Here is a 144179-nt window from a genome sequence, read left to right as displayed (position 1 = left end):
CCCCATGCCACAGTCAGGTCTGGAATCATTATTTGAGCAAGAGGCAGCAAATGTGCATGAACATAGCTCCACATGTGATTCTCACCTTCACTCTTCATCAACTGCTGCTGTGGCCTGAGATTCAAATTCTTGTTAAAACACAAATACCTTTGGAAAGGTAAAACCTTGAAGCTGTTACCAATTATAAGCATCTTAGTAATGTTGACTTTTTCAGGTCTATTCCTGAAGGTAGATTTTGATGAAGATGGAGGGAAAGAACACAAGGATTTTAGTACAAGGAGGAGGAGTGATTTGAAAAAGAAAAACAACACCTATAAGAAGTCTGTACTGGAAGTGCCAAGCTCATCATTTTGCATAAGCTAGCCCCTGGCACTGTAAGGGTGCTTTTACCAATTCCAAAAAATAATTAGGTGCTATTGGTGAGTAAAGTTTAAAAGTTAAATTGCTCACGTTTTAACAATAGCTGAATAGTCAATGCAGCAGAAAGCAGCCATTTCATTAGTGCTTTTTGCAAGACCGGTAAGTGGTTCATTATCAATTATGCAGCACTTATGCAGATTTGCCTTAGACTTACACCTCCAAGGCCACACGTCCCACATTTCTTAATTTTCTCCTGGATTTAAATGGCTGGTCTCTGATGTGTTCTCATTCCAACAAGGTGGGTCAGTTCAGAAGGGAAAGAGGCAATTTCTGCCACAAAAACTAGTTTTTAAATGGAATGCATTTTAACTTCTTACCTGCTAGGTTGCAAAGCTAGCTCACTCCTTTGAAGAATGAGGTGAGAAATAGATAAGTTTTCTAATGTCTGAGGTAGAGGTCACAGGAGCTTTTCATCAGAGAATAATAGTTGCCTCAGATCCGCCTGGTATCCCCTCGAAGACCCAAGAAATGCAGCAGAAGCTCTGCATGTATGTCAGGGAATAGAACATAATTTGGGCAGCTGTAATATGTGCTAGGATTTTTCGGTATTCAGAGGCTTAAATCTGCTTTCTCATCTTCAGTTTATCAAGGACTGAGGAGGAGAATATTTCTTACAGACTTGTTATAAAACAGAATCACTTAAATGTAAAAAGACAGAGGAGAAGACTAATTGTTCTATAGACCTTGTTCATTCTTAAAAGAAATTGGAGTAATGAGAATAGGAAAAGGTCAGTTAGAGAGATAGTGCATGATTAAGTAAAGAATTAATCAGTGCTATTCAAACTCTCCCCTCCACTTTCTGGTGTAGACTGTGAAGTGACTCATGTTGATCGAGCTAGTTAACAAAGGCAAGATCAGTCTGAAGAGTCAGAGAATCATTAAGTAGGGCAGTTCCTGAGTTATTTGAGGGTGATACACCCCTCACCGTAGTAGATTATGGTAAGGCATGATTGTCCCTGACTCTGATTCAAGGAGCATGTTGTTCAGATTCAAACTGCAGGACCCGCCCCACCTCCACCTCCTGCCTTCTCAGAACTCCTGGAGCATCCATGCTGCCCCTGAAGTGTCCCTTTTTTAAACTGGAGTGACATGACACCTTCTTCACAAATACCACTAAGCCTGAGCATGTGCTCTAGGTAAGCCTGTGTTGGATGAAAGGGCAATTCTATTGTCTCTCTAGAGGTCATCACTTTTGTGAGGAACCTAACATTTTGCTGATGTCCTGACAAAGTGATATAGACTATTAGAGCTGAAAAGAAACTTCTGTGACACCAGGACCATCTTACTGATGAGAACACTGAGGTCCATGAGGTTAAGATTATAATGCTGACACAGAAACTCAATGGACAACTTAAAATAGTATGCACTTTGCTATGATATTATTTACTTACCTCATCTTCCTGAGTGGGATAGGGAAATCATTGCCATTTTTAAAAATTATTAACTGGGGCTCAGAGAGGTTAAATATTTTTTTAAAGAGCATTTAGGAAGTGGTCATGTTTTGCTGTTTGACTTCAAAGAGTATTTTTTCCTTATATATAGTTGCTTCTCAACATTGGCTGATGTTCAAAAGCCCCGGAGAGTGGAAAGCTGGCTTTGGAAGCAATGTCGTCCACAAGATCCTCTGAGGTCTGGAGTCATTTGGAAACCAACTTGGGTTTGAATAAAGACAAATCAGAGTCTGGACTTACTTCATTCCAGCCACCCTTTTGGCTTATGTGATGCATCCTAATTAATCTGAACTTAGACCCAGCTCAAAAATCAACCTTCAGTCTCAAATCCTACTTGGAATTAGTCTTGTTCTGAACCACAATCCCAGGCAACCACTGATCAGTCTCTAGAAATTTATATTTTCTTGAAACTTTATATAAACAGAATCATAATATATTCTGGGCTCTTTTAATTAGTGTGATTTTTTTTTCAGGTTCATTCATATTGCATTATGTTTTAGTAGCTTACCTCTCCTCATTACTAACCAGCAATCCATTGTGTCAATGCACTTCGAGAAGAGAGCTTGAACTCTTTAGCTCTACTCTTTAGCTCCATGAACTTTTATACCTATCCCCTTCTGCTGCCATGCTTCCTCCTTCCCCAGCCTGTCATTTTACTCTGGCAATCCTGGACTACCTGTAAGTTCCAGGGTATTATGTTCCCTTTTTCAATGTGTCTTTTCTGACAATAATAGGGATGCAAGTAATATTATTAAAACTCTAATCACTTGTAACACCCTTATGCTGCATTTCCCCAGCCCAAATTATATTCTGTGCTATTCATTTCTTTCTTCATTCATTTCATTCTTCATTTAATTTTTCTTCAAAACTCAACTCACAAGTCCCCTACAAAAATTTCCCTCATACAAAACTGTACCACCCAATTCTGGCCTGGCAACTGGTAGCCCTCCTAACAAACAATAGGTAAGTCCACAGCCTCTTCTTCTCATCTCTTTATTTCATAAACTCTTTTTTTGTTTGTTTGTTTGTTTGTTTTGTTTTTTGTGGGACCCTCGCCGGCAGCCTGGGAATGAACCGGCGCTGCAGAGGCTGTGGGCAGTCTCGCAGCCCAGTGCTCAACCGCTACACCACCAGGGGAGACCCTATTTCATAAACTCTTGCTACAAGCTGTCTTTTCTGTCAGGTTATAAGGTCATTGGAAGAAGAAGCCGTGTCTTTCTGTCTTTATCATCTAGCACAGTATTCATATTGTACTTACAAATATTTATATAAGCATATGCTTATATATATTTATATTTGATTATATCTATAACATCTGTATCTATAATGTTTTTCCAGTAAGGCAGAAACAATCTCATTGAGCTTTATCAGAAACACAAGCACTAGCCAAGCATGTCCTCCTAAGAAGTCTCAGTTTTATCTCATCGAGGATCCTCCTTCCAGTCTCTAAATTTTGATACTTACCAGTTCTTTATCTATTGCCCTAACCTTAGTGGTGGTAGCTGCTTCTGGCAGTTATTACTTCCCTGTCTATGTTTTTATTTCTTCAATAATAGTTCATTAATAATAGTTAGCAATTCCTCTTATTAAAAGCTTTCTGTTTAGATGCACAACGTGGGTTCTGTGTGCTAACTCCTAACTGATGTCTTCCACATAGGGTTGTTGTGAGCATTAAACTAATTGTCCATGGAAAGTACTGGTACATTGAAAGAACTCAGTAAGTGCTAACTGCTGGTTTTACTTATTAATTGTTCCATTGCTTAGGAAGAACTGAGTATCTGTTATGAATATTTCCTCTTACTTATTGACTTATTATTTTTCTTCAGGAGTAAAAAAGGAAAGGCTAATCACAAAAGCCATAAGTTTGTTTTTATTGGAAGGGGGGAGGTTTTATACTTACGTATTCTTTTGGAATTCTTTTCAAATTCTGCAGGAGGCATAGGAATGTGGGTCCACAGATCTGGGGATTATTTGCTCTCACAATTGCAACTCTCACATCACTTTCTAACTGGTAGAGAAAAATTCTTCTAGAGAAAGCATTTTGCCTGTGAGTCGTCAACATTAAGTCCCAAACAGAAAACTGAACAGAGCTGAGTATATATGGAGAAGAGACTCATTCTCTTTGGCATTTGTTTTTTCCTGAATTCAATCCCAAGCAATATTGTGGTTTCCATATGCTCCTTCTTCCTGGTTTCTTTTATACTGTCTCTTTCTAAAATGTCTATTTCTGTTAAATATTCCAACATGTTCCTCTGCTTATCATGGACACTTTCCTCTCATTATGTCAGATGTCCTCTGGTTAAATGAGAACGCTCCATTTTATTTCTCCATTTGGTGATCCCAGTCTATTGCTCCCCCTAAATCCTTTGCTGTTTATCTGGTCACCATATTTTCAAAACGTCCTGTAAGGCAAAAGAGTAGGTTTGTGGTTATTGATCTCCTGAGAAGCACTAGAAATTATCCTTAATGTTATGGAACTGTGGGAAAAGAGACATTGGGCAATTTGTTTCTATACCTAGTAGAAGCTATTATTTATGAGACTGATTGGGGTATCTATATTAGCCAACATATTTGAATTTTAGCTAGAATCCAGGGGGTGAAGATTGTGTGTGTGTGTGCGTGCGTGTGTGTGCACGTGTGTGTGTGGGGGGGAGAGTGAGCGTGCACCTGTTTGGGAAAGGAGGTGGGTTTGGGAGGAGTCAATGAAACAGCAATAACTGATGGTTGCCCTGAGCTTCATTCAGGTAACCTGCTTCGGGCATACTTACTGTAGTAGACAAAAAGAGTCTGTTTCAGCAGCATTAGGAGCTATGCTGGGAAGACCCTTTGAAATGTTGTACTTAAATGGTTTCATCATAGTTTGACTAGACTTAAGAGGCCCAACATAGCTATAAGTTTATTAAATTCATTATGGAAGAAAGAATTTTTCCCTCTTCTGTTTCAAATATGCTCACACAATTGAGCTAAATCTAAAGTAAAAGAATATTAATGAAGTAGAACAACTGATTTATATCAACCAAGAGAAAAAGCTGGTAGAGGGCCACCATCGAGGTTTCTAGTCCATAATAATAGGAATATATAAATGTAGATAAAGATAATTTAAAAGAGTGAAAATTTCTCCTTTCTTTGTTGCTACAGAATGAAATTTGCCAACAATGTCCCTCACAGGATCTTTTTTGTATTCTTTATATAGAGAGAGTATTTCATAGGGAAATGGAAGATGACAAGCAAAAGATAATTCATATTCCTTCTTTTCTCTTTTAGTCTACTTGGATAAAGTCTTTCCCATGGGATTTACCCCCTTTATTTTCTGAATGCTACAGGGTCTTCCTTTATTGTGTAGCTATGTGCTATTTGGCTCTTTTTATAAGCCTGCCAATTTACTCCTACGGTCTGTTAGTATTTAATTATCCAACTACCTCACAATTAAAACTTATTCCAACTGTTGAAGAATTGCTGTCTGGCACTTATTTATCTCTTTCCTTTACATATGATAAACATCTAGGGCTTTCTTGATATGTATTTTTTTAATTCTAAGTTTCCAATACTAATTGATGATGGCAGACAAAAACATGTAGCCAGATCTTTAGTGAAGGATTTTTCAAGCTGAAAATAATTGGGAAAGAAGAGATTTAGGGAACTAAAACTCAAATGGCCTGGTAACCATTCAGAAAGAACAAACTAATGTTACACTTGTGAAACTTTAAGTGTCTGATTCTTATTATTACATGAAAGAAGAATGAACTTTGAAGTCACAATGATTTAAAATATTTAGAACTTTAAGGGTTTTTTTTTTTTTTCACAATATATGCATGCACAATTGATGACTGGTGACACTGTGCCCTTGAGCTGGTTTATATTCTCAGTGTCTCCAAGGTGTCACGGTGATGGCCCTCACACATCCAAAAGCTTGATGATATTCTCTCTGGAGCCCATCTGTGAACCATTGGATCAGATGGGAGAGTCACAACCAAACAATGGGTTAAATGAGATTTGCACAGAACCTTCCACCTTCTCCAGTTTGAATTTGCAGTTGTTACTTGTTTTTGTCTTATCCTGGTTTCAGCATCATTTGCACAGGTACCATTTATTCCCATCTGAGCAGACGGCTCACCTTCAGACCTTCTTCTGTTCCACCCGGAGACTGAGCATAGTGCTAGTCCCTCAGAACACTTCTGAGGCAGGAAGTTCTCTGGCCCCGAGGGGGAAAATACCTGACACCCCAAATATCTGATATTCCAAAATCTTATCCTGGTTATTTTTTTAAGATTTCTTTTTATTTATTTATGAATACAAGAACTGGGGTGGGGGCCAGAGGTGCAGGGGATGAGAGGATTCACCAGAGACAGAGTGGGGTACAGAACCGGCAGATCTACTGAAATACACTGCTGAGGGGAGCAGTGGGTGAGACAGGAGAGGTCTGCTGCACCATGTGGGTTAGCTCCCTGACCTGAGATTGAACTCATACTGCAGTGGCTGACTATAGCTTCATAGTGCTGAGACTTAACCCTTTATATGTTGAGACTTAACCCCTTGCGCTACCAGGGAGGACCCAGATCCTGGTTGTTATTTAGCATACTAAGGAGGTAAAACAGCCACTAGACTGTATTCTTCCTTAGGGGCTCCTGAAGTCTGTTCTCCATTCTTCAGAGTCCCCTGTGTAAGACCCCTTTATAATTTTCTCCAAATTTAAGATTTTCCTTAGACTAATTCTTGTTTCAAGGATCTGTGGCTCTCCAAGCTGAAGACAAACTGTTGAGTATTGTAAATTGTGGGACTGAAATAAAAGCTCTGGTCTTACTTCATGGTTAAAAAAAAAAAGTGAGATTTAAATTTTGCTCTAAGTGGTGTACAGATGAGAATCTAATGTATTTCTAGGACTGTCATTTGTCTTGTTATAGCAACATTTTCTAATGATGACCACATTTTCAGTGTGCAAATGTGCCTTCTTTGGTCATTTACTGTGTGAAAACAATTTTTACTTTGTAGGAGATAAAATGGAGTGTCTTGCACAGACACTTCCCACCTTTTTTTCTCATGGAGATTATCTTGTGTGTGGTGGAAAGTCAATGGTTTTAATAGTTAGGGCAGCCCTTGAACTGAGGGAGGATGAAGGATAGGTAAGTGAAATGTTGTCAAATTGTTAGAAATTTTAAAGATTCCAGAGTTAAATTAAATCATTCCTCTTGAACTATAATATAAATATTATACAATTATATATTTTTCTTTTAAGATTGACATTTATAAAGATGGAAGCTGAAAGACATTTTCTACATTTCTAGAGGAATTATTGAAAACTTATTCCCTAAGACAATTACTAAGGATCCTTTCTTCACATATGGGAATGATTTTTTTCTGTGAGAATTCTTATGCTAAAGTATTTATTGTAATAAACATTCATAGTAATGATGTTTCACGGACTCAGGACAATAGAATTTCATACTAATATGACTTTTTGAATGAACTTGGGGTGACAGCCTTTGAATGTTTAAAGATCAGAAGGATAATGCCCCAAAACACTTGTAAGGGACATATTTTCTTTTCCATTCTAGTAATTTATAAACTTTATAATACTTTATAGAAAATCAAATTATTTATTTTCCTTTGCTATTAGAGATACCACTTACATTTTTTTTGTCTTTTCCCTCACACCACAAAGTCAATATAGAGATATATTCATTTGATTTTTTTTCATTTTTAATGATCTGGCTTAACATTTTTTTTCCTATATAACAGCTTCTAAACATTAGTAATCTAGGTACTGTGTTTCTAAATAAAAATATTTGATGAATAGATTTTCTGTCTTTTTATCTTAACCAAGTGACCACTCCTGGGTAGCCTTTCTGCAAATGGTTTATAAACCTTCTTCTTCAGGATGCTTATTTCAAATTCATCACCATTGTAATCATTCTTCATATTTTATGCAATGACTTTTATGAATAGGTCATCTTTCTTCTTTTTACTGAATACTTTTTCTTAATTTTGAAATCATGGAAAAGTATTTTATGTACTCAAAGGCACTGCAGTGTTCTTTCTTCAAGATTGTGCATAATGCAATACATTTTTCAGATGTCAGCAATTTTTGTTCATTAATAGCAACCTCCCTTTAAATGATGATGCAAAACATGGAGGGACTTTGATCCCTGGAGCTAGGAGAGGGGGGGAAAGGAAAGGAGAGAGAAAGAGAAGAGAGAGAGAGAGAGAGAGAGAGAGAGAGAGAGAAGGGATGAGTTATGTCTTTTGAAAAACCACATTCAGTACATATACTCTATTTTTTTTCATTATATAAATTACCAAAAAATGATGTTAAATAAAATCTTAGCAGTTAGGGACATTAAAAAAAACTGCGTAAAAATCACTGGAGGGGATATAACTAAAAATGCATAAACAGCTTGCTTTGGGGCAAGAAGTCGATTATTAGTTGAAATGGAAGTAATGTTTATGTGAGCTGCATATTGTTATATTTGACATTAAGTTGTTATCTTCACAACTGCCATAAATAGAATGTATTTATAAATATGTATCCATAGGAATGTCATTGGGGAAACTGAAATATGGTACAAATGAGTTAGGCTGTCATATCTATTCTGTGACTATGGGAACAATTAATTCTCAATATGCAGATTTTTGGTTTCTCTTGGCTGACATTATATTCCTGGGTCATCTCTAACTAGCTTCTGTGTATTCAGAGAATGTAAATCAAGGTTACTAAAAAGAACACAGTGAGAAGATAAATCTTTAAGAAGTCAGAAAAAAAACCTGATCACTCAAAAGTAATAAAGAAAACATTATTTAAATCTATGTCTCACCCCACACTTCCAAAATATTACAGAATCTGTAATCAAGTTACATTGACTCTTTCTTTTATTTTTCCTTTTATCCAGGAATTGACTATTACAGCCCATTGCATCTTTTCCTTCCAAGAGCCCTCATTTAGGGTTTTTACACTTCTAAGGATCATTAGCCATCACTGATCTAAGGTCATAGGGAATAGTGATGAGAGTTGAAACTTAAATGGTTATTAGTAAGAAGCTATAGAAAAAAAAAAAAAACTAGAAAAAAATATGAAAAGGTCTCAAAGGTTGCAATTTGTGAATAAGTTTTGATTTCTGTTCACCACCCTACTGTATTACCCTAACACATGTAAGAAATTCAACACCTCGATTTCTAAAATGTAAAAGTATGCATTTTTAAATTTATAGTTTAAGCTCAAACATTAGACAAATGTCAGATTTATTACACTTAATATTTATTTGTGGTTACTATGATTTAAATCAAAATGTAAGATTATTTTACAGATATACAGAAATATACATTTATATAGAACTATTACAACATAATAAATATCTGAATGTGTAATATTAGATATGTTTTAAACACAATATATGTAAATATATTCTTGATATTTTGTTCTGATTAGGCATTTTTCCAGAAATATGTTTGTTTTTAAATTGTCTGATTTTATGTTTACTTGATTGTCCCATTGGAATTTTACTCAGATGTAATTTTAAAATACATTTCCTTAAAATCATAGAAAAAAGAGTTTATTGGGAATACATATCTTCCATTAAGTTAAATTATTTGCTATCCTATCCTTTAGGGAGTTGTCTTCCTAAAGAATATAATACTAATAAATGAGCAAATGGTGATCATTTGTTTGTACTAACTTTATTAGTTACTCAAATGGAAATAATAGAATAACTGTTAAAGGACTAGAAATAAAGACTTCTATAATCAACACATTCTGCTTTCCCATCATGCAGATTGACCAATTGTGTGTTGTAAATATTACCACAAAAGGAAATATTTTTAGTATAATCATGAATGACAAAAGAGAAGCAGGGAAAAAACCTGTCTCTTCTTTTCAGTTTAGAAAATGGCTCTCCTGTGACCTTTCAAACATTTTCTTTTGCTCTAAATATTTTGATAATAAAAATAAGACAGTAATTACTTTTTTGTGAAATAAGTCAGATCTCTCTCTCGAGAAATGAATCAGTGAGGCAGTTGTGCTCCCTGGCAGGGGCTGCATTTTGAACACCTCCAGCTTTCTTGTATCCATCTGGGTGAATATTCAGACTGGAGGAGGGTCTCCTGTGGCAGCTTCATTTCAGAAGCCCCATCAGGCCAGTCCTCTGAGCGCTGACACCCTTAGCTTGCCCTCAGAGCTGTCACTGCCAAGGACTCCAACTCTGGACTGGAAGCTTATTCTGAAACTGTGGGCTCACGGGATAGAAATGCACTGCCCTGTCTCTCCCCTTCTGCAGGACCATTCTCTAGCCCCAGCCCCTGACAGGGAGTTATTCCAGCAGTCATGTGTTATATCACATGGCCTCATGTCAGCAGCAGCTGATACTCAGCTGAATTCTCACGCTGACCAGCCACCTCTGCTGTTACCTGTCACACACCCGTTACATACACAATAAGCTAAATTGGGTACAAGATTCCTGCCAATTTAAACCAAGGAATGCCAAGGCAAGGAGCCCATGAGTAGTGACAGTTGAGGCTAAACTGTCTTTGTACGGACAAGTGAAACTGCTGAGTGTATTAGTGTTCTGTTGTTGCAATAACAAATTATAACAAATTTGGTGGCTTAAAACAACACAAATTCACTCTCATGTGGTTTGAAGAAGTACAAAATGGACTTCGCTGGGGCCAAACTAGGGTGACTGCAGAACTGCACCCCTTTGAAGTCTTTAGGGGAGAACCTGTTTTCTTGACTTTTCCAGGATCCAGAGCTCTATATTCCACATCCTTGGTTCATTGCCTTTTTCTCCATCTTTAAAGCCAGCACGGTCATGTCTTTCAGTCTCTCTCTGCTTCTGTTGTCAGGTCACTACCTATTTTCCTGGTCTCCTGCCTCCCCCTTATAAAGTTCTCTGTGATTATATGGGACCCACCTGGATAACCCAGGGTAATCTCCCTATCTCAAGATCCTTAACCTAATTACACATGCAAAGTGTTATTTGCCAGGTAAAGTAACAATTAAGGTTCTGGGGATTAGGACGTTGGCATGTTGGGGGTATTAGAACAGCCAAGTCCAAAAAGAGTAAAAAATATGAGTCATGAAAACATATGAGATATAAAACATACATGAAGTACAGAAAAGAGATGTCAGTTTTATCAATGAGAAGGCGAGCAGGGTAAGGTTAGAGGGAAGGCTCAAGGTTTCCTGTAGCTACAGTACCCATATCCAGAAACACACTCCAGTGTGTGCTTTTTCTGTAACCTGAAAGTCAGCTTTATCTATGTGTGGTTATCCAGAAAATAAATTGCTGCTGCTGGAGGAACTTGAGTTGTCTCTGATGCTTGTAATTAAAAGGACCTGGTAGAGGAAGAGACCTATCTATGATTCTTTCCCATAAAAGTGGGTGGCAGAGCAGAAATGCCTGCTAATTGTCTAGGCATATATTGTATAATTATTTTACAAGTTCTCTAAGAAAATTGGTGATTTTTTTTCCTTTTGAATTTTAAATAGCAACAGCTATAGTTTAATGAAATGAGCTCTGGCTATAGCAAAGAAAATTTGCCTAAAATGAGACTTTGATCCTTAATAGCTATGACACTCGCAAGTCAACTGGCCCAGATTTGTTTTCTTGATTTCCCTGTAATGGGGATTACGCTACCAAGTTGTTGGGAAAATACATGTTGTTGAACATGAAAGTTCTTTGAACCACAAAGAGCTACTTCTCTGTATTGTGACTGACATAGGAATCTAATGGATTTCTTATAACCTCAAAGTATAGCAAGATCCCCCATAATGTCATAGGTTATTCTGATAAATAATGAATAAGAGATTGTATCAGGATAGCGCAGTTTTGCAAAAGAATTAAGGTTTATTAACAGAGCAACTTAGGAATCAGAATAGGAGAGAAAATGAGAAGCAGCCGTAAATGGCAAAGTTCAAATTTAATTTAGAGTATGTGATCATTTGCCAGAAAATTATATATGGGACAGGCAGATGGGGAAGGGCTGTGTACAGATGACAGGCTTAAGGTTATTTTACCAGAGTCTCAGATAATGGATATTGCCAGTTGTCTCTGTGAGAGAGTTGGAGTTTAGTTATGAATTTACATCAAACAAAGCACCTAAATTCCCATGGTTCTTATTTGCCTATATTTTGAACTTGAAAAGAGAATAAGAAACATAAAGGAAATAAGATAAATGTACCTTATTCGAACTGGAAAGGAAAGAAGCATTTGGAAATGAATGGTACAATCCTGTTCTATTCTGAAAGAAATAAAAAGCATTTTGTCTTTCTCTGTTTGAGAAAATAGGCATCCAAGATTTTCTCTGTAAGCATGAAGACACAGAACTCTAGGCACCAGCCAAAATAGGACTTAGTACATAAAATCTGTGATGAAATTTCTAGAATTTACATAAAATCTCCTGACATAATCTTGGCATTTAACAAAATGTCCAGCTGAGTAAAGGCAGCAAGTTTGGGAGCTCTCAGGAGAAAAGGAAGGAAAGCACTGGCTGTGATTCTTTTTTTCTTAGTACAGACATCCTAGTCCAGGTTACCCCAAGAAGAAGCTTCATTATGCTGATGCTACGGCGATCTCAGGATGGAAATCTATTTTGATATTGGTGGAGCTCTGATTTATATAAATTAGTGCCTTATAAAGTACTAACGATGGAGCACTCACTGAAAATTCACTCTAATCTGTCCTTTTATAGTTATTGTTTTCACAAAACTGTCAAGATAGAAAGTGCATTTATAAAAGGTATTGTCCTTCCATTTTCACAGTGGGTGTTATGGACTGAATGTGTGTGTCCCTACCACATCCATGTGTTAAAATCCTGACCCTCAGTTTGGCTATATTTGGAGATGGGCCCTCCAAGGAAGTAAGTTTAAATGAAGTCATAAGGTCGGAACCCTGATCAAATAGAGTGGGTATCCTTAAAAGAGGGGACACCAGAGCATTCTCTCACGCATGCTCTCTCCTCCTCCCTCCCTCATGTGAACTCATGACAAGAAGGTGTCCAATTGTGACAGCAGAGAAGAGCTCTCCCAGTCAGCCATCCTATTGACACCTTGATCTTGAAATTCCAGCTTCCAGCACTTTGGAAAAAAAGTTTTGCTACTTAATTCACCTAGTCATGGCATTTCATTTTAATAGCCTAAACAGACTAAGACAAGGAGTGACCTAATTTGATCCCTAGATTGTGAAACAAAAAAGTATAACGGAAACTAGAAGCTATCTTTAAGTTGAAAGTCTTAATCTGTCCCATTTCATTTTTGGGATATGTGTCTATTAATAGTAGTATCTACACAGGATTTATTGACTTACTTAAAATAGATGAAAATATTATGGTAAACATCAGTGAAACTGCAAAGCATAATCGATGTGGACTTGGATGTCTTTGTTTGCTTATAATTTATTTATGATGAAAAATTTACATAGTTATTTTCTGACCTATTTTTCTCATCAAGGAAATAGGAAAAAGAAATACCTATGACGTAAGCTAGACCTCTTGCAGAAAATTCATGTGAAATGTTTAAGAAATCAGAGGTGAATTTGGGAAATGCTACCTTGGATGGGATCTTTCAAGGAACAGAGACACCATTGTATGACCTCAGTCACCCAGGAGATGTTTGAGTATTGCAGGGAAGTAAGGAAATGTGCAAAGCCTTCTAACAACAGGCCTTCTGGAGACCTGTAGTCTTGTTCAGAATCCCTCAGCAGCTTTGTGCATCTGTTAATTGGAGGTCTGATACCTCCCTTTGCTTCTCTGGCTTTGCTTTCCCATGACACAGGCTCCTTCTCTATGGTCTTTCTGCTTTCATCTTCTACTTCCTTGTGAATGCCCCTCTGAGCTGTATAGCCTAATATCCCAAGAAGGAATCTGGTTAGGAGGATTTGCCCACTGTGCACCTCTTCTGCAGGGTAGAGAGCTTGCGAGGGGACACATGATAGTCACTGGCCTCCCTCAAGTCAAGCTTTGGGACAGGCTGATTCATGTGGCCAGTCTCGCAAGGCTCTCTCCTTGATACTATAGCCATCAAATTGATGGGTGGATATATAAACTTTGCTGTTAAGGGGACATATCCATGTAGACAGAAGAAAAGCATGGCGGTATACACACACTGAGATCTGTCCTTTGCACAGCAATTAAAATCTCCATCTGGGGGCCCTGCTTCACTAACAACTTCTGCTCTTACTCACGCAAAGACATGTTTTTCTTTCTGTGTTTCTCATTCTCTCTCTTTCTGTCTCATCTCTGACACCGTGGTCGTGTATGGCCTATTTCACACTAGTAGCTGAGCAGATTGGAGAGGATCTGGGGCTGCAGCCAGTATTGGGTCAGGGACAGGCACAGAGAGGAGGGAAGGGATGTGGGTGCAGGTGCCAGAAATGAGTCACATGTCAGCAAGCAGAGAAAAGTTTCTGTCGGCCCTGTATCAGAAAACAGTTGTTGTTTTGTTTTGTTTTTTTTTTAACATCTAAATAGAACTCCATTTCAAATTAGCTGGAGGGCCTCTGGCGATACTAGACTTCAGCAGCCAGGATGAGGCATTTGAATTTTATTCTAAACATATTGGGATATCACATGGAGATATTAACAAATAGTAACACAACATGAATTATGTTTAGAAAAATCACCCAGGCTGCAGGGTGGGCAATGAATTGATGGTAGAAAGGGAACATGCAGGGAGACCTCTAAGGAGTTTAGTGCATCTAGGAAAAATCAGGGGAAAATGACACCTCAAACTTTTCAGAGAGATGATGATGACCTGGAACCTAGGCACAGCTGCAGATGGAGATGCCTCAATGTAGGTGGAGAGAAGATAGACTTGAGCTACATTTTGGGGGCAAGGCCAAAGAGACTTTCTCATGGATTAGATTAACAGCAGTCATGTAGCAACTGCTTAACACTGCAGGGTGCCTCTGGGCAATCCACGCTGTTGGAAAATTCTGACTTCCCACTGGCTTCCTCTACCTACTTGCCACCAGGGCCTCGCCATACTTATTACTGACTAAGCAGCCCTCCAGCAGCTCCTCACATTCAGCTTCCATCTGAATCCACTTCCTATAATCACTTCTGATATCTTAAAGTCTCCCTTAGCCCTCTGGAATGATGAAGTTTATTTTTGTAAAAGGTATTTTCCACTAAATATGAATGATTTCATGTACATTGTCCCCAAGGAAAATAAATCTGCATTTTCACATGGAATAACTCTTGTTCGAAGGTTAGCATGGTGGTGAGGTCAGTAGGGAAGAGCCTCTATGTCCCCAGACAGATCCTACTTTATTTCAACTTCTGACATTACTCAAAGTGGCTCCAGCACGGCCTTGGATATTTTTCATGTGTGAATTCTGCATATCAGAATTTTTTAATATAGTTTAAAAATTATGTTCACTTGAAAACACACACACTCAAGCCTGGTCCCCACTCTTAAATCAGAATATCTGGGTTAGGGGGAGGGATAGGTGGATGTATTTTCACAAATTCCCTAGGTTAGTAATCAGCAAATTTTTTCCCTGAAAGGGATACACAGTAAATATTTTGAGCTTTGTAGGCCATGTGGTCTCTGCCCCAGCTAATCAACTCTGTGGTTATTGCTCAGGTAAATAAGTGAGGGTTATGTTTCCATAACTTTTATTTATAAAACCAGACAATGGATACAGTAGTGTGACTGTATGTGCTGCGTCCTGTGATGGCTCCACTGGTTCTCTAGGCTACAGGTAGCCTTGCTGTTTTGATCCTGATTTGGGATATTTACATTAATTCTCGGTCGTCCATTTATTTCTTGAATGTTTACTTTACGCCAGACACTTACACTACAATTACTAGCTCAGACCTTCAAGGAGTCATAGTTGCTTTGACAAAGGTAATTAATAATGGCAGGATAAGGTAAGAACCAGTTTTTTTGGAGGAGAAGGGAAATCAAAGCCAATGCTGGTAGAAAAAGGAGCCTTTCCAGAGTTGACTTGAATCCACATTTGGAAACTCAGCCCTGGCCAAAGGCTCCAGGGTCAACTCTGACCTGAAATAATAGCCTCCTCTGAAGACCTAGTCTCTGGCTACTGGGCTCTCACTTCAGTCTAGATTGTAGCCCTACTGTGTGCTTGAGTCATGGGAATGTACTCTAAATTTCCATCTCTCTTTCTGGCATCAATGGTTTGATTTAATCCCTCTTCCCTTATCACTCTGATAATCAATCTGCTGGGTCTGGCCTCTCTGATTCCAGGGATTATTTTGGTACTTAGTTTCTTAAGTACCTCAGGCCCTAGTTGCCAGGGACTAAATTGTTGCTTTCCTCTGAATAGACCTTGGGATGTAGGCTCTCTGGATGCCATCCATTCAACATTGTGGGCTTTCTTTTCCTTCTGTCTCATCTCCAATTGGCCCTTATTATCATTTTACCTGCATGCTTTCTTAATTTGTCTATTTCTCCTTTCTTACCATTCCAGATGGTTCATTTTTAAGAACCATTCTATACTCCTGCTGTAAGCACAGTTTTGTAAGAGTTGCTTCTCTTTAGAACTGCTCAGTGGAAAGCAATTTACCTTCTAGAAGCAGTGGTGCTGGTACAAGCCCAAATCCCAGTTCATAAGCCTGAGAAATATGATCCTTCAGCTTATTTCTGTATATTCTACAGTTTGCTATAAGTACTTTAATACCCTTATAAACTCAGTAGTGGATAGTTGCACTATCCCCCTACGATGTCCCTTGGTGGCTTTGTAAAGCAGTAACACCATAACAGTGTGGCCTCATTAGCTCTGGGTTGAAGTGCATCCAGGAAACAGGCCCTTTACGCACTCTTTGGCCAGGAAGCCGTCCTGGTGCGCTGGTAGGGTAAGCCTAGAGGTATTTCCTCTAATGATATTCAGAGGTGTTCAGAGCTGAGTGAAACGTGATTTTGGTGCTGGCTAAAGCATCCTTCCTGACCAAGGTGTCAGTTAATTTCCAGAAAGATTAAACAACCCTTGCATACACAAATGTTCCAAATTCACAGGCCATCTGGGGTTCCTGTATCCTCACATGAGAGACCCCAGATGGATTGTAAATTCATCCCTGTGGGTAATATAGTGCAGTTTCTCCTCCGTCCTCCTGCTTTTCCCTGTGGCATCTGATACTATGGCCATGATGAGGTTAATTTATGTGGCTTGATACACTTTATCATCTGTCACTTGTACAGCTCTCGCTGTGCCATCTGGTGTCTCAGAGGCGGTTTTGGGAAGCAGCATGCATAACAAGGTATCTGCATTTGTGAATTCTTTCAAGCATTTATAGGTAATAGCTAAGAGATATTTTGAGAAGCCAGTGCCCGTCTCTGCTGCGGATCAACGCTAACGTGGATAATCTGACATGCGGTTCAAACAAAGCCTGTTATATATTGTAGGAAAACACATCTGAATTAGTCTGCAATCACCAATATTGATGGAACCTATTTATTTCAAGGCCCTGAATATCTCTATCAGACTGAGAATATCTTACTGGACTCTTGTGCAAATCAGTAAAAGGCAGAGGCAATGCCTTACTATCAAACATGATGGATGATGAGACAAAATAGCATATACTAGCACAAAAAAGTTGTTAAAATCAAAAATCCTGCAGAAAAATGCCTAAGTGCCCCTATTATAATGATTTCATATCCACGTCTCATTTTCAGCAATGTGTTAGGACCTCAAGAGAGCACAACAAAACTCTAAATAGATAAAACTATGAGAAACAGAGAGAAAATATAATAAGTGGAGGTGAGGATGGTGAATTGATACCTCTAGTGCAGGCTGTCCTGTCTGTTGGTCTGGCTGTGATTAGACTACCTGGAGCCCCAGTGACAGGTGGAGGGTTACAAATGTTCATTGCAAGGGGCTTCTTGCTTCTCAGACATTGTAATTTATTTTGGTAGAGTAAGATAATGAGAATATATGTTTTGTAAATACTCAAGTAGGAAAAAGAAGAAGCAGGTAATTTCAAGGGGATAATTGTCAAGTTTGGCAAAGTTCTTAAAACAAGCTGATATTAAGACTGGTTCTGAAGGAGTATAAAATGACCCTGAGAAGAGAAACTGGACAGTGCGTAAGATCTTGCACAAATAAGAGGCAGAGATGAACCTCTCCATTCAGGATGTGGCCGTTCATTGACTTGAGCAAAGCACAGAGGCCTACGGCTTGATGTGGAATTGGCAGAAGAGAGGGAGCCAATTAGAACAAGTTGTAATATGTTAAGCTGAGATTTTGACATTTAGTTTAATTGGCATCATAGTTTTTTGTTGTATATTTTCAGGGAGGTAGTGAAAAAAAGTAGGATTTCAGGAGAAATTGTTATAGCAGCAATATGAGTTGGTACGTCCAATGTGGGTGAGAGAATAGCAAAGAACTTCTAGTTATTCCAGTACAATTGCAGTCAAAATATAATGATAATACAGCTCTAGCAAATGGAATATTAAAGGTCATCTGCTGTTTCAAAAACAATTTTTTAGCTCAACGAGTTTACAAATATCATGAAGCCTTATTATTCTTCCTACCTCCATCCTATCTCTGCCAGCCTCTCATCATTGCCCTCTGTATTAGAGGGCTAAGAAAACACAAGGCAACATACGTTTCTCGTAGAGTCAAAGATCATCCAGAGAGCTATATAAAGATAAGAGTAAAATTGATGAGTTTATTTGAAAAGTCTATTGATTAAAAAAGTATCCATTGAAAACCTCTTCTGTGCAGGATCATCTCTTAGCACTTTCTGGTTCTAAATTTCTAGAAAGAAAAATCTGGAGTTCCTGTTTGTGAAAGATGTTCCTCTTTGTGAAAACTTAACTGAGTCAGTACTACGCTTCTGACACTGGCAAGAACTGAGACTTTTGTGGGGAAGGATTTCTTTTTGTATTAGTGTCTAAATGATTGGAGAAGGGTGAGGCCAGACTCATGTTCCATTTTAATCCACTCTGCAATTATGCTGTGGGATTAGAAATCTGTTACATTCATGCAGATGTCTAGTGCCTACTCCCCCCATGGCATGGCCAACTATAGGGGCTGAACTACATGTTTGTGCTTCTTACTTTCTGGGAACAAATTTTACTTTTCCTTCCTGAAATATCCTTATTCAGACTTCTGGGAGTGCAGTCTGATAATCTGGGAAAGACTGATGGGATGGATCTTTCTTACCATGTATTACATGTTCCTGTCTGTATATTTTGTAGGTTAGACAAAACAATCTCTTTCTCTTTTATTTTGTAGCTCTTGGTGGAGTAACTCATCACTTCTTTTGGCAATGTTAGCCATTTATCTCTCTTTTATTTAGTCCAGGGGTGTCAGCAAATTTTTCTGTAAAAAGTGCCATAGCAAACATTTTAGCTTTTAGGGGCCATGTGGTTTCATACAACCCTCCGACTCTGCTGTCGTAGTGTAAATGGAGCCATAGACAACACAGACAAACACAGGCATGGCTGTGCTCCAATGCAACTTTATTTATAAAAGAGGCAGTGACTGTGTTTGGCTTTTGGGATGTAGTTTGTCCACCCAAATTTGTCTATATGGTGTATGGCCTTTAATTTATTATTTTAATAATTTCATATTTCTATGCTCCAAAATTTAGCCAATACCTATGCTTTTCTTTCTTGTTTTGTACCAATCATCACTTTTGTGTTCACTGCCATGCCCACCATGTTTGCACTCACAATCAAAGAGAAGCTTGGCTTGGTTGTCTCTGCAGTCTAGGAATTCAGTTCTTTTAGCACACAACCTACTCTGTCCTGTGAAAATCAATTTTTCTACACTAGCTGGTGACTTTGCCCCATATTAACATAGCAAAATTCAAAGAAAGTTGTTCATATTGTTCTTCACCAAACTTTGAATTGTTTTAGCAGAATGCTCTCTTGTATTTCTATTACAGTTAGTAATTGCACTTGACTTGACTCTCCTGGTGCCAAGGAATGTCTAAATAATCATTCCCTCCTATTTTCCCCTTCTTTGAATAACTAAGCCCACAGTGGCCATTTATAGTCTCTCAGTTGTCTTTACCTGACTTGGGTCCTATGTTTTGTACTTTCTGAGAGAAGGGAAAAAGTCAGTGGTCATTAAACTACATTACATGAGGTATCAAGTTTCTTTGAATTATCTACAAGAAGGTTTTTTGAATGCTCATGTACTTATAGAAAAACCATTTTTTCATTACCATCAAGGTATCTGATAGGAGGGCCATAGAACTATGCAATTCAATAGGAATCTCATACCTTTAAAGATAATTAGAGGGAGGATTCTCTCTGGGCTATTTCAGTTTTGAGATATGTAATCAAGACAAATCTCAATCAGAAATCTTGTCTTTGTTAGTTTTACTTTGGTCTTGCTTATTACTCTTATTTGCAAATGTAGACTTTTTGCAGTAACGAATATAAACTCCTTTAAAATGTTATCTGTGTACTACTTTCTCTTTTTTACAGGCAATCGTAGTTGATCCCCTTCCCCTAGGAATAAGAGTTTATTTATAACACTGCCCAACCAATATATTAAAAGAAAGCTTATTAAAATGCAAAATACTGTTCCCAAAGCAATGGTAGTTTTATTGCCTGAGATATATAAAACAGGTTGATTAAAGAATAAAGAAATAAAATGTGAGGAGAAATTATAATGTTTCCTTTACAATGGGGAAAAATTAAGCTTTTGCTTTTAATTGCTGAGCTTCTCAGTGAAACATTGTCTTGGCCAAAACAAATAAACAAATAAATTTTTTAAAAACCCTCAGTGAACCCAGGGCATTAACATATCAGAACTCCCCGGTCAGTGAGCTAAACTCTGGACAAGGGATTTAATTTTGTCTATTCTGGTCCTCAATCTTTGTCACATGTATTTTATGGTTTCCACTTTCTAAACCCCTTGATATGTCTCATTTAAAGCTTATTTACAAGCAATGGGACTCGCATACATTAGCCATTATACAATTCGAAATTTGAGTTCTTCGGTCTTTCCAAATTTGGCTATGTTGTCTTACAAAGCTGGCAAATTCTGCCAATCCTGAGAAAACTAGTCTGAAATACTAGATTTAGAGATAGCTGATGGCATTTCTCATTTCATTAACATTTAAACCACATTAAGGACTAGTAATAAGTATAGCAGAGTCATTGGGTTTCTGTTCCAAGCTGAGGGGAGGCGTGTTTGTGGAAGGCGTTTCCTACTCTTGAAGAGTGATCAGGTAGGAGAAAGGTCCTACAAATTCCACATCTCAAAATAGGAATATTTCCAGGAAAAAAGTAGGAAAAAAAATCTTGTTGAAGGAAAAAGAGTCTTATCGTGAAAAGTTTAGATCTGCTATTTGGGTGTGGAGCATCAGGCAAGAGAAATATAATGTTCACCCTGCTCTTTCTCTTGGCCCCTGAGAGGATGTCCAAATAAACACTCCAGGGCCTGTACACAGAGGCTGTCAGCAGCCCAGGAACTGTGCAGACCACATGGAAAGGGAATTGGGTGTAGACAGAAGTGAACTAGTCTTTGTCTCCATAATTCTTTCAAAGATGGAGAGAAAGGAGAGGAATTATATCCTTGCATCAAAGAGCAAATGTAAAAGCTAATAGTGGATATAGACACCTGGAGATCATGGTTATGGTTTAAATTTCATCTGATCTCCTTTTCTTAGCTGTATACTCAAATTTTTAAAATATTGTGGAGCAAGGGGCAGGACATATAACATTTAGTTGGTGGAGGAGTAAAGACTCCTGCATCTTGTATTAACGTTAAATCCAGGGCATTAGCTCCCTGTGTGTTAAGTAATCTGTGTCTAAGGTAGAATGAGGCTCTGAGAGCAAGTTCACAGGTTTGGCAGCTCAGGGTTCTCTGTGTCATGGTTGCCCAATAGGAGCAGGCTATTCTCTCAGCCCCTACTATGAAGCATGATTGGACATGACAGGCAATGAAATTCAGATGACCTGAATTACATGGTCTGATCTGATTTGACTAAGCCCATACTCCATACACTCAGCTAGGATATACACATTTCTGGGAGAAAATGCCTAGCTAATTAGTGATAACTCTCTTAACATTCATTTCCAATGAAAATACTGTTATTGAACCCCTGCTGTAGAACTATTTTTCCCCTGATCTCCATTAATTGACAATAGTAAACAAAAATAAGTTTAAGCATTTTATGTTGATTTAATGAAATCCTTCAGTAGAGTATGATTCCATTTTTTCCTTTCACAGATTAATTTAGGTAACATACTCAAAAGCACACACAGTCAGTAATGCAGAAAGTATAATTGGAACCTATATTAGCCAACCTCAAAACCCCTGCTTTTAACCACTCTGAAATAGTGCTTCTCTTCTGAAATGCCACTGAATCTTTTCTCCACCACGTTTAAAGTTATGTTGAAGTTTCCATGTTGTAAGTGAACAAAAGACCAGCATTATACATGCCCCTTGAGAAATACCCCTCTACCCTAAGTGTGCTAATAAACGTGACCCCTACCAGCTGGGTACAACATGAATCCTGCTCCTTAATTTCCCTCTCTCACAAAATAAGGTCATTTGTTTTTACTACTGGATTTACAAGCTGGAAAAGTGAGTTTGGCTAAATAGTTCTTGGTGAAGTGGGGGAGGGTGATGGAAAAGAATGGAAGGTAGATGCTTCAGTGTCCTAGGCAACATTATTACTGCAGAATTGAAGTTTCCACTTCAGAACTGAGGTTTTTGACTTCTATTCAAGAACTGGATATCATAGATGGCATGGATCACATACTAACTTATGAGAAGAGCTGTCTTTCCTTTCCCTTACCTGCTTCTCATCTTCTTCTTACTAGAGGGCATGGGGAGACCATGGTGGATAGAAAGAGAAGTTGTGGTGGGGTCTTGCTGCAGATAGAGAACCAGTTTCTCATGGCCCCTCCCCAGACTGAGCTGAGCTTGCCCTTCAGAGACCTGGCCCCACTGCAATGAGAAAACTGTCTGAATTAGTTTCACCAATGCTCCCAAGCACTTCCTAGACCACTTGTGGAGTAAATTAGACTTGGGAAAGATTAAGGGAATTCAGTAGAACATGAGTGGTTCTATAGAGTTTAAAACTTTCAGAAAGATAAGCTGGGAAAAGAAGACAAAGGAATAGAAAGTGATCTTTATTCTTATAGGTAGACAGTGAATGGGTCACTGGTTCAGGCATGGTGGTAATTCTGGACAGAACCTTCCGTGTGTGTGATTTATCAATGTCAGAAATAAAAATTGCCTTTGCATTTATCATTCTACCGCCTTATTCTATTACATCAGCTAAACTTGAAATCCCTTTTTTAGTCTTCCCACTTCTATGCTTTATAAAATCCATAGTGGGTAAGCATTTTCCTCTCTGCTGACCCCCAGTAAGTTGAGACTATATGCCAGTCGGAATAGAAACACATACAATTCCAAAATTCTAGCAACATCTGCGTATCTCAGCATCTTTGCAGTGACATTGAGCTACCCAAGGACCTGTCTTTGTTCACCCAGTTGTTGATTCCTTGCCAGGACATTCCACCACATTAATCCCACTGATGGCCTGTCTGTGTAGATGGATTTTTAATCCATTGATTTTTTTTAAAAACTGCTAATAATTCCATTGATAACCATTATATAATTCCTTATTTCTTGGCTCTTAATAACAATTCACACTCTTTAAAATGTACTACAAATAGAGGAAAATTATTTTAAACATTATCTAATATATTTAATTTCCCAGTAATAATTTTATAAATTTTTTTAAAGATTTATTTATTTATTTATACAAGCACTGGGTGCAGTCAGAAGCGCAGGAGGGTGAGAGAATTCACCAGAGCCAGAGCAGGGAGCAGAACATGCAGAAGGACCAAAGTACACTGCTGAGGGGAGCAGCGGGCAGCAGGAGAGGTCTGCACGCCATGTGGGACCCTCTTCCAGTGGCTGGGGAGCAGCCGGGGATTGAACCGGCGCTGCAGAGGCTGCGAGCAGCTTCGCAACCCAGTGTTCAACCGCTGCACGACTGGGGAGGCCCAATAATTTTATAAATTAAGAAAACAGATCTGTATTAGCAACTTTCAATATTTACACACATCAATTAAACAATAAATATATTTTCCCATAGAAAACAACTTATAGTAAGTATTTGGACCCTTGAAAAGCTCAGATTAACTGCTGAGGCAAGGTTATGCTTTATCAAATACGATTTTATCAGTATGCAGTAACTGTTTGACTTTAAGAAACACCTATTCTAGCTATGTCTATTTGATGGATGTTGCTTATGTCTTAATTATGATTCTGTATTACCAGACAAAAGAAACCCATGAGCAAAAGTTGAAATCTATATACTGGACTGTGGCTTCTCTTCGGAAAAAAACTTTGGGGAATAAAAACTAGTAATACAAAATGCATTCTGAGTCTATGCCGCAACTGTGAACAACAAAGAGACTATTTTGAATGCAAACATATTTTCTTTCAGCTGTGAAAAAAATGTCACAGTTCGACTGAAGTCTTGTTAGCTATTGTGTCAAACTGGAATAATGTTTCTATCAGAACGTGTCTCATTTTTTAAAATATACATTTTAACTATAAATGTTGGCAGACCCATATCTCCTATAGGGCAATGGACTAGTTTTCATAACTGAATATTTGTAGATTCTTTAGAAGTCAAATTTATTTCCTCTAACCTAGATCAAATAAAAAAGTTTCCATGAAACAACCCAAATGCCCAAAAATAGATGACTGGATCAAGAAGATGTGGTTCATATATACCATAGAATATTACTCAGCAATCAAAAAAGATAAACACATGCAGTTTGCAGCAACATGGATGGAGCTAGAAGGGATCATGCTTAGTGAAATAAGTCAGAAAGAAAAAGAAAAATACCGGATGGTCTCACACATAGCAGGAATTTAGAAAACCTAAATAAAAGACCAGGAAAAAGACTAATCAATGCAAAGTAATAATCAAAATCAACAAGCAACTATAAAGCAGAGATAACACTACGGGGGCTTGTTTCCATGAGCTCCTTCATGAAATTAAATAATTAATGTCTAATTAATATTCTTATTTTTCAATTAACCAGAATAACAGGTAAACACTTGGACATATATAGGCCTCAAAATGATGGTGAACATGGACAGCCTAACAGATAAGCAAAGTGTGAGAGATATGGTGGGAAATAAGAAGTAATTCTCCTGCCACCAGCTTTATATGTGGTGACTAGAAATTTATTAAACTTTGATCTAATTGCAAAAATTGGAACAGTGGCCTTCTATGTATTTTAAGTTTCGAAAGGAAATGAATAATGAGGTGAAACCCGAGACATGTTATTTTCTAAATATCACAAGCTGTTCTTTAAGTCATGAGCATATTTTCTCTCTCTTTTTTTAAGGATTTATTTATTTATTTATACAAGTACCGGGGTACAGGCCAGATGTGCGGAAGGGTGAGAGGATTTACCAGAGACAGAACGGGGAACAGATCAGGCAGACTGACTGAAATACACTGCTGAGAGGAGCAGTGGGCACGACAGGAGAGTTCTGCTCGCCATGTGGGACCCTCGCCAGCCAGCTGGGATCGAACCAGCACTTGCAGAGGCTGAGGACACCTTCACAGCGCTGCGCTCAACTGCCTGTGCCACCAGGGCAGGTCCAAGTTTTCTCTCTTAACATTAAGTATAGTAATGGGATTGCACTCTGTGGTGTCATCACACAGGTACATCCTTACTGAGTATAGTTAGTACTACTTGGTGATAAGCTGGATGTATACAAGCACGTATCTCAGCAAATTTGTATCCCTTGTTAAAGATTTTCATTGTTATATTAATTTTGTGGGAAATGCATCATTAATTCACTTTAAGTCTGTTTTCCCTTGCAGTTCTGTGTTGGTTTTGTTCTTTACAAATTGTGATTAAGAACATGACAATTTGCGTCTTTATAAAGGATATGTCTTTTTGCACAAAGAACTTAAAGTGTTCAAAATACTTTCGAACCTAAAATGATTTTTTAAGTTCCATAGTCAATGTTGCATGGGTTAGTAGTCAGGAATTCCTGGAGGACACAGGAATAGTTTTCTTCTCCTGCTCCTAAGTTATCAGCAGAAAACAGCTGGGGAGTTACTTTCTGAGCTCTTTTTCTCACCGAAAAAGGTTTTATATAGTGTATAACTAACACAAGATAAGTTGATGCTGAACAGAGTAGCCATAGTACCTTTCATTGCTTCTTCAAAAATCCTTTACTGGCTCTGTTGACCACAAAGCTGAAAGAACAACGCCTTCCCCACTCCAGTGATGAGCAGGTGATTATGGCACATTCTGTTGCCATGGCAATTGTTCCACATCCAGTTCTTAGAGCCTGCCCTACTCCATCCCTCCTCCATCCCTCCCTCTCTCCCTTGTCTCCTTCCTTTCTTCTTTTCGTCCTTCCTCACTTTCTGAAATTGTGATAAATACAGATTTGGTAGTAAAAGATCTAATTTAAAATAGAAAGTCCAAAGATTTATCATCAATACTCTTCAATTATAGTCTGATGTTCTGAACTCTTGAGTCAGTATCTTTTTTACCCATATATCATTGCTATATTTAGGAACATATACTGTGAGTTGATATTATAAAACTTTCCTTTGTTCTCAACCAAAGATTTTCTGTAGATTACTCTGAAGTGACGATGTTACTAGCACTTGTGGGCTGAGGGCTCTGAGTTTTCATGACTTTGAATGGCAGCGTATATGGCCTTAAAGGAGATTCTTGATCTTATGCTTGTCCATCTGTAGAAGTAAGGATTCCACAGATGCCTAATGATCATAAAAAAAACTTTTTGGGGCCTCCTCGGTGGCGCAGCGGTTGAGCACTGGGTTGCGAAGCTGCTCGCAGTCTCTGCAGCGCCGGTTCAATCCCCGGCTGCTCCCCAGCCACTGGAAGAGGGTCCCACATGGCGCGCAGACCTCTCCTGCCGCCCACTGCTCCGCTCAGCAGTGTATTTTGGTCCTTCTGCATGTTCTGTTCCCTGCTCTGGCTCTGGTGAATTCTCTCACCTTCCTGCACTTCTGACTGTACCCAGTGCTTGTATAAATAAATAAATCAATAAATCTTTAAAATAAATAAAATATTTAAAAAAGCTTTATGCCTCAAAAGAAAGAACTATACGCTTTAGCATTAAATACTTAAAATGGATATAATTCCATTATTCTTCATTATTTCTTTGTGAAGCAAGCGTGTTTGAGGAATTATGAGACTGTCTTATGAGCAAATATAATAGAGCATAGATTTGTTAATGGATTTAGGTAGGAAATTAATAAGGAGTCTGAACTTAAACCCCGGTTTACTGACTTTTAATTCCTTTTATCAATTCTTTTCCATGGTTTCTGATATTTCTTTTTCTATGATTCACAAAGGAGCATAATGGGAGATATGATTATTTGCAAAAATAAGGTATGTTGATTAAAATTCTCTTTTAAATCTGCCTATGTTCTGGTTCAGAAATGCTTATACAACCTAAGAAAACTCAAATATCTTTGATCCTTAGTTTCCCTATCTGTAGGGCTTTTATGGATTTATTAATAACAGAGCTTTTATATTGTAATAATACCTACATCATAAGATGTTTTATGAGTATTAGATCAAATGATAATAGGCATAAATGTTTCTCAAACTCTAATGGGTTATATAAATGTAAGACCTTATTTTTGAAGGTAGTGTGTGGGTGGAATACACAGGGCATGAAATATTAGGCTTACAAGTTTTGACTTAATTTGTTGTGCAATGGAGAACCTTAAAGGATTCCAGGAAAGGGAATAAAAAGGCCAAGGAGAGATTAAAAAAGGTGCATCTTGAAGTAGCCTGAGTAATGGACCAAGAGATAAAAAAAAAATTGAGGAGAGATATGGGGATAGTTAGAAAATTAGAACAATAGTTCAAGCGATAGTGAGTCTGAATAAGGATAATAACTATGATATTTTTAAAAAGACAGAGGAGGATACAAAAGCTGCTCTAGAGATGGACCCATTCAAAGAATTAGGAAGGTGGGTTAATTAAAGAAAGAGTAAAACATGACTTTGAGTGTTCAGTTTTAGGTATATGAGAGAAAAATCAGGAAATTTAGGAGATAGTGTTGGGTTCTATAAAGATGGAAAACTAACTCTAGGATGTGCTGACTTTGATGAGTTGTCAAGGGACTCCATTGCGATGACAGCCAGACCCTAAAAAGCATTTATTGAAATCATGAAAGAGGTCAGAGGATAAAGTAGTCACAGGATAAAGAGTCATTTGCAGAGAAGGAATGATAGGAGTCGTGACAATGGGGATCATGAGAAAGTTGTTATAGAGACAGAGAGGTCTATGTTCTCATGTTACAAGGCTGTAAGAAACTGAAGTTCTAGAAAGAAGCTGTAAGACTGGGCTAGAAAAATAAAAGATCCAAAAGACAACAGGATCATGGATTGCAAGGAATGGAAGACTTTGATATGTCCATGAAAAAGGGTGTGCTCAACATCTTAAGCTATCTTATTAGAAGTCAATAAGGAAGGAGCTGTGAATTGGCATTGCCAATGGGTGGGTGGAATTTGTGTTTGTCTCCTTCACAGTATCTCTATCACCTGGAAAATGCCTCACACTTATAAGCTATTTTGTAAATATTTCTGTGAATGAATGAATGATGAAAATCAGATTTTAAGAGTTCAATAAGTGAATTGGTAACGGATTTTAAAATGGAGAATACAGACTGGCTTTTTAATATATTTGCAGTGGTACAGTTATATCATGGGCATATTACAACTAATAGCTGAGATTTATTTATATCTTACTATTATCTCATTTAAAGTTTTTACAATTCTATGAGGGAAGTATTGTTATCAGTTCCATTTTAAAGTTGAGGAGAGGGCCTTCCTGGTGGTGCAAGGGGTTAAGCACCACTCTATGAAGCACTGCAGCCTCTGCAGCATGAGTTTGATCCCCAGCCAGGCAGGGAGAAACCCACATGAGGCAGACCTCTCCTGCCTTGCACACTGCTCCCCTCAGCAGTGTATTTTGTCAGTCTGCCTGTTCTATTCCTGGCTCTGTCTCTGGTGAATCCTCTCAACTCCCCCCTTCCCCCGCATCTCTTTTCTGTACCCCAGCTCTTGTATGCATAAATAAATAATTCTTTTAAAAAAATAAATAAATAAAGTTGAGGAGAGTGGGTGTTGAGAAGTTAGTATAACTGAAGTTCACACAGCTGACCATGAAAGAAACTAGGATTCGTCTGATGCAATCATGGCTATACTTAAAATTCTTCAGTAGCTTTTATATTGCGTTCTTTGTGTCAATTACAGTGTCCAGCACACTGAAGTATTTATTATTTTCCTGCTGATGCAGAGAACAAAACACAGAAATTAAATCATTTGCCCAATCTCACAGTTAATTAATGGTAGAGAGAGGGTTTAAAACCACGTACTCTGCATGACTCAAAATAAACAATCCAGTCAAGAAATGGGCAGAACTTAAAAGACATTTCTCCAAAGAGGAAATGCAAATGTTCAACAGGCATATGAAAAAATGTTCAACACCCCTTATCATCAGGAAAATGCAAATAAAAACCAAATTGAGATGCCACCTTACACCAGTAAGAACAGCACATATTAAAAACAAACAAACAAACAAAAAAAAACAAACAACAAATGTTGGTGAGAATGTGGTGAAAAGGAACTCTCCTACATTGCTGGTGGGAGTGCAAACTGGTCCAGCCACTATGGAAAGCTGTCTGGAGGTTCCTCGGTCTACTAAAAGTGGAGCTACCATATGACCTGGCAATTCCACTCCTAGGGATCTACAGAAAGGACACAATAACATTGATTCAAAAGAACACCTGTACCCCTACGTTTATTGCAACACTATTTACAATAGGTAAAACCTGGAAACAACCCAAATGCCCAAAAATAAATGACTGGATCAGGAAGATGTCACATATATACACAATGGAATATTATTTATCAATCAAAAAGGATAAACTCATGCCATTCACAGCAATGTGGATGGAGCTAGAAGGAATTATGCTCAGCAAAATAAGCCAGAAGGAAAAAGAAAAATATTGGATGGTTTCACCTATAGCAGGAATATAGGGGAACCAAATAAGACATCAGTGTAAAAAAATAACAACTGTACAAAACACAACAAAGTGAAAACAGACAATTATAAATCAGAGACATCCTGCAGGGGAGGAGGAGGGAGAGGGATCAGAGGGAAGGAGGGAGGAGCACAGAGGACTGAGGTGATGGGGCACGGTGCGTTGGGGAAGGAAACTCTATTGGGATTACACCTGAGGGGGTCGGGGAAAGCAAATATTGTTTAAAAATGAACAATGATGTAAAAAATAATTCAAAAAAATAAATAAATAAAAATACTCTGGTCAGAAAAGAAAAATAAATAAAACCACGCACTCTTGATTCCTGAACCCTGTTCTTCCTCACTATAGAGCACTGCCTTAAATTACTTCATGTTTGAAGTGGATTTCTACATCATCCTACATAGGGCATTAACAAAAAACAGAATATGGACCAGTAAATTGAGAGTAAAGTAAACAAAGAATCAAAGCATTTGATGATAAATAGTAAGTCTGGTAGGGGGAGCAGAATGGGGAGAAATGGTGGATAATACAAATTCTTGGAGGAGCTAGGTCTGGCTGATGCTGAGATCTGGGATGTGTGTGCTAGTGGCCCAGTGAGGATGAGTGGAGGTCGTTCATGTTGAGTATTTTAGGTTATGTGAGACTAAGAAGGCTGAATGTTAAGAGCTTTGGAAAACCAACCTAGATGAAGGAATCTACTCTGTTCCATGTACAGTATCTCAGAATTATTGGTGATACTCACATGGCGTATCTTATAGGCACCTTACACAGTGAGACCCAACCATCTATGGAAGTTGTAAAATCCTATTGGCTTCTTTCAAGCCAAGAGCTGAGAGGCAAAGGAAGTTCTAAGTGTGAATTCATGGGATTTGCTTTTAAAAATCTTCTACAGGGCCTACCTGGTGGTGCAAAGGATTAAGCACAGCACTGTGAAGCTATCTGTAGCCTCTGCAACACAAGTTCAAACCCCAGCTGGCTAGGGAGCTGACAGCAGACCTCTCCTATCTTGACAACTGCTCCCCTCAGCAATGTATTTCAGTCAGTCTGCCTTTTCTGTTCCTCTGGTGAATCCTCTCACCCTCTGCACCTCTGGCCTGTACTGCTGTTCTTGTATGCCTAAATAAACAAATCTTTGTAAAAAATAAATAAATAAAAAATCTTCTACAGAACTGCACCCCAAGCTTTGCCTACAGTAAACTCTCAGTAAATGTATGCATAGTAGCTGTTGTATCTGGAAGGATAGCTTCTCTCACTTTGGAGGAAACTACTAAAAATACCATATTATGTGAATAATATTTATTCATTCATACTTTCTTACTGGGTGTTGATGAATAATTTTCGTAAAGGAAATCCTTTAAGAGACATGTATTCAGTTCAGATGTAAAGGATTTGGTCTGGAATTTTCCCTGTCAAGTCTGACAATCTCTGGGTGGCTGGAGACACTGTATGTCCCAGCGTTGTATTCAAAAGGGACGCCCTGTGACCATGTCATCATGCTGCAACCTGCTTCAAGTCCTAACCTAGAAAACCCAGAAGGCCTGCCTGTTGTTCTGACATTTCTTTCAATGTTTCCTAGATGAAACAGCCACATTTAATTTATAGTATAGTCATTGGATTGCAGACTGTGGTAAGAGACATAGCAGGAATTAGCAGTAGCTATAGCTGGAGACAGAGCTTCATGCTGAGGAGGGAACTGCATTGGGATTCATTATTTAACAGGCTGAATTTTCCCCTTCACCCCCACAGACATGCCCATACGCACACTTGCACACACATACCCTCTCCCGCATGACTCTTCTCCTTAAAAACTGACATTTTCTAGGGCACATCAGGATCCACGCAGAACCCAGTGAGAAATAAAAACATAATTCCTCTAACTGGAGACATTTCTTTAGATTCCTATTCACCAGTGGTTCAGTGAGTTAGGGGAAAAGGTAATAAAAGGCAAAAATGAGCCACATTCTCACATAACAGATAGTCAACTTCCATAGATGTTTGTGTCCTCCTTCAGAGATTTTCCTCCCCTCTGAAACTTTTGCAGATCTAGTTTTTAACTGTGCTGTATTAGTGTCAGTGATAACCCAGCAAGGGTCAGTCCACAACTGCCTCTTGGATTGTAAGAGAACAGAAGTGCACGTTGTACTAATAGCATGCAGGGAGTTCAGTGATTTTGCTGCTTTGAAGCCTCTCTGTCAATTTTTTCTTAAAATACACACGTACATACCCTGCCTTGGGTCCTTTCGCTGCCTGATTAATGTGGCTCTGTTCCTCTAAGGCTAACACATGCCGCACTCGCCTTGGTTCTAGCAGCCAAGCCCCTCTGGTGTTGCCCGAATTATACCTGCTTCATTCCGACAAATTATTGTGATGATTAAGAAAGTTTGATGATATATCATTTTTTGGAATCCAGACCTCCTGTCAGATAATAGAGTCAGGAGTGTGGGGTGCTGCAGTTATTCCGTATCAATGCTCCAAGTTCAAATAAAGTGTCAGGATGACTAAGTACAAGGGATTTGTGGAATGCTTTAATGTTGCCTCATTTCAAATCACTTCATAAGCAGCCTGGTAATGAGCTCAATAAATTCTGTTGGAGGAAGAAAAAAAAAAGAAAAGAGCTCTGTATTCACTACTGAAAAAGTAGGTTGCTATTTTATAATTAGGCCTCTGGGCTGGTGGGAAGGAGTCTTATTTCCTGTTTGAAATCCATTTTGTTAGCTCTGTGATGTGGAGATGGCTAAATGAGTATGAAATATTATAATTAAGGACATCACAAGCTGTTTATCTTATCAGCAGTGTTTTTCCTTAAAGGCTGCCTCATTGACCACTTGTGTATTAAAACCACTTTTTTTGTGCTTTGCCAGTTGTAACCAACAGAGGTTTTTGTAGCTCTAAGGGGGAAAGAGACGAGATAGGAACAGCAGCCCAGCAACCAGAAGTCATGTGAGAGACCTGAATTGCTTTTATTTTGCCTGGATCAGGCTTTCTTTTCATTAACTGAATAAGCTGTTTGTTTTAGGAAATAAATGAGTTTATAAAAACTTGCTAAACCTGATGAGTGCATGCTGCCCTTGACCAAGCTGAGAGGTGCTGTCTTGCACATCCTGCCAGGCACCATGCTTTTGTTTTTGAGGTTAACACAGAAAACCAATCCCACTTTGGAAAATGAGAACTGGTTTGTTATTGATTGGGTGGAAAGTAAGTGGCCAGATCTGTAATCTCCACTGTGAGTTGAAAGGCTCTATATTATGATAATCTTTTGACCTGCCAACTTGTTTTCATTCAATAGTGGGAGGGCGAATTCTGCTCCTCAATAATAGACTAAAATGACAATTCTCACCAGGTTCTGCTCAATTCTCGCCAGGTTCTGCTGTAAAAGTCTGGATAGCAGTTATTTGCCTGGTAAGCATTTGGCTGAGCTGAAAGATCAGATTGTCTATTCACAACATCCTGCCTTAGTGTTGATTTCTCAAAGATCCTAGTTCTCAAAAATATAAAACAGATACAATCTAATGTGTTCCTAAAGGTGAAATCAGTGTATCTGGACACTCAGCATTGGTTGACTTCTGGCAAAATGGTTGAGGGTGACAAATTTTTCTCTTGAATTCTATCCATAAAACTGCCTTGATCCTAGATTCATAAGTTCCTTTCATATTCATGCTGTCTTTGCAATTTCTGCATCAAAATCCTGTTAAGAAAGTATGTAACAAAAAAGTTTGCCTGATAGTGGCAAGCAGTCACATCAGAAATGCTATGATTGTATGGCATGGTTTTATCAGACTGACGGGGGGTGGTGGGGGGGCATTGCTCATAGTTGTGCTCCTATATACTCTGGCCAAACCCCAAGCCATCGGATGAGGGGAGAAGGAAATCCAGTCGACTCAGTTCACCCACTGGCGCACCTTGGACAGGATTTGGTTCATGTATGGCTCGTATCAATAGTTTGTCGATTTCTAGAACTTTGTTCAAGACTAGCTTTCATGTAAGGCCTCTTTCCTTTCCCACTGAATGAGCATTGTAACCCCACTGACATACTTTAAAACATTTATTTTAAGTGTAGTCCCTGCAAAATTCCCACCACCAATTCACCCATGCATAAGAAAATTTAAAAAAAAATTTAAAATCCACATTAAAAAATTCAATAAAAAATGGCTCCTATTATTTCTAAAAAAAAAAAATTAAACATTGATTTTATCAAAGGAAACAATACAGAGGTGGTGTTTCAAAAACCTAATTGTTACTAAGTTTTATATATTGAGTTGTTTTTAGGTAGTAAACCCACAAATCGAGATCTATCCATTCAGAATCATGCTAACTGCAATACAACTGCTGAGTCTTATTTGATGTCAGCAAAAGTCTTTCACTCATTTATTCAGTAATTGATTTAGCAAATATGTATCAAGCTCCTCATTTGTGGTGTATCCATGAGGTGCTTGATATGGGAGAAAGTACAAATCATGGAGGCATGTAGGAAATACTAAAAATTCCCAGAAGCAAAGCATTCTAAAGGCAAAGTAGAACCACCACAGAAGGTTGGGAAACAGTCACCCACACATGACCTGACTTCTGGGTTTGCCCTCTGAGCAAATGTGACATGCACCTTAGGAGGAGAAGAGGCGGAGCCCCAAATGACAGCAGAATATCAACTGCAACTCAAAGCCATCCAGCAAAACGTAGCTTTCGGGTATACACCTGGGGCTTTTAGCCACAGAAACTGAGATCTTAGCAGCTCAATCTCCTCGGATGAAGGACAGATATACTTTATATGCATATTTGTCGATGAACATAGACTCAAAGCTTTTTCTCTTTTCTCCTGAGATTTTCATAGTTTTAACAAGTATATCTTTCCATCTGTAGTCGATTCGTTGCTTTTTCTGCCATGCTTGATGCATTCCTTCATTACTTCCAGGACAGCTACTCTGAAGTAACACCCTGTCACCACCCCACAGCATCAATGCCACCACCTCCTACAAGGGGAGAATTCTCCAAAAGCACAAATGTATAATTGCACCATGGTTTTTCAATGGGAACATTAATTGAACTGAGAAAGATGAGATAATGTGACTTATTATAGTCATCCAGAATTCTGGCAGTCCTAACAGAAATGAAATGCATTGGGAAGAAAAAAATTATCCTGGCTCCAAAGTGTCAAAACATCTGGATGAAATATGCAACATGAAACATGAAAAATGCAGTCAACTGTCCAGATATTTTGTCTTCTAAATGACAGGCATGTTATATTTACTGATTTAGCTGCCTTAAAACCTACACGAAAATCTATCTAGAAAAAGGTAGTGACATAAAAATGTATTAACTCTAATATTTACTCTATTTTACTAAAAATTCATAACTACCCAGGACTGTAGTAATACCATTCCATTTTACAGGTGTGGTGGCTGAGGACCTGTTCTCACTCCACTGGCAGGAAGTCTAGGTGGGCACTGAAGTTTCTGTACAGGTAAGTGAAGTTCTTTCAGTTCTGTTGCAGTATCCTTTTATTTGACAAAGTTGCACTTACGACTGCCCTTAGCTACGGATGGGAATGTGGTTAAAGAGACTAAGCTGCGCACATCATAGTCTGAGGAATTACTGTTGTTTGCAGTGGTTGTTGCTGTTCCTCTCTAACACGAGAAACTTGCCTCTGTACCCCACATGCTTGCTGCTACTTGTGCCCCCAAAATGTGTGACTTTCTAGTTGCTGCTTGATACTTCTCTCTCCCAAGAACTTAAATGCTGTGGCATGTTGTTTAAAGCTTCTGGCTATCAAAATGTTCAGCAAAGCCCAATGTCTCACATAGCAAAAGACAGACCTACTTGTTCCAATGAGTGTGATAATTTATCGTGATGGACAGATGTATAATTATTATCATCCCTAATGAGACACAAACTTCATGTCTGATGTAATTCTGCCAAATAATTTAACATGGTGCAGTTTAAAAAATGATATGGATCATCTATTTGGTTAGTGGTCTGTGAGGGAAACCAAATTCTATTTGATCATAGCCCCATCAGGATGGGGCATCCTGTGGCCTCATGTGAAATTGTTTATTTTAAAAAGGGAAAACATGTTTGTGAGAATGTGGTAATGCTTAATTTCTTTCCAAATCTAGAATAAATATTTACCTAGAGAGAATTCTCCAACTTCAAGGCAGCTGTATTATAAGCCAGAGAAGCACATCAGACCATGAACAACCACGGCTGTTGGGGTGGTTGTCAGAGGCCTGACTCTTGAGAGCGGTCCCTTTCCTGCATCTTTTCCTATCTATTCACACTGTCCACAACGGTGCCCTCCAACTCCAGACTGTCTTCCCTCCCCTTTGTGAACTTAGACAAACAAGATAAAAATTTTAATTAAAATGAAAATGTGGTAAGTCAAGTCCCTAGAGGATGCTATTAAGGGTTTTCCCCCCAGCCTTCCCTGTTTCTTCATATGGAACCCCACTTTTTCCCACCAAGAAACCCAAGAGATCAGGCTGTTAAAGAAGTGAAATTGGTTCAACTACCTTCCTGTGTAACTGTTGATATTTTCTGAGGCAAGTTGAGGTTTGACTTGTTAAGTCACTTATTCACTCAACAAACACTTGCCAATTATTTGATAGTAGTGGTTGTGCTGAACGTGGAAGGTGTGTCTACCTCTGCCTTCTGGCCCTAAACTGAACAAGCAAATCAGAACGCAGAGTGGCGACAGACCAACACACATGTTAAACAATAAGATAAAGGGTGATGAGGGAGGTGTCTGGCTTTATTAAACCATATGGGAGGGAAATCTAATGCAGACAAAGGGGAGTCGAATGCCTCCTTAGAGGCGGGAAAGTCATACACTCTTGATAGGGAGTCTGGATGCCGGTCTCCATCATCCTGGGGCTTTCCACGGAGTAGCTTATATGTGCTGTCTTTCTTTCTCTTGCTCCACCCTCACTGTCTGTGGTCTGTGTGTCAGCTCTCACTCCTAAGCACAGAGAAGCAGGTCCCTGAGCTGTCACGTTGTAAATCTGTAGAAGGGGCTTAAGTATGACCTTGACTTTTGGGCAAGCACTGCAGCCTCCTGGACTGATTGAAGCCACCATTTCTGGTCTGAAGTCTCCTTCCTATTGACTTAGTACTGGCCTCACTCCTGAATAAAGGCTGCTGAAAAGACCCCAGATTATGACTCCTACTGAAAAAATGCTTGAGCCTGCTGCAACATTGATTCTGAGGGATGACTTTTAACTTCTGCTCCCACTGCAGTTAGTTTTCCAGTTAGCTGTTTGCTTTCTTTGAGACATAGTGTCTGGTAAAATCAGGAAATAAAAGTTTACTTCTGATTCTGAAGTGTTGCGTTTGGACATAACTTGTGTGATGCTCCCTTCCCCAAAAGAAAGTCATTCTCACAACAATATCTTAAGTCTCTCATGCAAATCAAACTGCCAGCTTGGCTTTGTGAGCCAGTCAGGGCAAATCTGCACAGGGACATAAGAATCCTCCCAAGAAACCAGTTTCAAATCAAGGAGATATAAGAAAAACACATAGGAGCAGAAGGACAGGGTACAGGGCATAAAACTGGCCAGGATTGCAGAGAGGACTTATTATTCCTACCTAACTTAGCTTTCACACCCCAACATTCCAGTTTCCATAATTCAGCCTTTTTTTTTTTTTTTTTTTTTTTTTAATTTTTTGCCTAGCAGGAATAGACACTTGGTGAAATACCTGGAGGGAATCTTTTGGCTTTGGGTCTCCCAGCTGCCCCTCCTCATTGGGTCACTGTGAAAACTGATGTGAGGCTGCCTTTAATCTTAGGAACAAAAGGAAGGGTGTGTGGGATCTGGTCAATCATACACCCTGCAGAGTGAGAAGAAAGAAGGAGAGGGCTAAGTAAGGGGATTGAACCTTAGGAGGCTTAATTTTTTTTTTTCCTAGCATGAGTATAGTCACTGGTAAAACTTCAACACAGTATGGCCTTTACAAAATCCTGATACTTATAAATAGCTCTTAATTTGGTGCTAAAGGCGGCTTGTAATTAAATACCAGTGGTTGCTTTTCTATAAAATATTTACTTACATACATTTGTATCCTGATGGTGTTTTATTTTAGAATATCTAGAAGCCCTGGCTTGGGTGACTCTGCTCATTTTAGAATTGTGGTCTTTTAAATTCCTCTGAATATAATGAGGCATATTTTAGATGCACAATAGGTGTTTGTCAAATTACGTTGAGTAGAATTTGGAATTATATCTGTTACTAGCTTAAACCCTGGACTTTGAGGAACAGATCATTATGGCTCAGCAATGTTTTAGCTCCTAAATGGGAGCATCCAGCCTGGACACAGTTGTTGTCTTTTTATTATTTCTCATTTTGGTGCTTTTCTTATGCGACTGGCTATCTTATTAGTACCTCCTGTTGGGAAATAGTTTTCTTTAGCATAGTATCTTAATAACCACATAGATGGCTTACTCAGGGCTTCCTGATGCTCAGCGTGCCCAGGAATTGTAATGTGCTAAATATGTGGGCAAAGTGCATTTTAAAAAAATCCATCACATAACTTTTTACCTGTTCCTTAAACACACTGATAATACATAGACACAATCTCCTTTGGGAAATTTGATATCTGATAGACAGAAAAAATTCCTTATGCATTACAGTTTGGAGTAAAAACAGTTAAGTCCCTTAAAAGAAATCCATATTTAAATTTGGAAGGGAGAGTTTTGTCATTTCAAACCCATTAGTCCATTTTCAGCAGTGTCTTGTTTCATTAAGCTCGTTAGCCTGGGTATATGGTCGAAAGGCATTGTAAGTGAATTAATATCGTATAAAACAACGATTGTTTCTTATCAGCTTCTCTTTTAATGTATTCTCCTAAGTGAATATTTCACTATTCAAGACACAATTCCAAACAGTTTTCATCTTCTTGTTCAGCATACAGCTTGACAAATTATATATTTTTGTATGTCAAGTTATTTTTTATTCTTCATTTATTTTCAATATAACTTTTCTTTACACAGCCATTATTTAAACAATGTATAGTTGTATTTATTTATTTTTTTCACTCATCTCTCATTCCTCAAAATCTTTGAGGGACTTACAATAATGCATACAATGCTGTGGGATGCATACTTCATCACTTGGCAAAGTCATTAAGAAGCTGCCAAATTAATTCAATGCTGACAAATCTTGGAAAGATAGTAAATGCCTTTTATATTTGGGAATTTCTGTCATTCTTAATTTTGAGCTTTTAGGTCACTATGCTGTTTTTTTTCCCCACTGTGATAAGAAATCAATAGTGGCAGGTAAGAGTTTGCAAATGGCTAATTATAGACAATTCCTGATTATACTTGGGGGAGTCATTGCTGATTATCTTCTGCAAATCTTGCTTTCGAGTTCTATTGACATTCAAACAGAATGGGCTATAAAGTCATTTGTGGTTATTACTCAGTACCTTTTGTCTAATTTCCCTTCCCCATGTAGCCTATCACCCAGCAGGAGATCTTTTATGCCAAAACACTTAATTACTTCCCCCAAATCAGTGAAGGTTAAAAGCAAAACAAAACAAAAAAGCAGAACCAACAGAAAAAGACAAATATGGCATATTTATAGCCTTTCACCCTGATTCATGATTTGTTTTTACCTGTTTGACTCTAGGCTACTTGCAGAACACAAAGGAAGCCACAGCTGTTTGGAAGACATGGAAAATCTGATATATTACTTCCTGTCCTGTTCTTGGGGCCCTACCATCTTGGGGGGTCATGAGACCATTATTTGGGGAGGAGAGATACTGTGCCTGCTTCATCTGCTACAAACATCGTGTGTGTGAGGGTGCTTCTGTGTGTTTGTGTGTATATAAGCGTGTATATTAAAAGAAAACAAACGTATCTAACTTGTGTCCATATATGTGTGTGCATTATATGTAAGTTTGTATGCATATGTGAAAATGAGTAAAACACAAATAAATAAACCAACTCATTTAAATGCAGTCCATGCCTTTTGTACACAAGCGATGAAGACCTACATTCTCCTGTATTCTTATTCACAATATGAGGTATAGTCTTTATAGATTTAGAGCAGATAAAGCCCACTGGATAAATGTAAATCTTTATTCTCCAATACTAGAATATTTTTTCCTCAAAAGAATTTTTTTTTCCCCCTTGCAGCTAGAAGTATCTCTGGATAAAGGTCAAGGACACTGTCAGGACTAAAAGGTAAGCTCTTCATTTTTAAATGATGATTTGCACCCCCAGACCCACCCATGATAAAATTTCTTTGCAAAATTGCACATAGCGAATTTCCTGTCACTATACCTATGAAGGGGGGAATTTCTCCCTTTCCTTGGCAAGGCTTTTACTTGCAGAATACATTGTTAGTTTGGATGCTGTTGTTGCTGCTGACCTCCTCTCCTTGTCTTTAGAATCACCATGTGACCCTAAGAAGGCAGTGTTTTAAGTGTGTTTCTACTTCACCTGTGAGAAGAGCTAATGTATTTCATCATTAGACTCCTGTGGAAATATACAATGAAAGTAGGGGATCTGGTTAGCGCCGGAGGCAAAGTACTACTAACTCATCCCAAAAGATTGCTTTTTGATTAAGGGGCTCTTGCTGTAAGGTGCTCAGCCTTTCTTGCAGCTGATATGAACTGCTATTTTTGGCGGTATAACCTAAGTTGAACATCTTATTTTTTTTTTAAAGAAACAGCAATTATATTAAGAAGTCCTCATGTGAGGAATTATTCCCTGAAAATTTCAGATAGAATTCAATAAGCAGACTCAACATTGTACCATAGTGTTAGGCAGAAATTCACAAGGGACAGAGGGTGGTGGGAGAAAGACAGGCGTGATTCTGCCCCAAATATATCATGGGTGAATGGGGGCCACATTAAAGTCAATTCAGTCTAGAAATCTTCCCTGTTTTAAGAAAATCAAAGACAGTCAAGTGAATAACTGAGCTTAAGAAACAGATCACTTTTTTTTTCTTCCCTCTCAACATACCCTGCAGAGTTAAAATAGTTAGCCCTTAGTTTTTTTAATTTTATTAGGAGAGAGAAAAGGAAGTGAAAGGGAGTAGGGGTAAGCCTAGGGCAACTATGTAATTTATTGTCCAAACTGGGACACTTTTGGAGTTAAAGGTACTCTATTAATAATTATACCGGATAAAAGGCATAAATCGGGACACTCACAGGCAAACAGAGATGTTTGGTGACCCCTGGGAAGTACAATTAATAGGGCTTTATGTCCCTGGTCTTGTAGCCTTGCTGTGACCATGAGCTCACAGTAGAAACATCATTTCTATTGATGGCTTTTTTCCCCAAGGTTTCTGATCATAAACTGTCTGTGGTGTAGGCAATCTCAGTTACACTTTGTGGTGGGTTGGGTTTTCTGTTCTTGGCATTCTGTTATTAGATTAACAAGCATTTCATTGTTTCTTTTGTATATGGGCTTTTCATATTTGGTACAATGGAATATGAGAAAAGGAAAAGTATTTAATAGGATAACTGAAAAAGAGCATCAAAGCCCGCTATTTGAATTATCTTTAACTGTTAGCTGTCTTTTGTTCTTCAGAGACCCTCTATCTGCAAATCCTGCTTCTTTTATTTTATGTAATGATAATTGTTTTCTCATTTCCACTGGGGAAGGAAGAAGGCAGAAAGAAGTATGTTGTGATCGTTTTGTAAAAGTACTAGTGATGTTTCTTTCATAGTAGGGCTTTTTCAAAAATGGGCAATATGATTAGTACATAAACCTGGCCGTACACGTAGCCTTTGGTGCTTCTGAAATAAAATTTGAAATGGAAAAGATCGATTTTAAGTAGGTGCAACTATGTACAAACATTAGGAAAATGTACATTTTAGTCTTATTCATCAGTCATTGGTGCTTTTGGATGGCAGCTTCCTATTGCATTTATTAAATAGAAGATTGTTGTTTAATGAAAGGAAGCTCATTTAAGGAAAACAAACTAGAAATCAAACTAAATTGCTGATTTAAAGCAATATATAGTCATATATCTTGCAGGCGTTTTGGGCATACTATGTTCTGTAAGCAAAACAGTCGACAAAAAGTTAGTCAAGTCCACTAGTTATTAATGACTCAAAAATGCGCTAAGAGTTTTACATATATTACCCTGTTAAATCCTAACAGGAAACCCATTATAGGTATACATTTTATATGAGAGATTAAAACATATCAAAATTCCCAGAAGGTAAATTACTGGACCAAGTTCACACAGCTTTTTAGAAAGTAAAAACAAAAATGAACTTCAGATTGAGGTGGTATTATACTGGTACAACTCTTGGTTATTTATGAATGAAAGGATTATAAGGTGAAATTTTAAAAGGGAAGAAAGTGGTTTTGTAATTAATTTCTACTTGTATCATTAAATATTAAATATATATTTTTGAACACCAGGTTTTTAGTAATTAAAAAACAAGGAAACAAAAGGCAAGAAAGAGTAGTGTGTATGCCACTAAAAATTTCACTTCTGTCTTCTTCAGTGGCACAAACCTCTTAAATAGGGTGTCTCCCTGTGAGAAAAAGAATCACATCCCAAGACGAGGTTTAAGAGCCCTTAACAACCTCTCAGTTCTTTCTCTCCATTGGAAGGAAAATTCACTATTCACCTTTCTCATCATCTACGTTTTTCTATAAAGACCCTGAGAATTCCTTCTCCTTCAAAGACCCATCAGCTTGGTAACTCCCATCAAAAAATGAGTGTTGCATTAAATTGACTGAACTGAATCACATCGCTCCAGACCCTAGTCTAGCAATTGACTTCACCATCTCCTCCATCGATGTCTATCTGTTCTGCCTGGAGGAAAACTGGAAATCAGAAAGAAAATATTTGATAATTCCTAAATGCAGTTTTAGGAAATAATCAAAATGCATTGATGGCATTTTAGGTTCCTGGCTTATGCAAATGGAGACTTAGTGTGGATTGCCAAAATGTGCCTCCTCTATCCAGGCTAATTACAAAGTGGGGCTTCCTCTGGCAAGGTGGAACCCTGGTGTGTGTCAACCACACCCCTGGCCCCACAGAGTGGGCTGTCCTGACTCTCTTATGCCTTGGTGGCATTCCCAGGGCTTTGGTGTCTGTGAGTACACTGTTAGCTTTTGTATATTAAATAAGAAAAATACAGAAGGAAATATAGTCATATTAAGTTGTAAAGCACCTTTAATGTTATATTTTAGAGAAAGATAATAAATATAATTTAACAGTACTTACAGTACTGTTAAAAAGCATTAGCAATATACTTTGACATCAAACAGGTCTGTGGTCAATCCTGTCTCTAACGCTATAAATGTGTGACTTGGCTATGCTACTTAACTTCTCTGGTCTCATTTTGCCCATGGAAATAAGAGAATAAAGTTCAGTTACCAGGATTACAAGCAAATTTTAAATCCTTAAATTCACAAAGATAAGTTTTGGGTGAGGAGAATGCATTCTGTTTTTGTTCGTTGGTATAGAATGTAAATATATCCAGCTTCTGATTTTTGAGGATGTGCTTATGTTCTTAGCATATCAATAAGCACAATTAAACATACTATTAAGCACTACTGAGGAATAAATAAATGAAAATAGTAGTGCTCTATCATAATATGACTAAAAAAGTGCTAAATTGCAGTTTGAGAGTGGTAGCTTGTGTCACTTCATGATTTGTATTATTTTTTTTTTGTCATAGAAACTGAAGAATGTGAGTACTAATATTTCTTTATGATGAATGTGGTTCACTGCCCTTCATCATGTTTGGAGTAGAGAGATTTAGGTGGAAACTGTATTTTATGTATCAGAGTTGAAGCTAGCTTGCCAGTTACGCTTACTCAATAAAAGTGACCCTTTTAATAACTTTAATGGGCATTGTGTTTTAAATGTAAAGTTATTACAACATTGGCTGGGCAATCTGTTTTTTATTTGTACAAGTTAAATTCTTTCCATTTGTGATGAGCACTTTATTTGGCGTCTGTCACATCTTTCTTACAGAAAAGCCTTACTTGTGGAGCTAATGAAACGATTGAATTACATTCAGAGTTAAGTGATAGGAAACATTTCTAAAAAGCTGCCTTTTTGAAACTGCTAATAAGTTGATGCCTGTTTTCCATTAATGACCTGGAAAACAAGCAAAGCCTGTGGCATTTCAAACAAAACTGTGTTGATTTCAGTATATCTTTTATGCAGAAGAGAATTCCTTTCGGTTATCACATATCTAAGAGGAAAATATGTGTAGATCCATTTTAAAGTGCACAAAGTATTGTTAGAAATACTTTACAGGGAACTCATTTGAAACTAAGAAATGGACTAGTCTGGTGAAATTCTCCAAGGCAGATTGTGAAGAATGTTTTTCATAAATGGAGAAATTTTTAATCTGCTCTTCACTTAACTAGTAATACAATTCATTTTACTAAAAATAACGGGGGCATGTTTTACTGTGTTGTCTTGCAAACCTGATAACGTTGTTTGCTTATTGTACAGTGATCATTGTCTCATTTTACAACTATTACTGTTTCACGTTTGATATTTCACAAAATGTGGGTTGGATTTTTAATATCAATGACATTTCTCACTTTTGAAACATGCATTTTCGTGCATTCATGGTTCTAACATAAGTAGTATTTAAATGCAAGGCAAAAAAAGACATATCGTGTTTGTAGGAGACAGAATTAGACTTGCCTGGATGGCTGGGGTGGGGATGCCGCTGCGGTTCTCTGTAGTCTGGCTTGCCACTCAGGGAAGCTCCATCATGGGATTATAGTGCTTTTTCAAACTGTCTGATGATGGACTTTTAACTCACTGTGTCTAGGTATCGCAAATGCCTTCCTCTCGTCACGGTTGCTAAAAACACACAGCCTTTTGTCAGGCTACAGAATGTTTTAATTCCCAATGCAAATCTGGGTGACATGTTTGTTACGCTAGCGGATATACCTGACAGATCCTATTCTGATTTTTCCAGGAAAAAAACATACGGCAGCACGTTTGTGGGATATCAATCCTTTTATGTGAACATAGCATGCCTTTTTAGTAACTGGAGGAACCATTTCAAACTGGAGTTGATTTGATAGAAAAACAACTTGCAAGTTGTATTTATATAATTCCAAGGGTAAGATCATTTTTATAGATTTAGTCGTTAGTTATAGGAATGATTTTATGGTTTGCATGAAGCAGTGAATAATAGTAAAGGCAAATAAAAATAAAGCTTTCATCACAGCTTTGTTGACCTTGAAAATATATTTATTGAGATTTTGAGTTACTTACATATACATATACAAAAGATGTAAAGAATTATGGTGCACATATTCAAGTAACCTATAAAACAGCAATTACATACACATGTTTCTGAAACCATAAGTCATTATAGGTGTTGATAAAAGCATGCTGAAATATATTTAATATTCAGTGCAAAAATAGATATTAAGAAAGCTTTTCTTGAAATTTTAAACTCTCTCCTTTATGTATAGTGAGATATATTGCCTTTAGCCACCAAACTATAGGTTCAAATTCCGGTCACTTGGGTGTGAGGAAACCTACCTAAAATGAATTGTTGGTCACAGTATTTAATAAGGTTATGGATTTGACTGTGGACAGTATCTCCAGGTAATAAAGTTCCTTGGGCTCAAAAGCAGATTTTAGATCACATTACACTGTGTCCCAAGATTATCCATTTCTGTTTTCAGAATCACAGGAAGGAAAAATGTGAAATAAGCTGTTTGAAACTTTTAATTAATTTTGTTTAATACCTCCGCAAAGATTAAAAAAAATTGTTTCGTGACTACAAAGTATTAGTATTTGCAATATTTCACCAATATCCTTAACTGCTTTCCCTTTTTCACCCATTATATCTTTTGCTAGCTTTTGTTCCATTCTTGTGTAAATGTCTTTATTTTGAATTTATCAACCTTAATTTAGTATTTATTATCTGAGACTATACTACATATGTAAATGTCAGAAGAACTATTAGTACAAAACTAAGTAGAAACAGATTAGAATTGAGCATGTATCCTTTTAATCTTTTCATCGAAAATGCAAGAAGCACATTTAGAGCACTTTAATTTTACTTGAATAAATTGTTGCGTTGGTTCAATTAATATGTTTAAATTTCTTTACTCAGGGGCAAAATTGTGATAAAGTATTTAAATTTCTGTTTGCAGCCCTGACTGTGATGTGTGAAAAGGAGCTTATCTTATTTCAATTCATAGGCCACCAGAATCTATTTTCCTCTTAATGCAGGTACAAGAAAGACTAAGCACCTTGCCTTACTGCTATAGGAGAGAATATTCTTAGACTCTACAAACTTATTGAAAGAGCATGGTGAATTGTCTGGGGATGTTCTTCTTTATTTTGCATATTTTCACTGCCTTGTAAGATATTAAGATGTATTGTATTATTCTTTTGAATTATTTGCTATTGTGAAGATTTGGTGAGTCATTGAAGAAATGCCTTTTGAGTTTTTATTTTTTCTTTCTTATTATAAAGTACCTGCTGGAGGGCTCAGGTATATCTAGGTTAATGTGTTTCTATTTCAGTACCTAAAAAACAAATGTGAGATCTTGGCAGGGTCATATTCACATCCCGGTTGACAATAATTGCATAGAAGTGGGCACTTGCCGAGGAGGTGTAGGCTCAGTGGTAGAGCAGGGAGAAATGGGGGGAAGAGGCTTTAAACAAAAACTTTAACTGTAAAAGAAACAAGTTTTCCTTTGGGAAATTACTCAGAATGCAATACAAGCATATTTTTCTAATTAAATAGATTAGTTTATGCCTTTGGCACTTAAAAGAAAGTCCTAAGATTCACAGCCTCCTGAGTGATAACTATTTCCCAGGTTAATTCTCTGGAAATTAAATCTGGCCCTGTTTCTTGCCATTTTGTTCTCTTTTTTTTTCCTTCTAGTCCCATTTCTCTTTTCACCTCCAGTGCCTTTCCTTCTCTCTACGACCTATTCACATTTCCCTTTCTTTTCCTCAACTCTTCCTCCTGTTGAGACAGGACCTGCTCTGACAGTCTCCCTCATCTTTGTCTGCCCTGTCAGAATGAATCACTGCTAGCCTGTGTTTCCGTAGGTCTCATTTCATCTGTTCAGCCCTTAACTCTCTGTCTGGAATAACTGCTGGTTGCTTGTCTAGCCATTGCTCTGGCTGCTCCGTGAGCTTCGTGAGGGCCAGAGTGCTGCTGCTTGCTTCTCTCTGCCAGTGGCAGACATATGCTTTTGCACCGAGTAGGGGCACTCAAAAGCGGTGGAACTTTCTGTATGTGGTTTAATCCTTATCAACAAATAAGCTCTTAAAATCTGCGAAGAATCATTTCCCTTTTTCTTTTTCACTTCACAGCCTTCCTCTTTTACTTTTGCCTTTTGACACCTGCCTCATTTCCTGTTCGCTCACTGAGACACCCTTAAGTGCCACTCCAGAGAAGAGCAGAGAGACCCTCGTATTTGGAGTGTGTCTGCTGTGTGTGCTGCAGATGCTGAGCGACTCATGGTCCCCAGAAGAGAACTGAAGAGAAACCAGAACTGAGAAAGAAATTGTGTTGTACTAACAAGCAATCACTGGGAAATCATTTTAAGACTTTGACAATAATTTCCCAGCAGTTGGTTGTCTTAAAAAGGGAAGAAAAAAGAGAGAAAGAAATAGTGCTTTATACTGAATACCAAATAATTCCGTATGACAATGCAAATCAAGTTTGAATGCCAGAAAGTGTAGAAATTAAAGCCCACTCAGCCATTAGGTTGTCTGTCTTGATCAAGAAGGCGTGGAGAGTCGTTCCCTTGGAAAAGCAAAGCGAAGGAAATGTAGAAAAGGAATTTGAAGGTGAGAGGCTTAAAATAAGAACATTTTGCATTTTTGTTCCAAGTGAAAGCCACAGCAAGTCGGTAACACAGTCCTAATGTATCACTAAGATGAGAAAAAGTAAACAATGTATGTTAGATCAGGTCCTGCCATATAATACTGGAGAAATCACCTTATAAAAAAATTAAAAGAAGGAGGCATTAGTACACTGACTTGCATAGCTTTATGAAATGGATCCCTTAGAAGTGTGGTTTGTGTCTTCATTCTGCATACACATGGGCATTTGTACATAAAACAAATTGCTTTGAGTGTTGTAACATCCAAGTCCAAGGTCTCCTGCTTTTGGTTTGTGTTTTACATAAGTGGTTTCTATGTTGGTGGCTTTACCGATGGGAATTCATTTGTAACCTGCTGCTGTGGACTCTGTCCTTTTCGATGTACTGCTTTTCAGTTCTTTTTTTTTTTTTTTTTTAGGTTTCTGTCATGAAAATCTTCTTCAAAACCTGTATATTATAACAGAAAATTGTATCAGGAAGAAAGCTGGAATCAAGGCTAGGTAAAGACAAACAAAATCTGTCTTCCTCCTGTGTTTCTTAAACTAGTTGATAATGGGCACTGCTTTATTTTGTGACACTGAGAAAACTAAATGGAAGTTTTCCACTTCTAAAAAAAAATCCGTTTGCTATGAGATAAACATGACTAGAGATTGAGAGATTGGCAAGATGTCAAGGTCAAGGTCAGACAATTATGTCTAACATTATTGGGCACTTTTTAGGAGTAATGTGGCCAAAAGTAGTCATGTTCTGATCTTCCCACCAGGGATGTGACAGCTACTTGGAAAAAAAGCATCAGAGTCTTTCCCTTCACCCCACTGTGCACCAAGAGTAGGCAATCCCAGCTTTTGCAAAAGACCCCAATATTCTTTCCTTCTATAGCTGAGTTTATTTATACCTCTGCTTCAGCTTATTTTTGAGTGAACTTGGTGACCCTGTTCCTGTTTCTCAGTAAATCCAAGACTTAGCTAAAGTCAAGGGAAGTTTATTGTTATAGTAGACACTTTATTTATTTTTAAGACATCAACAAGGCAATATAGCATCTTTGCAGAGGTACATAGCTATTGACTTTGCATAAGCTCCAAAAAAAACCTATTTGCCACCAGGTCTGATGGAGCGTCAATTCAAGTCTCCCTTCTCTCTTAACACCTCTCTGATGACTCTGTTTCATGAGATTTCTCCTGTTACCAACGCTTATTTGTGAATTATTTTCTGTAGCACACAATTAATTGTAAATAGTAATGTGTTCTTCATCCAGAGGTTTGATTTGCAGTGCTAAGGCGAATATCCAAGTACTCAGTTGCTTGATTCCAGAGGAAAGGTGTTTATCTGTGTAAAAATCAAGGCAGTGTTTATTAGGTATGCAGACATTTATTGAGCACCTACTATATACCACACCATAAAGTGCTATGTATGCAGCAGCAGGATAAAATATTTAAAGAACATACAGTTTGATAGAGAGAACAGATTTATAAACGAAGAAATTGCTTTCTATACACTGTTTTAACTAAAAATATATCCAATTTGGGGTTCCCTAGAAACAAATCTGATGATTTGTAGTCTGAACTCAGAAAATGGTATCAGGAACTCTCTCTCTGAAGATTCTCAATTCTGGGGTGGGTTTAAACAAGAATATTTATTGTTTCGTATAACTTTTAAGTGAAGAAATAAAGGAAAAGTCATTTAATGCACAGTCACAGAAATGTGAAATAGCATACTGTGTTTAGAAGCTAAATAGATTTATGAATTGTGGGAATATAATTATAGATGATGGCATTAATGAGAGGAAGTAAAATCAAAGAGATGTAGCTGAATAAATAAGCCAGAGATGGCATGAAAGGCCCTGCATGTCATGCCTGGGCACAGCACATTAGATTCTGCAAAGTCACAATGAGAGAGGCAAGCAATGGCGTCTGATAGGGAGGAAGGATGCAGGGGTAGTAGGAGTTGAGAAATCCAAAAGCTTGGGGCTACTTCATGCTTAGGCAAATGGCTTTCCAGGACTCAGTAACTCCTGGAAGCACTGTGCTCCTGCACCACAGTACAGTAATTGAAATGCAGAGTTAAGATCCCAAGTCATCAAGGAAAGAAAAAAATTATGCGCAATAAGCTATGTTTATGAAGTCAGGGAAGTGTGTAATAGAGTTTAGAATGCCATCAAACAGTGAATATTAGAAAAAATGTTTTCTGATGCTTAAAGATGTGTAAGTTTATAAATGTGTGATTCTCTTATTTTTCAGCGAGTCCAAATATATTGGGCATTACTGTACTCTGCTATTTTTTCATATCCACATTAGGCTAGATTTACCCCTTAGAATTTTAGTATCTTTCTGAAAGATATCTCATATCTGTTATCTTGTACTCTTCTACATCACTAAAGCCAATGCTGTGGGTCTTTAATCAATCTTTTGTGGATGTTTCTAGACTGTGGTCCATCACTTCAGTGCTGCCCTCTGGTTCTTTGCTGACTCACTTTTTAGATGTCTCAGGACAGTTACTGGAACCTTCTGTGGACTAGTGTACAAAGAAGAAACCTATTAACTGTACCTTATTTTGCAGAATAATTCGTTTCTAGGAAACTAACTGGTGGAATATGATGTGTTAGGAAGAGCAATTTAGGACTCATGGCATCTTGGGTTGAATACTGGCCACTGTGCTCTAGTGGGGTGACCTCTGCCCAAGGTTTCAGTTTCTCTTTGTTTAAACAGACAATAGACACAAAGACTGCAGAGCACTTAAAAATAGCAGAGATTTTTTTTTTTTATATAAAGCACACAGCATCCTGTCTTAGCACAAAGTAAGCATTCTACGTATAGTAGCTATTTGTATCTTAGAGTCACACTTAAACCCATCATGTTTTTGATAACACATCTAAAAGATACATGAAATAATTTTGAAAAAGATGAATATTGAAAGTAGTTCACCAAATATGACCTGTATTATTTTTCCTTTTTGCTGCTGAAATTTGAAACCAGTGGCATTTCACCTTGCCTTAGGTCAAGATTCCCCTATGATATTTTGAAATAAGAGCATAGAATAGATTTTAACTTCCCTTTTTAAAAATAATTTTAGATGTTTGAATAGAACAAGTCCGATATAAAGTGAAGAAAGAAAGGGACAGAACTAACAGACAAGCAACTTGAAATATAACGGTGGAGACCAGTCGAGAAGTGAATTTCTTAGAACGAGAAAAGCTGACAGAGGCCGACTGGGCTGTAAGGAAGGTTACTGACTGTAGAATCATTTTTGGGAATATGCATTCTGTAACAGCAAACTTTTTCTAAACACATTTTTTATTTTTATTCTTATAACAAATTGGAAATTTTATGATTGCAAAACCCTTCTTTTGTTCTAACCCCATTTTTTTTTTTGTAGAGACATAGGGTACTGTATGAGCAAGATTTGTCACCTTTTTTCCTGATCTCTTCAGTATAAATGCATTTTTATTTTTATGTCTGCATTTCCAGAAGGTTTTTTCTTTTTTTTTTTTTTCTTTTTTGACATTGATGATTAAGAAATGGCAATATGACACTTGGGCTTCTTTTTTTTTTTTTGGTCAAAAAGAGCAAAGTACATATTAGTAGTGACTGCCTATTTTAAATCCCCTTTTTCTTTGTCTGTTGAGCTGTCTGTAATCATCAGAGTGGAAAATAACTTTGAAAGCTCAAGCTCAGGGAAAAAAAGGAGCTTTAGTGCCTCAATATGGCAAAAGGACTGGCAGTCAGGAGAACTGCTCTTTTAAAATGTAAGTTTTTACCCAGTGTCTGCAAAGTTCTGCAAACTGTACAACCACATAGTCTACAACCCAGGTTGGTCTGCTGGACCTGCAGTTTTTTTTGTGTAAATTTTGTTACTTAGATAGGTAGGTAGAGAGAAGTTGGGATGATCATTAGGAGAGAGAAGGGGAGAAGGAGGCGGGGAAGAGAAGGGATGAGAGGGTATGAAAGGGAGGATATGAAGAGGGGGGGGGGGGATTTCTCTACCAAATATCTGAAAGACAAACTTGCATCTGGACCAGGTTGGACCCTAGTCTGTTTGCCTCAGCAAATTCACCCTGTAGATTTTGTGCATGAGAAATGGGGCTTCATGTTTGCCCTGCTTTGTTTCTCTTCAGTTTTCCTTTATGGTGTTCACTCTGTCGTCTGTGCCAGACACTGTGAAAATACCTTACCATTCTTTTCAGGCTCTGAAGACTTTTTTATGTATTGAACTTAATCTTTTCCAGCTTCTTTTCTATTAAGGTTATATGGAGGTTTCAGTTATTTTTCTTTCTATTTCTTTTCTCCTCTGCTGCATTTGTAGACACACTGTCTCCTTGGTCTCTGAGATGTGATGCATTATGCATGTCCTTCTAGCGGATTGGGGTGGGAAGAGCAACAAAGAGATGGTGAGCTAGAGAGGTCACATACTCCAAGGAACGCCCACTGATGACAATGCTGACCGACCGCAATGGATGGTCTGGAGGGGGCTGGCTGGGATGGGATTCAGAAAGGAACATTCGTTTTCTTTCATCCAGGAGTCTGAATGAAGAGCAATCTTTCTGTTTGTTACAGTGATGGGTAATTTGGAGCACTTCCCTTTGCATGAAGAAATTTGCTATTCTAATCAAAATCTCGTCCCTTTCTACAAACCATTATAAGATACTTATGAAAATAGGCAGATTCAGATTTCCTGTTTGAGTTTTTGTCAGCTTTCACTTTTATGCTCATTTGCAGAATCACATAACTATGAAAGGCCAATTAGCTCTAAGTCCCCAGAAAGTGACAGAATAAATTGCTTTCTTCCTAGCAAATCAAGAATAATATTGTGGGTGCAGTGCAAAAGTGTCCACCCAGAGATTTCAGTTCATTTTATCAATCTAATAGAGAGCTTTCCGCCTGTCTTCTGTGACTCATACATGCAGCGTACACTTTTCTGTTGGAGCTCTTATATAACATTTCTCGACTTGACTTCCATGCTAAAATAGGATAAATCCCTAAGTTTAGGCAATGCTTTGGTCAAGATACTTTGAGTGCAATAGATCTCTTGCTCAGACAAAATTTACTTACCTGAAATTAAGGCATTCATAGAATTGTCTCCAGTGGGGTTGACTGGCACTGACTTAATGCAGCATAGTGGACATTTGATTCTTTTTCCCACAAAGGCTGGCTGGGATAATATCACTGTAATTGCAACAGCTATGCAAATAGACTGGAGACTATAACTTCATTGCATTTTTCAAAATCAAGTGACCTCAGAAGAGACTTGGCTGATTATAGATTTTCGAGGCTACCTCTCCTCCTGGACACTCACATGGGAAAGCTGCCTCCTCCTCCATGGGCCTGCGGCTCCTCCCCATTCCTTGAACACTTTTCCACCATGTTGCCCTGAGCAGCTACCCCACACTGGGGAAGCTGAGGGCACCCCAAAAGAAAGAAACACAATTCTATAAGCTGTAAGGGAACCTCTGAGAATAGTCTGAGCCCCAAAGGAGGTCAGACTGACAGGACTAGGAGTCATGTAAGTTTGATCACAGAAGAGGTATGGTATCTCTCTTGTTTCACACTCTCAGGGTTTTCACTGAAAGAAATGTTGACGCTTATTCATCCTTGTCAGAAGTGTTATTCTTGGTAACATAGAAAGGAGGGCAGAATAACAAGGGACTTGACTGAGTGTTAGTGTTGAATTATTTTGTTTTCTTAAGTCCATTAGCTCTTACTGAGCAACAGTGAATTGCTAATCATTTATTGTTCACATGTGCCATCTACGTTGGTGTAAATTAATTGGATGCCGTCAATGCTGTTATAATGAGCAACATATTTATTTACAATAACTGGGCACTTAGGCTGCCACCCAATTTTTGTTGTTCAGGAGAATGGATACAGGATATTTGAGGAGTTCTGTTCTGGATTCCGATAGAGTTACATACAACATTTATATTAATACCCAATGAATTTGACATGATTAGTGCCATTACAATGAATTCCAAAGGGATTAATGAGGATTTGCTACTTGTAGAGAGCTGTTACAGTGCAGAGCAGCCTTTGTACAATTCCAGGGTGGCCTCATTTTGTCAGAACTTTTGGATTAGAGATATTCAATAAAAACATCTGTAAACTGTTAAAAGATTTACATTCTTCCCCCTGTTAGAGATGACATTGCTAACTCTACTGCACTACTGGGGCTCATTTAATCTCACAGTCATTTCAGCAAGCACTTCATAAAAAACAATTATTGAATTAATTGTGATGTTTCCAGTCCAGTATTCATTTATGATATCCTCTCCACCTGTAAACTCCTCTCCCAGTTGCCTTGTAGAGGTAAAACTGGATAATTTCACAGCCTATAAAATATGTGTTCTTTTTGTTATTATAAAATCTATGACAAGAACTCTACCGGTAGAGAACATAGAGTTCTGATGTCATTTTGTCCTGCTCTTGGGAAATGAAACCTTATCAACTTAACAGGAGGTAAGTTCATTCAAACACTGTGCCTGCCTTTTGACTGTCCTTTCTTGAAAGGACTCCTTAAGCTATCCTCCCCTAGAAATTCAAAAATTTACAGAATGTTTTCTTCTTGAGTTATTTTTAACTACACCTGAAAAGAAAAAGGAATATTCTAAAGCTTGAAAACATTTGTAAGAAGAAGTATGCTGAATCTTCCCAAATTTTAACACATTTTTCTTGACTGGAGATTTCTAAGTGGTATTTTTGGTTGGTTGGTTTGTTATTTACCCAAATGTAACAAGGTTGAGGTTGAACCCAACACTTTTTATTTCTAAAGTTTATTTTTAAGCAATTTTTTTAAGCTGTGCACCTCATAGAAAGAGAGAAAAGAGCCACAAACATGGACCAATCTGTAATAAGGAAGTTTTGGAGGTGAAACATCTGAGACTGGAGCAGAATAAGTTGAAGATTATACACATAATCCTCTTTATTTGATTTCTATCCAATGAGGAACTTTGAGCTGGTAAGACACAGCAACAAACATTCAATATTTTCAATCAGAGTTTTTCTCCTGTACCTGTGGAACCAAAGAGCAATCACACACCTATTCCGTAACCACAAAACACATCACTTACCATTCTTAGCTGACATTTTAGGTACAGTTTCAGCATTCACTCATCCCAAAGGTATTTAATGGGTTGAATATAAATTGTTTCAATGTAGAGGTTGTATTCTGAAATCAATCACCACATTTTTATGTAGTTCTAACCAGGGAAGGTAGGCATAAACAAAACTGGGGTCTAGAAGTATCACACAAGCACTTCTATGTGGATAGAACTGATTTTGTATTTCAAAAAAGTAATCATATGTTAATAAATTAAGTAACTTAATAAGTAACTTAATAAGTACAGTAGAAAGAACAATTATCTTTTTCAAAAATGACATTGAAAATGACCAAAAATTAAATGTGGGAAGTTATTTGTAAGGATGCCCTATCAGCTTCTGATGAAAGCTGGCTCGCCTAGTCAGGCATTCAAACCTCTTCTAATATGTTCCCAACTCGCCTTTCAGGATGCATCTCCCTCTACAGACCCCAAATATTTTATCCATATTTCAGAAGTCTCAAAATATACTTTTTCATGACTCATTTGGTAGCAAAACCTAATCTGGACTGACATGAGGCTATTTATGTCTTTTATGTATGTCACTCTGTGTGACTATGTGCATGTTTGCTGTAGAAATACTGCTGTGTTTCATTACCAGGTGCTGCCCAGAACCCACAGGGTAGGTTTTAATATATAGTATATGAGCTGCATTCCCCTCTTAAAATCTGAAAAATTCTGAATACCAAACCATATCTGACCCCAAGGGTTTCCAATAAAGGATTAGAAACTATGTTTTCAAAAGACTGTTTCTGAACAAAACAGATGGCACAGACTACTTCTTCTGACATGCTTCATATGTTTATGCTCTAGCGCCTTTGCTAATATTACTACCTGCATTCTGGATGTACAGTTCTTTTAACTCAGAAAGCCAGGTTTAAATGCCACTGACTCCAAGAAGCCCACCCCCAGCTGAGCTTGTCAATTCTTTGTCTTCTAATTCTGGTTGTTTGATATCTCCTGCTAGATTTTAATGGTCACAAGAGCACAGACTAAGCCGATTAGCCGTGGCTGTCTGGGGATGGCTGTCATTGCAGTGGAACTTGCCCAAATGATGTGGATTTATGCCTAGGGTTGGGATCAGAAAATCTTTGGAGCAACGGTAAGATCATTGCCACCTGGGCAGGGGTAAAGGCCACAGTTTCTGGGTCAAAGCTTGATATAAAATGTTCATTATGGTGGGAACTTAATCATGGGGCATAGATTGGTATAAATTTGGTGAGCATAGTAAAGGTACCTACGGTAAGATGACTGTCGCCTTAACCAATGATTATGTACCAGGGCTTGTGCAAACTCTTTAGATTCATAATTTTGTTTACTTTCCAAATTTTTTAGTAGTTCCTTGTATCTCCATTTTATGGTGAATAAAACTAAAAGAGTATAAGACCTTGACCAATATCAGGTTTAAGCAGTCAAGAGTTGAATCCGGTCTCTCTAACATCCTGGCCCTTGTTCATAACCATTCTATTGTATAATATGGCTTCTTTGGGGGCAAGCAGAGATGTCAGTGAGAGATGAGATCAGATGACATAAAAAACACATTTTAGAACTCAGGGCAGCATTTGGCCAGAGTTTCAGTGCAAGCTATGTTGGACTATAGCTGACTTTGATCTGACATTTAGCAGCACTCAAGTTTTTCTTTAATAAACTCTGAAACTTCATGTGTCTCTAAAACTGATCATTCTCTTGTCTGTTAGGATGTGTATTGTACCCCAAATTAAAGCAGCAAACACACTTAAGACTATTCTATATATATAGATCAATGAAAAGAGAGATTAGCCACATGTGGGAAATCAAGTGGAGACACAATACTTCAAAATCTTGGAATTTTGTCTTTTCTTTAGGATCTTATCTCTTTTTGAGTCCTTGAACATGACAGAGACCCTAGCATTCATCTTGTCCCCAATAGTAAATAATACATTGTCTTGAATATAATAAGACATATAGAATTGTTTGTGGGTTGCATTCCTCTAGCAGATATTGGTGAAACTGAACAGCGTGATAGGAACATATTGTTGTTGACACCTATTTCATAATATCAGGCAGATTCCTTATGTTTTAAGTTTTGAAGAAGTCGGAATAAAGTTCAGCTATTTATAAATGTTTAAAAAAAACTAATAAACTTCACATTTCATCTGTTGTGCAAAATGTTGGAAACCACATTAATTTCCCTGAGCATTATTTCATGGATTCTGTAGACCAGAGGATTTTTTAAAGTATTGGATCCAATGGGAGAACATCCCAAAAGTGTTAACAAAAGACTGACATTCCATATTCTTCTCAGTTCAACCTTCCATTCTGAATCCTATCTGTGCAGTCAGCAACTTTCACTGCAGGAAAGATTGTAGATGAATTAATGAGAGCAAAAATTTATAGCAAGTAAATTAAAATCACCTGTTGCTCTAGCACATTAGTGTTGCTGGCTCTGTGCTCAAACTGTTCAGGATTAATTTAAGCTCAGAGGGATAAATAAGCATAAATAAAAAGGTACTTTTCCACCTCTCATTCCTCAAACATTGTAGAAATAGTTGAGACATTTTCCTTTCCCACTATATTTGGGTTTTACTATTCTTGAGTAGTGGGGAAAAGTAAAACATAAGATGGTAGGAAACCCCTACAAACATGGCATATTTGTTATTAATCAGCAATAACTGAAAAAAAAAGTGTCAGCTATTTTTTACTTAGTGATTTTTTTACTCAGTGATCTTGAGGATGACTTTGGATCTCATCTGACTTCTACTTAGGAGCCAGTTAGAGAATAGTTCTGGGATCTCTACATTTTTAGGCCAACTAAGATAGTTTAGTTATTTCTAAGAATGGATAGAAGCAGTTGATTCCTCTAGCCTAACTTTGAAGTCATGGGAGTTTTACCTTGGATTGATCTGATTTTTGGACAGAAATGTAGAACCTCAGGAATGGGAGATTCTTGAATTATCCCTTGACACAGCTGTTTCTGTATTGAACTATTGAATCAGGAATATTTGAAACTCTTGTTAAAGGTACACAGTTTAGGGCTTTGACCTATACCTACATTATCAAAATATTCACCTAGGCCAACAAATTCTTTTTTTATATTTTCTAGGTAATTCTTATGAAAAGTCAAATTTAGAAGTCAATTATTTAGCCCCAACCATATTCCAGTGAGTCTATAGAAATTTATTAACCTCATGGTTAACAGTCAGACAGAGTGCAGTTGATGAACCAGTCTTCTGTATATAACCAAAAGATCTGCCTGAGTCTTAGGTGCACAAGTAACCTGGGTATTTAATATTTAAATAAATGACTCTTCACCCCGCATCTCTCATATCTTGAGACTTCTAGCATCTATCACAATGTTTTTGAGAACTGTGGAGGAATTTATACTTAATTTAATTATGAATACACCAATTGTCTCCTTTTACTCCATCACAGTTTCTATCGCGTATTTCCTGTCTCTTTGCTTACGTAAAATAAAATTTTCTATATATACATCACTCCACCCCACAGAAGCCACTGTCCATGTCTCTCATTCCCCAAGTTACTAGTAATTTAAAAGTCTTTGGGTGAATTTCCTGACTAGCTGATTCCACAATATCCCTCCCACCCCAAATCAATTACTTTGCCATGCAGAGCAATTTCATTCTCTCCAGCTGACCTCTGAGAGGGCTGCGGGTTAGAGGTGTACTGGTTGTGTAACGTACACTTCCAGCAGGTGCCATTCACTCCACCTTTACGCTCACCTGATAATGCTCCCAGGTTCCTTTATCTTTCTCATGCCATGACTTCTAAACCTTGAACACACATTCTGGTTTATCTATTCCCCAAGCAAGACTGTGATTATTCAGTTTATAGGTGACCTAAAAGAATTCTTTCCTTAAAGTCTTTTGAAATCATATCCCTACCATTAATTTTGTAATTTTGTTACAGCCCTGCTCTCTGCCTTGCCCTCTGACTGCATGAGCATGGAGTCCTTCCTGCTTATGACTCGGTCCCTTTAAGACTAGGATGTGATGCTTCTCATTCAAGAAATAGCCTGAAAGATATTTAGATAAACTCTGAAAAGCTTATCTTTTCAGAGCATGAAGATTTAGAGAGAACACAGAGATGAGCAATTGTCTGGCAATGCAAAGGCAGACAAGCTGGTGGGTGGACTTGGCAGTGGGACTGTATTTCAGCTTTTTTACCTCTTTCTCTGGAAAATCCTATACTCTTGAGGAGACTGGACTATGAGGTAGATCTGAACAAAAGAAACTTGATAGAACTGAAGACAGTGTAGAACCAGTCTAGCAATACTGTCCTAAATCACCTGAGACATTTTACTTGGAATACCCAATTCTTACGGTCAGAGGAATAGGATTGGTTCTAGACCTGAATGTTCACATGAATGCGAAGTGATAATATCTACATTCTTTATATAGTAGCCAATAAGCACAGTGAATTGAACTAGACTAATTGAACTATGTTGTATGTATAAAATACATGCCACATTTTTGGTAATTTGTGGGAAATATATATCTTATTAATTATCTTTTATACTGAAATGAATAGCTTAGATGTATTAGGTTAAACAGTTGAATTAATTTCACCTGTTTCTTTTTTAATGTAGCCAAAAATAAATTTAAAATTACATGTATGTTTTCCTTTATATTTTTGCTGGACAGTTCTGCTCTATATTCTGGAGGACTGAAGCCACAAGAAATCAGATAGGGTATTCAATTTCTTTTAAACACTATTTAAATCCTTCCTCTTCCTTCCCTAAGTATGAATTTTCACCATTTTTTGAGCATCCATGATTTGCCAGGTAGTATATGTATGCTACTTCAACTTATCATAACAAGCGTCACATAAATAGTATTATATTAATTTTTCAGAGAAGGAAACTGCTTTTTGGAAAGAATAACAATACATTATATGAGTAAGCAACTATTTGTAGAGTATTTACTATGTGTGCCAGGAATTATATTTATTACATATAAAATATGTATTATGCCAATTTTACGCATGAGCAGAATGAATTTTAAAGAAGTTAGGCTAAGATCTCACAGCAATATGTCATTTATCCAGGTTTCAATGGGGACTCGATCCAGAACCCCCACTCTTTCCACCACATACAAGGATAAGCAAGTCCCTTTTGATTTCTCGATGTTATTATGTAAGAAGCCACCATACCAACAGAGAGTGACTGGACTTCATCAAATATATGGCTACCCTGGGTTTGGCACTATTTGAGGTGGAATTAATATTGCTCCTCTTTCACTATTTATCACATAACATATGCATATGAAGCCCCAGACAATAACTTTGCCTCAACACTCCCCTTAGATGAATTAGGTTCTGATGAAAGGCTTGTTCTGGCCTCACCCCCATTCTTCACCCCAGGGCAGTGGTTGCAGGTGTTCAGCCATTTTAGAAAATGGTGCTGCTATGTGCTGGCATTAGGAGCAGCCGTGAGGGAAAATGCACCTATTGGGAAAGTAGCTTGACTAACCAGCATCTGGAAGATGATGAGTAATCCATGGCTAAGTAGTTGGATGAGTAATCTACCCTGGGGGTAGTGGTGTGTGCACCTGTGCTTGTGCTTGCTTAGAGTGAAGGCATCAGAAAAGTAGCCTTCTCATTCATGTAGATGGGCCCATCAAAGGGTCATTAAAACGCAGAGCAGGGAAAAGCTTCTTTATTGTAGACCCAAGTTGGTGCAGCAAGATTTACCATTTCCTAATAACATACAGAATACAAATAGAAAGAGTAATGGCATATGCTACATGAATACCTGCCATGATCTAGCTTTTGTGCCAGATGCTTTACAAATTTTACCTCTCATCCTCACTGCAGTCTTGAAACCTAAATAATACTATCTCTAGGTGAGGAAAGTGAGATTTTTAGGCTGAAAGCACCAGAGAGTCTCAGAATATAGTTTCCAGGTTATTTAGACTTTTGGAACTATTTATGCTTTTATAATGCAATTGATTTCTACCGAAAAGGGAAACTGAAAAAGTACCCGTTTTAATAGATGTTTATGATTTTTGCTGTTGCTTCTGGAAGCATAATGCTATTGCTACAATTCTCTGAAAGTCAAAGCACAAGCTACCTGTGTTGCTTTGGGGATAGTGAACAAAAACATTTCCAAGAAAATCTAGTTTATTTTCCACTCCCTATTAAATTATGATATCTATATTTTATGCATATTAAACATACAACAGGCAACAACAATCTCCCATTACCACCCACCTTAGTTAATATGTGCAAGTAAGTACTAAGAGAATGCTAACTTTTACTAAATATAGACCTTTCTAAAAAATAGGAGGGAACTGGCAAGTAGAAGAAAAACTTGAGAGATACTGTTCAGAATAAAATGTATGTAAGGAGTTAAATAATAATGTTCTTAAAATAACATTGATAAGTAGCCATATGATAAAATTAAAGACAGATTGGTATATTTTAAAAAGAAAAGCTATTCCAAGCATAGTATCAAACTAAGCAACTTTAAAATATATAACTCACAAATGTTGAAATACTGCAGTACAATTACATTTGGGAATTTGAAATAAATCCTTTGGCAGATATCTAAACCCCAAAAGTGACAATTACAACATATGAAGAACAAATGTAGGTTTTACTATGCTCTTAATACACCATAAATTAAATTATTTCTAATGTGAGTTGTTTAATGCTATAAAATTTGCCTTTCCTATGGGTTGGAAAATGTCCTTAGCATTGTACACATGTAAATATTATTTACTATAAAAGAGGAGACTTTAGAGCCAAGCTGCTGAGGTTTCTAGAGGGGTTATATTACATCAGAGAAAATCAAATATCCATTTATCTATCTGCCACTGACAAAACCCTGTGGAGCAGAAAGAAAAGGACTTGGGAGTCCAGCCTGGTTTTGAACCCTTACCCTTCCACTTTTCATCAATAATAAATCACTTAACCACTCTGAACCTCAATTGTTTGAAATGAAAAATGGGTGTAGTCCACCACCTTGTTGTCATGAGGATTAAGTTAAACAGCTTAAATAAAATTCCAGACAGACAATAAAAATGTGAAAATAAAAATATGAAGGTTTTTTTTTTTTGAGCAATTACTTAGGGAAGTAAATTAAGATGGAAGTTAAATCATCTAAATTTATCTTTTTTTATTTCTTGTTATGAATAAATCTCAAGAATAATTTAAAATATACAATACGCCTGAGACTATTCACTACTTATTTTAAAGATCTTCTAGAATGTTTCTCCTAAAGTAATATTTAGGGACATTTCATGTCCTTGCCAATGAATTAATTATAGATTGATTTATACCTGTGTAAAAATATTCTGTATTTTAAACTCTTGTGTTTTAATCAATCATGTTTTTGTAGTTTGCTCCCTAACTATAAGATTATAAGTTTTTTGAAGTCAGAGATTTCTCCTACTATTTTCCTGTAAGTGTCTTGTTCAAAGCTTACACATTAATAATTTATAAAAACATACATGATGGGACACATGTATTTAAAACTCTATCTTCTAAAGGAAATCTTTAAACTTTTGCTTCTCTTTAATAACCTTCCTTTGCCCATGAAATTGAATTCAAAGCTGATTGAAGACCATCTTGAGTATGTGTCTGTAATGGTCTTTCCCACATTTTCTCTCACAATTCCTGAAAATATATCCCATTTGCTTTCAGACTACTGCATACTGCTCACATGCAATGCTCCATGACTAAATATCACTGAATATTTACTAAGGCTATTCCTTTTTAAGAAATTGCCTATCCAATCACTACCTGTTGAAAACATACCTCATTCTTCTAAGCACACTCCAAATTAGGATATTGTCTCTTTTTTTTTTTTTTCTTTCCTCTGAAACTCCTTCTGTGGTGGTATATTATATCTGGGTTGGCCAGAGGCACCAGGGTGAGGAATTCACCAGAGACAAAGTGGAGAACACAAAAGGTGGGTTTATTGAAATATTCTGCCAAGGAGCAGGGGCAAGACCTGAGAGGTCTGTGCATAAGAAGGATTTGAGGCCCTCTTTTATGCTTTGTTTTCATAGGCTTTCTTACTTGGGGCGCCAGGTTGCCGCAGTTATCTGCTGGGATGTTTCGTCTCAGCTTTTGACACACAATGTGTCCTGGCCCGTCTTCTGTATTCCTGAATCTGGGCTATTTTTTTTCTGTTCTTGGTGGTCAAGTTTATTGCCCAGTTTCCATGGCAACTGATTCCTTTAACTATTCAAGCCTCCCAAACTTACCGACTGGGTAACAAGTAGGGGCTTAGTTTTTTACTTTATTAAATGATGCCCCTATAATCTTCCACTTTGATTTTATCTCACATACAGAAATTTACAGATGACATAGGCCTGGAATGGCCCTTGGATAATTATTGTGCAACTGTCATCATAATCTACTAAACAAATAAAAAGGTCATTCTATTTTGCCTCTCATAAGACAAATTAAGGATAATACATTTGGAACAAGCCTGGATATATGCATCTTTAGCTCTCTGCAAGAACGCTGTCATAATGCTTAACAGGGTGTCATAGATCCTCCTTGCTGGCTTTCCGGTGCTTTCACTAGTTCATGGGCTCCTGGCTGTCTTTCACTGCTCTTTACACAGCCTGAAGAGTGACTGATATATAGAATACACTCAATAAATGAATTTATGAATGTAAAATCTGATTATTGACTCTCAAAATCAATTTCTCCTGAATCTCACATCTCATACATAAAATTTAAATGAAAAAATATCTTAAAATAGATATATATAAGCTTCCTAAAACTGCAAAAAAATTTGTTTTGTTTCTTTTAAAAATGCAAATTTGAAAAAAAATAAAAAATGCAAATTTGCATGGAGTCACAAAAGACCTGGAATAGCCAATGCTCTCCTGACTAAAAAGGGGGGGAATAGAGTTATTACACTTCCAGTCTTCAAACTGTACTATAAAGCCATTATAATTAAAACAGCATGGTATTGGAACAAAAACAGACTACACAGGCCAACAGAATAGAATTGAGAGCCCGAAATAAAATCACATGCATATGAACAACTAATCTATGACAAAGGAGCAAAGAATATAAATTGGAACACAGAAAGTCTCTTCAATAAATGGTGTTGGGAAAATTGGACTGCCATGTGCAAAAGAATAAAACTAGACTACTATTTCATACCATACATGAAAATCAACTCAACATGGATAAAAGACTTGGATGTAAGATCTGAAACTGTAAAATACATAGAGTAAAAGAGAGGCAAAACACTTCATGATATAAACTTCAAAAATGTCTTTGAGGACTCATCTCTAGCAGCAGGGAAAAAAGGAGAACATAAACAACTGGAACTACATCAAAATAAAAAGTGTCTGAATAGTAAAAGAGACAGTAACCAAAATGAAGATACACACTACTGAATGTGAGAAAATATTTTCACACCATACATCTAATAAGGGATGGATATGCAAGGTGTACAAAGAGCTTATACAACTAAACAAAAATCAAAACAAATAACACAATGGAAAAAAAATGGGCACTTCTCCAAAGAAGATATACAATGGCCAGCAGACATATGAAAAAATGTTCAGCATCAGTTATCATCAGGAAAATGCATATCAAAACCATGATGAGATGCCAACTCACTCCTGTGAGAATGGCCCATATTAGAAAAACAACAACAATGCGTTGGCAATTTTGTGGAGAGTAAGGAACCCTCTTACTCTGCTGGTGGGAATGCAAACTGGAAAGCTGTGTGGAGCTTCCTCAAAACATTAAAAATGGATCTGCCATACAACTCAACCATTTCACTCCTAGGAATCAACTCAAAGAACACAGAAACTCTAATTCAAAAGGAAACCTACACTCTGATGTTTATTGGAGCACTATTTACAATAGCCACGATATGGAAGCAACTTAAATACCCCCAAACAGATGAATGGATCAAGAATATGTGGTATATACACACAATGGAATACTACTCAGTGATTAAAAAAGATAAACTCATGCTTTTTGAGGTGACAAAAATGGACCTGGAAGAGATTATGCTAAGCAAAATAATTCAGAAGGTCAATAGAAATATGGATGGTTTCACTTATATGTGGTATATAGAAAAACCAAACAAAGGGTCAGACAAAGAAAAACCTTAAAAGCTGACCACAGATCTGAGGCATCCAGGGAGGATGGAGAAGAATAAAAACAGTGGGGAGAGGGAGGGAAGAACAGAAAGGACTATGGTAATGGACTCTGGGGTTCTTTGTTGGTGGGAAAATTGTGTTGACCACACCTGAGAAATCCTATACTATTCAAAAATTAACTAGGTTTAAGAAAAAGTCACTTCATTAAAAAATAAATTAAAAAAAAATGCAAAGACAAGTCAACCTACTACCCCACAAGCTCCCCTTCTTCTTTTAGTAATTTTTGACTTTGTATTAAATCAATGGTTCCAAAAGAAAGTGTATATGGGTATATAGGCAGTATGAGGTTTACCTTTAGAAGTGTCATCAAAAGCAGTGCTACCAGCCATGTTCTAAATTTCCCACAATGGAGACATTCTATTTTTATAGTATGAAAACTTATGCAAGGTGGTTTATTTTTCCTTAAGAGATAATTAGAAGGTAGAGTTAAAAAGACCTGGTAATCGATTAATATGAGAAGATAATATGGTATGTAGAAGAATCTACAGTAAATCTGAGTAACTGTTAATAAATGTACATTTTATTAATTATTCTTCATTTAGTTTTAGGTCAGATCTGTTCTTTATATTTAGAGGATTTTTTGTTTGTTTAGGGAGGAGTTCACTTTGAATTCTAGTCTAATATTTTAAATGTGAATCATTCTTTCAGTGATAATAGCAAATTTAATGTGCAGTAGTAGATGTGCTTCTTTGTTAAAAATATTTTTATAAATAAGACCATTTTAATGCAAGTGAGTTCATTCTAACACTGGAAAGGAAAACTTATGAAGTATATTGCAATATTAATAAAGAATACCTTTATTGGCAAGCAAATTTAGGTTTTTGATTGTAATTTGTTCCAGAAGGAGACTCTAAATATTGGAAAATTAGATTCTATTTTAAATTGTTTTATTTTGCTGATTTAATTCATTATGAGAAAAGAGAGAAGATTCCTTTGCACAATTAACACAATTTAAGGCCTGAATTTTCAACAAAGTGGTTTATTATTGATTTTTAAATTCTCTGGCTGCTGCTAATTATTATTGTAATTTCTTGGTTCCTCTCCCCAATATGCACTCATTTTAGAAGTGTGGCCTAAAATGAAAGGCTGAAATGGTGAATTTCATCATTGAACTTGTGTCAAAGTTTATTGAAGAAAATAGCTGTTGTCATTGTGTCACAGAGTTGCCATGGAAACTTGAAATTAAGGAAAAAAGACATGGACCTTGATTTTTCAGGAAATATATAAAAATACATGGCATATTGGGTGATAAAAAATAAGAGCCATGGAGAATTAGAAAGCAGGACAAAGGATAAGGGGTGCTCTGTGTGGTTGGGGATTGCTATTTGTATAGGGAGTTCAAAAAAAGCCTCACTGATAAGATGACATTTGAGCAGAAACCTGAAAGAAATTAAGGAGCATGCCATGTAGGCATCTGGGGAGAAGAATTCCAGACTCGAGAATTAGCAAGAGCAAATGCCCTGATATTGGAACATGCTTGGAATGTTCTTGCTCAAGGGTGTGGAATCAGGCTATATAGCTGGAGCAGTGGGCGGGAAAGTGGGAGATGAGGTTAGAAAGTAGAGAGGTCAGAGGGTCTGGTTGGCCTATGTAACAACTGATTTCTTGTAGAAGTGAGATTTGACTATGAGCAGATAAGTGCCTTGATCTGACTTATATTTTCAATGGATTGCTCTCCTGCTCATTTCAGAATTGATTGCTGGGGAGCCAGCATAGATACAAGGAAGGCAGCTAGGAGGTTGTTTCAATAACACAAGTGGTTGAGAGATAAGGGTGGCTTATATCAAAGTGGTGGAAGTAGCGGTGGGGAAAAGTGCTCTCCATGTATATTGAAGGTAGAATAATTAAGATTGGACACACAGATGATGAATAAAAGAGAAATATCACATTCTTGCCTTGAAAAATTGGAAGTTTGGGCTAGCCATTTAGCAGAGATGGAGAAGACTTATTTTGAGAATGAGAATTAGGAATTTCATTCTGGAATGTTGTCTGAAGTTCTGAAACAGTGCTGTACAGTGCTATAGCGGGTCAAAAGACAGTGCCAAGGTAGAAGCCAGGTCACATTGTTGATAGTTTTTCACCCATGGCTCAATTGCAAGACCACTAGAATTCAGGGAATAACAAAGAGTTTCTAAGGCCAGAAGAGACTGACTCTCACCTCAGATAGCGTCCAAGTATTCAGAAGTCCCAATGCTTGTATAAATAAATAAATAAATCTTAAAAAAAAAAAAAACTGAAAAAAAAAAAAAAAAGCCACTAGTACAAGATGGCTTTGTCTAGTCAGTGAGGGCCTGGAGCTCGTGGCACGCCAGCAAGCAGCAGGCCAGCATCCAACTCACTGCTACTGGGGGGCCTCACAGGTGGGGTGGCTGAGACCACACGGCTGCTGCCCACAGCAACAGTCTGAAGGTGAGGATGGAGAGCGTAGGCCATTGGATCAGACAGCAAGGAGGGAACAGCACCACACTGCATGTCCTGGGGCATTGTGGCAGGCGAACCACTGCTGCCCACCATTATTGTCAGCCTCTGTTGGCAGCCTGAGCACCAGTGGGGCCAATGGAGGTGGTCAGTAAAATATCTGCCACCCACTGCCACCTATTACCACTCTATAAGTAGTGTGATTCAGAGGCCATGCACCTAAAACCTGGGTTTGTGGGGGCTGTGGAGCTCAAACCCAGTGATCAAGCCCTGCCCACTGAGGTACAGGGTTGCCTGCACCCTCAAGGGTTGCCTGGGTGTTACCCAAAGGCAGTACTTCTGGGTGGCCTAGGAAACCCCTGCTGCTGCCCCAGGAGCTTTAGGGGCTTCAGGTACTCAAATCCGATTTGCACTGAGGGAGGTACCGCCAGCAGAATGGTTAGAAGGAGGTCGGGAACTCCCACTGCTGCTGACACTTGTATAGCAGTGAGTGCTGGCCCCTGGAGCAGTCCCGCAGAAAAATGGCCACTGTTGCTGCCAACCCGCCTTTAGCTGCCTGCACCAGGTCACCCTCCAGCTGTGCTTGCTGGGGCGTGGGCCTGGGGGCGGGGGGGCTGCACCAACCAAGTCAGCACATCAGTGCTTAGGCTATGGCTAGAAGCCTCAGATTGTGCCCCAGAAATCAGGTTTCAGGGGACAGCTTGTCCGCACTGATCTTTTCCACTTAACCAGTACTGTAAAATGAATGAAAACCAACTTCTGCTCTCCTTGTGCCATTTTCCATGGAAGGGGGAAGAGGATGAAGGGGAAAAGTTCATGTCCTCGAATAGCTATGCGGGGGGCAGCTAATTAATTAGTCTATTGTTTGATTCTCCTTATGTTTCTGTTTTATTCACTGATTCCTTCATTTCTTGCTTTCTTTGGATTTCTTATGAAAATATATTTCTAAAACTAAGTTATTGAAAGAAAACACAATAGGAAACGTAAACGTGTTTATAAATAAAAATAACAAACGTAAAGCTCGTTATATACTATATATTTACTGTACACATATAATATTTATATATTAGTTCCTAGGGCTGCCATAACAGAGTCTTACAAACTGGGTGGTTTATACAACAGCTTTATTGGCTACAGTTTTGGAAGCTAGAATTCTGAGATCAAAGTGTTGGTAGAATTGGTTCCTTCTGAGGGCTGTGAGAGACTGTTCATTCCTCTCTACTTCTGGGTATTTTTGGCATCATTGGAGTGTCTTCATTCACAGACACATCTCTCTGCCTTGATCTTTACAGGTTGTTCTCCCTGCATGCATGTCTCTGTGTTCACATTTCCTCATTTGATAAGGACACCAGTCCTACTGACTAAGGAGCCATGCCAGTGACCTTCTCTTAACTTGAAGACTTTGCATAGACCTTCTCTTCAGATAAGGCCACAGTCTGAGGTACTGAGAGTTAGTACTCCAGCGTGTGTTTGTTGGAGAGACACAACTCAACTCATAATAATATGATACTAGAAGGACCCATAGAGAAGGAAGGAAAGGGGTATAGGGTGACTCTTGTGAAATTATTGGAAACGCAGCCCTGCCACTCACTGTCTCCGTGACTGAATTACACTTAGTTCAATCCTCTGAGCCACAGTTTCTTCTTTGGGCAAAATGGGATGGGATAACAACTTCATCAGTTTTTGTGAAGGTTGAATAAAATACTAGGCATACATTCGACACTCAACAAATGGAAAGCAGATAATTATTGTGATACATGTTATAATAACTGTTGTGATCCATGTGTACATCACAAAACTCCACTGGTGCTAGGGAAATATTATAGTGTTAAGGGATTATCCCCATATAGTCATAAAAAAAATTCTAGTAACCAAAGCTGTCTTAATTTAATTACTATTAATGTCATCGTTTCAATGTAATCTTGACTGTGGGACTCACAATCTCAATTCATCCTTTATTAATTGACACCTGTACTTGAATGCTTGTCCTTAGCTGAGTTTTATTTGATATGAAATGATAGATATATCATGGGATTAACTACTTACTTCAAAGTCATGTTCTTCCGTGATTTGTGTGTTGAAATGAATCCATTGTTTGCAGTTGAAAAGCTAATGAACTACTCACAGTCCTGAAAACTCTCCCAAAGTTTAGAATTCTGTAAGCGCCTATGCATTTGAGGAGCACACAACAGTTTCAGGTGTCACATTGTCCTTGAAATGGAGCACTACCCAATTTCACAATATAAACATATGATTCTTTGATACTCAACCATTCTCTGTTCAATCTCTTTCCAGAACAATGGTTCTAAAAGTGTGTTCATTTTTTTCTTTCCCTTTTTTTTTTTTAAACTGGTAAGGTTTATTAGTTTTCCCACCAGGTTGAACAAAGCAATAGACAGCTGCTAGGCTAATAGCAGGAACAGCTGGCTGTATTATTAGCTCAGTTACTGCCTTTACCTGTAGCTGTTCACCTACAACCCAACAAGTTTGATCCTTAGAAACAAACACTAACAGAAACTGAATCAGTAGAAATGCCAAAGAAATGAAAGAAAAAACAAGTCTCTCACCTTGGAAATGAATGTAGGTGAGTAAGAGGAAATGGTGACATGGTGACATTTAGAAAGCAATTGTACTATCAAATGAATCAGTATGTGATTATCCAAAGAAGAAAAAACTCAAGTGCCCAGCATTTCAGGGCGGATGGGGCTGTTTTCAAGCATTTCCCACTACCTTTTGTCCAAGTGGATTAGCTCATTGGCATACTACAGCCTCTGGCACATTTTTCCACTTACATTTTTCACCTGTCACTACACAATTTGCTTCAGACTTAGCTTTTAGAATTAACTTAAAATGGATTCTGGGGCTTCCAGTGAGAGACAAAAGAGGAAAACCAGCTGATGTGAAAGTCACCACAAATCATTTACAGCCGTAACTGTACTGCCCATGTCCCATTCTATTTCCAAACTGTGTGCTAAGTGCATCCGTGTCCATGCTACACATTTTCTTTATAAGGGTTATAAAAAGCTTGTTGAGCTATTAGAACTCACTACAACCAGGGTTTCATTAAGGAGAATAGATACAGTACCTGGAGACATTAGTCATAAAACTCCATTCCCAGTACAAACAGTGCTTAAAAGAGGCAGAGGGACAGCAAAAAGAGAAGATGGTGTATGGCCATCAGGCTGGGGTTGGAGGGGGAGAAGCAGAAAGGAACTGAAGCAGAAAATTAAATGGTCTGATACTGACTTTGAATAATAGCTCTGGGTGACCCCTAATCTTACTACTGGAAGTGTGCACATATTAAAATTCTCCAGTTGTGATCAATTTTCTGTGTGTAAGATATCTATCCCCTGCCCCAAATGTGCTGTTAGGTGAGTGGGAAGAAGTCAGTCATTTAAGTACTCTTGGAGGCTCTGCAACTATTTTACATCCTTGTGAAATCTGGTGATTTCTTCTCTTTCATTAATTCCTCCAGAAACACTGGCCCTCATGTGGGTCCTTCTCTCATCAGAATCTAATTATTGCCATTCATTTTGGTTCAGCTGCCCAGGCCTAGAGCTCAGAGATCACCATGAGGGAAATCAAGGCTGTGGAGGTATTTGTTAACACTCTCAGTTCTATCTCCATGGGACGGTATCCCCCGGCCACATCCCCAGGACCACCACACACACGTTTTTATTAACTCTTCTTTTGTTTTAAAGTTGCCCACCCTTTTCTAACTTCAATCCTTTTCACCAGTGATTTGCTGTAAAGACAAACCTCCATCTTAATTGTACTTGGGCTTTGATGCCTTAAATTACTTATTTCCATTTATGGTAGTTTTAAGATGAAGACAGGTCATTGTGACTGTCTCTTCTAATATTTTAGATGTAGTCATTACTCAGCTATTATTTTTCTGTGTAGGGGGAAAGGATTTTTCCTGAGACAATTTCTTTTTAAGATGACTTTACAAATAATTCAAGATTTCCCTGAAGAGAAAAAATATACCTCTTGAGAAAAGTTATTTCTTTAGGAAAAAGCCTCCCTAACTCAGGGGGAAAGACTTGAGTTAGAGTTTTGCTTTTCATTTTATCAGGCAATACAGTCTCCAGCATTGTACTCTAGACATCTAGTCCTAGTTTTTGTTCTGATGAACTAGAGCACAAAAGCTGTAATCTAGTTTTTTTTTTTTCAATAGTTAGCTGAAAGATAGGTAGAATACTAAAGCTGAAACGATCAGCTTTAAAAATTGTTTTATTGTAACAGCTTTTAAGATTCACCTCTTCTTATTTGATTATGCAGAACACAAAGAAAGTGATTTTCTTTATATTGTGATTAAACCATAACTAAAAAAACACTAACCAAGTAATTAATTTATAATATTGAAAACATATTTTTTAACTCCCCAAAATTCCATTTCCGTTTCTCCTATTTTCTTACCTCTAATATTTCTAGAATCACCACATAGATGCCATTTTTTCTTTCATGGATGTCTCAGTGAATGTTAGAGTCCTCCCCAAATCCCTTCATGGATGCCTGGCCTTTTCATCTCTGAGTGGGTTTAATTAATTCCCACTATATTAGTTGTCCAATGCTGTTGTAACAAATTACCACAAACTTTTAGTGGCTTAAAGCAATACAAATTTATTACCTTATAAATCTGGAAGTTAGAAGTCCAACATGGATCTTACTGGGCTAGACTTCAAGTATCAACAGGACGGCATTCCTTTCTGGAGACACGGAGAATCTGTTTCCCGAAACTTCCAACATTTTTGTTTCTTGGATCTTTTCATCCTTGAGTCAGCTATACCAGTCAAGTCTTTCCCTGGTTCTGACATGTGTGTCTCCCTCTTTCCCATTTAAGGTCACTTGACAGTACATTGTACGCATCCAGATGTAATCTCTATATGGTCAGCAGATGAGCAAACGATTTCATCTGCAACCTTCATTTTCTCTTGCCAGATGAAATAACATTTACCCAAGTTCCAGAGATTAGGATGTGGACATTTTGAAGAGGACATTCTTCAGCCTGCAACTTCCACCCTCCCAGAGGCATGAAGTAAAAAAGGGATAAGAATAACTTGAAATCAGCTTGGAAATTTTCAATTACATGAACCTGACAACTATATTATTTGAAGTTAACTTATTCAAAAAAAGTATTGATTACAATATAAATTTATAAATAACAGCTCACTTAGTCTCCTATTTTTACTGATGGGAACAAAGATGTCTATATTAAGTACTGTGGGATGGACAAAATTATGTACACAAAATTAAAATTAAGCATAACAGATGTTGCAATCTTTGTATTAATAGTGATAGACTATGTAACTCCTCTAGAAGTAACTGACACATGGTCGCTGCTTGGTAAATGTTATCATTCACCTTAGTGCTCAGTCTATAAAAAAAGTGAGTCTCAGGCATCATCACATTCTGAAGGCCAAATCTGATTTGGGACTCTCAGGACTCATGAAATGCAAATATTGGGTATTGGTCCCTGCAAAAGTCTGGGATCAATTCCAGCATTTGATTTCACCTAATTTTGGTGAAATTATCATGGACTCAGATTTGGTAACTATTGTGAAGTTGTAATACTGCCCAAGTTGTGTGACACTCCTTGATACTGATCTCTAATTTACTGCTCTAACTTATTTCTCTCTCTTATCCTCTTTTACAATCCTACAGTTAAATATAGCATGAGAAGAAATCAATCTGACAGGGATACATAGGAAAAATATACATATAATATTGCGTATTTCAAATTAATATAGATTGTATCATATTGTATGGGATACATAATCTCATATGTTATTTAAGTTATATCTTAGTTGCATAAAGAGTAGATTGGACATAAAATGATAATAATCTGTCATATTCTGCTATAAATAATTGCATGCTATAGTTGACCAAATAATGATACCAAAAAGATTTCCTTATATGTCTCCTTAGAAGCTATAATTGTTAGTTATATTATATGGCAAAAGGAAATTAGTTTTCAGATACAAGTAGGTCTGCTAATCAGCTAAGCTTGAGATGGGGAGATGGGACCAATAAAATCACATGATTCTTTAAAAGTGGAAAAGGTAGAAGAGAACGAAGAGAAGGTCTTATGGGAAGGACTGGGCCTGCTGTTGTTGACTTTGAAAATGACATTACAAATGAAAACTCCTAGGAATGCAAGTGGCCTCTAGAAGCTAGAAAAGGTAATAAATGAACTCTCTCTCAGAGCTTCCAGAAAAGAATGTAGCTCTGCCAACACCATGATCTTAGCCCACTGAGATTTCTATTTGACTTCTAACCTACAGAACTATAACAATACATTTGTGTTGTTTTAAGTTGGTAAATTTGTAATAATTTTTATGGTAGCTATTGAAAATGAATATACATATTTGTATTTCTAAATAGCTATAGGAATTGATAGGTTAAGAAATTTAAATTATTACCTGGAAATGACTTTAAAAATATGTTTCATATTTTTATGAAACATATGCCCCATTAAATGCTATTCCACTATCATTTAATTTAATACAGTTCTTCCAATATGATATACTTCATAGATAAAAGTATTTATAAAATCATGCATACCAGGTTGACGTATGATCGAAAAATTTAAAGGGGATTTTGAAGTAAATGTATCAAAGTGAATGGTATTTCCATTACGTAATTGTAGCAAAAAATTTTGTTTCACACCCAATGAAAAATGAAAAATGACAACCACATTAACCAGAACAAATGACATTCATGTTTTTCAGAGGTAGGAAAAAATCAATTTACCTTTAAAAGCCATTTACAGTCTGTGTCTATCACACCTATAGTCTAAATTATTAAAGTTTTAAAGTCTTAAAACTGCACGATTTCATGAAAACCCAGAATACCACCTCGGATATACTTATTGCATCATTATGAGGTAGGAAGGTAGTGGTTTTTGACTCCTACACTATCTCACCAATCATTCTGACAACTCTGTCGATTAGATGGCAAGTATTCTGGAAAAGTCAAGAGCCCCTACCCCTCCCACACAACACCCAAAAGGGCACAGAGACAGGAACAAAATGGTGTGTTCTTCCAGATCGTTGTGGAGGACTGGGGAGGATGGAAAGCAAGCCTCAATCATTAAGCTGCAAGACTCACATTTCCTGCTTTGCCTAACTGCAATGTCTCTTCAGTGAAAAGCATTCTTTCCCCAAGCTCTCCTATAATAGTCACACTGTTGTCCCTTCCCTTTTACTTTCCACTTCAAAAAAGACAAATAAGGACATGCAGGAAATGTAAGTGAGAAATACTTCAAAGTCAGTTTTCTGCTTGTCATGGCCTAAACCAGTTTCCACTCCTGAGAGACTTGCTGGAAGACTGAGGTTTGACTTGAACACTTTAGAATGTTCCAGAAGTATGCTTTGTAGCAATGTCCCTGAAGAAAATGAATGCTTACTCCGCGAGCTGCTGTGAAGCAAGGCGATGCACACAGAGAGGAATCGTTCATCTTCTTCTGGCTCCAGGGGTCTCTCCCACCAGCCAGTTTGACATATAAAATTTCATCCTCACTTGGTGGTAAAGTTGCCTGCTGCTGCCTCCGTGTAGGGAAAAGTTGCCTGAGTTCTATAAAGGTGAAGAAGTTGTTACTTCTGTTAAAGAACAGTACAGAGAATTGAATGGGGAGAGAAGTAGAAAGTGGAGGGAAAAGTAAACTTGGGAAGTAATCAAAGAATGGAAAAGAACTGACATTTTACATAAGACAAACCATGTGCAATCTTAGAGATTTTATGGACCATATTATAAAATGTTTTAAGATCAATTACCCAATAACAACAAATTTCTACAAAAAGACTGTTGCTACAGTTTCTGCTTGTAAATAGACAGAGAATTTCTCTTCCTGCCTGCCTGATGCGCTCTTCCTCATGTTTATCCATGTGCACACATTTAAATTGGGTAGAGTTATATTTTATCATTATGATCACTGAATGTAAGTACAAATGGAGGGCACTTACTGCTTTGATATACTGATGGCATAATTAAAATTCCCTCTTCCACGAGGTTTCAAGTCTTCAAAGTCCTTTCACCTCGGAGCATCACCTGTGAAGTAGGCTAATTACATCATTAGAACAATGCTGGTTTACATCATTAAAACCTGTGTTCATTTTCTGGCTCTCTCCCCTAAAAAAAAAATGTTTTTTCTTAAGTTCTCCAAATCTCTGTTTTCTCATCTGTTAAAATGTGGTTTTTAATTTACAGAGTTCATGTGGGGATTCTATGAGATGGCATAGAAAAACTCCTTGCATAATCCCAGAAAGTAGATGTTTTCTAAATATTAACTTTGTACCTTCTTTTAACTTACTGCTTGTTCATGCTCTCATTCCTTATTGTAATTATTGTCCCTTTGTTTTTTTGTCTCACTCCCCCGCCCCCCGCCATTTTATTAACTTGTAGCTTGATTTCTGAGGTCTTGACAAGCTTAAACTGGGCTTACCATGTGACATTCCAAAGACTTCTCCCGTGTATGGACATAGTTCATGTGATGGCCATCACTGTAGTTTTAAATGTGGATACCACAGAAATCATGCAAGTCTTTGCTTGTCTGTCTTTATTTGTGCATAATTCCTGAAATAGAGAAGCAATAATACAGAACCAGAAAGTTCTATCTTGACTTAGTGATTGTGAACTACTAGCTATGATAGTAATACTGACATCTTCCATTTCAGGTCCAATGATATTATTTTTTTTTTTAAAGATTTATTTTTTTTTTTATTTTATTTTATTTATTTATACAAGCACTGGGTACAGTCAGAAGCGCGGGAGGGTGAGAGAATTCACCAGAGCCAGAGCGGGGAGCAGAGCAGGCAGAAGGACCGAAGTACACTGCTGAGGGGAGCAGCGGGCGGCAAGAGAGGTCTGCGCGCCATGTGGGACCCTCCTCCGGTGGCCGGGGAGCAGCCGGGGATCGAACCGGCGTCGCAGAGGCTGCGGGCAGCTTCGCAACCCAGCGCTCAACCGCTGCGCCACGGGGGAGGCCCAGGTCCAATGATATTAAATCACATAACTCTAGGACGGTCACTGGGGGATTCATTTAGTTTTCATGCTAAATGATGACTATTTATTGACCTCCTAATTTGTGCTAGAATGGTGAATACAATGGACACAATTTTAAAATTTAGATAAACCTAAAAAATTTATACCAAAAATAATACTGACAAATATTTTATACATTTAAAATTTGTTAATTAAAATGTTTTAATTGCGATAAAACGCACATAGCATAGAATTTACCATGTCAGCCACTTCAAATGTTCAGTCTGTGGCACTAAGTACATGCGTATTGTTAAGCTACCATCACCACCATCCATCTGCAGAACCTCACTCTTTTTCAATCATAATTGAAACTCTGTACCCATGAAATTATTCCTTAATTCTCCTCTACCCCAGTCCCTAAAATCACCATTCTACTTTCTTTCTGTATGAATTCGACTATTCTAGGTACCTCACATTAGTGGAATTATATAGTACTTGTCCTTTTGTGATTTACTAATATCACTTAGCTTAACGACCTCAAGTTTCATCCATGTTGTGGCACAAGTTAGAATGTTTTCCCTTGCTATTATTAATAATACTGCTATGAACTTGGGTTTGGAAATATCACTTCTACACTCTGTTTTGGGTATATAAACTGAAGCAAAAACCCTGGATCATATACTTATTTTATTTTTAAATTTTAAAGAGCTGACATTCTGTTTTCCATAGCTGATTTTACATTCCTACCAATCATGCGCAAAGGTTCCAATTTCTCTACATACTTGCTAACACTTGCCATTTTCTGTTTGATTCTCTTTTTGCTGGGTTTTTTTTGTTTGTTTGTTTGTTTTTGTTTTTGTTTTTTTTTTTGGATCGTAGCTATCCTAATGGATGTGAGATGGTTTCTCATTGTGTTTATGATTATTATGATTTGTATTTACCTAATAAATTGTGATACTGAATATCTTTTCAAGTGCTTATTGGCCATTTATATATCTTCTTTGGAGAAATATCTTTTTAATTCCTTTGTCCGTTTTTAAATAAGATTTTTTGTTGTTGTCAAATTGTATTGGTGATATATTTTTGAGGCTAAAAGGACAGTGCATGACTGTTTACAATAGCTAAGCTTTGGAAATAACCCAAATGCCCCAAAATAGATGACTGGATCAAGAAGATGTGGTACATATATACCATGGAATATTACTCAGCATTCAAAAAAGATAAAGACATGCAATTTACAGCAACATGGATGGCGCTGGAAGGGATCATGCTCAGCGAAATAAGCTAGAAAGAAAAAGAAAAATACCAGATGGTCTCACTCATAGCAGGAATCTAGAAAACTTAAATAAGGGACCAGGAAAAAGAATAACTATAAGAAAGTAAAAATCGAAATCAACAAACAACTATGAACAAGAGACAGCCTATGGGGGGTGGGGGGCGGGGAGGGGAGGGATTGGGGTCAAAATAAGGGGGTTGCAATTGTATGGGGACTATAAAAATAAAATTAAAAAAAATGAATGGGGGGCACCTAGTTATATATCCCGTCATTCTGGAGATGGATACCTTGCACAACTAAAAGAAACAAATAAAATAAAAGCGAATGTTTGCTGAACATCCGTAGTGAAAATAAATAAATAAATAAAAGGACAGTGCATGATTGCTATTTTATTATGAAAGTGTCTTTTATCTCCTGTTGTCTCAAGCTTTTTCATGTCTTCAAAAATAAGATGTTACAGATAAATATCACCTAAATTTTTATATAGTTTATTTTATTTTGGTTATATGATTTCAGTAACAAAGTCAAAACTAGGCCACGGTTGGGATTTGCTGCATTTATTATGGTCTCTGGCCATAAAAGTTATGTGTCTTTAGAAAGAGGCTTTCTGAACCATTTCCTTTCCACTCTCTCAGCTTTTTGTAAAAAGAGAAATCCTTTGGAGATGAAATTTCACATGCTTTTCATCACATTAATGGAAAATAATGTTCTAAGGTGTTTTGAAAGTGAATTTTCAAAAAGTTTTCTATGTATTGGTAGACTTTAAAAGGTGCCAAGAAATAAGTTGCAGACTCCATTAGGCCTATAGGCCGTTTTAATGAAGACTCATGTTAAGATGTATTAGTCAACATTATTTTAATCTCCCATTTTATGATATGTCAACAGAAACTAAATAAAGTTTTCAATATATCCCTGAGCATACTTGAGGCATGGGGATGACTTATATATTCTAAGACACAATTCTGCCTTATATAAATACTTGATGCTATTTTCTTGCTCACAGTAGAATAAAATGTTAATAATTTCGTGAGTTCCTGCAATTTTACTATCCATTTCTTCCAGGTTCTATATAACATTTAGTGAGCACTAAACCCTAAAAGACTCGGGCAATTCAGTTTGAATAACCACTTAAAAGTACATATGCTTACTCAAAATAACTGAGCTACTTGATTCTGCAAAACGAAGTTGAAAAATCCCTGAAGAACAGACTCTGATGAAATAGGAGGTTGCAAACTGACTTTCATTTATATCCCTGGATACTTTTTTCCCAGAAAATTACATTCACCTGCATATTTCTTTACATAAATATTTTCTATTTTTAAGAAATAGCTAGAAACTCATTCTGGGTAATTTAAGTGGCAGTCTACTTAGATTCTAAAGGATTAACTTTTTAGATTCTATTCTATCATTTGGTTGAAGCCTTCTCTAGACTTGCCCTCTCCAATCTTTTGAATTATTAACTTAATCTAAATAACTTACAGTAAATATTTAATATTATATTACAGTGTATATAATAATACAGTATATATATTTAGCACATAGTAATTGTTATATTTATAATAATAGAATAATTTCTTTGGAAATAATGCAGAATAAGGCAGAATCTATAATAGCATAAAATGATCAGATATAATAATTTTTCAATACACTTATCAAATGGTATGCTCGGCATTGTCTTAGGTACAGCATAAATTCTAATCAGCAAGATGTAAATGGTCCAGATCCTCATGAAGATTGTAGTGGAGAGGAAAGAGTAAAAACAAAAGCAGTGAAAAAGGGAATATGAAAAGAACCCCATAATTACACTTTGGAGTTGTAAAGAAACAATATGCAGAAATGGAGAATAATATGCAGAGAAAAGAACTCCTCACTTTTGACCATGATGTGAAGGTTAGGTAAGAAGGAACCAGTACTGCTTTCATGTGTGAGTGAATGCATGTGTGCAAGTATTGGGGGAGAGTCTAACATGAGAGATGAACCAAAGTAACTCAAACACAGAAGGAAAACACCAAGAGGAAAGGTCTAGATGTGGATCATGAAAAGATGTGGACAGGATTTCACATTTTACCTTATGTTCAGTAAGAAACTGTTGAGGACAAGCATGAAATCCACATGCAATCTGGACCTTTCTCTTAAATGAGGCAAAAGCTGTCTGCTGCTGGGGAGGTCAGGAAACTCCCCCTTTTCCAGTAAAGCAGAAAGACTGGTACTGATAAGCACAGGCTACCGTCCACCACAGGTGGAGGAGGAGACTCACACACCCAGGGTTTCACACAGATAGAATTGTAGTTCCATTCATTAAGAAGCACTCTCCAGCTTCATCTAGGCAGCTGACTGCATGTTTGGAGAGGATTTTGACATCTGAAGTAAACTGAATTTAATTATGGCAACAATTAAAATCCTGATGTAACGCTACTATTTACCAGCTTGATTCAATTCTCCAACACCCCCACATAATCATTAACCATGTAACAGAAGAAAAGCATGCACATTTCTGGTTGTAAATGCTATTTATGCATATAGATAGGTGATAGATAAACTAGATAGATATATATATGCATAAAAAGTGTTTATATATCTATATATAAATATATATTCTTCCTCTCTCCCAGAGGGAATGGAAGTAGAATTCTATATGTGTAAAACCCTCTAGCTTTCTCTCTCTTTTTATATATATAAATATATATATGTATATATACACATATATGTATTAATCAAACATTATAAAGCATATAAAAAAGGCAAGAAAAAGAACAAGGTCATTGTTGAGAATAAAACAATCAACAGAACCAGACATAGAGATGATTCAGATTTAGAATATTCAGAGACTTTAGAATAAATCTGATTAATATTTTAAAATTATCTAGTGGAAGATGTATGCAGGCAGCAAAGGTAAATTTTTGCAGACAGATGCAAAGTATAACTATAATTGTCAAGTAGAAATGCTAAAAATGAAAAATGCCATGTCAGAAATGAAGAATTCCTTCAAAGGATTTATCAGCTGACTGAACATGAAAGACGGAAAAATCAGTTAACTTTAAGGTATATCAATAGAATTTATACAAACTGAAATGAAAGGGGGGAAAGTATGAAAGGAACATCAAAAAGTTGTTGGAAAATATGCAACAATTCAATACAAATGAAATGGGAGCCACAGAAGGAGAAAAGGCAGAAATCAAGGGAGAAGAAATATTAGAGGAGATAAGAGACAATAATTTACTAAAATTAATGAAGGGCGATGAATTACGAATCAAAGCAGCTTAGCATAAAAGGTACCTAGACGTACCCTAGACACAGTGCTTTCTGTGAACTTAATTATGTCCAACAATTTGTATGTTGAAGCCCTGACTCTCAGGACCTCAGCTTGTGGTCCTATTTAGATAGCTTTTTTACATAGGTAATTAAATTAAAAGGAGATCTGTAAGGTGGGCACTAATCCAATGTGATCCATGTCTTCATAAGAGGAAATTTGGACAGAAGCACATACAGAGCAAAGTCAACATGAGCACAGCATGGGAAGATGATCATCAACCGGCCAAGGAGAGACCCTCGGAGAGATCCTTCTCCAAGGCCCTCAGAAGGAACCAGCTCTGCTGAGTCCCTGATCCTATACTGCCAGGAGCTAGAATACTGAGGAAATAAATTTTTGTCATTTAAGCCACCTAGTCTGTGGTACTTTGTTGTGGCGGCTTAGGCAAACTAATACAGTGCTGAAAATCAAAGGTAAAGAGATAATCTGGAAGGTAGCTAAGGGAAAGCAATACATTGCTTTACTGTTAGCAGACTAGTACCACAAGATATGCCTAAGGAATTTCTTCAGATAGAAGATAAGATAAAAATTTAAATCCACACAAGAAGTAAAAACACCTGAAATGGTAAAAGTGCACATAAATATAAAAGATATTTCTTCTTTTTAACATATTTGAAAGATGAATAAGTTTGACTAAAGAAAAATAGGGGAATTTAGACATGTAAAAGTAAAATGTAGAACACAAACAATGGAAGGGTTAAAATGGAAAAACACTGTTGTAGAGATCTTTTTTAAGTAATATATTATTTGAAAGTTATTAGGATAAATTAAAGGAACACAAATAACTGACAGAGTATCAGCATAGATCCTACAGATATTAAAAATAATAATATCATGTGCCTTGCTTATAAGTTTGGTCAGTTATACATAATGGATAGATTTATTAAAAACACAAATTATTAAAGCTTATTCAGAAAGAAGTAATAGTAGGAAACTGAATTTGTTGTCACGCTTTACTGAAAACAAACTTTAGATCCAAATGACATCGTAAGCAAATTCTACCAAAAATAAAAGAAATAACACCAACCTTATGCAAATATATAGAAATACATAGAAAATTAAAAAAATCTTTAAAAATGCTTCTAGAACTAAGAAAGGAATTTACAAAGTTGCAAGACACAAGGATAAGCTACAGTAAGCAAATCAATATTATTTCTGATGTGCTAGCAAATAATTATTGCAAACTAAAATTTTGAAAAATCCTATTTTAGTAACATCAAAACTACGATGTACTCAGATATAGATTTAGCACAATTTGTGCAAATCCTATGCACTGACAGTTACAAAACAGCACTGAAACCAATTAAAGAAGACAAATAAATGGAGAGCTCTCAGTATTATTAGTTGTCATTTTCCCCCAAATTAGTCTGTCATAATCATAATCAAAATTCTAGCAAACTATATTTTGTGGAAATTGATAAGCTGATTCTAAAATTTATGTGGAAATGCAAACTATCTAGAATAGTAAAAATCATTTTCAAAAAGAGAAACAAAGCTCATTAAAACTGTGTGCTATTTATGTAAGTATAGACATATGGATCATTGAAACACAATAGAGAAAAACAGATACAGAAGTACCCAAGGTAAGTTTATGATTTACTGTCAGTTAAATGTTCTATTTCTTTTTAATGTATCATTCATCATTACTGCCTTGCATTGTAGTTAGATCCATTATGGGATCATGAAAGATATAGGATATTCTTTTTTATGTCTTATATTTAAGACATAAATCTTACTGTGTCTTGCTTATAATTAAAAATTCTGTCCCATAAAGTTCAACCTATTTTCCATTATTTGAATACTCAGTCTACTTTATCATATTAACTCCATATAATCTAAAATATAACAGGTAATCAACAAATATTCATAAAATTAATAAATGAATAATAATAATTGAATCTTAAATTTCTTGATTCCTATATATTGCCACTTATGCAAAAGGCAAGTGAATTAGTCATCAACTTAACAACACTGTACATAAACTAAAGAAAAAGAATTTACTGAGCAACTATTGTCATCTAGATAATGTTTTAAGTCATTGTAGTACAAAGCATTGTAACATTTCTCAATGCTGTTTTGTATTGGGGACACAGTCAAATCTCTGGTTTCATAGTAAGCATTTTACTTCTTTAGTGTTTAAACACTATGTCACCTGATTTAATTGGCATATGTGCCCATGATTCATATATTGTTCTTGGTTGAAGTGCAGAAGACATCCATGTAAACAAATGAATAAAATAAATGAATGTATACATGTAGACATATATTTACATGTGCATGTATAATTGAAAAGAGAAAATAAAGAAGTAAAACCTTCATTTGTTTATTTCAGTCTAAACTTGTTAAAACTAGAGTTATTATAGCCTCATAATGAATCTAAATAAAATTTTTTAAAACTGCATTGATGATACAATACTGCTTTTAAAATGTGATTAATTTTTTTTAAAGATTTATTTATTTGTGCATACAAGAGCTGGAGTACAGGCCAGAAATGTGGGGGGTGAGAGGATTCACCAGAGACAGAGTAGCGAGCAGAACAGGCAGATTGACTGAAGTACACTGCTGAGGGGAGCAGCGGGTAAGCGAGTCAGGAGAGGTCTGCTGTGCCATGTGGGTTGCACCCTGGCCGCCCGGGGATCGAACTTGTACTGCAGAGGCTGCGGAATGCTTCAGAGTGTGGTGCTTAACCCCTTGCACCACCAGGGAGGCCTCTAAAATGTAATTACATTCTTAATAGTTAATGAATGATTCAGAAAAGATCTATGTTTTCAGATTTTTCTCAACAGACTTATCAAATTATCAGATATGGTTTATATTTACAAAATTGATGAGGAATTTAAAGTAAAAAAATTTTGCAAATATTTGCCATACTGCCATTTTCTGGTAATCTTACCCAAAAGACACATTTTAAAATAAAGAAACTTTCATTAATATTTTTCAGCAGGATAAAAAAAAACAGATTGCAATTCAATGTGTTTAAATACTAACTTAAAAGTAGATGACTGTAATTGCAGATTATATATATGAAAGAGAAAATATATCGTTTTATAAATTGAGATATACATTGTTCACCAGATTTTATCTCAAAATGGATCTATAATTTAAAATCCACTTATTGGAAACTTTCTTGAAATATTCAGTTCAACAAATATTTACTGAGCATCTGTCCTATGCCAAGAATTGTTCCAGAAGAGTTTGAGCTCTAGCAGAGAGAAAAAAAAAAAAAATCCTCCCAGTCTTTGTGAAGCTTACATTCTAGCAGAAAAGAGAAAATCATGAAAGAAAGAAAATACAAATAATTAAAATAAAGGTCACATGTTATGAAAACAGGAGGGTGAGAGGCACAAGTATAGGGGAGTGCTAGGGGCAATTTTAAATAAAATAGTCATGGAACACTGCATTGAAATGTGGGATAAGGCCCTGCTTATGTCTGGTGTAGGAACACTGAGTACTCTAGGCAGAGCAAAGAGCTGTGCAAATGTCTCAGGGCAGTGTGGAGTGTTTGTGGCTGAACAGAGTGAGCAAAGCAGAAAGGAGTAAAAGCGAATTGGGGGCTGGGGAGGAAGAGAGAGCAGAGTACAGAGGAGCAGAAGAGTTGATCATGGAGGGCACTTTAGGTTGTCCTAAAGCCTATAGCATTTTCTAGGATGAGATGGGGAGTTGATAATTCTTTCCTCTTGTATTCAAGGAGAATAAGTCAAGACTGCTCGGGGAATGACTTCTCTGTCACTGAATGCCAGCAAGGCCGTCTGCCCCAGCCTCTCCAAGAGTCCTCTTCTGGACTGGCATTTCCTCCAGGAGCCAGGTATCACTGGATTTGCCAGCCCTCCCCCAAGAGTTCCTGTTACACTTCATTTTAGATATTTATTTATTATTGCCTTAAAATCCTACATATATTATACAGCAGATACTTAAATAACCGTTGTTTACTTCCACACTGTTTAGTCATAGTGTTGATGAGGATAAACAAGAGGGCTTACTGGGGCCACCATGTATGGAGCTTACTGGGGCCACTATGAATGGAGCTTATGCATTGTCCCCCTGTCCTTGTGGGTTTTCTCTGGGTACTCATCATTTGTCGAAGGTACTAAAGCTATGCAGGTTAGATTCATTGGCATGTCTACATTGTCCCACCCTGAGTGAGTGAGTGAGTGGGTGAATGAATGAGTGGGTGGGTGGGTGAGTAAGTGAGTGAGTGGGTGAATGAGTGGGTGGGTGAGTATGAGTGAGTACCTGGGTGGGGGGAGAGTGAGTAGGTGGGTGAGTGAGTGAGTGGGTGGGTGAGTGAGTGGGTGGGTGAGTGAGTGAATGAGTGGGTGGGTGGGTGAGTGAATGAGTGGGTGGGTGAATGAATGAGTGAGACAGTGGGCGAGAGGGTGAGTGGGTGGCTGGGTGAGTAAGTGAGTGAGTGGAAGGGTGGGTGGGTGCCTGGGTGACTGAGTAAGCCTGCTGTGGAATAGCTTCCTGCCTTGAGGCCTGAGCTGCTGAGAGAGGCTATACCACTCTTGACCCCGAATTGGAGTAATCAGTTGGAACATGAATGAAGGAATGAATGAATGAGTGAGTGAATACAAACGATTGTTTAATATTAGAGTTTTGGGTCATTATTTAGGAATTTGGTTATGTTTTTGTGCCAGATATAAAACTGTAGGAACTTAACTCTTGTTTATATTAATTAGTCTATGGTAAAACTGGTTTCTTTATATGTTCTGTGGCTTAGAGTCCCAGTTTCTTTGAATCTATCAATGATATTAAATGAGGACATAGTGCATCTCTCTTGAAAGCAGTTTTTATTCTGCAGAGTAGAACTGCCTTGCACAAAGAACTCAATGAATTTTTTTTTTAATGAATATGGTCTCGACTTATACAAATGTCAATTTCCACATATTAGAGGAATCTTACTTAGAACAAACAGCACATGTAAATGTGCCATCCTCTTGAAATCTGTACCTACCAAAAAGCATTATTGCACTTTTAATTTTTTCTCAGTTATAAGCAAACATTTTCATGTCATTTCTAATTATTGAACTTTCATGTGGAAAGAAAATACTTTGTCAACCAGGTTCCCTTAATCACATCATTTAATGGCCTTCTAAGTTTCACATTCCATATTGGTCCTAGTTCTTCCTTCAAATAGAATACTTGCCTTTTAAATAGTTAGGTATTTAGTTAAGATATAATGTAATATTCTGTCTCCTGTCTACTGTATCTTTCACATGAAGTATTATAGGTTTGACTATTCTACGTTTTTCAATCTTCTCTCTTCACAGAGTTTAATATTTTTGTTTTAAGGTGAAACTGGTGAAAATCAAATTACCGTCATGATTTGTTGTTCTACTATGGGTGCATTGTATTAGGAAATTCAATTATATGTCAATCCTATGTCTTCATCACAGTTTTTGTTACACAACATCCTATATTTGGAGAGTCATTCATGGCCCATTGGGAAAGGTTAGAACTATAATTAGACCTTTTCTCTAGACACTTGAGCAATGGAATGCATGAAGGTTAGTAACAGCTTCCCATTAATTGCTCCCTTGTGGTTTTACAGTAAAGCTGTTAACTTATGTACTGGGGCTGCTACCCACAGCATCCTTGCACTGACATTTGAAGCAGTGATTAGAATGTCATTGCTTTCCAATACTTCATTGTTATTCAGGGAACACATTCGATGCCTTTCTCCTCATACTGCAGGGATCACAAATTCAGACACAAAAAAATATCATCTCTGTTTCTTTATCATCAGAATAGGCTTTTGAAAGTGGGTTTGTTCTGAATACAGTGTTCACACTGGACTCTGTTCTGCACAGTGTCACTGTCTTGTCTTTCAAACTAATGGGAACAAAGCAGAATCATTCTTTATGTGCAAAGCAGTGCACCCCAAGGGCAAAACATCTATCAGTATGAAAAATAGTCAAGTAACAACCAAGAAATTGTGTTTTGTGGAAGCTCATGAGTTTGATTGTATGTTTGAGCCAGCACACTGCCATGTTAGTTTTCTCAAATCTTTGAACTTAATAGTTTCTTATTCAAATGTCTTTCTTATCATTTATACTGCCTGAATTCAACTATTCAGTTTGTCCTGTCAGTACTTGCCTGTATCTCAACTAAGACTGAGATTTACTGAGCTAGAGAGCACAATTATCTTTCTGTCTCAGAAATAAATTACGACTCCAAAGCCCTGCTCTTTCTTCATCCTTCTCATTCATTAAAAAAAAAAAAATCTTCACCATGGATAGTATTAGGAGATCATATTTTAATGAAGACTACAACCTAGCTTCCCCTCCTCTTTTTTCATTTCTCATTTCCTCTTAATGTATTGCAAGAGTGTATATATGTGTGTCTGCAGTGCATGCATACACACATACAGATATAATGTATATACAAAAAATAATATATTTATGAATTGATTCATTTAAAACTTCTCATATTATGGATTCCATAAAGTAAGGTGTCCTGATATCAATTCTGTTCTTATTCTCAAGGCCATTTAAAACATTTTCTTTTAAAAAAATATGAAAAAAGACTTTTAATATGTGCTGCACCTTAATGTGGATATCTGATATATTGCATTCTCATGAAAAAAATTACTTTTCTGCCACCAGAAGTGGCTGAAGAGTAGCTGCAAAATTGAAATGATCATGATGAAACTCTGTAGTACAGGGTCAAGGGAAGTTAGAAGGATTATTAAACAGCTGAAAAGCCAGACTGAAGGGGAAAGGTCCCCAGAAGTGAGATTATTGCGGGCAGAGAAGAGAAGTTGGAATGGAGACTATATTTAAGTGTCTGAAAAGTTGGAATTCTGAGTCTTTACTGTCAATAGACAAGAGAAAATGGACATAGAGTTCTTAGATTGATTAAAAATTTTCCTATGGCTCAAGATTTAAAGTCTTGAAATTTTAAATGTAATTATGGCATTTTGAAAAAAAAAAAAAGTTTTGTTGAAAGTATTTTAAAACTTGTTTCATGTGTGTAAGATAAACATAATAAATTCCTTTCCTCATGAATGTATCTTTATGTTAAGGTTCATGAAAGAGGGTTGATTTATAAAGTTCATGAGGACAGAGAGATGGGGCTCGTGATTGGCATGGGAATACACACATAAAGGCTCCAGAGGACGAAGAGGTCTTTTACAGGAGTGTAAATGGCAAGTGAAGGGGAAAAGCCTGTCATCTAGAAGGTGTAGGTCGAAGAGGATTGATTATTGAAGGATGACAAGAGTTGTGTGGTATTGTTCTCGTAGACTTGTGCATGCCACTGTAGTGTAACTGACCGGCAGTAAGGAATCTCGAGTACAAGGTTTGTTATCTAGTATTTATCCTCTTGTTATGCTTTTAATTTTTTGTAGTTCCTACAGCTAGTTTTAGAATACAACCTGAATTCAATGAGAGACTCCCACGCTTCATCAGCAAGACTTTTCAAATTAACTTTAGTCATTCTGACTTTAGGAAATATTTTCTGGCATTTTAACACACATGATTGCAATGCAAAGAGTATACATGCACACATACATACATATGAACTATATACAGCTAATAATGATGATCATTATTGTGATTATAATTAAAACTAGTATTTGCTGAGGGCTTACAAAGATTTCATATATTCTTTACATCAAACCCATGAGGTAGGTACTAACATTATATGTACTTCACAGAAACTGAAGCCAAGAGTTGCTAAGTGATTCACATACATACAGCAAATGATTGCACTAGAGTTTGGAACTAGGCCTGTTTGACTTCAAAACATGTTCTTAATTGCCATAATATATTGGCTGCTTTTCTCCTTGGTATTTGGGTTACCCAATAAATAACAATATATTGTTTGTTACAGATAACAGACCTTTGGAAGAATATGTGAAATATTTTTCAAGATATTTCAGAGTTTACCCCATTCTATCATTGTCTTGAAATAAACTTATCCCCCTATTGTTGTTAGCTATTTTGCCTCTTATTTTAAAGAAAGAATAAGTAAATCTATCACTTTTATGCCTGTGCTATAGACTTTCCTTGATAACACCTTCAATGATAACTTTGGGAACATGTGTCGGATATTTATTATCTAGAATCCATGCATCCTACACTTTTAAAAAGTCAGAGCTGTGAGGATAGACCAAGCTGCTACTGGTCAGAACAATTATTTGGTGCTGCAGGCAATTTGTATATCTCTAACTAGCTAGCTGTTATCATAAAGTACTTTACTTGAAAAGGTTAGAGGGGATTGGGGGTTATCTCACACAGCTTCACCTTGCCTGAGGTCAAGCAGTGTGTGTCCATATAGAACAAGGGATAGAAGGAGGGAAAATGGTTCCACATGCTTGCTGGCTCACATGGTAGGCATCTGCTTTATTCAGTCTTTGTACTTTTATTCAGGGGGGGGATATCTTATCAGAGTGCTGCCAACAGTCTGTGTTTTAGAGGTGTTACAATATCAACCTGTGTTGCTTTTTCTGTATCTCTTTATAATCTGCCCAGCTTCTGAGAAATTATTGCCATTTCCCTCTTCCTACAATCAAAATGTCAGTGCCTCCCACCAAATAGATTTTTCTCCTTGAGGATGAACATGTAGACTCACAAAAAATTCATGTGACTCAAGTTTATAGTGACAGAGCAGTGGCCTTATTTTACATAAAAATACAAGAGTTACTTTTAAATAGAGGAAAGCAACTGCTTTCAAAGGGAAAATGGTTTTTACTCCATAAACAGATGACTAACCACAACTTTGGGGGGAGATAAAGAGCAATCACTCTGGCCCAAGTAGGAAAATCTTTCCTATAGTAGGTTTATCAGATTCTAAACAATGGTGTGGAAATTCCTTCTAGAATTTGTAAATATCATGGTCCAACATAAATGCTAGTTTATTAAACCTTTTTTGACACATCTCTGTTCCCCCTGTTTTGTTTTTAATTATTTTATTTATATATATTTTATATCATTATTTTTGTACAACGTATGCTTTCTCGTCTCAGGTGTAGTCCCTGGAAAATTCCCACCAATTCACCCGTGCAGCATCGCCATACACCCTTCTGTTCCTCTTCTTTAAAGGAAGTTGCCTTTGCTGAAAAAGCAACTGTGCCACTGCAGTGGGAAGCTAAAGGGAGCAGAGCTGGGGTCTCTGATCTGCGCAGATCTGCCTGAACAGAAGCTCACAGTGCAGCCGGGTTTGGAAAAACCTTGAAAAAAAGAGAATTAGGGCCTCCCTGGCAGCGCAAGGGGTTAAGCACCGCACTATGAAGCAATCCGAAGCCTCTACAGCACTAGTTCCATCCCTGGCCGGCCAGGGAGCTACCCACATGGCTCAGCAGACTTCTCCCGTCTTGCCCGCTGCTCCCCTCAGCAGTGCATCTCAGTCATTCTGCCTGTTCTGCTCCCCACTCTGTCTCTGATGAATCCTCTCACTCCCCCCATCTGTGGCCTGTACCCCAGCTCTTTTATGCATAAATAAATAAATCTTTAAAAAAAGAGAGAGAGAGAATTATGAGGGACTAGCAGTCACTATTCAAATATATTTAGGATACTTGGAACCCAATTAGAGTAATTGAAGCTAGGTAATTTAATGAAAAGATTGGATTTAGTCAGCTTGCTTTTACAGTCATTAAATGTTAGTGAGGCTGCTCTCACTCCTCTTGTAAAATTTCTTTTTAATTTTCTTTTTTCGAGGGATGAACTGCTGCTTATTTTTCTGTTGTTCCCACAAGGTAGTCAAAACGCCCCAAATAAAATCAGACTTGCATTTGATAGGACATGAATGTGCCTGGTCAGTATGAAATTCTGAAATTCTTATCAAAGTTCTTGTTCAGTGACTTCATTGTGTCCTTGTAAAATAGATACTATGCTTTTCTACTTTCTAGTTGGAAACTCAGGTCTGGAAAATTTTTAAAAAATAGTCACAATCAAGGCATATTTCTTTCATTTACTGTAAACATTTTAGTTGAAAACAATTAGCATTTTAAAGTTTAAGCAGAATGTTATTCCAGTTTTTAAAATCTTATCTATTAATCTCCAGGCGCCTTATGGTATTAATGTTAATTTTTATGCATAATGTGAATTTAATGCTCTGATGTGTGAATTTTTAATGATGTAAGTAAAAGAGTGGCCTCTTCAAAAGCTCACAGATGCACACAAACTTGTATAGGACAATTGTTGCCCTTTTAAGCGTGAGAATCTGGTTATGAAAATTAAGGAAGAACTTAGAAATGAAAATACCAAATCCCCATGTGCTTGCCTCCCACATAACAAAAGCCTGTCAGTGAGATGCAGTTTATCTCACCATCCAGAAGGAGGGAGCTACCTCACCTCTGACGCTTAGGATTGGTTGAGCATCAATGGTTCTCCAATCTCAAACCTGAATTTACCACAGTACTCAAAATTCCTGACACCCACACACATAGAGACACAGTCACAGACAGTGTTGGCTGGTCAAAACTGAAAAACAATTCACAAATTAATGAATTAGTGTATGTTTAAAATTCTAGCTAACAAGGTAATTGTTTATTTACCTAACAAGCTGTCGTTTGATTACAGACCATTATTGGCCATTAAAAAATGAAACTGTGTTTGCATATCCAAACTAGATTTGTATTTTATGTTCTATTTCACACTAAGGAGACACTTTCCAAAGTTAACAACTCTCATTAACATATAAAGTAGATTTTGTATAAACTAACATTTAACATTTGAAATTTAAGTCTAGAAAAATTCATGTGCTTATTTATTAATATAATGAAATGAGATGAATGAAAACCATAGATAATGCTAGAAAAATAGAGAATCTGGAATGAGAAGAAGAAGATTTTCATCCTCCTACTGCCCCTCTAAGGCTGTGTGAATCTTGAATAAATCAATCAACTTCTCTGAATCACAGAGATCTTGCTATGGACAAATAACATCTGAATTACCTGCTACACAGGATTTCAGTGAATAGCAACAATTTCAGTGAATATTGCAAACTCCTTGAGTATAAGATAACAATTTAAATAGTCAATAATACCAAAATAAACTCAATCAAAAGAATTAAAACACAGGAAAGATATAGGAAATTGATTTAATAAATGAATAAATATGTAAGTCAAGTGAAAAAATGGCAAACCTTTTTTAAAAATTTAATTCCCACTGGTCTTTTAACTTGGGAGTACAAACATATCCTTGATGCTGAAGTACTCAAAAAAACTCTAGTAAGGTAGAAAGTTGGTCAGCTAGTAGTTTTCAATTTTGTTTACATGCAGAACCACTGTAGCAACTTCAAATACAGAATCCTTAAAATCTGATTTGTTGAGTCTAGGAGGGGTCCTAGGAATTTGTGTTCAATAAGGACACTAGTTGATTTTTATACAACAGTATTAGTCCAAAAATCAGCTCTGGGAACAACTTTAAGATTTCTTTTGAGAACCTTAACTTATTAAATTTTATTTAACATGTATGTATGGGACATTTGCTATAGGCCAAACCTTGTCCTTTAAAAATTGTAATCTGTGAACCTTTGTAACAACCCCTTGAGATAGGTGCCATTTTCATCATTCCCATTTTAATATGACTAAGCTGTGGTACTGGGAAAATTTAATTCTTCACACCTTCCTTCCCCTCTGGTCACCAGTTGTCAGAGTATAATGATTTGTTTCTTGTTTTGTTTTGTTTGTACATTTGCTTTGTTTCTTTATATTCAACATCTGAGAGAAATCATACAATACTTGTCTTTCTTCTTTCTGACTTTTTAAATTAAAAATTTATCGCAGATTTAAAAAAGGACAACAGACTATCAGAGATGTTTGTCAAGTAGCCTACCTGTGCTGTAGTAATTAACATGTTACTCTTTAGGACAGAAAATTCAGACTCCTGACCGTGTTCACTAACACTGGCTAATGCCCTGTGCTGACTTATGTTCTGATTCAACTTCTTTATATGATGCAGCCAGAGCTTACTGGATATCTGTGAATACCCAGTGAAGGAACTATTATCATCCTATTTTGCAGGCAGGAAGAGTTGCCCTGCAGACTGAAAACTTGTTTGTACTAATACAAATGATGTCAGACGGTGAGCCTGAAATGTGGACTCCATGTCCCGTCTGCTTCCTCTGCATTGCTCTGACTTTTCGAGTCAAGGTTTTCCATCATTACCACTTTCTTTGTAAACTCAATATGCCCAGAAATATTAGTAAGTTTTTGGGGAAAAAAAGGTAAGTAATAAAAAAAGACAGTTAAAACATTTTGAAATAGTTTTCTGAGCACTTAGTCCTCCCAACTAAAAGTGAGTAATAAATACATAAATAAAATTACTAGTTTTTACTAGTTTGATTGTGTCTCTTTCTATATGGCAATTACATTACTATAGATTTACCTCTTAACATTATTTAGAGAGTGTATTATCTGTTATCCTCAGACCATCTGCTGGGAAAATGTCGGTAGTATTACTTTGGAGTTTATGATGAGGAAACCGATCTCAGTGTTGCATATTTTGAATGGAGGAGCAGGGCTGTAACATGAGTCACATTTGTGAGAATGTGCTACCTGATGAACTGTTCTTGGAAATTCAGTGTCCACTCTGTCCACCTGAAGTCTTTCAGAAATAGTATGTCTAAATAGATGACACAAAATACAAATAAATTTCTTCTCAATTGTCTGGCAAGTTATTTTACTTATTTATAATTCTTAATTTAGTAATTTATCAGTGCCTTTTTTTTTAAGATTATTTATTTATGCATAGAGGTACTGGGATGTAAGCCAGAGGCCAGGGGTGGTGGTGAGAGGATTCACTTGAGACAGAGCAGGGAGCAGAACAGGCAGATTGACTGAAACACACTTCTGAGGGGAGCAGCGAGACAGGAGAGGTCTGCCAGGTCTGCCAGGCCATATATGGGTTAGCTCCCTGGCCTGAGACCGAGCTCAGGCTGTAGTGATGAGAGGGCTGAGACTTAACCCCTAGGCCACCAGGGAGGCCCCTATCAGTGACTTCAAAACTAAATCTAAGATTATATTTCTTATTCCATGCTGCCCCTACTGATAGATTCACACATTCAAATACTGGCATTCGATCTATTAAAAATAATATAGCTTCTTTGTGTTTTGTTACTTACCTGAATAAATTTATTGTATGGATGTATATATATATATGTATATTTTATCTATATGTATATATGTGTGTGTGTGTGTGTGTGTGTGTATAATCCCCTGATGCATATTCTACTGATCAACTAATAACATTTAATGGACAATGGTTCATTCTTTACATATTGTCTGATATAACTGTCTAAATATGATTATAGAAAATAATCGAAATAGAGGGACAGTTTTCTTCTTTCAAGATTTCTCTATCTTCAAAATAGTATATTTTATTTCCAGAATAAAAGATAACTCTTTTCTCTTTTATTCCTTTCACTACCTCATTATTGGTGTAAATGTAGTTTCCACATTCTCACTTATTAGCATTATAATACCTATGAGTAAAGGCCAAGTAAAGCTTTGTAGATGGCTAGCTTTTTGGTCTTCATTTTTAATGAATATTACTGATCCAGGGCCTGAGTCAGCAGGGTATAGAGTAGAATTTGTAAAGATGTTAAGCTATTTTTTCATTTCAATAAATACCAAGTGAGTTTTTACCCTTATGATTAATATACAGTATTTTCTTAAGTTTCAAAAAAGTTAAAATCAGCCTCTCAGAGCCTGAGGATCATCATATTTATTGTTTTAGAAATCACTCAGATGCTCAACTGTGCAATAGAGCAGAATTAATTCAACTAGAAACAGAAAGAAACTGAGCAATGTTGCAGATAATCTTATGATTTCCATAGGCATAGACTGTTAAACATGACCCTGAAGAGATTTACACTGAGTCTCATTATGGTTCGGAAGATGTTTGCATTCATACAGATGAGACCTTTAGGGACGCAATAATAATACCCTACAGATAGATCTGCTATCCATAATTTTTCAGTTTATGTCTTGGCTAGTTTTCAGTTCATAGCCAGAACCCCCTGTGTAAATGTATAACTATTTAGACTCACTATTTTCCTCTAATAAGATTAGGAAACCAAAGTTATCAAATAGTCTATAAACCAATAAAATTAGGCACATACTAAAAAGGATAATTAGAAAATATAATTACTTAAATATCAGAGGTGATACTGCATTTGAAATAGATTTGATATAGTGATTAAATTGTGATAGTACATTGTTTTAATTGTAAAATTATTTAAAATAGATAGGTAATTTAAATTTTTCTGAAAAATATATGAACCATTGGTGCCAAAAAATAATTTTTAAATGTCATTGTTTTGTGATAAAAGTGCATAGCCCTTCAGTTTTTTAAAAACAAATTCACTAGGTCAAAAATTAAACTCCCCTAGAGCATTTCATATTACCTGTAGTGAATGTAGCCCACAGGTGTCTTCCTGAGCTTTATATGCAGATAGGCTGGCTTAGAGTCGTAATATAATTTTATTTGCATTAATAATGTTGGACAAAAGTGCAAAGGAAGAATGATCAAATCTCTCTACTTGGGAAGAATATTTGGGATGTTGCATGTAAAGAGACTTTTTTCCCTGTGGATAGAATTCTTTATACTGTCATGCAAGTATAATATACACTTCTGATTTCTTGTTATAATAGATGCTAAGTACTTTAAAAAAGTTGAGAGTTCCTGAAAATTTTTTTTATCAAAGTCAAGTCCAGAAGAGGTGGGCATGAATTCTGAACGGAATTAATTTGATTGACTTATAAGTGACTTACATAAAGAACATGCTCAAATATTTATTAAATAAAAAGTACTAACAGATGGGATTTTTGCAGGGTAGTTTGGTGGAGGGTGAGTGGAACATGTGCACATATGGAAGAGCAAAAAAATGTAACCCAATAAAATTTCAAATAAAACTTAAAAAACATTTGCAAAACACTAATAAAAAAATTACTGAACGTTAATTCAAATACATTGACCATATCAAGTAAAGAATTCTCTTTACTTATATTGCCCATATTTATCCCAAGGCCAGGATATCAACGTGGAATGATTAATCCTACAATCTTGCCAAAATTGCATATTGATATATCTACATCAAATTGTAAAATACATAAAATATTGCAAAATATCTGTATATTGGGGGTCTCCCTGGTGGCTCAAGGAGTAAAGACGCAGCACTATGAAGGTATCGGCAGCCACTGCAGCACGAGTTCGATCCCTGGCCAGGGAGCAACCCACATGGTGCAGCAGACCTCTCCTGTCTCACCTGCTGTTCCCCTTAGCAGTGTAATTCAGTCAATCTGCCTGTTCTGCTCCCCACTCTGTCTCTAGTGAATCCTCTCACCTCCCCACACCTCTGGCCTATACCCCAGTTCTTGTATGCATAAATAAATAAATCTTTAAAAAAGAATCTGTATATTTGATGACATTGTTATTTTACTATGAATTCTATCTAAATAACTTAAAATATCAGCTGAATTACACTCTACTTAGGACAGTTATTTGCCTTATCTTAATACAAAGTGATTTCTGAATGAATTTACATAATATTTTATTAAAACTATAATTATAATGTGCAGCCTAAGACATGGTTATACATGTAGGTTATTTATTATTATTAGTGCATGGAATTCAAATTCATGATTTAATATTTTCCCACTATTACTTTCTTGACTGTTTGACAAGCTCACCATAACCAAAATTACCCATATGATGATGGATGTATCTGCTTAAATATGAACAGCACCTTTGTTCTACTCCTTGCTTCATTTCATATCCCCCTTTCTTAGCCATCACGGCAGACTTTCTGTTGATGTCAGTTATAGCAGCACCATGGGAGTTTCATTCTTTACTCCCACTACTCACTCATTGCTCTCCCACTCTTACACTGGCAGCCTTGGGTTTCCTAGTCCTTATCTGCCTATCTGAATACTACCGCTCAGAAAACCCTCCCTCGGTTTTTCTGTTATCACCTCTCTAAATGTCTCCTGAATGGAATGACACAACACTTCTTTCTCCTCCGTAGCTAGCAGGACCAACTGAGGATGATATTTAACTGCCTATTTAGAAGGCTGGTAAAGTATACAAGCGTGTGGAAAACATGTAAACAGTTACACTGTACTAATATTCAAGAGGAGTCAGGAGAAAAAGGTTCCACTTGCAGCTCAGACATTTTTCCTTGTGGTAAGACATAGCCAAATTACTTAACCTTTCTGAGCTTCAATTTAACTATAAAATCAGACTACTATTTCCTACATTTGAAAGTTGTTGTAAGGATTAAAAAGAGGTATCTTGGTGCCTAGTACATAGTTAAAAGAAGGACATAAGCATTCTGAATAAAACTATCTTTTTTATCCAGACAAAACCATTCCACGATGAATACAATTAATTATTTTGTTTGAAATAGGAAAAATAATGAGGTGGTGCATGCCCCCTTCAAGAGTCCTTGTGAAAACAGCTGTAATTGAAGTCATCGACTAGCTCCTTATTTGTCATGTCAAGACTTTTCCAAGTAGAGGCAATACTTTCATCTGAAGAAAGAGTGCACATTTAAAGCACACAATCAGAATACCACTGCCTGTTTATAAATTAGCTAGCAATGACTTATCCTTCTTTTTCAACTTGAAAAAGATATTCAAGCTAATTTTTACTTTTACAACCTGATTATTACCCTTCCAACTTGTGACACATAGCTCAGATTGATTCACCCAGTTTCCTTCCCACTCTTCACAGGATAATTTTATGCAGGCTAAGGGCTCAAGCAAGATTCCTTTATAGCTTAGCCTCTGACCATAGTTGAGGTTTCACTAAACAAACTGGTCAAAATTGAAAAGGAGCTGGGCCTCCGTGGTAGCACAAGGGGTGGGGCACCCTACTGTGAAGCAATTCACAGCCTCTGCAGCATGAGTTTGATCCCCAGCCAGTCAGGGAGCAACGCACATAGCAAAGCAGACCCCTCCTGTCTGGCCAGCAGCTCCCCTCAGCTGTGTGTTTCAGTCGGGTCTTCCTGTTCTGTTCCTTACTATCTCTGGTGAATCCTCTCACATCCCGCATCTCTGGCCTGTACCCCAGCTCTTATGTGCATAAATTAATAAATCTTTAAAAAAAAAATTGAAAGGGAGCTATGAATGTCACAAGGCTGAGGCCACATGTGTCCTGTTCCTGCTATTTCTGCTGACAAGTGTCTTTGTGGAGGGTTTTGGTACCAGTTAAAGCAGACATCCAAATGTCCATTCTTTAAGTCCATGGATGTCAAGGGGTGAGGACCTGGGCGCAAGCTTGACTGGCTGAGAGCACATGGCCAAGGCTGCTGTCTTAGAATCAGCACATGTGCTGTCCCCTCAACCCCCTGTGTCAGGACATGGCAGAGGCAGACACTTCTATAGATCCACTGTGAGTGTTCCAGGAGTTGTTCCCTGAAGCTCAGTCTAGAATCTGCTCTCCCAGCCGTTCCAACCCTTCCCACTACTTTGTAGCTGAACAATAATTAATACTACGTTGAAAGTCAAACATACTCTAGGTAAGTAGTCATTTTTTTCCCCTGAGGACTTTGAAAATGTTTGGGTATATTAGAAATTATATAGTCAAGTGTTTTTTGTTGTTGTTTTTGTTGTTGTTTTTCACACAGAGTTAGGAAGGATTATTTCATTTATTTTTTTAATTGAGGTGACACTGGTTTATAACACTGTACATGACTCAAAGTTAATATACACCACACCCACCAAGTGCCATTAATCCTAGCTGGTTTTGTTTTGAGTGACAAATTATTATTTTCAGTGTGAGTTTTCGCCCTTTGCATGTTTCTCTTTCAATAATAAAAAATTTTGAAGAAACATTTTATCCTATGAAATATTTTCAGCATTCCTTCATTTATAATCAGTATTTATACTTATATATGCTGCATATAAATATTACATATATGTACACATATATTACTTTTTTATATCCTAGATGTCAGAATTTAAAAGAATATAAAGTGGTTAATATAGAGACAAGCAAGTACAAAACATGAAGTTTGAAAGTGCCCAATGGAGGCCTCCCTGGTGGCGCAAGGCGTTAAGATGTAGCACTATGAATATCCACAGCCATTGCAGCTCAAGTTCGATCCCCGTCCAGGTTGGTGACCCACATCATGCAGCAGACCTCTCCTGTCTCACCCACTGCTCCCCTCAGCAGTGTATTTCAGTCAATTTCCTGTTCTGTTCCCCACTCTGTCTCTGGTGAATCCTCTCACCCCTCACACCTCTGGCCTGTAGCCCAGTTCTTGTATGCATAAATAAATAAATCTTAAAAAAAAAAAAAAACACAAGAAAGTGCTCAATAGACCGTTATCCTAAGAGCCAGAATAATTAAGGTTAAATTCAGTTCTTTATACTGACTATTTTAATTAAAAAAAGTAAAATAACCTCCCTGAAGCTAATACCTATGTCAAAAAATTATAACAATAAGTGAGATGGATGACATATATAAAGTATAATATTGTAGAATGAGTACTTATTACATAATTGAATGATAGAATCTCATAAGGGTAGATTTTGTCTCAATTTCTATGGAGACTCAGAATACTGAGAAAGATAGCAGAATAGGTACAAGTATCCCTACAGCTAGGAATGAGGGACTCAGCCCCTCTTCAGTGTCTGCTGTAAGGCACTGTGAAACTATTTCTCCCAACCTAAATCACTGTTTTTCTTTCAGGGTGTATAAAGATGCAAAAGTTTCATGGGTTGCTTAGCGTTACTAGAGAATGTGACAGAAATAACGAACTGTGTAAGTGTGATAATGTAAACCAAACTATATGTGTGGGGGTGGGGGGAGGGAGAGAGAGAAAGATTGCTTGAGAGAGCGAGCTGTGACTGGACACAAGACTGAAGTGCATTTCTCAGGTTCTCATACCGGTAAGTGCGACTAATGGCAGGTGAGCAGAAGAGACTTGTGCCACTTTAGGCTATAGCTTTCCAGAGAGAGAATGTGTCTCTTCATGTTGTCTGCCTTTCAGTCAGGATGCAGATGGTCATATGACCCAAAGAGATTTTTGTAGCTAGAGACAGAAACAGTCCCCGAATGAATCATCACTTGGAGTAAAGTCAGCCATTTTCTTATATCCCCACCCAGGGCTGCTGTTGGGAGAGTTGGATACATTTCTTTTTAAAGCTGATGAAATTTGGCATTCTATTTTTTATCATTTTCTAGACCAGCCTAAAACAAAGTCCAAGTACTCTTGGAAAGATTCGTTGGAGTGCTATGACGTCTCCCCTTTCCAGCTACTCATGAAGGAGGTCAGCAGCATGAAGGCCATCTTTAGCCAAAAGAGGGTTGTGTGAAGCCAATCATTTGGAAACCTTGTTTTAAGATCCCAAAATCTGGGGACAGAGAAAGACTGGTAACCTTCTAAAACCTATAGCAAACTACCTGATGACAGAGGAACAAGTGAGAGAGAGGACACAGAGAGACATAGGCAAAGAGAACTAGAAACAGAGAGATGGTAAATATATCAAGTCTCAGAAACAATGTGCACTTCACCAGAGGTCACTGACTGCAGTCATCTTGATAGGAAATCACATAAAAAGGGATGAAAGGGTGAGGTGACCCATCTGGGGCAGCCACAGGCTCCCGAGAGAGTGGCTGGCCAGAGGCTGTGTCTCCCGTCTCACCAGAGTGATCACGAGAGGTACAGCTCAGGATCTGCACCAGGAAGATCTCAGAAGCACCTCATATTGGCCTGGAGAGAAGGAGAAGCTATGCATCTGCTGCCCTTAGGGCCCCGAAGTCATGTGCTAATCCCCTGGGCAGGTGGTGTCTGGGAGAATTTTCCCCGCCACCTCTGTTAACCACTCATAGAAAAGACAGCAACCACAGTGGTGAGGATGGAATTGAGAAATCTAGACACCAATTGCTCTCCTTACTCTTTTTAGGATGCACAGCTGAGGCAGGCCTCAGCTGGGGAAAAGATAATTTAAATTGTATAATAGATTAAACTGTAATGTTTGACTTGATGAGATTTTTAAATTTTTGAAATGAGATTGTTATTCTTTCTGAAAGGAGCCAGAAAAGATCTGTGAGCCACTTGAGATTCTGTCCAGGGTGGGAAAGATTAACTCCAAAGTACACTATGGGGATGACTTTGGGGAAGAGGATGGCTGCTCTTGACAATCATACAATTGTATCAAATAAGTTCAATAGATGATTAAGTAACTTTTGTCATTGGTTGGAAGGAAAAATAATTGTTATTTCAAACCACAATAACCTCTGCCTATTTCTAGCCCTAAAAGGGTGGCACAAAAAATCTTTCTGGGATATATTATCTTTTGTTTGGCAAAATTTCTTGTTTATTATACAAAGCAAGTTTCCTAGCATTCATATAAAGCAATGCTATTTTAGAGAATTGTAACACAAGCCATAAATGTGAGATATATCAGTTATTTCAAATTTGCAGTAGGCACATTAATTGGATTCAATTATCTTAATAATATATATTTACACACTATATAAAAAATACCATTTCAACTTGTAACCAATACATAAAATCTCCGGTAAGATAATTTCACACTTCTTTTAATATTATGTCTTCAGAACTGAGTATGTGTTATATGTTTACAGCAATGACATTTTGAACTAGTCACAATTCAAATGCTCAATAGTTATTGTACTGAACAGACTAGAATTGGGATTAGTTACCTCTAAACCTACCTAAGAAAGAGCAGAAAAACTGCAACACAAAAGAAGTAGAAATAAAAGAAGGAAAACCAGAAAAAATGAGTGCTTACGAGAACACCATACTGGAGCAGGCCCACCCTTCTCCAGGCGGACCTCATCTTAAATACTTACATCTGCAACAACCCTACTTCCACATGGGGTACTGGAGTTTAGCATCTGAGCAAATACATTGGGTGGGACACAACTCAACCAGGCCACTCCTCATCTGCAGAGCCTTAATCATATCTGCAAAGATCCTTTCTTACAAATCAAGCAACAAGTTCCAGGGCTAGGGCCTGATATCTTTGTGTGCCCACTATTCAGCATGCTCCAATAAATACAGAAATTTTTTTTTTAATACTTAAAAAAGGAGGAAGAGAAAGAGGAGAGTGAAGAAGAGGTACAAGATCTGAGTTTTGTGAAACTTTATCAGGCACTGACTAACCTTGACACCTAATTGCCCACACTACCTGAAATAGCCGCCTTCACTACCTCCCTCATGAAACGCATGCTACGTGCCTCACACAATCCCAGGAGCTATGGACACTGTGATGGGGGTCACTGTTCAAGCAAGAGAATCCCACTAAGACCTGAAACTCGTCCTGGATTCACCATTGAATAATTTTGGGAGCTTAGCTATAGTCTGTGTTCTGAGAAATCTGAAAAGGTCGAATTCAAAGAGAATCAGAGGAGAAAAAAATCACCTCTGTGATTCCAGCTCTCCTGGTAGGGTTCTGGCCTTGTGACTGGCACCCCCTTTTATATTCTAGCTCCTAGGAGAAAACCTCCAAGACCTTGGAATGTCCAGCCCGCCTGATAAGAAAGTGTTTGTATGCCTTGGGCCTGTCTGACTCTGCAGATAATTACACTCACAGTGTGATTTATGGTGAATACCTATTTTTGTTAGCCTGTGATCCTGGGCCATCCTGCTTTAATTTGACCTCTGGAGGGGCTGGAGACTGAATATATGAGGTCAGTTATGTGGTGTTCTACACCTGCATAACCAACCTTAATAAAAACTGCAGGCCAGTGAGCTTCCTTGTTGATAAAAATTTCTGAATGTCACATATTGTGAAGAATTAAAAGCTGTCCATGTAACTCCACTGGGAAAGGAGAACTAGAAGGTCATGCCTATTTCTCCTGGACTCCAAACTACGTGCCTTTTGTCTTTGCTGATTTTAATCTGTACCTTTTATCCATAATAAAGCATAACTGTGACTGTAATAGCTTTTCTGAGATCTATGATTACTTTTAGTACATCAGCAAACATGAGGACAGTCTAGAAGTCCTGACACATTAGTAGAAACTGTTTAGAGGTTTTTATATATAAATAAGAATTTTAGTCAAAATTTAAAATAATGACTGTGCATTCTAGTTTATTATTGTCATATTTGTTCTGATATTCTTATTTCTATTTAGTAACCATTAAAAAATATTTGACTGAACTTGCAAATTGAACAGTTAAATTATTAATACTGCTATGTGATGATACCCCTATTATCAGGAAAGCATTTTGGATAGAGACTAATATCAAGTTTAACAGTCTAACATTTTAATACTAATGAAGAAATTTCTTTAAAACTACATTAAATTCTTTGAATTTCCCTTAGGGGGAAATGATTTGTGTTTATTACTTTCTAATAATCCTTGAATTTTATATTAATAGTTTGAAATGTGTTGTGTGTTTTTATATTTTATGAAACCTCAGTCATTCTAGTTTGATTTTTCTTAATGTTTCCTAGTTTTTCTATTTAGTTCACCGTAGGAGGCTTAGTGTAGGCATGAAATATGAAATACTATTTATAGACCATTAATTTGTCAGAATACCAATAATATTGATTTGAAAATTCTCAGGAAAAACACCCTGATTCATACTTCTTAAAATTATTTCATGATTTCTTCAATATATATACAATATATGCACAATGGGGCTTCAATTTTAGTAACAATTTCATTTAATTTTTTCTCTTCACTGGAGATTTTTGTTCTATTTATAATTGAGTTATAGACTGTAGAATGTATGCTTCTGTTACACATCTTTTGGTAGGTATAGCTTTCCAAAGATGAGGATCTGAACCATGAAAATAAATTACTAACAAATATTTAAATATATTCTGTGATTTGACATTTGCATCACACTTAAACTTAAGTATTAAAGCACTCATAAAATATTTAATGAATCTGTAAACAACAAAGTCTTTAATTCTATTAAACATTTTTTTTTAATCTGGGGTAGGTTTTTTCTATGTCAGAAACATAAAAATAAGTGTTTTCTAAAAAGCCATATCGACACCAAAAAAAGAGCAATGAAAGATGTTGAAGCCAGTTTATTTTTAAAAAGATGCTCTTATCTCAAATACTGATCATTATTCATCATCTTTATAACCAGTTTTGCTCAAAAGCTTCACCACATCACCCCAGTTCCATTTGTAAGGAAGTATCCCTTAGTGGTGTTTTATCCACCAGTTTATAATTCTAGGCTCTCAGTACTTTGTTATATAGATATAATTCAAGACAAAATAAAACATTGTAATGATAACTAATATTTAGTGTGTGCCTTATAAATCAGACCTTCTGCTAAATACCAGATAGGGAATACCTTCTCTGTTTTTCTCATTTGTCCTCTAAGAATAGGGGAAGCTCAGAGGCGTTCATTAACTTGTTCAGACTCACACAGCAAATAGAGCTGTGAAGAGCAAACCAAGACTAGACTGACTCCAAAACCAAGTTTGCAATCACTGTGCGTTAGACTCACATGGACCAAGTAGCATACTAACATAACTTTAATAACACATTCACCGAGATGCTCTAAGAATGGTTTCCATCATAAAATACCCCCAGTTTAGTAAGTTCCGGGGTTAGAAAGTGACATCCCAGTCACTAGAGTTTATCTAAAAGAGATGAATGGCAAGGGCCTTTTTTTTTTTTTTCTTAAAGATTTATTTATACAAGCACTGGGTACAGTCAGAAGCGCGGGAGGGTGAGTGAATTCACCAGAGCCAGAGCAGGGAGCAGAGCAGGCAGAAGAACCGAGTACACTGCTGAGGGGAGCAGCGGGCGGCAGGAGAGGTCTGTGCTCCATGTGGGACCCTCCTCCGGAGGCCAGGAGCAGCTGGGGATCGAACTGGCGCCCCAGAGGCTTCAGGTAGCTTTGCAACCCAGCGATCCACCAGGGAGGCCCATGGCAAGGGCCTTTTTGATAAGATCCAAATGAGCACTCCTTCTTTGCCTTTTCCCTCTGCCCCAGGGACTCTTTAAGATCCTCAGGGAGGCCTCTGTGAGGATTTTTATTTCTATAGTCATAACTGGGTTTGCTGCTCGCAAATGTATCTTTCTGCCTTATGTTGTCACTTATTTCCATGGTTTTGTGTGAATTTACAGAAACTACTTTGAATGGGTATGTATGGTTTATAGAAAGTTGAAGTTATTATGATTTTCACACTAGTGTAAAAGTTTATAAAGTTTGGCCCCTACTTTCTTGTAACCATTTCATTGTCTCAGTTTTGTTGCAGTTCCATGGGTAGGGTTTCAGTAACTCCATTTTTCCACTACATAATTCAGTAACTTTAATAAACTCGTCTACTGACTGAGCACCATGTTAAAAATCCCATGCACAATTTCTTCAGAGTAGCACTTTATTACCAGTTTTACTGTAATGCAATATTAATATAAAATGATGACACTTGGACTGTGGAGGCACTATTGTGCATTTATAATAATATTTATACAAATAATTAAACTTTCATTTTATTGGATAGGGCATGTCTATGCAAGGGGATCTTTGTACAAATTAACTGGAAAAAAAAATTAAAAGACCGTATTGGCCAATGCAGCCTCTGTCTGGATTTTCTCTGATTGGACTGCAGGAAAATCTAGTTTCAATATTGCATCTGTCATCTGTATTTCATATCAAGGAATTAATCAAACTGACGGTGGAGAGAGTTTTTTGAATGTTCATTATTTCAGCTATTAATTTTTAAAAGCAGCAAATGTTGCAAGTCAATAGCATCCATAAAAATTGATTTATTGTGCAATTTCCTTCATACTCCTGGAAGCCAAGAGCAGATTCTGTGTATCCAATGCTTTCTATTTCTAACCCACTCTCTTCACATCCATTTTTTTAAGATAAATTATTTAGATGAAAGAAATGTAATCCTGTTTGAATTCCACTGATTTGAATTTGTAGGAACTGACCACATCAAGGAAATGTGAAATTTAGCATGAAAGAGAACTACACAGAGAAGCAATTACATTGTGAAAAATCACAGAAATATAATTTATGTTAAAAAATGCAAAAGATTCTTGATCAATCACATCACTTCTGTGATATAGGTAACCTATCATTGCACTTTGATAGTGTTCTGGGCCAGCTAGGACCCACTGATGCCATTACACCACTGATGTCTCAGCTAAGGCACACACCGTTTCCTTTAAACAGACGTCACATGTCACCCTAGAACTATTTATCACTAAATGTATTTGCACTTCAATTTCAGAACTGAATTTGGAGTTGGTCAATTTGTGTTTATATAGGTGTTTCTATGGATCCTGCTACTGCTAATTTAAGGTTACGTTTTCTTGCATAACACTTAAGACTATTTCAGGTATGTACGTTATAATATGTAGGTTATGAAGTTTACTCAATGGTTTTTTAAAAAAAGAATTAAACAAGAAAAGTAATAATATTTGTCAAAACGTTTTTCATGGTGATGTTCATTAAATATGACTTGTCTATCCAGATACAGTAGTCTCTTCTTACCTGCAGTTTCACTTTTGGCACTTTCTGTCCACTTCAATTCAAAAATATTATGTACAGTAAGATAGAGTAGATTTACAGAACTTTTATTGTATAAGTTATGTGAATTGTTTGTAAATTGTATAAATTGTAAATTGTTTATAAATTGTATAGGATGTATAAATTGAATTATTTATAATTTGTAAATTATATAGCTTTAATCTCTTATTGTGCTTAACCTATCAATTAAACTGTAAATATATGATGTGTATATATATATATGTTATTCCAAATATATATGAAAAATCACAGTATATATGGGTATGGTACTATCTTCAGTTTCAGGCATATATTGAGGGCAGGATCTTAGAATGTACCCCCTATAGAAAAGGAGATTATGGGAAATGAATTTGATTATGGGAAATGAATATTTCTTAACTTCTAATTTCCGCTATCTGATTTATTATTTCCTCCTTCACCAACAATGATTGTTACAGGTAGTACCTCTGAAATCCAAAGAAAAATTCATAGCTTTTAAATAGTATTTTGAGGTATGAAAAGATAATATGAAATCTTGGTAACAATCACGGGGTACAGACCACTGCTCTAACATGTTGCCTGCCCCTTACTAAAAAGAATTTTGTGCTCCATGCCTCAAATGTCCTTGGGTAAAAATAATAGCAATTTCACCCAGTGGATTTTCAAAAATAAAATGAGGAGCATGTACTGTGGATAGTGAGGGGGTAGGACTGAATAGTGCTGTCTCTCTGGTCATGCGGCTACTAGAAAGGACTTCCTTGTCTAGCTGCCTCCATTCTGCTAAGAAAAACCAAAAAATAAAGCCATTCTAAACAGGGGTGAAACTTCATACTCTTTCAGACATCGCCTGCTATTTACAACTCCAGCCTAACCATATAGGGAAGACCAGATTACTATCTAGACAAGGGAAAATCACAATATATCTTAAGTATTTCCTTCTAATATTTTCACTTATTTTAGATATCCAAAATAATTATATCCTATTCCATAAGGTTGAGAAAACCTAAAAATAACTTGGCACACTAAAAAATTTAACAGTACAAAATAAGAGAACCGGTTTGAGCATTCAAATCATGCTCTCCAGTGGATCACGATTATTATAGGAAATCAGAAACAAATTTTTAGAGGAAAATTTTGCACTGACAAAAGAAGATCTTGACATAGTGAAATAGTTTTGGAGATTTAAAATGATAATTGCTGAACTAAAAATTAATGTAATTGTTCCCAAGGAATGCATTTCAATATCAGTAAAACCAAATTAGTACATTAAAAGACCAGAACTGAGATGAAGAAAAAAAATTGATGGGACACAATGAAAGAAATATGTGTAATAAAGGATGTATCTATATGATCCAATATATGTGTAATTTGAATTTTAGAATGGAGCAATAGCATTTACTGTAGAAAAGCTGTAATAAAATATATAATGCAGAAAATTTCCTGAGATGACCAAAAACCTGAATATTGGTTTTCTATTGCTCTAAAACAAATTACCACAAACTCAATGACTTAAAAACACACACACACACACAAATGTATTATCTCATAGTTCTGAATGTGAGAAGTCTGACAAGGGAGTCACTGGGTAAAACAGGGTGTCAGTAAGGCTGTACTTCTTTCTAGAGCCTCAGGGGAAGGATCTGTCTCCTTGCCTTTTCCAGCTTCTTCTCACATTGATTGACTCATGGCTCCTTCATCTTCAAATCCCACAGCTTTAGTCTCCCTAGCCTAGCTTCTCTTGTAATATCTCTGGGGAAAATTCTCCAATTTTTAAGACCCTTTCTGATTAGATTGAACCTGCCTAGATAATCCAGGATGATCTCCCTTTCTTAAGGTACTTAACTTAGTCTCATCTGCAATGTCCCTTTTGCCATGAGAGGGAACATATTCACAGGCCTCAGGAATGAGGATGTGGACATCTTCAAAAGGTCACTATACTGTCAACCACAATCTGTGTGTGACATATTGAAAGAGTTCAGTGAATGCAGGACAGCATTAGTGAATAGACACTTGTACTTACATATATACTAAATAACATGTATAAGAGGGAAATTAAGACTCACTGAATTTTAAAAACTGGTTTTAATGGAAGGAAAAGAATAACATTAGCATAAAACCTGTGAAACTATAATCCAGAAGACGATCTCAGATAGGTTATAGTGAATAACACAAGATACTATTACAATACCCAATGATTTAACACAGTGAAAGAACTTTTTGCTTCAGTAAAATCCAGCAGGTGTTTTGAGCACCTCATTCAGAGACTCAAGGGAGTCTTTTCTGCTTTCAGGTTCCTCTTCTTTCAAAGTCAGTAAATTGGAACAAGAAAGAGAGACCCATAGGATATTTTTAGGGGGCAAGTGTGGATGTGAAATCCACTGCTCCCACCTAATGTTCCATTACCCACATTGCTTTGAAAACTTGCAAAGGTAGGTCCAGGAGGAAACAAATGGGTTTTGATAAAAGCACAGCACTCTCCACAGGTGTCACACATGACCTTCTTAGGCTAAAAGACTGATTCCTCAATATACCTATTTACTGCCCAGTTAACATTTACTCAAGAACACACACACAAATGTTTTAAGTATATGAAAAATTGTCATGCCTATTGTATACTCTTCCTGAAAACTTGCTTAAGGAAATCAAATAGATGGATATCAAAATGTGCATGCTATACAGATAGCACTTTTTAACATTCAAAAATTTTCTGAGGAATTGAATAAGCTGTGTTATTCTAGTAAACTAAAATATAACATCTGACGAATAACATGTGAGTGAAGAACAAAACATAAAATTGTTGTTAATTATGGTGTCCTGTGGTGGTGAGGAGCATGGGTGTCTTCAGAGGGCCATGATTTTGTCAGGGGCCTGTTGAGAGGGGAGGTGAGGCAGGGGTGTTGAGAAGTTCTTTACTTCTTACTAGCTGTGTGGACCTTGGATAAGTCACTTAGCCTCAGACCATTTTGTCTCCTTCAGTATTAAAATTGGAAATAACACTAATTCTTATCTCAAAAGGTTTCAGTAAGGTCTAAATCAGATAATTCATGTACATAATAATACCAAACATTTATAAAGCACCTTCTAAGGTCAGGTACTGTATGTGTATTTTCTAAATACGTGCAATTTTGTTAACTATTTTTCTTAAAGTGACTCATAACAAATATATAAAAAATATAGACTGACAGACTATCTAGAAATCACTTACGGTGAGAAAAATACATATACATATATTAATAAACTTTAATATATACAAATTTTCTCTTCAGATGTAACTGAATGCATTTAGCTATAATAGTCAACAAATATCTTTTCTATTTCTAGAAATTGTAAAAGGTTTTTTTGCATACCGATCTTCTTTTTTCTTTTTGCAGTTTTATTGAGAAATAATTGACAAACATCATTGTATAAGTTTAAGGCATACAGCTTGAGTCGATTTACATACATTGTGAAACGATTAACACAATAAATCCAACTAACACCCATCTCCTCATAAAGATACAATAACAAAAGAAAAAAGGCAAAAACATCTATCTCACAATGACTTCCTCTCCTATCAGCCTACTTGCCCCATACAGTGGTGTTAGCTGTGGTCCTCATGCCCTACATCTTGTCTCTAGCACTTTCTTCAGACTGGAAGTTTGTACATTCTGACAACGTTCTTTCACTATTTCCTCAATATTATCCTATTGCTCATGATGGTATCAATTTGCTTATTTTTCTAATTTTAATCATAATTATTTTCTAGTCTCTTTCAGACTTTCCTGTAATTTGAAATTTGTCATGTGCTAATTATCTTGTTTGTGGTTTCTACTGCTTCTACCCTATAATTTGTCTCTTAGGTGAATTGAAGCTTTTCTCTTGTGAGAGTGTGATCTTCAGATCTTTAATCTGATGTTGATTTGTTTTCCTTGTGGGTCCTGAGGTGTGAAAGGGTGCCTTAGAGCACTAATGAGCTGGTGAGTGCTTCCCCAGGATACAGGATACAGTGGCCCTGGGCCACTTGAAAAGAGCAGATTTCTTTACTTGTACCTAAATTACCAAGATATCCTAAATTTGGAACTCACAGATGAGCTTGGTGAGACTGCGGTTTTGACTTTTTTCTTTTCATACAAGGCTCTAGATACAGGAGAGCTTCCTCATTCCTTCCTTACTCACAAACTGAAGACATTCACCTCTTGTATGCACTTGCTTGTGTAGATGGATCAATTTTGGCTCCTTGTCTGTCCTCCCATTGAACTGAGACCACATGTCCTAATTCCATGAATCAGAAGGAAACAGACTTCCTCCTCCTAGACATCTATCTGTGATTAAAGCCTTATGGCCAGATAATTTGTTCTCAGGAGGAACACACTATCTTTACCTCCTCTTCTTGGTCCTAAGCCAGAGATGTTACCCTTGTCGCTTATTAAATAGAATGGGAATTTCATGTTTTATCCATCATTTTTTTCTTTCTTTCTTTCTCTCTCTCTCTCTCTTTTTTTTTTTTTTTTTTTTTTTTTTTGGTAGCAGAGAGTAGGAAAGTAAGATCATTTGTGCCAATTTAACCTGCCATATTCAAGGATATTTTCTAAATCGCTATATTTGAAGGATATAATTTGACAGTGAGAGAAATGTACAAAAGAGCAATCTCACTTTAAGATGGACAGGTATCAATCATTCTTTGGTAATTATTATTGAATGTTACATAGTAGTACAGCAAATTATGGTGCAGTGGAGTGGAGGGCCCTAGTCCTCATGGAGCTTACATGCAAACAAAGTTTTAAAAATCCTAAACAAAGGCTTCCCCGGTGGCGCAGTGGTTGAGCGCTGGGTTGCAAAGCTGCCCGCAGCCTCTGCAGTGCCGGTTCGATCCCCGGCTGCTCCCCGGCCACCAGAGGAGGGTCCCACATGGCGCGCAGACCTCTCCTGCCGCCCGCTGCTCCCCTCAGCAGCGTACTTGGGTCCTTCTGCCTGCTCTGCTCCCCGCTCTGGCTCTGGTGAATTCTCTCATCCTCCCGCGCTTCTGACTGTACCCAGTGCTTGTATAAATAGACAAATAAATAAATAAATAAATCTTTTTTTAAAAATCCTAAACAAAATATAAAACGACACTAGTAGGATATTAAACAAATAATATATTACAGGCCATTGGATTTATTCCTGAAATTCAAAGATACCAAGATAATATCTTTTTTCTAAAGATTTATTTATTTATGCATATAAGAACTGGGGTACAGGCCAGATATCGGGGGTGAGAGGATCCACCAGAGACAGAGTGGGGAAGAGAACAGGTAGACTGACCGATACACTGCCGAGGGAAGCAGCGGGAGACAGGAGAAAGGTCTGCCTCGCTGTGTGGGTTTCTCCCTGGCCAGCCAGGGATCAAACTCATGCTGCAGAGGCTGCGGTCTGCGCCATAGTGCAGTGCTTAACCCCTTGTGCCACCAGGGAGGCCCCCAAGATATATCTTAATGAAGTTAAAATAATTACCTAAATGATAATATGGTCATGCTATAATCCACTAAAATGATGAGACTTTTAATATCCATTTCTGAAAGAAAATATTAAGTGTATATTAAGACTTCATAGTGAGTTAACATAAAAATCATTGCATTATGTAAACAACCATCTCTGTTATTTTAAAAACTGAAATATAGCATTATCATTACTATAATAAAAATGAAAAGATGTATGTTATCTATTATCAACATTATTTAGAAAGTTATAGTCATGCTATTAGAGAAGAAAGACAATATATTAATTTTAAAAGTTGACATAGAAGATCATTATTTGCAAATAATATTAATTGCCTAATTGAATAATCTATAAGATTAAATTAAAAATAATTTTGAAAAATTAGTAAGTTCGATATGAAAAGATCTTCTTCAAAATGTGAAAATGGACAAAATTATCCCAATTGCAATAACATTTTATTACTTGCAGAGCCATAAGAATAGACTTTATTAAGGGAGAAAATAAAAGATGACTTGAGTTAGTAAAGTGACATCCATCTTCCTTGACAAGAAATCTCAATATTTAAAGATGTCAATTTTCCCAATTAACTTATAAGTTGTGTGGGAAATCATTCTTTTGATGAATTTTGGAGGAACTTGACAAAAATAATTATTATGTTAATTTATAGGAGTAAATGGATGAGAATGGCTAATAAAATTTTGAAACACCAGAGTAAGGATGGGCATTGTGAGGGAATCTGGCCTTATAAGATGTAAAAATGTATGTACACTTACGGTCATTAAAATATTGTGTATCTGAATGACTAACAAATGGAACAAACTTAGATATGGACCCAAGTTAAGTAGAAATATAAGCTAATGATATGGTAGCATTTCAAGTTAGTGGAGAGAGAACATTAATAAGTGGTATTTGACAACTAAATAAATTAGTATTCTATTTATTTTTCAGACTATTTCTTAGAAAAGTTGAGGGGAAATATTTTTCATCAATGACTACATTTTAGATGTAATATGAATAACTTTTCAATATACTTGGGCAGCAAGATAAAATTTACCAATTCTATCTATCTCTCTCCTCAACTACACACACATCCACATTCACAAGAAAGGGAAAAAATGGAAAGATTAAACAGTATGACATTTAAACAATTTTTCTAGGCTAAAATATCTGAAGAAATTGTTACAGATTTATTTATTTATGCATACAAGAACTGGGGTACAGGCCAGAGGTGCGGGCCAGAGGTGATAGGATTCACCAGAGACAGAGTGGGGAACAGAACAGGCAGATTGACTGAAAATACATTGCTGAGGGGAGCAGTGGGCAAGACAGGAGAGGTCTGCTGCGCCATGTGGGGAGCTCCTTGGCTGGGGGATCAAACTCATGCTGCAGTGGCTGCGGATAGTTTCATAGGTTGCGTCTTAACCCCTTGTGCCACCAGGGAGGCCCATATCTGAAGAAGTTGTAATGATAAAATGACACCACTTTGCTATGAAAAAATATTATATGTATGTTCATATACAAATCAATGTTAATAAAGCATATAATCTTTTGCTGATTTGTCAGTTAAAAAGACACATAATGAATTGAGCAAGAGATAATACATGTGTATTGACCAGATAGGTTGATCACACTGAAGTAACAAATCCCACACAATCTTGCTGACTTACAACCACAAAGGTTTGTTGCTTATTTGTGCTTCATTTCCATCATGAGTTAAGTACAACCCATCTCCATATATTTTTTGTCACAGGATCCAGGCTAAGAGGAATAACCAATTTCTGGAAACTTGTTGCTGTTGTAAAAAAGGGAAAGAGAAATTCTGAACCAGAATTTCACTATTAAGCTTCTATTCATAAGTTACTCATATTATTTTCACTCATGTTTCAGTAGTCAAAGCAAGTCATGCTTGAATTTCAGAGGGTGAGAGTTCATAATTTTCTATGAGACAGGCTATCATTTTGAGGGGAACCAAATATGAGTGAAGAGTAATCTAATCTGTCCCCTCCCCTCAAAGAAAGCAAACAAATGCTCATCTAAATACAGAGGAGATTAAACTTCACAGAGATGCCACATTGTACTATATCTGATTTGAATATGACTCCTCTTATAAACTGGCAACATATAAACGTGATACACATTGTATGCTTCTCCCCTTGTACTGCCAATACACATGCTGTCAAAGCCGCCATAGGATCACTTGGCAACATCATTTCCATTGAGTAACTATTTATTTATTATGTATGTATGTATGTATGTATGTATGTGTGTATGTATGTATACAAGAGCCGGGATACAGGCCAGATGCATGGGAGGGTGAGAGGATTCACCAGAGCCAGAGCAGGGAACAGAACAGACAGACTGATGAAATACACTGCTGAGGGGAGCAGTGGGGAAGACAGGAGAGGTGTGCTTGCAATGTGGGTTGCTCTGAGGCCCAGTGGGGAAGACAGGAGAGGTCTGCTTGCAATGTGGGTTGCTCTGAGGCCGGCGGGGATAGAACCAGCGCCATAGAGGCTGCGGAGAGCTTCACAGCGCTGCGCTCAACCGCCTGCGCCACCAGGGAGGCCCTCATTCTCATTGAGTAATGAGACAGAAAGAGGGATGGCAGCAGTGTCTGTAGCAAAGCTGAAATCCCACAGGACAGATGCTGCAGTTTCCCCTACTTTGCAGACTAGGAATGTTCTTTAGAAAGACCATTTCTTTGCTTTTTTTTTTTTTTTAATTTTTATTGGGTAGGCACTTAACATGAAATCCATCCTCCTAGCACAATTTAAGTGTACGAGTACGTCATTGTTGACTGTAGTTAAAGGTTATCCATCAGGTCTCTAGAGCTTATTCATCTTAACTAAATATTTATACGGGCTTAATTTGATTAATTCTCAATATTTCCCCCTCTACTCATGCCCTATTAAGTACTATTCTAGTTGGTAAATTTATGAATTTCCTATTTTAGATGTCTCATATAAATAGAATCATGCAGTTCTTGTCTTTCTGTCTCTAACACCTTCTGGCTTACTGTACTTGGTAAGTATAGTGTCCCTAAAGTCAATTCAGGTTGTCACGAAATGGAAAATTTCCTTCCTTTTATGCCATTGAATAGTGCTCCACTGCACATACGGAGCATATTACTTTAGCTATTCATCTGTTGATGGGCATTTAAGTTATCTTCACATCAGAGAGATTGAATAGTGAATGTGTAGGGTAATGGTTTTCAGGCTTTTCTGCCCTCTGCCAGTAGGATTGCCCTGCCTGATGGGGCACCTGCATTTGTTACGTTGTTATAAGTTGTGTTGTTTACTTCTGTGGGCCATGCCTGCAGTATTGAGATAGTCACTAAGAGAAGAAGAAGCAGGAGGAGAGGCAGGAGAGAGAGAAGGGGAGAAAGGAGGCGGGGCTTAGAGGAGCTGCCTGTCTCCTGTGCCCCCCTCCCTCCCCCCAAGCACCCCTGCCTGCCGTGTACCTGGTTGCTGCTCTACATGTAAAAGCTCAATAAAAGCCTAAAAAAGTCACCGACTCTTCTTTACCCCATCTGTTCAGATCATAGAAAACCTGCCCTGTGCCCATTCTGCCCCTCTATGCTGCAATACACATAAGACCAGAGAATATCTTTGAGATTCTGATTTGAAGTATTTTGTACCAAGCATGGGATTCCCGGATCGGATGGCAGTTCTTTTAATTTTTTTAAGCAATCTCATACTGTTTTGCAAAGTGGGTGCACCATTTGGCATTCTTGCCAACAGTGTGTAAGGGTTCCGGTTTCTCCACAGCCCCACCAACACTTGCTATCTTTAGGATATATAAATATATAAAGTAACCATCTTGACAAGTGGGCAGTAATATTGTAGTTTGATGTGTTTTCATAATCCTTGGTGACAGTTAACATTTTTCTCCTATACTTGCATGTCTGTCATCTTTTGAGAAATTTCTATACAAGTCTTTAGACGTTTTTTAAGTCAGGATATTATGGGGTTTTGTTTTGGTTTTGAATTGTATGAGCTTCTATATTTTAGAAATTAATCTTTATCTTAATGGTTTATAAATATTTCTTCCCATCCACAGATTTTCACTCTGTGGATTGTTTTCTTTACTGTGCAGTACATATTTTCCTTGTTTCCTCAATCTGTTGATGTCTTAGGGTTATTTTAATGCTCAAATAGTCATCGCCTCTTTGAAGCTGGGTGGGTGGCAATTTGGGTCACTCAGTTAAAGAACAGTCACCTCTTATTTATTTGCTTTCAATTAGCATCATGTACCAGGAATCACATGCACAATGGTTTCAGAATTAGATTCTTTACACTGAATTAAGGGTACCTTGAGTTTATGATTGCCATTTGGGAAAACCACACCTCTATTCTCTTTTACCTGAAGATACTGCAGGCTCACAATCAATTTAGTTTCAAAAATCTTGATCTGAGCTTTGCCAGGAAGCTGAATTTTAATTATCCTTTGTCATTCAAAGACTCTCAGCTTTATCTTCTTAGTTGGTAAGCTATCTCTTTAGTAAGCTAGTTGTTTCTCTCAACACTGCAATCTTGATATTTCTTTTTTTAAAAAAAAGATTTATTTATTTATGCCTACAAGAACTGGGGTACAGGCCAGAGGTGTGTGTGGTGGGAAGTGAGGATTCACCAGAGGCAGAGTGGGGAACAGAACAGTCAGATTGACTGAAATACACTGCAGCGGGTGAGTCAGGAAAGGTCTGCTGTGCCAGTGGGTATCCTCCCTGGCCAGGGCTCAGCTAGTGCTTTAGTGGCTGTGGATAGCTTCATAGGCTGTCTTAACCCCTTGTGCCACCAAGGAGGCCCCAATCTTGATATTTCTAGACACTGTTTTGTCTATGGCAGACAAGTGAATTCTTTAAAAAAGATCATCCCTTTATTAAGTAGCTCGCTAACTGCCAAACAGCAATGAAGGCATAGTATTTTTTATCATTTTTTTTCAAAAAAATTTTATTTTGTTAAATCTGGTCCCCACCTAGTGTTATCAGTCTGTCTCCCAAGTTCTTCCCTCATCACACAATCCTGGGTGCACAATTGCAGGGGGGAAGCACCTTCACAGCTGATTGAGATACTCACCCTCACCTGGCCACTTGTCAGTCCCGAGGTCAGTGCATAAAGCGTGGGTTTTGTTTTGTTTTGTGGGGTTTTTAATGCACAAGTTTATACAACTTTCCTGGGAGGTGTTTGGGGAATTCTCAAGGATCACGTTAAAATGGGCATCATTTTTGTTCCAAAGTTTCCTCACTTTAGTGAATAAGAAAATTTGAGAAAAATGCACAAATATGTGTTTGTACATAGAAAATATTTTATAATAGGATAGACACAGAAGCATTATTCATATTAATAAGAAAATAGAAATATTTACTAAGTCCAACAATAATAGAACATTTAATTAAATTATGATTTAGTTCTGGAATGAACTATAAAGCAGCCATTAAAATAATATATTAATCTCAGATAGGAATAGATGTTTTTTTATGTATTGTTAAGAGAAACACCAAATTATCCAACAGTATGCATTATAGAAATAAAAATTATAAAGCTCCAAATATTTTGATTCAATCATAATTAAAATTATGGTTGAAACCGTATGTTACAAATTCAAATGGCACTGAGTGGTAAACTTTGGCTTTAATAATCAGTTTATACTGTGAGTCTGGGAATGCAAAGCAGTGACTTGGCTATTACCCTTTGTTTAGAAAGATAAGGGAAAGGTTAAAGAATATTTGCATTCTATTACCATAAATATTAAGTCAAAATCTATACTTTCCCTATATCTTGTCATCATAAAGTTGAGTTTCTTTCTGTTTACTAAAAAGGACAAAGGGCTTTGCTGTAAAATTCATAGTTCTGCTTTAATAGTAATTTTTCCCCTTAAGAATCATTGGTTTATAACCTTGAGTTTACATATGTTCTATGAAACCACAATTGTAAGAGTGTTTATTATAGAAGACTCTTGTATATTTAAAGTTGTAAACTTTGTCCTAAGTGGTTGAATTTGCTCACTGACTTTGGGATAAGTAAGCAGAAATTTTTTTTTTTTTATCAATTTTTGCTGTATTTAACCAACCAGGGCATAAAAACTGGGAAGTATTTTAAGTTAGGAATGCATTAAAAAGCCTTTCTCCTTAAAATAACAAAAAAGTACCAAAATATAAGAAATTATCCTTAAAGTACAACATAAATCTTGTTCTACCACAGCATATATGATTTATATGTTTATTTGTACACTTATGTATATAAATAACCAAATTAATAATATGCTATCCTAACTTAGCAATAGATCATGAACATTTTTTTAAAAAGATTTATTTATGCATACAATAACTGGGGTACAGGCCAGAGGTGTGGGGGGAGAGGGGTGTGAGAGGATTCACAAGAGACAGAGTGGGGAGCAAAACAGGCAGATTGACTGAAATACACTGCTGAGGGGAGCGGTGGGTGAGTCAGGAGAGGTCTGCCATGCCATATGGCTAGCTCCCTGGCCAGGGATGGAACTTGTGTGTTGTAGTAGCTGCAGATAGCTTCATAGTGCTGAGACTTAATCCCTTATGTCACCAGGGAGGACCTCGATCATGAACATATTTTTAAGTCATTAATATTCATCCTATCCATTCTAGTGGTTGAATGCTTTAAATTGTATGTGTTAACTAATTTTTTTTTTTATATTTAGAACAAATACACTGAAATAGAGCAATGGCTATATTTGAGAGTAGTTTTTGTTTCTTCTTTTTGCCAAATTATAATCTCTAAAGTTCCTACCATGAATGCCCATTTCTTTTGCTATAAGAAATTTGAAAAAGGAAAAATACCACTTATTCAGGTTTTCACATCCAGGTTAAATTTCATTTCTTTCATTCATTAGGTCTTTTTGGTCACTCCAGTCAAAGGACACTTCACTCTTCTTTGAACTCTTGTTGCTTTTATTGTGCATCAAAGTTACATCTGACTTTTTCCTCAAGAAATTCTTCTCTTCTAGTTTATCAGTTCCTTGGGAACAGATGCTATATTTTATTCTTTATGATATGCATGACCTTTAGCACATTACCAGCCACATCGTGGTACTTTGGAACGTATGTTAGCTAAAAATGAATGTGTACAATCACATCCTTGCCCCGGTCACCTCCAATTTGCATCAAGTGCTTGGTCATTGCCAGGACTCCCTGTGGATAAACTGAGCAATGGCTTCACTATCATTATAAAGCAAGCCATATCTAAAACAACATAAATATTTGTGTTGGAATAAAAGCTTTGTCTTTCTAAAAGGTGATTTTTGAAACTTCTTTCCCATTGTCATCTGAAAATAGAATTTAAATTGGAGAAACATTTGTTTGTCAATTGCCAGTTGATTAAATTTTTTGCTTAGTGACTATTATCCTTATACCACTTTGGCATCAATCAGGAAGAACCAGGGACTTGAAGAACCATCAACTCTCTTTCCTCTTTATTTTGATCTTAAAACCTATCTGCCTATCATATATATATTTTTTCTTTTACAAAAGCAGATCTGGCAAGTCTGCATGATATTATGAAAAACGGATTTTACGTTACTTTGCAGCTTAGAGACACCAATTGTTGCTAAGAATACAAATGCCTCCTTCATATACATTCATGTTTTCACTCTCCTTTTGTTAAGGGGGATGTTCAAGCCCTTTGGCCTTTTGTGCCTGGCATGCAGTCCTCCTTATGACTTGAATAATGCTCAGCAAACTTGACTTGCAAAATTTATGATGTCTGGAGACAGTTCTTTTAAAAACTCTTTCATTGTCTTTATCTAAACATTTCATTAAAAGGCAATTTGAAGTATTTCAGTTGGTTCTTAATCAAAATAAGAAAAATATTTTAGAAAGAGTTTTCAAAATACTTAGAAGGGGCACTTAGTGATGTGCACATATTTTTCAAATACTTGGGTTACTTTGGGCTTCTTGTTAGTAAGATAACAATCTCTCTAAAGCAAAAAGCTTATGTTGTATAATAAGTCCTTTTCAATACTATTTATGTGTTTTAGCTTTAGGCTTTTGTATAACCCTTGGGTGGGCATTTGAAGACACCAAAATATAACTGCAGGGGGTTTGTGGATTAAGTAATAAGTGGTAAGCTTCCAACTGAGACTTTGTGTTTATCATTATCATCTTAGTACAGAAAATATTCAGTGTGGTAATGATTCTGAGCTACCTGCTGTGGGAGATTTCAGCCTCAATGTAACATTTATTGAAACATTATCACTAGACTTCAGTGAGACTATATTGATAAGAACTGCTTTTAGAAGATATTGGAAAAGTGAGCTGTTGAGGAAAAGAATGAAAACCCTAGAAATGATGAAATAAAAAGTCATGAAAGTGGAGATAAAATTTCACTCAAACTAATAAAAAACAGAGTAAATGAAAAAAAATAAGAAAGAAAAAACACACATCAACCTCTAGACCCACAGCTTAAATAGAGAAAGGGAGTAGTACATAAATGGAAGTCACACATTGCAAGCAAAGCAAGAAATGAATGGGAAAATATATGAATGACAGAGCAAACCAAAAATCAATACACGAGGGGCTGAAATGTTGGCTCAGTGACATAGTGGGATAGGGCCTTGGTCTCGTGACGTTTCCAATGCTATAATTTTTCATTGTGTCAAGGTTCCCACACTTGGACTTCATTTGACTCCATACTATACTGTTTTGCTAGCATCAGTCATCTTTACATGAGGCATATGTTTATGTCTTTTATTTGTGTTTCATACATGTTGAAAGTTGAGAGTAATTATTACACCATGGTCTCTTATCCTGAGGGCTGCACAGTTGCTGGCTAGTGAGATTCAAAGTGCTGACCCAGCCTCATAAATCCCGTTGTGAGGAATCATAACTTCCTGAAAAACTGCTCTTCTGGGCTGGATATTTCAGCAGGAAGTTGTTTTGGGGTCTCAATTATGGGCTGGCATTGTTTAGGAATCTTATGCTAACAATTTAGTGCTTAATATTGTTTTTAAAGGAAAGTTTCCTTCTCCTAGTTCAATAGATCCTCACTTAATTAACCTTTAGTGCTTCAAGTAAAACACATGTCTTTAAAATTGTTATGCTCTGCTAGCTATACATTATTAGAGTTGTTTCTACCAATAACAATGGTCTAGAGTGCTTACTTAGGAAATGAATTAACTCTTATAGGTCATCAAGATATCATTTAGAACATCTTTTTTTCTAATGAACTAAATGCTGTGCTCTTGACCTTTAAGTCTAAATCTCTGCTAGAGACCTCACTGGCTAATGATGTCTCAACAATAAACAATTATTGAATTAATACATTATTTCTTTTAATTTCAAAGCTGATCATTAAATAAAGAGCACATAAGATGGTCAGTGTGATTTTTTAAGTAGTTTGAATTTCTAAGTCTTAGATTTTGTAGAATAGAAGCAAATACTTTCTCCTATACTTTTAAGTACTATTTACTATTTAGAGGCTTAATAAAACAAGACACAAATCTTCATAGAACCTGCAAACAGACTTATGAATAATCAATTATTCTTCCTGGATGGTAGGTATTCAGTATCTCTACTCTGCCTTTGACCTTAAGGTAAGATAGATGTGTTTCTAAAAAGGAGGATATATTTCTTTATCACTTGTGGTCTTTATGAAAATTTTAGACATAAGTATTTTAAGACTATCTTTTAAAGAATTGTTTTTGATAAACATAAGCAACTCCATAGAATGTATAACAATCTCTGAAAAATTTCTGATACAAATTCAAGGCAAAAAGTTAATTCTCTGAATGTAGCTGGCATACGTTACATTTTTTTCTGGCTTAAAAATGAAAAAAATATTTATTGAGATGCTAGTATGTGTATGGGCCTTTCCTAAATGTTTTCAGGATGCAAAATGAGATAGATGTGCATTTGGAGGTTAAGATATAAGGTATAATATCAATACCATAAACTGAGTACAAATGAAAATTTAAGTATGAACCCATCATATTAAATATTAGATTTCAGCAAAGGGAAAGATTTGCCTTCTTGGATAGACATTAGGTCAACAGATTCTGAAGCTGGGATTCAAAGAGTACACACCAGACAAAAAGGTTAAGCAATAAACAGGATGGATAGATGGATGACTATATGACAGATAGGAGCACTCAGTACAGTTAACAACATGCTGATTAATATAGTTTTACATTTTATAATTTTTTTTAAAGATCTATTTATTTATGCGTAGAAGAACTAGAGTGTAGGCAGAGATGGGGGGGGTGAGATGATTCATCAGAGACAGAATGGGGAGCAGAACAGTTGGATCTACTGAGATATACTTCTGAGAGAAGCAGTGGGGGTGACAGGCCACGTCTACTGCACCACGTGTGGGTTAGCAACCTGGCTAGGGATCAAACTCAGGCAACTGCATTGGTGATAGCGCTGAGAACCTGTAGGCCACCATGGATGCCCCACTTTGTTCTATAATTTTTTAAAAAAAGGTTTATTTATTTATGCATACAAGAACTGGGGTACAGGCCAGAGGTGTGGGTGTGTGTGAGTGGATTCACCAGAGACAGAGTGGGGAGCAGAAGAGGCAGATGTACTGAAATACGCTGCTGAGGGGAGTGGTGGAAGAGTCAGGAGAGGTCTGCCTGCACCATGTGGGTAGCTCCCTGGAGGGGGATTGAACTCGTGCTGCAGTGGCTGCGGATTGCTTCATAGGTTGTGTCTTAACCCCTTGTGCCACCAGGGAGGTCCTTGTTTTAAAATTTTAATAACAGTTATTCAGGAAAAAAATGACAAACTTTCCTATAGCATAGTCAAAGTTAATCCTGTTTTGAAAGACAAATATAATCCATAATTTTTCTCTATTATGCTGCTGCTATTGGACTTCAATTTCTCTTTAGTACTATTTATTTTAGTGTTAATAAAGTAACATGGACTCTAAATAAAAAACAACAACATGGAAACAGGTTTTTCACTTTCACTCTTATCTTTTTAAATTAGTACTTCTTACTTTGCCTCCTTCTTTTCTCCCTCCTCTTCTTCCTTCCTTCCGCTTTCTTCATTAAACATTAGGTTTCAGGAACTGTTTAAATGTAGTAATAGGAGGAAATGTAGGGAATGTAAGTAAAGGAAACATTGGAATTATCTGTAGCTTGTTTCCAAGTTCAGGAAAAATAAAAAACACAAAAACCTTTTTTTCCTTTATCATTCTTTTGTAGACCCCAACTAAACTTAATTCTTTCTGGCTTAGTTTTATATCTCTTTATTGTCTTCTTGTCCTAATGCAAATATATTTTATAAAAATTAGTTCCTCGCAATTCTTGTGAGGTTAATTTTAATTTGTTTGTTTCTATTTCATATATTTTGTTCTTCATTGGGATTATTATTATTCTGGACTTTGTGAAGAAAGAATATATATTTTTTCTGTATTCAAAAACTTACTATTTAAATTCATGATGTAAGACTATATTTCTCCTCATTTTCATACCTTCTACCTTAGCAATAAGTTTTCCTATTCAAAATGTACTCAGAAATAAGCTAAGTTTAACAGCTCTCGTATTGTTTTATTCATCTCCTGAGAAATGAAAATTTCAACCAAGTAGATAAAAAATAAATATATACATGCTCTACTTTTCAGAATTAACCTATGCTTTATGTGGCTTTTCCTAAAACATACTCTGAGAGGCAGAAGTGCATACTGAAGGCTGGGGAGCGCTCTGCATACTCTTTTTAAGAAAGTGCTGAAGGTAGTACTGCCTTGCTCTGCAATTTGAGTGCAAGTGGGTTTCAGACAATATTCCAGAAGAAACTCTTGAGCTTGGCTAACTCTTAAAAACTGTCCTGAATTTAGGCCAAAGAATTAGCATTTGTATTCCAGTATGTAACAGTCACAGGCCGCTGGCGACCCCGGGGTAGGGGTCCTCACCAGGGAGAAGGATAATCTTTGATGGCAAAGGGTGAGACTGCAGCTGGGTGCCCAGAGCACTGGCTGTTACATGCGGCTGGGAGAGGGGTACAGAAGTCATGAGTGGGGGATCTGGGTGGAGCATTACTGTATTCAAGTATTCAAGTTTCAGTATTCAAGTTTCTTCAGTATTCAAGTTTCTCTCTCTCCCTCTCTCTCAAACACACACACACACACACACACAAATAGTAATATCTACATTTGAACAAAGACTAAAGTTTGGCTTTCTGATTCATTTTACATTTGCAATCTCATTATCCAAATCCTTCTTAAGTGCAAATATTTCTATGAACTCTCTTAATTTACTGAAATATATTTCCTCAACTCTTTTTTTTTTTTTTTGGGGGGGGACCCTCACCTGTGGCCTGGGATTGAACTGGCGCTGCAGAGGTTGCAGGCAGCCTCACAACCCAGCACTCAACCGCTGCGCCACCAGGGGAGGCCCAATATTTCCTCAAGTCTTAATGTTTCAGGAATACTTGTTCTCACTTTTTTATATGTAGTGTCTTTTAACCACTGGTATGAACTGAATGTCTGTGTCTCCCCAAAATCTGAATGTTAAAGCCACACATGCCAATGTGATGAGATTAGGAAGTGGGGCTTTTGGAGGTAATTAGGATTAGCTGAGATTGTGAGGGTGAAGCCCTTGTGAAGGACTATTGCCTTTATGAGAGTCAGAAGGAGCTTGCCTCTCCTTTCTCTCCCTCACTTTGGCATGTGAGTTACAATGAGGGGTCTCTCACCAGAACCTGACCACGCTGGTACCATGATTTCAGTCTTCCATTATCCAGAATTGTAAGAAACAAATTTCCACTATTGATAAGCCACCCATTCTATGGTAACTTTTATAACAACCTAAAGTGACATAGACAATCTGCAGAATAGTCTACATTTTCATTGTTAATAGCATTACTTGTATATCTGTTATTTTACAATAAACCTTACATTTTCCATATAAATGAATATCGGCTAGCTTCTTTACATTAATCACAATATATGCATTACTATGCTTAACAAATAAAGACTGGCTAGTTCATTTGAACATTAGTGGAATGGGGGGAATCACCTATGGTCCTGGGCTAGAAGCCAGAAGATGATCTTTTATTCCATCACTTATAGTTTTAAGAATTTTATGGCAATAAACTACTTCTTAATTTTAAAGTAAGAGAAACATTATCTTTTTACCTGTTTCTCATGTTCATTCAAAAGATATAATGTATGCAATGATAAAAACTGAAAATCATGTATACAATGTTAAGTTTCTATTTTTCAAGCTAAGATTTATGAGTAAATAGCAACAAACTTCAGGGTGGGGAGCTTTTTCTTAACAAATATCATTGGCAACAACGGGATCACATGGCTATAGTCTGCTATTATATAACAGGGTATAAAGGTCAGGGAGTTTCTGTTACTTAAATATTATCTATGAGTGCTTTCACCACATAAGCAAAACTAATAACAGTTAATAAGAAAAAACACCAAAATGACTGGGTCTCCACCACATCAGACTATGCTGTGCACTAGGCCACCAAGACCTTAGTCACTCAACTTCAACATTTCTGGGAGTGATGGGCTATCAGGTGTTTCAATTCTTATTTTATGGAGAGGAAAACTACTTCAAAAGACCAGTGACTCTAAGTCAGCAACTAGAACGATAACCTAGTAACCCAGTTCCTAGCCATTGCTCCTGTACACAGCAGACAGCCAGAGGGCAGGGAGGGAAGACCTGGGTATAGAGCCAAAAAGACCTAAACTCAGCTCAGTATACAGAAGTGAGGATCTATCAATTAATCAAACAACCACATTTCTCTATAAAAGCATGCATAATTGGAAATGGAAAACAAACAAAAAGTATCATTGATAATAACAATAAAAATACAAAAAGTTAAAAACTAAAATATAAATAAGACAAACACCATGTAACTTCACTCAAATGTGGTATGTAGAGAAAGCAAATAAATGTACTAAATAAAACAAAAATAAACTCCAAGATCAATTATATGTATCTGGAGGGAAGCAGGAAGCGGTAGTTGGTCAATCAGAGCAAGAGGGAAAATGGTGTGGCCCAGGATAGAACTGGACATTTAGCTATGAAATTAATGTAATATATATATATATATATATATATATATATATATATACACATGTTGACTCTCAATGAGGCACTCCTGAAAATTATATAATGTTATAAGGAAATGTTACTTCAATTAAGAAAAGTAAATCAGGGCCTCCCTGGTGGCACAGGGGTTAAGATAGCACTGTCAAGCTGTTGCTGGCCACTGCAACATGAGTTCCATCTTCCACCAGCCAGGAGCAACCCATGTGGTGCAGTAGATCTCTCCTGTCTTGCCCGCTGCTGCCCTCAGCAGTGTATTTCAATGGATCCGCCTGTTCTGCTCCCTACTCCATCTCTGGTGAATCCTCTCAAAACCCCCTCACCTCTGGCTTACACGCCAGCTCTTGTATGCATAAATAAATAAAATAAATCTTTAAAAAAAAGAAAAAAGTAAAAAATAACAAAGTTGATAAGCAAGGAAAAAAAATAAAAATGAAGAGATAAATCACTCACAAAAAGTTGATTTTCCAAGTGAATTAATTTTAGTTTACTGTCTTTATTTTTTTTTTTAAAGATTTATTTATACAAGAACTGGGGTATAGGCTAGAGGCATGGGAGGGTGAGAGAATTCACCAGAGACAGAGCGGGGAGCAAAAGAGGCAGACAGACCAAACACTGCTAAGGAGAGCTGCGGGAGAGACAGGAGAGGTCTGCCGTGTGGGTATCTCCCTGGCAGGCTGGGAATCAAACCAGTGCTGCAGAGGCTGTGGGCACCTTCACAGCGCTGCTCTCATCCCTCTGCACGACAGGGGAGGCCCTTCAGTTTACTGTCTTTAAATGGATAAAATACAGGGGGCCTCCCTGGTGGTTCGGGGATAAAGTCTCAGTGCTTTGAAGCTATTACCAGCACTGTGGCATGAGTTCAATCGCCAGCCAGGAGCTAGCCCACATGGTGCAGCAGACTTCTCTTGTCTCACCCATTGCTCCCCACAGCAGTGTATTTCAGTACCTCTGCCTGTTCTGCTCCCCACTCTGTCTCTGGTGAATCCTTTCACTCCCACACCTCTGGCCTACACCCCAGTTCTTATACACAATAAATAAATAAATCTTTTAAAAAAAATAAATGGGTGAAAAAACACACAATTCATGTGGAGAAAATCCAAATGCTTTTTAAATGGTTTCACTCACATGTGAAATATAAGCAAAACAATAGATAAAACAAAATGAAATCTGACTTGAAATCTGACTGCAGAATTGAGTCTACTAGCACAGGATTGGGGAGGTGGGTAGAGAAGAGTGGTGAGTAGTGGGCAGAGATTTGGAGTGAAAAGCGGGTAGGAGACCCAAGGGATAATGGGTTCCTTGTGGTGGGCTGGTGTGGCAACATATATATGAAAGGTGTGAACCTGTACCTCTAAGTCATAGACAGTGTTATAAACCAAATTTACCTCAATTAAAAAAAAAGATAAAATTAAAAACAAAAGTAATCTCTCCTTTAAAAAAAATATAAATGTATTGAAGTTTCTTAATTTTATTTAAAAAAAAAATGTCACTGGTGAGTGTCTAGTCCTTTGGTGACTTTTGAGTCCTGCCAGGTGAGAGGGGTTGTGTGGATGTGTTTGCCACACAAGAGCAGGTGCCAGGGACATAGGATTGGCAACTGGCATCACTGTGCAAGGTTATTTTCCCTAAACACATCGTGCTCACTACCTCAGATGAGCAAGATATAAAAAAGTGGGGGGGAGCCTCCCCGGTGGCGCAGCATTTGCGCGCTGGGCTGCGAAGCTGCCCACAGCTTCTGCAGCGCCGGTTTGATCCCCGGCTGCTGGCGAGGGTCCCACATGGCACGCAGACCTCTCCTGCTGCGCCCACTGCTCCCCTCAGCAGTGTATTTCATCAGTCTGTCTGTTCTGCTCCCTGCTCTGTCTCTGGTGAATCTTCTCACCCCCTGCACCTCTGGCCTGTACCCCAGTTCTTGTATGCATAAATAAATAAATCTTTAAAAAAAAAAAAGAAAGAAAATATTAAAAAAAAAAGTGTGGGGGCAGTTTTATGCAGAACTGGGGCTGAACAAGCATGAACAGGGCAAGGGTGGGAAAAATAACCATGTGGCCACCCTGGAGGTGTGGACACTGCCAAAATCTCCAGGAATCTTCTAAGACTTGTGGGAATTTTGATTTAAAGAGAACTGGAAACCAGAAGGAATTTAAGCAGGTGTGCATGTTTATATGTACATACTTTGATAAGATTATTTTACCTCGCTAGGAAACAGTATGGGTTATTGTTGTTCTGAGCTTGTTTTTACAATGAGAAGAGGCTGGAAATGGAACGATAAGCCCCAGAGGACAACTGGTTGTAATTGAGATCAAGGTTGACAAACTATAGCTCATAAGCCAAGTCCAGTTTTCTGCCTAGTTTTGTACAGGCAGAGGATAGTTTTTACACTTTTAAATTTGAAATGGAATCCAAAGTAGAACATTTCACGACATGCAAAAATTATGTCAAACTCAAATTCAGTGTCCATAAATAAAGTTTTATTGGAACAAGGTTGAGCTTATTTGCTTATTTATTAACTACAGCTTCTTTCACCCTCTAATCAGAGCTAAGTTGTTGTAACAGAGACCCTATAACTTGCAAAGTCTTCACAAGATGATGAACTTACAAGCTATTGCTACCCCTATGCTTATAAGATCTGCTTCTAAAATGAGTAGTTCATTTATTTATGTAGTCACTGAGATAAGTAAAATGTACAGTGTCTTTTCTCACACTCTGGTCGTAGAGGCAGACATTTGACAAGTATCTACACACAAAAATGAGAGTCGTAATAGAAATAGAGGGTGCTGTGATTTAGCATAATTTTTTTTCTAGACAAAGGGATTAGATTCTTTGAAGATATAGCATTTAAGTTAAGCAAAGGCATATGAAAGTCCAGGCAAAACTTTCAGGCAGAGAGAACAAGTGCAGGCAGGACTGAACTGGGGACTGGGTGTGTTCGAGGAGCTTAAAGAAAGTCTGTGGTAAAGCACAGTGAACGACCTAGAGTAGGTAGGGGTAGGATTCAGGCAACACTTTGTAGATCAAATGGTAAAGATATTTGAGAATACAATGGGAAGAAGTCTTGGAAGGGTTTTGAAAGAGCAAAACATGATTGGATGAACCTTTTAAAGAACTCTCTGATCTTTATCTTCTAAAGGATAGACAGATGTGGCAATAGCCTGAAGGGATGTGGAGGGGGGGTGGTGCAAAGAAATGGAGTGAGTTTTGACTATTGAAGGGAAGGATCTAGTAGCAGGGAGGTTTAAGATTCAGGAAATGGGCAGCACTAGGTGGAGTGGGAACTCAGAGAAGGAACCTATAGGAATTCCTAGAGATGGTATGTGGGTGTTCCTTTGTCACTAGAGAGAAAGGGGGAAAAGGACTGCAGCAATACCTCTTTAGAGTTCTAAAGTGCATCTCAAATTATCTTTTCAATGTTGTCTTAGAAACATTTTTGACTTCTCCCTAAGTTGATCACAGGTCAAAGGAAGGCAATAACAGTATTTTTTTCATTAGCATTGTCTTATTGCAGTGTGTCTTAACCTTAATCAAATATTTTATTTCTCTCTCTCTTTTACTTCTTTGCTAGACTCTGATTTGTGCTCCAGGCATATAGAAAAATTCATTCACACAGGGAAAGTTCTCTGAAAATATTTCCAATCTTGTTAGGGTACATCTGTCCTTCCTATTTCTTCTCTCCCACCTTTTTATTTCCCTCACTTCCTCTCCTTGTGTTCTACCTTCTCATTCTCTTTCTTTGTCCCTGTTTCCTCCCTATTCACTTCTGCTCCTCTATTCCTTTTTTCCTCCCCTCCCACCTCTCTTCATCTTTTGATAATATCTGCTACCATCTTTTTCTCCAGTCTACTGAGAGTTCTAGCTATGAGGCACCAGAGGAAAATCAGATTCATCTTGCAGATATATATCTATATAAGCTATATATAAAAAATATATTTGTATGTGCGCACACACATATACACACAAACATGCACAATTGTTGAATTCTAGGTAAAATTTTGACAACCCCTATTTTAACGAAAACTTCATTAATACTTTCACATTTTGTTTTTTCATCTTTCCTGTCTATTCTCTTCTCAAGAAATTTATGGGATTCTGGGTTCCTCATTCCCATTTTATTAATGTAGTAAGAAATGATTTGTCTTTCAATTGCATGTTTATAGTGTTCATGTTTTACATTTGTGATTAGCCACAACATAACTTTCCACAAGGGAAATGGGAAATGCAGCATTATGCTGATTTTTTAGTTTTGGAGAAAAGTTTTTCAAAGCTACATAAATTAGCCAATTTTTTTTTTCAAGTGATGACAAGTTAGAATTATTTCCCTATTGGGATTATTATATTATCCCTTTTTTATCTCTGAAATTTCCACTGAGAACTTTTATTTCCCCTTTCTATAAAGAACACCTGGGGTTAATGGTGAGCTGTAGTAGAATTCTATAAGGGAACTTCGTGGACTAGGAAGTCAGTTTACTTTGTAGCCAGTCAGTGGAAAAAGTGGAGATGTTACTAGATATAGCAAGGTTTCAGTGAGCTACGGAAACCAGCTTTATGACTGCTGAATGGCTTTTCTATTTTTACCTATTTACTTCTGAGTTTGTTTTACAACATTACCATGTTCCTGACATATGTTTTGTTTCACTACCTACCTCTCCTGAGATACTGATTCTATTTTCATTCCACCCTGACTGCTTAGTTTTGGGTTTTTTTTTTTAAAGATTTTTTTTATTTTTATACAAGAGCTAGGGTACAGGTCAGAGGTGTGGGAGGTTGAGAGGATTCACCAGAGACAGAGCAGGGAACAGAACAAGCAGACTGACTGAAATACACTGCAGAGGGGAGCAGCGGGCGAGACAGGAGAGGTCTGCCACGTCATGTGGGATTCTCGCAGGCCGGCTGGGATTGAACCCACGCTGCAGAGGCTGTGGACAGCTTCACAGTGCTGTGCTCAACCTGCTGTGCTACCGGGGAGGCCCCTGAGTACTTCGTTTTGTCTGCTTGCCCATCAGCACTGGTCTTCAGACCTAATACTCACCCTGTCTTGTGACCCAGTATCCTAGAATATCCCATAGACATTTGGTATGTAAATATGAAATACAGTTGCCACATCGGTACCTGTATGTCAGTAGCTGGAGAGTACAACTGCAACCCCACTTACATTACTACTCAAATTCTAATGGCTCCAACTCCATAGGTCCTGTCTTCTATGGTACCCACTTTACCAAGTGTCTCCTTGAAGTCCTAGAGATATTAATATGTGCTCAAGAAAGAATTCACCATTATATCTCGCTACTAAGGCTGAGTACTCCATTCTCATCAGCCACACAGAGGAGCAATTTCCAGAGCAAACGATGTCCTGTGGCTGCCACCATCATTTGCTGGGTCTAGCATTGGGTCTAGCTCTAGCAGTCCTGGAGCTCTGCAACTGTAGCTCATGACGTTGCTCTTGTGACTTTAATAGTAGAATGAATAGGATTCTTGTAGAGTGCTCAGCAAGGTAAGTGCAGGAGAGCTTCACTGTGACGCTTTATTTTCTCCGAAGTTTTATATCATTTAGTAACACAACTCTTTCATTTATGTAATCACCAAATTCTCCCTGGGTGAACCCACAAATTTTCAGGATGGATGGAACTAGACTAGTTTTGGTGTTAGCTCTGTGAAGACTTTTCGATATCTAGACTTGGCTAGGCTGACCCACAGTCTCCAGAACTCCTTAGTAGCATGATTTTGAGTAGGATGCGCTACAAGGTGGAGGGAGGCAGAGGTCATGTTGTGGTATACACACCCCTTGTGATTCAATCAAACACTAATCTAGGTGCTGCTGTGAAGGGATTCTGTAGATGTAGTTACAGTCACGAATCGGTTATTTTAAGTGAATCAAAAAGGAGATTATCTTTGGTAGGTCTGACCTACTTACTTAGAAAGCCTTTAAAGAGGGCTTATGGGCCTTTCCGAGGTCAGAGACTACAAACAGCTGTTGAATCTGTAATTACTCTTCTTGAATCTTTCTTCCCGTGTGACACCTGTGATGTGACAACAGCTTCAGCTCCTGTTCACGGGGCTTCTGCCTGCTCAAGAGAGCTTGCCTTCCTGATTGCCTTTTCATGAACTTGATGGTTTGACTAGTCAGTCCTCACAATTGCTTGTTGATTATATAAATTAATATATATTTTACTGGTTTTGCTTCTCTGGATGAACTGTCCCTGATACAGGGTTCTACAAATAACCCTCTTCGTTTTCTTTGGTCCTGTTGCTGAGTGTGATATCCCGTGCCCCAATACAGTGAGCATCTTCTCAAGGCTGCCACTTCTCCTACATCCTCTCTCCAGATGTTGCCTCTACCGGGCCACTCCAGTCCATTAGTCATCTAACCCTGCTGATGAACAATGTCAAAAAATTTCTATAATACACCTCAGTTCATCACAAAAGATATGTGATGGGAGGGATATTGTCTAATATAACCAGTAAGGAACATTTTTCTTTTTGTTGTTTTGATTAGAGTTTCACAAAGATTTGAACATTTATATATCATGGGGCACTTCCTTTTTGTATGATTTAATTGTGAAGCAAAGTGAGAAAATGACTTCATCTTTGCAGTGATCTAGGATCCAAATGGATAGTGATGTGAGTGCAGGAGACACATAAATAGTGGCTTTGAAAAGAATCAAGAGATTTGGTCGAATGGAAAGAAGGTTTAATGTGGTGTTCATATGGCCAAACAGCTCCTGATGTAAATAGAGTTTGCCACTTGAAATAGCTAACCTTTGTCATTTTCCTGAATTCCAACCAGATTGATTTGTGAGTCATTACTATTAACCCAAACTGTGCCAAAGTCAATGCCATCAAGTTGCATTAAAATTATTCACTTGTTTTTGTGTAACCCTGACTTCATCAAAATGAATTCCATGCCCCACTCAATTAATATCCTCATTACCATCCTCAGAAGTGAAGAGTTAAACTCACTGGGGAGCTGTAATGGTAATATGTCCTGAGAGAGATTCATTTGGCCCCAGCTGTCCATTTTATTCTAAGTGCTAAATGCGTTAATATACATAGACTATCATTTACATAGCAAGTGACTATGCAAGATGAATTATTTATTGTGTGACAACTACCTAATACCCAGTATGCTATCAAATGCAAAGCCATTTCTTATTTGACCTGTATATAAATTTGCATTATAGAATTCATTACCTTTATATATAAGTCACATTGAAGTTATGTGCAGCTATCTCTCCGAGAAGCTGCAGGTTACCTCTGCTTTGATTTAATTGCCGCTCTCCTTGTATGGCAAAGCAGTCTGCTTTTGGAATGGAAGAATGCAGGGACCCCAGCCAGGCGGCATGTGAAAAGCCTCTCCTTTGATGCAGAGAGGAAGGTGAGAGAGAAAGACAAGCCCAAATTTAATTAAAATGTTATGAAAGCTGGAAACCAGCACATGAGACAAAGTAAAGGGGAGCAGGGTTTGTGCCTCCTGAAGTGTGTATGCTGCCAGGGATCACCGAGGTAATAAAATTCAAGCTGCTTTCCCCAGGCAGTGGGTGACCCCATCCTCTGCAGAGAGCTGTGTGTTTACATTCAGAGAGAACTGGGAGGAAGTCTTCTTGAATAAGAAATTGCCTCATTTCCAATTTATTCTTTAGTCTCCGGAATGTAATTTAATTCATCTTTGCAGTTTTCATGTGGCTTTGCAGACTATTCGTCTCTGGATTATCTCTGCAACCTCTAATAACATGGTTCATCAGGGAGGTTTGTCCCTCTGAACATAATAGTGTTAAGACTAGTTACCTGACGGGGCAGATAGCAAGCTAATTACCTAACTTGTTGGGCAACCGGAGCTGTAGGGACCGGACATTTCTGGTATTGAAATGAATGATGGGAGTCTACAGAGGCCTGAAACTTTAGATATCCTCCCCATTAGATTCTTAGTCAGTCGCTCGGGGCTCTGCCAAATTGGATGGCCTCAAGATTTGCTTTGCTTGTGAGATTTTTTGTTACTTCCCAATTCCAGCTGGACTGCAAATACTGCAAGAAAATCCTTTCTTATTATTGGTATTTTGGTCCTTCTATTTCCCATCTCACCTGGAAACAGGCAGTGCAGAGGAGTGAGAAAATGAAAAGAACAATGGGAAAGGTAATAGAATTGCACTGAACCCTCCAAGAGATTTGCTTTGAATTCCACATGAAGGTTGAGGCACCTACAAACTTCACCTCAGTCAGCCTAGGTGTATCTGTCCCACCAAATGTAATTTCTGACCTGTTCTTCTAGGAGGAAAAGCTTTTTGAATGCGTGATCTGTTGGAATATTACTCAATTACAAGCATCATCTGCCTCTCCTATTTGATATCCATGCATCTGCACTAGAAATATTTTTCCTCAGTAAATGAAATATTTAGACTGGGAGATTCATAATGTGATCTAGTCCAGTACTACACATAGCAGTCAGGGGGCAGGAGCCTCTAGGAGTCTCTTCAATATGCCTCACCCCAGAACTATTGAATCAAAGTCTGAATTTCAACAAGAACCTCAGCTGATTTCTAAGTGCATTGAAGTTTGGAACTAGCCCACTATCTCCAACCACATACATTTTTTTCCCCACAATGGATTCTTTCTTCAAATGACTTGGGTGAAGTTCAGATATGGGAGAAGTGATGGGCTGATAGGGATGCTCTCAGGTTATCTACGTTTCCTCTCCCTGCTGCAGACCTATGTCATCCCAGAGCACCATGGCACACAGTGCAATAGCACCAAGTCAATCCCTCCATTTCTCGTGCACTAAGAGACTAAGGTTATGGGAGGTTAAACCACTTACTTTAGGTCACAGAGCTTGTTAGTGCTAATGCTGGGCCCCTAAGCCAGGGGGTCGGCCTCCCAGTTCCATCCTCTTTTCATACAGCCCTGTGCTGACACCCAGGATTTGCAATAAGCCTTTGAACAAAAAAATAAGCTGTGTCTGAGACTGAAGTTATTATCCAGGCTTTGCCACTCCCTGGACAGTGAAAGGCATTTAAACACCTGTCCTTGTTGAAAAGTAAATTAGTGTATTATGTGTTTATAGTGCTTGTAATTGCACACTCTGCATATGATGTTTTAATAGAGCAAGTCTGAGATTGAACACAAACTTTTAGTTTAATTATATATGTTTACTTAAAAGATAATTCTGATTCAATGCTATGTAATCACCTCCAGACCAATAGAGAATACATACCCAAGTTTTTTATCCTCTGGGTTGAAAGATGACAAGCTTTGGGTGGTGCAAAATACTGAATAACTTTATTCCCCAAAATTCACACGTTGAAGTCCTAATCACCAATATGATGACTCAGAAGATGGGGGTTTTTGAAAGGTAAACTAGGTTTAGATGAGGTAAGAGGATGGGACCCTTGTTATGGCATTAGTGTCCTTATAAGAAGACACACCTTCTCTCTATGTACATGCACATAGAGGTCACGTAAGATGATGGTCACCTACTGACCCCAAGAAAAGACTTCAGGGTGAACCCTACCTTGCCAGCACCTTATTCTTAGATTTCTAGATTTTTGGAGATCTCAGAAAATAAAATTCTGTTGTTTAAGCTACCCAGTCTATGGTATTTTTTTATGGTAGCTCCAGCAGCCTATATATATATTCTTTATTTATTTATTTATTTATTTATTTATTTGTTTATTTATTTTAATAGAGGCATGTTATTTATTTATTTATTTGTTTGTTTGTTTTGTTTATACATGTACTGGGTACAGTCAGAAGCGCGGGAGGGTGAGAGAATTCACCAGAGCCAGAGCAGGGAGCAGAGCAGGCAGAAGGACAGAAGCACACTGCTGAGGGGAGCAGCGGGCGGCAGGAGAGGTCTGCGCGCCATGTGGGACCCTCCTCCGGTGGCCGGGGAGCAGCCGGGGATTGAACCGGCGCCACAGAGGCCGCGGGCAGCTTCGCAACCCAGCGCTCAATCGCTGCGCCACCGGGGAGGCCCACCAGCAGCCTATATAGATTGCATGTCCTCCATACCCATTCATAACTGAAATCTGGGCATTCTTGTGACAATGGAATGAAAATAATAATTCTCCTTTATTGAGTACCTACCTTATACCAGATATTGACAAGACCTTGTGCTGGACATTTCCTATATATTATTAATCCCATCCTCATGCCAATAATTTAAGATAAAAAATGCTTTGGTTTTTTACTCTCTTTGTGGGAGGAAGCCTATCTCAGGCTTTCTTAGTAAATTCATATTTTAGCATAGTATTTGAAATGTAATAGTTCTTCAAAGGCTGTTGTACTGAAGGCTATGAGATTTGTCCAAGGTCACACATCTGCACAATATCACATCCTGGACTATCTTCCCAAAACCCATTGTTGCAGAGGATAAGAAGAGACCACACATGCTTCCCATCATTCTATATCCACCCCTTTGAAAATTAGCTTTTTTTATTCCTCTCATCTAGATTGAATTCAAACAGCCCTTGAGACTTGCTTTGACCAGCAGAATGTGGCAAAAGTGACAACCAGGAGCTTTGAGCCTGGGCTCAAACATCCTGAGAGTGCCATGGAAAGAATCCTAGGCTAGTTTTCAGGAGGATGGGCAGCCGCCTCACTGCTGGCCAGGTGAGGAGCCCATTGGGGGCTGTGCAACCCCTGCGCACTGCTTGCTGCCACCTGGGTGAGCTCAAGGGAGGCTACAGAAGAATCGCCCAGATGAGCTGAGTCAACATAGATGTCCATATGATTATGGAATAGGAGATGATTGCTGTTTTTTTTTTTCTTTTTTTCTTAATTCTTGGTCAGTAAGTAATTGTATTGTCTGTGCTGAAAAATCTCCATTAAAAAAAAATGGTTTGGTTTTTTTGTTCTCAACATCCCAAGCCTGAGCTCTCAGAAACCTTTCATTCTTCTGAGCTACCCGATCTTTCTTCTGGGCAAAAGATATTTTAGGGTGGTTCCACTTCTTCTTTTTAACTTCTTTCTTTGTATTCTTCTTATAAACTGTATTCTCTCCAGCAGCATGAGCTTTCTTAATCATCTCCTCCATCATGTGTGGAGTTACATTGTTTAATATAGATTGAGAGAATTGTTTCTTAGAAGCATCTTCGGGCCTCCCCGGTGGCGCAGCGGTTGAGCGCTGGTTTGTGAAGCTGCCCACGGCCTCTGTGGCGCCGGTTCTATCCCCGCTGCTCCCCGGCCACTGGAGGAGGGTCCCACATGGCGCGCAGACCTCTCCTGCCGCCCGCTGCTCCCCTCAGCAGTTACTTCAGTCCTTCTGCCTGCTCTGCTCCCTGCTCTGGCTCTGGTGAATTCTCTCACCCTCCCGCGCTTCTGACTGCACCCAGTGCATGTACAAACAAAACAAACAAACAAATAAAATAAATAAATAAAACATGCCTCTATAAAAAAAAAAAAGAAGCATCTTCATCTTCTTCTATTAAGTATTATGTGTAAGCAGTCAGCAACATTCTGGCCCATGATGTGCTTTCAGTATATTTCTATACTGAATTCCTTGCTTTCAGAATCATGACCAGAAAATCATTTGGTACCATGAAGAATAGACAAGCTTCCATCCACAGCTCCCTTCAGGGCCCCAAAAAGCTTTATTTCCAGTAGTAGTTCTGGCACATCCAGCATCCAAATAGCAAGTGAAGGCAACTGGTTGAACATTGATGCTTTCTATATTGTACTCATCCACAGTCACCTCTATGTGGGCATTATAAGTTGTGTCCAAGTCAAACCTACGGAGAAGCCTGAGGGCTAGTTGCAGGCCAGTACAATATGCTGTAGTATAATTTTTCAGGCTAAAATTCACACCATATATTGGAAATTCATGAGCATAAGCTGCACAGACTATCATATCTCTTTCAATATGGGCACAAGCTACCTGACAAAAGCTATCTCTGTTGGTTACACAAACTATTATCCTGTATTTGGGTTCCAAACCTGGAACTATGTTATATTTTACGGCAAAGGAGAATTAAGGTTTCATGTTGCTGTATTAGTTTTCTTTGGCTGCTATAAGTTACCATAAATTCAGTGATTTTAAACAACAGAAATTGACTGTCTTACAAATCTGGTGGCCAGAACTCAAAACAGTTTTGTTGGGTGAAACCAAGTTGCTGGAAGTTTTGTGCTTCCCCAAAAAACTCTAGAGGAGTATGTGTTCATTGCCTTTCAGCTTCTTGTAGCTGCTAGAATTCCTTGGCTTATGACTACCTGACCTAAATCTCTATTTCCATGGTCACATTGCATACTCTTCTGTGTAATTGATTTCTGTCTTGTTTTTGATAGGATCACTTATGATGGCATTTACAGAGTAACCTAATAATCTAGTATAATCACTCCATTTCAAAATTTTAAATTATTTGTTTAATCACCTCTGCAAAGTGTGATTTTTGACATATAAGATAACATTTATGGTTGCCAACAATTAGGAAAAGGATATTGGGGTTAGGGCCACTGGTCAGGCCACCAAGTTCCTGACTATGAGATGGAGATGACTTGAGATGGGAGAGTAAGTAAACTGGATTATCCAAGTGGTCCCAATGGAATCACCAGGATCCATAAAAGTGAAAGAGGAAAGCAGAGGAGGGTCAAAGGAGATAAGAGCATAAAAGATCACAGAAAATCGAACACAGATCATTGGAACAGTTATGGCTTTAATGATGGAAGCAAAGAAATGGATTTCGCTACATTCTCCAGAAAGGTACGCATCCCAGATGACATCGTGATGCAGACTTCTAGCCTACCAGACTGCGAGATAGTAAATTTGTGTTGTTTTAAGTCACTAAGTTTGTATAATTTGTTAGAAGGAAGGAGCTAAAGTGAACCTTTGTTGAATATATACCTTCCACCCATTACGCTAATTTATTTATACATATATAATATTCAAGGAAATAATCTTTTGAAATATTGTCTCCACTTAATAACTATGAATATTAAGACTGACCTGATTAAAGGTATATGACTCCATGGTAATGAAACAGGGATTGAACACATGAAGTCTGACCTCTGAGTCCTCACTCTCCACATCCCCATCTGTTGTGTGATATATATATCAATCCATTTATGCTTTTAGGTGTGAATTAAAAGTTCTCACCTGAACAGTTCTTCTTTGTCTCACCTGAGGGAAAAAGAATCCTAAATGAATATTTACTCTTTGTAGATGAGGACCTATCATAGCTAAAAATAGGAGTTCTTGGCAGGTATGCTGTGAGTTTCTTATAACCTTTGAGTTAAAGATGCCTTAACATTTAAAAAATATATATATATAAATACATAAAATTTACGTATTATATATATTTATTTATTCATCTTTTGGCCAGCAGTACTTAAGAAAAAAAGAGCGGAGGGACTCCCTGGTGGTGCAAGGGGTTGAGATGCAACCTAGGAGGCTGTCTGCAGCTTCTGCAGCACGAGTTTGATACCCTGGCAGCCAGGGAGCTACCCACATGGCACAGCTGACCTCTCCTGACTTGCCCACTGCTCCCCTTAGCAGTGTACTTCGGTCAATCTGCCTGTTCTGTTCCCCAATGTGTCTCTGGTGAAACCTCTCACCCCCCACACCCCTGGCCTGTGCCCCGGCACTTGTATGCATAAATAAATAAAAAAAAAATCTTAAAAAAAAGAAAAAAAGAGTGGAATGGAAGAAATAAAGAAAAAGGCTATCTATGGAGGAAAGGAGGTTTAAATTTAAGCTTTTATTAATTCAAGTTAACTTTAGCTCTTTTTGAAATGCTGCAACTATTTTTTCGAGAAGAATTCAAGCATGCAGAATTCTCCCGATTCAAATCTCTGCTTTCTTATCAATGCATAGCTGATGTCCATCAGATGCCAATATACCTACAGAAATAAATTATAGGAATTTAGTTTCAGTAGAGTGCCATTTATTTGCCATTTTGGTTATGACTCTGACATCATTATTCTATATCATGACTTGAGTTTTGTGAATCACTTTAATTATGAGGTTGTTTCCTTTGATAGAAGCTTCTAAGACCCAGGCTCCGGGCACAATTTTTCTTGAGCTTCAACACCAAGAACCCCCAAGGCCTGATGTTGGTTGGACACTGACTCCAATTATTTTCTGTGCAAATTGTTTGACCCTTCCACTTTGATTCTCCTTTTCACAAACTGAGGATATAATCACTTACTCTTATCTCACAGGGTTCCTGAGGGAAGCATTAAAGAGCTTTGAATATGAAAAACACTATATACCTGTGAAGGAGTGTTATGTGCTTGTCGTTTTCCACCAAGCTCCTAGATAATATCGGGTGCCTTGTTTGTTCCCCAGGGAATCTAGTTAAGATGCAGCACACTTGGTCTGGCTTATTGTTTCCTTTGCTGCTTCTGAAACGCCCCGCAGCAGACAGCAAGCATCAACCCATTCCCTCCTACGCAAATTTTTTTCATGGCTGTTTGCAAGCGAGATCCTCACAGAATTGCTGAGTCTCTGTGTTAAACTTTCCCCTTCACTTAATCTACTTGAAAAGAACCTTGCTGCATACATTTGTCCACATTACCATCCCAGAGGAGCACTGTGAAAATGTACTTCTGTTCATCTGGCCTGCTTGGGGAAAAGAAAGGCAAGTAGTTTTCTGTGCAGTCTGAGTTCGTATGGAGATGGATATTTCAGGATTAAAGTAAACTGACATTATAATTATAGTACTTTAGACACTCTCAAACTGAACATCGTTTTCACTCTTCCTGCTGTAGATAAGGACACCATCAGACTTGGTGGGTCCTCTCCTAATGCAATTGGCCTAATCAATGCATAGCAGATTGACAACAAAGCATTTTTTTGCGTTCTTTTCCTAGATTCTCTTCCATCTCAGTTGACTTGAGTTGCCTCTAAGTAGCTCCTATTCCTCAGTTCTTGCCCCATCTAGCATCGTTGTTATTTTCTGGGAGAAGAGCTTTATTTCTTTTGCTACTGAAGGACTGAGATCACACATGGTCTCAATAGGACTTTGGAGTGAGAAAGGATCCCAGTTTAGAGATGAGGGGCTTGAGACGTACAGCCATTTCATAATGTACTTCAGCTCACACATCCAATTAGAGACAGATCTGGAACCAGAACCGGGTGTCCTGACTACCATTCCAGGATTCTGTCCATCACATGCCCAGTAATAACTATTGCACCTTTGTTCCCTATGGAACACAGCCCATAGCTTTTGCTTTTAGTGATGTGAAGTCCAAGTTTTCCCTTTACCTTCGTACCTCTGTGCAAATACAAATTGGGAACATTTCTACATTTCTTGGCCGTGGTTAATCCTGGTATCTCTTAAGAAAGACAGAAGGGGGCTAGCCTGAGGTTTCTAAGCAAAATGTAATGTCAAATCTAAATTGTTCCCTTTTCTTTGCAACCCATATTTCCCATTCTGCATAACCCTGGAGATAAAATAGGGTTATAACAACAGTTATAAAACCATACCTATCTCACTCTGACCTAACTCTTCTTTGGGAGTTGCAGCCCCTCCAATTCTCCCCAGGGAGTTTCAGGGGTTCTCAGTCATTGTTACCCAGGAGCTCTGAGAACTAGGTTTTAGATTTCATGGTTCTTAATCTCAATAATTATCACATTCTTCTAGGAACTATATAAAATTCAGATTTTAGGGCTCCTCTCCCAGGAAAATTTGAAGTACTAGACTTTGGATTGGTCTCAAGATTATGTATATCTTTAGCTCCTCATATCAGTTTGATGACCAAGTAGATCTACAAAGTCCTGCTCTATTTCCATAAACTGTTCTTTCAACATACACAATCAGCTGATTTCACAACACTATTGTAGGTCTTGGAGATAAGCAATGAAGAAAACAAAGTTTTGATCTCGAGTTTTCACTCCACTGGGAAAAACAATGCACATGTAAGTAAGTGTGTAGGTAGTCAGCCCGTGCCAGACTCGATGGAGAAAAGCAAGTCAAGTAGAGGTGGGAGAGGGTTGCTTTCTTTATACAGGGTGCTCATGGGAAGTCACTTCCATGATGTGATATTAGGTAGATATTGAGGAAAATAGAGAAACAAAGCCACGTGAATATCCTTTGGAAAGATATTCTAAACAGAGGGACCAACCATACCAAAAGCTCTTGAGTTGGGAGTGAAAGTGCTGTGTTTCAGGGTCAGCAGGAAGCCCATGTGTCTGGAGAGGAAAATATGAGCAGGATAGAGGAGAGTGGTAGTGAGATTGAGGGGAACAATGACCCCCATGTGTGGGACATGGTCAATGTATAGTTTGGACTTTTATCCTTATTATTTCCATCCATGGAGAAGCAGGTACTACTGATAAGTGTTTAGATGCATTGTTCTGGTTATTGTATTGGGAGTCACATTTTTTGTGTATGCCATTTAAGGGGTCAAAGTTAGAAATCAGAAGACCAGAGAGAAAGTGAATGCAGTACAGGGCAGATGTGACAGGGTTTTGGAACCAGGTGGTAACAACAGACATGAAGTGCATACTAAATACATGTTGAGGGTAAAAATTATGGGATTTGCTGATGGATTTGACATAGGGTGTGACAAAGAAGAGGAGTCAATTGTGACTCTATGGTTTTCATCTGGACAAACAAAAGAACAAAGTTGCCTCATGGAAGTAACATTTGGAAAGAGATTTGGCAGGAAAAATCAAAACCTGATGCTGGAAATGGTAAGTTTGAACTATCTATTAGCTATCCAGATAGACACATCAAATAGAGGTTTGTATATACAAATCAAGAGATGCAGCAAGAAGTCTAGGCATGGTTGAAGCCATAAACCAAATGGTAATAACTATGGGATGATTATGGACAGATACGTTTCTAAAATTAAAGCACTCTATAATGTTTAGAAATTAGAAAGAGGTGAAGGACCAATGGAGACAACTGAGAAGGGATGGCCAGAGAAGATTCACCACTTTTTTCCATCTCCAGCTCTGCTTCATTGAACAGTGTTCTTCTAACAAACCTTAATTCATTGCCAAAAGCTAGTGTTGTACCAGCTGTTTCTAAGACAGGAAGGCCTGGGGTCCTTCCAAGGTTGGTGACACTGTCACTAGTCATCCAACTCCTGTACTTGCAACAGGTTAACAGCACCTTATCACTTTGATACTCAGAGTACATTAGAGAAATCTCTCTTTTTGGTTTTAACACTTTGTTTATTGGAGGATCATTAAGTAAGGATTTGGGTAAATATCTGGAATCCAGAGAGAATACACAGTGCATAGTAGTCATTGTCTTAGAATTGAATGAATTCATTTCAAGTATATGTTAGTTCTAAATCCTTTGATGAACATAGATTCAAGCAGTAATGTCAGCTACATTGGAAAAATGTGGAATTCTAAAACTTAAAAAACAAAAAACGAAAAACACACAACAACAACAAACACTGGGAGGCAGCTTTCGCAGTCATGGAAAAGTCTGAGCTGTGGTAACACAGAAATTTGACTTCAGATCCATTCCTAGCAAGAACTGAAAAGTTCACAAAGGGAGACAGTATGGTTTTCATACCTTTCTCAGTAACTTTCTTTTCTTTTCTTTTCTTTTTTTTTTTTTAAAGATTTATTTATTTAGGGCCTCCCCGGTGGCGCAGTGGTTGAGCGCTGGGTTGCAAAGCTGCCCGCAGCCTCTGCAGCGCCGGTTCTATCCCTGGCTGTTCCCTGGCCACTGGAGGAGGGTCCCACATGGTGCGCAGACCTCTCCTGCCGCCCGCTGCTCCCCTCAGCAGTGTACTTCGGTCCTTCTGCCTGCTCTGCTCCCCGCTCTGGCTCTGGTGAATTCTCTCACCCTCCCACGCTTCTGACTGTACCCAGTGCTTGTATAAATAAATAAATAAATCTTAAAAAAAATTATTTATTTATACAAGAACCAGGGTACAGGCCAGATGCGTGGGAGGGTGAGAGGATTCACCAGAGACAGAGCAGGGAACAGAACAAGCAGACTTATGAAATACACTGCTGAGGGGAGCAGCGGGTGCGAAAGGAGAGGTCCGCTGCACGATGTGGGACGACCCTCGCCGGCGGACTGGCCAGCCAGGATCAAACTGGAGCTGCAGAGGCTGAGGACAGCTTCACAGTGCTGTGCCCAACTGCCTGCGCCACCAGGGGAGACCCTCTCAGAAACTTTCGACATGTGTAAGGGAAGCCTTAATATTGTTAAATATTGTTTGAGGTTCTGGAGATAAGGATGCAATCTAAATCAACAAAAACGTATTCCATTAGTTTAACTTATTGAAATACATGCCATTGTAATGCACAATGCATGTACATATAACTTTCTAAAGAGGGACTACTCTGATCTTTTTGATTAGAGGTAGTGTCCAGGTGTGAAATCTCTAACACAGCCTGGAAGGACTTCTTCATTGAGCATTTTCTAAAGAGGACTAACACATGATTAAGGTCTCCTTCCATGACATCAAGGGCTCTGATTGACCAGTTAAGATTTGTTTCTGACTTCAACGTCCTTAT

At 37.5% G+C, this 144179-nt stretch overlaps 1 pseudogene across 1 annotated transcript; it reads right to left on the bottom strand.

Annotated features, from left to right (window-relative positions):
* Positions 1–67615: 67615 nt before the first annotated feature.
* LOC311187232 (large ribosomal subunit protein uL18-like) lies at positions 67616–142776 on the bottom strand (annotated as a pseudogene). The gene is made up of 4 exons: positions 142629–142776; positions 137166–137695; positions 136626–136846; positions 67616–67795 (listed from the first exon to the last, which is right to left on the bottom strand). The product of its transcript is annotated as a large ribosomal subunit protein uL18-like (transcript).
* Between the last annotated feature and the right edge of the window lie 1403 nt (positions 142777–144179).

Source organism: Talpa europaea (genome assembly GCF_964194135.1).
Source record: "Talpa europaea genome assembly, chromosome: 2".
In the NCBI taxonomy this organism is placed as follows: domain Eukaryota; kingdom Metazoa; phylum Chordata; class Mammalia; order Eulipotyphla; family Talpidae; genus Talpa; species Talpa europaea.
This window is presented reverse-complemented; position numbering and strand designations above follow the sequence as displayed.